The sequence below is a fragment of the Malania oleifera genome, chromosome 11 (genome assembly GCF_029873635.1).
Source record: "Malania oleifera isolate guangnan ecotype guangnan chromosome 11, ASM2987363v1, whole genome shotgun sequence".
Lineage (NCBI taxonomy): Eukaryota > Viridiplantae > Streptophyta > Magnoliopsida > Santalales > Ximeniaceae > Malania > Malania oleifera.
Window position 1 is genome coordinate 26,658,127 of NC_080427.1, and position 144,179 is coordinate 26,802,305.

General features: G+C 37.2%; 3 protein-coding genes across 6 annotated transcripts; 1 reads left to right on the forward strand and 2 right to left on the reverse strand.

Moving 5' to 3' along the window:
* Positions 1 to 28,668: 28,668 nt before the first annotated feature.
* On the forward strand, positions 28,669 to 107,425 carry LOC131167263 (pentatricopeptide repeat-containing protein At5g02830, chloroplastic). Of its 4 annotated transcripts, none has more exons than XM_058125969.1 (12): positions 28,669 to 29,257; positions 29,879 to 29,966; positions 31,594 to 31,807; positions 44,958 to 45,065; positions 61,367 to 61,531; positions 61,641 to 62,249; positions 63,185 to 63,250; positions 63,371 to 63,451; positions 103,783 to 103,880; positions 105,980 to 106,205; positions 106,517 to 106,577; positions 106,935 to 107,425. In XM_058125969.1, exons 1-12 carry the CDS (start codon positions 28,675 to 28,677, stop codon positions 107,267 to 107,269), a joined length of 2,634 nt encoding a protein of 877 aa, XP_057981952.1. In that variant the 5' UTR covers positions 28,669 to 28,674; the 3' UTR covers positions 107,270 to 107,425. The 4 variants fall into 4 exon arrangements, with proteins under 4 accessions (XP_057981952.1, XP_057981953.1, XP_057981954.1 ...); XM_058125970.1 differs by having other exon boundaries at positions 61,647 to 62,249; XM_058125971.1 differs by having other exon boundaries at positions 31,603 to 31,807.
* A 42-nt stretch (positions 107,426 to 107,467) lies between these two features.
* On the reverse strand, positions 107,468 to 108,893 carry LOC131167264 (DNA topoisomerase 6 subunit A). Its single transcript, XM_058125974.1, has one exon. The coding sequence runs from the start codon at positions 108,891 to 108,893 to the stop codon at positions 107,604 to 107,606; it is 1,290 nt and encodes a 429-aa protein (XP_057981957.1). The 3' UTR covers positions 107,468 to 107,603.
* Positions 108,894 to 126,128: 17,235 nt separating this feature from the next.
* On the reverse strand, positions 126,129 to 127,265 carry LOC131167265 (uncharacterized). Its single transcript, XM_058125975.1, has one exon. It carries the CDS (start codon positions 126,710 to 126,712, stop codon positions 126,308 to 126,310), a length of 405 nt encoding a protein of 134 aa, XP_057981958.1. The 5' UTR covers positions 126,713 to 127,265; the 3' UTR covers positions 126,129 to 126,307.
* Between the last annotated feature and the right edge of the window lie 16,914 nt (positions 127,266 to 144,179).

Consider the following 144,179-nt stretch of genomic DNA (forward strand, 5'->3'; position numbering starts at 1 on the left):
AATAGAGGAGCTATGAAGAATTGAAAGATACACAGAGAGAAGAAACTGAGAAGAAAGGAGAGGAAGAAGAGAGTGCGAGGAGAGAGTTGTATTTCTTTTCATTCCGTCGATTTTTAGTGAATTGTGTGTGTTCCGTGGATGTAGGTCGATCTTGACTGAACCACGTAAAATTCATGTGCCCCAAATTTTTTTGGTTGCTCACAGGGTCCTAACAAGTGGTATCAGAGTCCGGTTGGAGCAGAAAGACCAGATCAGAGTATTCACCGAAATTAGAGCTCTGTCAAGTGGCTCGAAATTGAATTTTGAGGCCACCATCACGTTCATCTTACCGAGACGAAGCAAACGGTGCAAACCGAAGCTTGAAAGGAACTCAGATGGAGGCACACGCACCCCCACACGCCTTCTCTGAGAAGAAAGCCTCGCCACGCGCGCCACGCGCCTTCCTCGCCCGAATCGCCACGACTTGACCCGACAATCCCTGATGCAAACTAAAAAATGGAAGCCCGCTCCAGACCCGGCCATGTCTACGCTGCTGCATCAGCGCCACATCATCTCCACGCCATCTGCCACGTCAGCTGGGCCCATAATGCCACGTCAGTAGTGGGCCCATAGTGCCACATCAGAAAGTGGGCCCTCATAGAGCCACATCAACAGTGGGCCCTACAGTGCCACGTCAGCACCTGCCATGTCAGCGTTGACCAGGTTTGACCTGATCTTTGATCAAACTTTTTAAAGTCGTTTTGGGTCCGTTTTTCAAACGACTTGAACTATTTCTAAGGTTTTCAACCGTTCCAGATCCAACCATGCTATCCATTTGAGTTAATTCAATCTCTAGATTAGTGAATCGAGAAGTCGAATGAAAAGAGCTCAAAAATCGAAATGTTCAACGACAATAATTTTGGTTTCTAGAAGATGTAGATTGAAGATTATTTGTTTGGGAAGGAGTTGCACTTACCATTGAAGGGTAAGCCAACATCTATGAATGAGGTTGAGTGGGAGTTGCTTGATCAAAAATGTGACGACCTGCTATTTATTCAACATTTTTTTTCTGAATATAATAAATGTCATCTATCTAAATACTGATAATAACATCTCAGGCCCAAAAAGCTCTGAGGAAACTTTGTCTGTCATATATAACTAAGCAGCGATACACAAAATTGGGAACTGCAATATACAGCACAATATAGTATACCAGAAAACTATACTGCTCTGCAACATATTTACAATACAAAATACCCAGTGATGTCACTATAATCTGAAGACTATCCCAAAAATATTGTTATCTAAAAAATACCTACCCTTCCCACAAGGGCAACTCAAGTCAATCTCTACTTGTGAGCCTGACCCGCTCGCCTAACTGGATCTCCTGAAAAATTACCAGTCACTAGGATGAGACAACACTCAGTAAGTGGAAATATGCTATTAGTAGTGTGTGGTGGTTGAGCTAAATAATTAAAATACTGAAATAATATTGTAATATGAGAAAACTGATAAACTGTACAGAACATATATTTATCTATCATGTAATCTTTAAAATATGATTGTGTATCTGAGTTTACTATCTGAAGGTACTGCTAGTATAATAATATAAATTGCTTCTATGTGATATATCTGTACATAGGAACTTCTACTATACCATGGGATCTATATATCATGATTTATCCCCTCATGATAGGGTTGTGCGGCCCGTAGACTGGACTTACTCTGGTTGGCCCTCCAAGTAAGTCAATCTCTATCATCCCCCACTCTGTAATGATCTATGTAGATCCTAGCCCACTGCAATCACTCCAGGTTATCTCAAACATCTATCATTGTCTAACCGGCTACCTCAACCTAGCATGCTGGGGAGACTGCAAATCTCTCCTAGCACGGTTAGACGGAATCCACATGCTATCTGAGTCATGTGGTTGCACGTGTCTGAAACTAGCAATGGTACCGTGCTCTGTTATAATTATATCTATCTGTAATTTCTACAGGGATCTGATATCGTGTAATACTGTATACATATATATAAATATATACTCATCTTGATTCTATCACTGTATAATCTGTCTGAGTGTTATGGTTTAGAAATCATGTTTTTTCTCTAAAAATACTATAAGTCTCATTCATTTCTAATATTCTGAAATATCTGAATATCTGTATATCTGAAATACTGTAAAATCTATATATGTAGGGTACTGTAATAACTCATGCCACACATTTGAATAAACGTAGCCTCATGCTCAATTTCTGTAATTTCTGCTATAAAAATAATATTCATAATTCTCTAGAAAATAATCTGATATACATGCTTGAAACACTCATTCATAATCTTATGTATACTTAATAAAAATTGCTAGCATAGCATATTCCCCTTACCTTAACTCTGAAAAGCCCCTACTAAATTCTGGCCCTATACCCGTAGGTTTCCTAGCTCAACATCCTGAAAACAATATCCCCTAAAAAAAAATATCAGTATTTCCTTACCTACAACATTTCTCATAACTACAACGAAGACATAATCAGAATAAAATACCATACTCTGAATTTGGGATGAATTTCAAATCAACTTTCCCCACGATCTGCTCCGGCAGACTTGCAAAGAACTTTGCCAAGAGCGTTGTGGTGGCCTCGGATCTTCAATCCGGCGAGAAATGGGGCCAAGATCGAAGAGAGAAGGGGAGGGATTCGTTGGAGAGAGAGAGAGAGAGAGAGAGAGAGGAGGGTTTTGCGTTGGAATTTGATAAAAAAATTCTAGTTTTAGCTATTTATAAGATTGGATTCGTCGACGAGACACGTCTCCTCGTTGATGAGTCCTGTAGAAATTTAGTCAATGAACCTGCACCCTCGTCGACGAGTTTTAGTTTGCTTAAAACCCTCTTTTGGTATCTTCTCGTTGACAAAACTTGTCTTCGTCGACGAGGTCGCCTTATGCGCTTGTCGACAAATTCCCTGTGTTCGTCGACGAGGCCTTGTGTAAAAATCCCGAGTTGTTACATTCTCCCTTCCTTATAAAATTTCGTTCTCGAAATTTACTATCTGTATCTCCATTTATCATCCCATAAAGGAAAAAAGGGTCTACTTATTTTATTACTTGCCCTCACTTATGGCGGAGGAATATCGTGGTTACATACTATGTTTTGGGAGATTATATATATAAAACTAATAACTACTTTTATCTATTTAATATATGTACTTGCCAAAGAAACACTATCTAGATAATATACTTTACCTGATTACCTATATATCTCTTGGAACAACTGCGGGTATTTCTGTCTGATCAGCTCCTCGAGTTCCTAAGAAGTTTCTTCTATAGCGTGATTCTTCCACAAAACTTTTACTAACTGAATTTCTTTTGTACGTAATTCTTGTGTCTTACTGTCTAATATCTGTACTAGAGCTAATGAATCCTTAAGCTCTATCTCTGCATAGCTAATGATGTGGGACGGGTCTGGGACGTATTTCCTTAACATAGAACCATGAAACACGTCGAGTATTCTGAATAAAAATGGTGGCAAAGCTAGCCTGTAGGCAACTGACCCTATTCTCTCTATTATCTCAAAAGGGCCAATATACCTAGCGCTCAACTTGCCCTTCTTCCCAAATCTCATAATCCCTCTCATAGGAGCTACTTTCAAAAATACATGATCCACTACTTTAAATTCTAACTCTCGGCGGCGAGTGTCTGCATAACTTTTCTGCCGACTCTAGGCGGTACTGATTATTTCTTTAATTAGTCGAACCTTGTCACAAGCTCGCTGAACGATCTCTGGACCCAAAACTCGCCTCTCTCCTACCTCATCCCAGAAAAGAGGAGAACGACATCTCCTACCATACAGTGCCTCATATGGAGCCATGTCAATACTAGACTGGTAGCTATTATTATAAGCAAATTCAACTAGTGGTAGAAACTGAGTCTGGCTACCCCCAAAATCTAGCACGCACGCACGAAGCATATCTTCTAAGGTCTGAATTGTCCTCTCAGTCTGACCATATGTCTGGGGATGGAAAGTTGTACTAAATGCTAACTGTGTACCCATAGCCTTCTGAAAGTTTTTTAAGAATCGTGAAGTAAACCAAGGATCCCAGTCTAAAACTATGGATACTGGTACACCATGGACGCTAACTATCTTATGAACATATATCTCTGCTAGTCTGTCCATGGAATAGCCGACTTCAATGGGGATAAAATGGGTAGTCTTCATCAAACGATCAACAACTACCCAAATTGCATTCAATCCCTACCGCACTGGGGGTAACCCCCTAACAAAATCCATATAAACGTGGTCTCACTTCCACTCTGGAATAAACAACGGCTGCAACTATCCTGCTGGTCTCTAGTGCTCAGCCTTAACCTGCTGGCATGTTAAGCACTGCTGGACAAACTCGAATATCTTTCTCTTCATTATACTCCACCAAAAGTACTCTCGCAGATCCCTGTACATTTTAGTACTACCAGGATGGACTGTGTATAGTGATCTGTGAGCCTCCTCCAATATAGTTCTCCTAATTTCGGTATCAACGGGAACATATAGCCTAGTATGGAAATGTAGGGCTCTGCCATCTGATATGCTGAACTCCTCTCCCTGACCATCCCTCACTCTAACCATCACCTCTACTAACTCTACATCATCTCCCTGAGCTGCTTTAATTTTCTCATATAGGGTAGGCTGTATAACTAGGCTGGCAAAAAAACCCTGAGGACTATCCTTTACTAATTCTATGCTGAGTCTCTCCAAATCCATTAGGATTGAGTGTTGAATCTCCATGGCTGCTTGTGCTGGTCCCATTGATTTTCTGCTCAGTGCATCTGCTACTACATTCACTTTTCCTAGGTGATTATTAATAGTACAGTCATAATCTTTAATAAGCTCTAACCACCTTCTTTGTCTCATATTTAATTCTCTCTAAGTGAAGAAATATTTTAGACTCCTGTGATTTGTAAAAATTTCGCATTTCCCACCATACAGATAATGTCTCTAGATTTTAAGAGCGTATACCACTGCAGCTAACTCTAAATCATGCACAGGGTAATTCTTCTCATATTCCTTAAGCTGTTTAGAAGCATATGCAATAACCCTTCCGTGTTGCATCAATACGCACCCAAGCCCTTTCAGGGATGCATCACTATATATTACAAACCCATCCTCTCCTGATGGAATAACCAACACTGGGGCTGTAACCAACATCTGTTTCAACTCCTAGAAGCTCCACTCACAGTCATCAGTCCATTCAAACCTTACATTTTTCCTCGTAAGTCGCATCAACGGACCTGATAAACTGGAAAATCCCTTTACGATGCGTCGGTAATGGCCTGCTAATCCCAAGAAACTCTGAACCTCTTGAACATTTTCAAGCCTCACCCAAATAACCACTGCCTCTATCTTACTCAGATCAACAGATACACCCGCCTCAGAAATCACACAGCCAAGAAAAGAAAGCTGTTTCAACCAGAATTCACATTTCTTGAACTTCACATATAACTTTCTCTCTCTCAATATCTGCAATACCAGCCTCAAATGATGCCCATGCTCCTCAAAACTCCTCGAGTAGACCAGTATATCATCAATAAATACAACTATGAACTGGTCTAAGTACTGATGGAACACTCGGTTCATTAAATACATAAATACCGCTAGTGCATTAATCAACCCAAATGGCATCACCAAGAATTCGTAATGCCCATATCTTGTACGAAACACCGTTTTCGAGATGTCCTCTGCCTTTACTTTCACCTGATGGTAACCCGACTGCAGGTCGATTTTAGAATAAACCTGGGTTCCTTAGAGCTGATCAAACAAATCGTCGATCTTGGGAAGATGATATTTATTCTTAACTGTTAGTTTATTTATTTCTCAGTAATCTATACACATCCTCATGGTCCCATCTTTCTTTTTCACAAATAAAACTGGTGCTCCCCTGGGCGACACACTGGGCCCGATGAATCCTTTATCCAGTAATTCTTGCAATTGATCATTCGGCTCTTTTAATTCATCTGGGGCCATCCGATAAGGAGCTTTAGATACTGGCGCTGACCCCGGTAGAAGATCCACAATAAACTCAAATTCACGGTCTGGTGACAAACCAGGTAATTCCTCTAGGAATACATCTGAGAAATCTCTAACTACAGGGACATCGAGTTGTTTTAGTTCTTCTTTTGGTGATTCCTTAATGTAAGAAAAAAATCCCTGGCAGCCCTTTTGGATCAATTTTCTCACCTGAACAGCTGACGCAAGCTGTGGCGAAGAACATACCCGCGAACCAAGAAATCTATATTTTGGTTTGCCTGGAGGTCTAAAAATCACTTCTTCCAAATGACAGTCAATACTAGCATGATTATCTGCCAACCAATCCATACCCAAAATGATGTCAAATCCTTACATATCTAATATCACCAAATCAGCTGACAATATCTTTCCTTGAATAATTACTGGAAATCTCTTGAGTACCCTTCTACATCTCACCATTGACCTAGTCGGCGTGGCAATAGCCAACCCAATATCTAGCAACTGTGCCTCATATCCCATTAACTTAGCATATACCGCAGAAACAAAAGAGTGGGTGGCACCTCTATCAAATAAAACAATAGCTATAAATGAGAAAGCAGTAAGGGTACTTATAACTACGTCTCCAACTGCATCGGCGTCACCTGGCGTCAATGCGTACACTCTCGTCGGTGCCGTATTCCTCTGCTGTCCTCCATAGGGAGTCTGATAACCACCCCAGTATGGTCTAGGAGCTGTTGCCTAAGTTGTCAATCCCTAACACGACCAAGATCTATGCCCGGGTCTCCCACATTGATAGTAAACGTCCTCACCTATCTTGCATTCACCTGGATGTCTGCAGTCACATCTAGGACAGACAGGAGCAGCCTCTCCACCTTGAAAACCACCATGACCCATCATCTGTCTCCGACCACCTCCATAGAGATCTTCTATCCATGGCCCTCGGCTAGAGCTCGCCTGCAAATCCTGAGGTGCAGACCTCTTCGTCTTCCCCTGAGCTGCGGCGCTCCTCTGCATACCATTCTCAATAACAACAGCTCTATCCACCACCTCAACAAACGTCTGAGCTTGAAAGCCGATAACTTGCTCAAATAAACTTTGCTTCAATCCCTCTTCAAACTTCCTGGCCTTTTTCTCTTTGTCTGGTGCTAAATGTGGGGCAAAACGGTATAACTCAAGAAATCGTGCAGCATACTGTGTCATCGTCATCAACCCCTAAGTCAGATGTAGAAACTCAGCTGCCTTTGCACTTCGAATGATAGCAGGGAAATATCACTTGAAGAACAAATCCTTGAATCGACTCCATGACACTGGCACTGGATCCGGCCTTTGCTCCTCAATCATACGCACTGATCTCCACCAGCACTTTGCCTCTCATGTCAGTTTAAACATCACAAATGCCACTTTCTGCTCGTATGTACATGTCAGTACTGCTAAGATCTCCTCGACATCCTGAACCAAATTCTCAGCCACAATCGGGTCAAGTCCTCTTGCAAAAGAAGGAGGTCTTATCGGCGTAAACTGCTCGATCGTGCAGCCACGCTCTCCTCCACTCTTGGCCATCTTAGCCATCACCTGCTGAGTGATGTTATGCAGTACGACATCTGTATCTCCACCTCCCATACTGGAGGGTCCTAGTCTGTCACCTCCAGCATTTGTACCACTGCTACCCGGATCCATCCCTGAAAATACACAAAACACTATTTTAAAATCCTATACAGATCTACTTTACTCCATCCAACTAAAACCTTAAATTCACTGTCACCTATTTCCCTTGTTCCTACCCCAAAAATCCAATCCTGCGACCTAAACACATGACTCGTTGATAGTTTACTATGATTTTCCTGAAATCGTCACCCTAGGAAAAACACAGAACCCATCATGATAATCTTGTATTTAGACCACAAAACAAATCCCCAAATTCCTTTCCTATTTTCTAGTATTGCACTCGCTGCATTCTAAAGTCTACAGAAGCTAGCAACCCAGGCTCTGATACTAAATGTGATGACCTGCTATTAATTCAACATTTTTTTTCTGAATATAATAAATGTCATCTGTCTGAATACTGATAATAACATCTCAGGCCCAAAGATCGCTGAGGAAACTCTGTCTGTCATATATAACTGAGCAGCGGTATACAAAACTGGGAATTGCTATATACAGCACAATATAATATACCAAAAAACTATACTGTTCTGTAACATATTTACAATACAAAATACCCAGTGATTTCACTACAATTTGAAGACTATCCCAAAAATACTGTTATCTCAAAAATACCTACCCTTGCCACAAGGGCAACTCAAGTCAATCTCTAATTGTGATCCTGATCTGCTCATCTAACTGGATCTCTTGAAAAATGGTAAGTCATTGGGATGAGACAATGCTCAGTAAGTGGAAATATGCTATTACTAGTGTGTGGTGGCTAAGTTAAATAATTAAAATACTGAAATAATACTGTAATCTGAGAAAACTGATAAACTGTACATAATATATATTTATTTATCATGTAATCTTTAAAATATGATTGTGTATCTAAGTTTACTATCTGAAGGTACTGCTAGTATAATAATATAAATTTATGCTATGTGATATATCTGTACATAGAAACTTCTTCTATACCCTGGGATCTGTATATCATGATATATCCCCTCATGATAGGGTTGTGCGGCTCGTAGGCTGGACTTACTCTGGTCGGCCCTCCAGGTAAGTCAATCTCTATCATCCACCACTTTGTAATGATCTATGTAGATCCTGGCCCACTGCAATCACTCCGGGCTATCTCAAACCTTTATCATCGTCTAACTGGCTACCTCAACCCAGCATGTTAGGGAGACTGCAAATCTCTCCTAGCACGGTTAGACGGAATCCACATGCTATTTGAGTCATGTGGTTGCACGTGTCTAAAACTAGCAACGGTACCATGCTCTATTGTAATTATATCTGTCTGTAATTTCCACGGGGATCTAATATCGTGTAATACATATATATAAATATATACTAATCTTGCTGCTTTTAACATGATTTCAAAAACAACTGTTGTAACAACCTGCTATTTAACTGGGTTTTTATTTTATTTTATATATATGACATTTAACATACTCTGATACCATACTGGGATAAACCTAATCATTAACCTAAGCAACAAGAAGCAGAAATCAAATAAACATGTCCATATATAATTATATACAATACTAGAGTGCTAATAGGTTTCCAAAATTTACATATATGATTGTTCCCAAAATATCCTCAACTAGTGAGGGCCATACAAAAATACTCCAAAAAAATATACTCCCTCTTTACTGACAGGGCAGTACTATGGCCTCTCTATCTGCGAGATTGGTGTGCTCGCCTACTTGGATTACCTGAAAAATGTTAAAGTAATTAGGATGAACCAACGCTCAATAAGACGAAATATGCTGTTACTAGTGTGTGGCAAATAAGCTACAATATTATGAAAATCTGTTTTCATATAAACATGTATAACTGAATATGTAAATACAATATAAGTAATAAAATTCACCCCCTTTCCATGTTGCTTAACATAATAGTATTGTAGGTTACTATTCAAAATACTTCTATTATACATAAATATATTCCATGTTTCTGTAAATCTGTACATACGTAATAGTAACTAAAAACTTTCCCTGTGGATAATTGTGTGTTATGATTTAACCCCTCATGACAAGGTTGTGCGGCTCGTAAGCAGGATCTACACTGGCTGGCCGACCAAGATAAATCACTATACTCCATCAGTCTGATCTGCCCACCTCAACCCATATCTGATGGGGAGCCTGTCCACGTCAAGGGCCTAGGTGATCGACCTACTACCACGTATTATCTGAATAGGTGGTTGCACTCATAACATAAATATCTGTAGCAATGGTATCGCGCTCTATAATTGTATGGTCCAACAAAGTTTGATACTATATAATATATCTCTATATACAGCTATCTGATTTACCATGATTCTGAAATAACGGTAATAACCATGATATTGAATAAACTGTAATTGTAATCCATACGTCATAGCACTGAGAATTGTATAACCATAACACTAAAAACTGCATAATCATAGTACTGGAATTCGTATAATCATGGTACTGAGATTCGTACAATCATGGTACGAAAATTCGTATAATCATGGTACTAGAATTCGTATAATCATGATACTGAAATTCGTAAAATCATGATACTGAAATTCGTAAAACATATCCCCGTACTATATTCATATTCTCAAGCCACACTATACTTTAATTCATAATATTCATAATTTAATATATTGTATAATATTTTAAAATTACCTAACATAGCATATTTCCCTTACCTGACTACTGGAAAGCCCTTATGGTTTACTGGCCTAACACCCGCAGGGCCTCCTACATAACACCCTAAAAACAACGTTTTCCAAAACAAAATATCAGTATTTTTTTGCCTACATCATTTCCTATAACTGTCAGAAGGCTAAAAATGGACTAAAAGGCCTTACCCTAAATTTGGAATGAAATCCAACTTCGTTTCACCAACGATCCGCTCGGACAGACTTGTAGAGAACTTCTCTAGGAACGTCGTGGTGGTTTCGGATCGTCGATCTGGTGACTGGCGGGACCGAAATCGAAGAGAGAAGGGAGAGAGACCGTAGAAGAGAGAAAAGGGGAAGTATTTGCGTTGAAATGTGATAAAAATCCGAGTTTGCACTATTTATAGGGCCAGATTTGTTGACGAGACACGTCACCTCGTCGACGAGTCCTTAAGTAATTTTGTCGACGAACCTTGCCTCCTCGTCGATGAAATTTAGACAGCCCGACACCCCTCTCGGTATTTTCTCATCGATGAAATCTTGTCTTCATCGATGAGGTCCTCTTATGCCTTCGTCAAGAAATCCCCTATGTTCGTCGACGAAGCCCCTGAAAAATTTTCTTCCTCTTTATTATTCAAATACTATTATTCTTCAGGTCACTACATTCTCCCCTCCTTATAAATTTACTATTTGTATCTTTATCCATACTCTCCATCATTCAGTAAAGGAAAATGGTCTATTTATTTTATTACTTGCCCTCACTTATGACGGAGGAATACTGTGGTTACATGGGTAGTTCTGGGAGATTACAACCATAAAAGAAAATTTCCCCCAAAACCAGAATACTACCTTACATATGTTCTACATTACAATTACACTGGACTAAATAAAATAAAATTACCATCTTAGCATATACATCAATACTGTAATTCATCAAATAAATGGGGATATTTCCGTCTGATTTCATCTTCAAGCTCCCATGAGGCTTCTTCAATCACGTGGTTTCTCCATAGAACTTTTACCAACTGTATCTTCTTATTATGCAATTCATGTTCTTTCTTATCTAGGATCTGTACTGGAGCTTCTTCATACGCTAAAGCCTCACTGACTGCTAGTTCTGCATGGCTAATAATATGGGAAGGATTTGGGACGTATTTCCTTAACATAGAAACATGAAATATGTCATGAACTCGAAATAGAGATGGCGGTAAAGCTAGCCGATAGGCTACTAACCCAATCATCTCAAGTATCTCAAAGAGGCCAATAAACCTGGGGCTCAACTTACCCTTCTTCCCAAATCTCAAGATCCCCTTCAGTAGAGTATTTCTCAGAAATACATGATTACCCACTTCAAATTCCAATTCTCGGCGGCGAGTATCCACATAGCTTTTTTGCCGACTCTGAGCTGCACTGATTCTATCTCGAATAAGTCGGATTTTATCACACGCTTGCTGAATTATTATTGGTCCCAAAACTCGCATTTCACCTACTTCATCCCAAAAAAGAGGAGATTGGCATCTCCTACCATATAATGCTTCGTAGGGTGTCATGCCGATGCTAGTCTGATAACTGTTATTACAAGCAAATTCAACTAGCGGCAAAAACTGAATCTAGCTACCTCCAAAGTCTAGCACACAGGCATAAAGCATATCTTCTAATACCTGAATTGTTCTCTCAGTCTGACCATCGGTCTAAGGGTGGAAAGCAGTACTGAGTGCTAACTGAGTCCCTAGTGCCTCCTGTAAACTCCTCCAGAACCGCGATGTAAAACGTGGATCACGGTCCAATACTATGGATACCGGCACTCAATGGGGTCGAACAATATCTTGTATATAAATCTCTACTAATCTGTTCATAGAGTAGCTAACCTTAATAGGTAGAAAGTGTGTTGTCTTCATCAATCTATCAACCACCACCCAAATAGCATTCTGACCATGCGACGCTGGCGGCAGCTCAGTAGCAAAATCCATGGATACGTGGTCCCACTTCGACTCAAGAATGAATAGTGGCTGCAACTGACCAGCCGGTCTCTGGTGCTCAGCCTTAACCTGCTAACACGTCAAACATTGCTGCACAAATTCTGTTATTTCTCTCTTCATGCCACTCCACTAGAAATAATCTTGCAGATCCCTATACATTTTTGTACTGCTCTGATGAACAGTGTATAGAGATCTGTGTGCCTCCTCTAGAATCATCCTCCTGATACTGTCATCTGCAAGCGCACACAATCTGGTGCGGAATCTCAAAACCCCATCATCAGAGATACTGAATTCTTCTCCCTGACCATCCTGTATTCTGGCAAGCACCTCCACTAACTCTCGATCATCTCTCTGAGCAGCTTTAATTCTCTTATACAGTGCAAGCTGTATCACTAAATTGGAAATAAGTGTCTGGGGATCATCTTCCACTAATTCCACACCGAGTCTCTCTAAGTCCATTTGAATTGGATGTTGAACTACCACTGCTAGCTGTGTTGTGTCTACTGATTTACGGCTCAAAGCATCAGCCACCACATTTGCTTTACTTGGGTGGTAACTGATGGTATAGTCGTAATCTTTAATAAGTTCTAACCATCATCTCTGGCGTATATTCAACTCTTTCTGTGTAAAGAAGTACTTTAGGCTCTTATGATCTGAAAATATCTCACACCTCTCACCATATAAATAATGTCTCTAGATCTTCAGTGCATATACAACTGCAGCCAATTCTAGATCATGAGTAGGGTAGTTCTTTTCATATTCTTTCAACTGTCTGGATGCATACGCCATCACCCCACCATACTGCATTAGCACACAACTGAGCCCTTCCAAAGACACGTCACTGTAGATAACATAACCATCCCAACCTGATGGAATCGTCAGAACTGGTGCAGTGACAAGCCGTTGCTTTAATTCTTGGAAGCTCTGCTCACATTCCTCATCCCATACGAATCTGGAATTCTTCCTAATCAAACGTGTGAGAGGTCTTGACAAAGCTGAAAACCCCTCAACAAAATGACGGTAATAACCTGTCAGTCATAAGAAACTCCTAACTTCCTGCACATTCCTCAGCCTAGCCCAATTTACTATTGCATCAATCTTGCTGGGATCCACTGAAATACCGTCTCCTGAGATCACATGGCCTAAAAATGCAACCTTCTCAAGCCAGAACTCACACTTACTAAACTTGGCATAGAGCTTCTCCTCTCTGAGCATCTGCAACACCTGCCTCAAATGCATCTCATGATCCTCAAAACTCCTCGAGTACACCAGTATATCATCAATAAAAACTACTACAAACTGATCTAGATACTGGTGAAAAACTCTGTTCATCAAGTCCATGAACACAACTGGGGCATTCGTCGGACCAAACGGCATAATGATAAATTCGTAGTGCCCATACCAGGTCCTAAAGGCTGTCTTCACGACGTCCTCTACTTTTACTCTCACTTGATGATACCCTGATTTGAGGTCAATCTTGGAATATACCCGTGTACCTTGGAGCTAATTAAACAAATCGTCTATACGGGGTAGAGGATATTTATTCTTAATAGTAACTTTTTTTATCTCCCTGTAATCAATGCACATCCTCATGGACCCATTTTTCTTCTTTACGAACAATACTGGAGCTCCCCATGGCAATACACTGGATCGTATAAATCCCTTGTTAAGCAAATCTTGCAACTATTCCTTTAATTCTCCTAATTCGGTTGGAGCCATACGATACGGGACCTTAGAGATCGGCACAGTCCCTGAAGGTAAATCTATAGGAAAACCCACCTCGCGCACAAGAGGCAACGCTGGTAGCTCCTCTGGAAAAACATCTAGAAATTCTCGTACTACTGGAGTGCTATCAATCTTCAATTCATTTTCAAATGCTTCTTTCACAAATGCTATAAACCCCTGACCTCCATCAAAGAGTAATCTTCTTGCCTACACGGCGGATACCAACTGCATTGGAGCACGTACCCGTGAACCAACGAATCTGAATTCCTACGCTCCAAGATGTCTGAAAATTACTTCTTTCTGGAAATAATCAATGCTAGAGTGATTGACAGCCAACCAATCCATACCTAGTATTATGTCGAACCCACACATATCAAACACAATAAGATCTGCTGGTAGCACTCTCCCCTGAATTTCTATCGGATAGCTTCTAAGTAGCCTCTGATATCTATTCACTGATCATGATGGTGTAGCTATCGACAGTGCTATATGTAATGACTGGGTCTCATTCTCAAATAATTTAACATAGGATGCAGAAATAAAAGAATAAGTTGCACCCGAGTAAAAAAGAACAATAACTAGATATGATAAAACAGTAAATGTACCTGTCACCTCATCCGTAGCAGCCTCTACATCACCCGAGCTGGGGCCACATTCCTCTACTAGCCACCACGGGGCGCCTAGTATCCTCCCCGAGCTGCCTGATGTCCTCCCTAATAGGGCCTAGGAGTTGGGACCTGATCCTGCTGACCTAGGCATTCACGTACCACGTGACCGGGTCTCCCACAACAATAACATACACCTCTGCCTACCTGGAACTCCCCCAAATAATGTCTCTTGCATGTATGACACACTGGGTAAGTCGGTATACCCTGATTCCCTTGAGGTCCTGCCATCTGCCTCTGATCTCCCCTAGTGCGACCTCCTCTCCATGGACCCCTACTGGAGCCAGCCTAAAAACCCGGAGGCGCAGGCCTCTTCCTCTGACTCTGAGCTGCTACAACGCTCTGAATACCACTCTCAATAATCGAAGCTCGATCTATAACTTCTGTGAATGTCTGAGCCCTGAAACCAATCACCTGCTCAAACAAGTTCTGCCTTAGTCCCTCTTCAAACTTCCTTGCCTTTTCTCTTCATCAGGTGTTAGATGCGGAGCAAAACGCGACAACGTAATAAACTGAGTCGCGTACTAAGACACATTCATCTGCCCCTATACCAGATGCATAAACTCTACTGCTTTCACGCTCCAAACGATGGTAGGGAAATACCGCTCAAAGAACAGCTCCTTGAATCGATCCCACGTCATTGGAACTAGAACGAGTCTATGCTCCTCTATTAGACACGCTGATCTCCACCAGCACTTTGCCTCCCCTGTCAACTTAAATACTACCTTTTGCTCATCCGTACAAGGAAGCACTACCAATGTCTCTTCGATATCCTAGACCCAATTTTGAACTACGATTGGGTCATCTCCTTCCGAAAAGGATGGGGGCTTCATCCGCGTAAACTGCTCGATCGAACAGCCACGCTCCCCAAAGCTCCTGGCCATCTCAGCCATCACCTGCTGAGTGACACTGCGTAGTACAACATCTGTATCTCCTCCACCTATGCTGGAAGTTCCCGGCCTATCCTCCCCAAAATTTGTGTCGCTGCTTCTTGGGTCCATCTTGAAAAACACACTTAAGCAACTTATCCCCTATACAGACCTATCATATACCAATTCAAAATTAATTACCTTCCCTGACCTTACCCAATATCTAGTTCTGTCACCTAGACACATGCCCCACAATAGTTTACTATGGTTTTCTTGAAATTATCACCCCAGGAAAAATATAAAAACCACCACGATAAATCCTATACCCAAACATAGAACGAACCTCAAATCCTTTTTCCTATACTCTGGTATTGCTTCTGCTACATTCTAAAGTCTACAGAACCTAACAACCTTGGCTTTGATACCAAACTGTAACGACCTGCTATTTAACTGGGTTTTTTTTTTTTTTATAAATGACATTTAACATACTATGATACCATACTAGGATAAACTTAATCATTAACCTAAGCAGCAAAAAGCGGAAATCAAATAAACATATCCATATATAATTATATACAATACCAGAGTGCTAACAGGTTTCCAAAATTTACATATATGACTGTTCCCAAAATATCCTCAACTAGTGAAGGCCATACAAAAATACTTCCAAAAAATATACTCACTCTCTACTGATAGGGCAGTACTATGGTCCCTCTATCTGCGAGCCTGGTCTGCTTGCCTACCTGGATCACATGAAAAATGTTAAAGTAATTAGGATGAGCCAATGCTCAGTAAGACTAAATATGCTATTACTAGTGTGTGGCAAATGAGTTACAATGTTATGGAAATTCGTTTTCATATAAACATGTATAACTGAATATGTAAATACAATATAAGTAATAAAATTCACCCCCTTTCCATGTTGCTTATCATAACAGTATTGTAGGTTACTATTCAAAATACTTCTATTATACATAAGTATATTCCCTGTTTCTGTAAATATGTACATACATAATAGTAACTGAAAACTTTTTCTGTGGATAACTATGTGTTATGATTTAACCCCTTATGACAGGGTTGTGAGGCCTGTAGGCAGGATCTACACTGGTTGGCCGACTAGGGTAAATCACTATACTCCATCGGTCTGATCTGCCCACCTCAACCTATATTTGATGGGGAGCCTGTCCACGTCAAGAGCCCAGGTAATCGACCTACTACCACGTATTTTCTAAATAGGTGGTTGCACTCATAACATAAATATCTGTAGCAATGGTATCGTGCTCTGTAACTGTATGGTCCAACAGGGTTTGATACTATATAATATATCTCTATATACAACTATCTGATTTACCATAATTCTAAATAACCGTAATAACCATGATACTAAATAAACTAGAACTATAATCCATATGTCATAGTATTGAGAACTGTATAACCATAACACTGAAAACTGCATAATCATAGTACTGGAATTCGTATAATCATGGTACTGAAATTCGTAAAATCATGATACTAAAATTCGTAAAACATATCCCCGTACTATATTCATATTCTCAAGCCACACCATACTTTAATACATAATATTCATAATTTAATAAACTATATAATATTTTAAAATTACCTAACATAACATATTTTCCATACCTGACTACTGGAAAGCCCCTATGGTTTACTGGCCTAACACCCACAAGGCCTCCTACATAACACCCTGAAAACAACGTTTGCCAGAACAAAATATTAGTATTTTTTCGCCTACATCATTTCATATAATTGTCAGAAGGCTAAAAATGGACTAAAAGGCCTTACCCTGAATTTGGAATGAAATCCAACTTCGTTTCACCAACGATCCGCTTCGGCAAACTTGCAGAGAACTTTGCCAGGAGGGTCGTGGTGGCTTCGGATCGTTGATCCGGCGACTGGTAGGGCTAAAATCGAAGAGAGAAGGGAGAGAGACCGTATGAGAGAGAAAAAGGGAAGTATTTGCGCTGAAATGTGATAAAAATTCGAGTTTGCACTATTTATAGTGCCAGATTCGTCGACAAGACACGTCACCTCGTCGACGAGTCCTTAAGTAATTTTGTCGATGAACCTTGCCTCCTCGTCGACGAAATTCAGACAGCTCAACACCCCTCTCAGTATTTTCTCGTCGACAAAATCTTATCCTCGTCGACGAGGTCCTCTTATGCCTTCGTTGACGAATCCCCTGTGTTCGTCGACGAAGCCCTTGAAAAATTTTATTCCTCTTTATTATTCAAATACTATTATTCTTCGGGTCACTACAATCATAACACTATATTTCTGAGCTATAATATCTGTATGCTCTGTATATAATATATGTATGCTCTGTATATAATATCTGTGTGCTCTGTATATAATATCTGTGTGCTCTGTACATAATATCCATATGCTCTGTATATAATATCTGTATGCTTTGTATATAATATATGTATGCACTGTATATAATATCTTTGTGCTCTGTATATAATATTTGTGTGCTCTGTATATAATATCTGTGTGCTCTGTATATAATATTTGTGTGCTCTGTATATAATATCTGTGTACTCTGTATATCTGTTGTAGCATCTTGATGCTATCACTGTATAATCTGTCTAAGTGTTATGGTTTAGAAATCATGTTTTTCTCTTAAAATACTTTAAGTCTCATTCGTTTCTAATATTCTGAAATATCTGAATATCTGCATATCTGAAATACTGTAAAATCTATATATGAAGGGTACTGTAATAACTTATGCCACACATTTAAATAAACGTAGTCTCATGCTCAATTTCTATAATTTCTGTTATAAAAATAATATTCATAATTCTCTAGAAAATAATCTGATATACATGCTTGAAACACTCATTCATAATCTTATGTATACTTAATAAAAATTGCTAGCATTGCATATTTCCCTTACCTTAACTCTGAAAAGCCCCTACTAAATTCTAGCCCAATACCCGCAGGGTTCCTAGTTCAACATCCTGAAAACAATATGTCCCAAAACAAAATATCAGTATTTCCTTACCTACAACATTTCTCATAACTACAAGGAAGGCATAATCTGAATAAAATACCTTACCCTGGATTTGGGATGAATTTCAAATCAACTTTCCCCACAATCTGCTTCGGCAGACTTGCAGAGAACTTCGCTAGGAGCATCCTGGTGGTCTCAGATCTTCAACTCGGCGAGAAATGGGGCCAAGATCGAAGAGAGAAGGGGAGGGATTCATAGGAGAGAGAGAGAGAGAGAGAGAGAGAGAGAGAGAGAGGAGGGTTTTGCCCTGGAATTTTATAAAAAATCTGAGTTTCATCTATTTATAGGACTGGATTTGTCGATGAGTCCTATAGAAATTTCATCGACGAACCTGCACCCTCGTCGACGAGTTTTAGTCTGCTTAAAACCCTCTCTCAGTATCTTCTCATTGACGAAACTTGTCTTTGTCGACGAGGTCCCCTTATGCGCTTGTTGACGAATTCCCTGTGTAAAAATCCCAGGTTGTTATAGAAAAGCTCTTTGAGCCATTAGAATGACGTTGTCAAAGTACGTGGCATTCAATATCAAGCACATATCATTCACTAAGTCTCTGATGGATGCACTTTCTAATATGTACGAACAACCGCCAGTCACTAACAAGGTACATCTTATGAAAAGATTATTTACTATGAGCATGTCTGCAGGTGAAAGTTTTAGCAGAAATTTGAATAATTTCAATGAGTTGTTGGATTAACTCGCCTCAGTTGGGATAACATTTGATAGTGAGATTCATGCCCTACTAATTCTCAGTTAGTGTAACGACCCTCAATTTCTTAACATAAAATATCACATAATAAATAAAATGGTCAACCCGAACCCGTGGATAGCGGGGACACCTGTCAAACGCAGCGGAAAACCTAGCAGCAGTAAACATAAAATCTCATACATCCAATCATAAAACATAATACTAGAGCTTTCTATAACATTATAAAACTGTACTTCTATACATCCTCATATACATCAAAATATCTCTAAGGTCAAACACAAATTAATTCTGACCCTATTACAAAATCTTACCCTTCTCACAGGGTAACCTCACTAGCTCAACAGCGACCCTGAGCCGCCGGTCTCTCAGGGGCTTCTGAAAAATTAATTAAGTTTGGGGGTAAGACACTTCTCAGTAAGGGAAAATAAACTAAATACAGCTGTGTGGCAACATGAATATTTAATGCATTTGTACGTATACAGTATATTTCATAATTCTATAAACATCATCATATCGTACTGGGTAAACATATATTTCACATCTGTTAATAAATCATAACATACATAAAATCATCTGTTATAACTGTAGTATTGAAAACAAACCCAGGATGACTAGCCAGCTGGTGTCATGTATTACCCCCTATGACGGGTTGTGCAGCCCGAAGGCGGGACCCGACAATGGCTGGCCGACTACTACCTAATCAAATATGTCTGTAAGTACGATGAGCCCGCCACACCCTAGTCCGGACTGCCAGGTGGACGTCCACACTCTATTGAAAGCCACATCGACTATCCATCTCCCATCCCCTCGTGGGATGCTTAGCACTAATCTGACGTAGATATCTGATCTACACATATAGCTACGGTACCAAGCCCCTAAACTGAACTAAACTAACATCCTGGTTGTGATAACATATAATACATGATCATATATATAACATCATTACGGTCTCGTGCCGAAAATATAATAATTACGGCCTCGTGTCGAAAACATAAATATGTGGCCTTGCGCCAATAAAATAAATACGGTCTCGTGCCGATAACATAAATACGACCTTGTGCCAATAACATAAATACATGGCCTCACGCCAATAACATAAATACGGCCTCGTGCCGATAACATATATATATGGCCTTGCGCCAAAATTGTTTCAGATATATATATTCTGAAAATGCATCATTTATCACATAGTTGTTAAAACCATCACAACATAACTCATATTTTCATAATACTTGAAGTCATGCTTTGTTCGTAAAATCTTTCACATCATAATACATTTCACATAAAATAATATTCATGCCACACATATGCTGTTAAAAGTCATACTTCATATTCTAAAATCGTGAATCCCTTACATCTCATACAAACATATACATTTTAATCATCATAGCAGTATTTTCCCAGTCGTACATTTTATTCGTAATACACAATATAACATATGCTTTTCTGAAAATAAATTTACTCATAATCAATAATAATTTGTATGAAAAATTACTGCTTTAGTTTATTCCCTTACCTGGCTACTGAGAAATTCGTTAGGATCCAAAATTTCACGCCCTTGGCGCCCGGAATTTAACTCCTGCAATTTACATTTTTTCCCAAATTAATTAATCTATTTCTCCAAAATAATACTCATCTAGCCTTTCTTAGGCTCCATATACCTCAAATTAACATTTAAACTATTATTTAACATCCCCACTTAATTTTCTAAATTTTCCTTGCGGGTCCCAATATTACTCCCGCGGCACTCACCCGGGCCCTAAATTCCAGAAATCCTACTTCAGTCTCAAATGCTTAATATTTTAGCATTTCTAAATTAATGTTAATTAATTAAAAATAAGCCCCTTAATAATCGCCGCACCCCAAATTTGGGGTTTTGGCCCAACACTCCCACGAGAATTCCGTCCCACTAGACTTGTAGAGAATCATCTCTAGATTCTTGTGGTGGTGTCCGTTCGTCAATTGGGCTTATATTTTACAAGAAATTAAAGAAAAAGGAGAAAATGGCTTACCCTAGGGAATACGCTTACGCCGCTCTTACCACTGATCCGCTTTGGTAGAAATGACGACAGCGGCGAATGGAGTCCAATGGTATTTTCGAATTTTCGATCAAGCGAAAATCTATCACGAAATTGTGGAGAGAGGGAGAGAGAACGTGAGGAGAGAGAGAGAGATTACAGAAGTTGCAGAAGAATAAGAAAAGAAAAGAAATGAATGAAAAGAAGAAGAAGAAGATAGTAGGGTGGGGGGGCGTGCCAATTAGAATCTACCTGAAGCTTCAAGCTTTAGGTAGTTTAATAATAATAATAATAATAATAATATATTTTAATTAATATTAATAATAATAGAGGGGATGAAAAAAAAGGGAAGGAAGGAAGGGGGGGCCGGGGGCGGGAAAGGCGAGGAAGGAAGGAAAGAAAGAAGAATGAAGAAGGAAGAAGGGGGGGGGCGGAGGACAGATAGAGATGGAAGCCACAGAACCGGACAGAGAGATATATATATATATATATATATGTATATAATGTATATTAGAGTATCATTATTTAATTAATAATAATAATTCATTTAATTAATAAAAATAAAAATAAAATTTAATTATTATTTTTTAAAAAATTTTAATTTAACTAAAATTTTAAATTTCTAATTAATTATTTCTTTATTTATTTTTATTTTTTAATTATTTATTATTTATTATTTTATTTATTTATTTATTTATTTTTGAAATCATTCCACTAATCTTTTATATTTCTTTTTGGGGTTTTTACATTAGTTTCCCGAAAGTTGGAATGGTGTTGTTACTACAATCAGTAGCTCTGTAAGGAAATCAAAGCTTGTATACGATAAGGTTGTCAACATGATTTTAACGAAGGAAATCAGAATGCAGTCAAACTATGGCTCCACTTCGAGTTCAGTCTTGAATATGGAAAGTCGAGGCAGAGGAAACAGGCATGGATGATCAAACAACTACGGCAGATCTAGGCCCAGGCGGTCTAAATCCAGAAATCTCAGAGGTTCTTAAGACATAGGTTCCCAAGGCACAAAAATTATTGAGTGTTGGAACTATGGAAAAACTGGTCATTACAAGAACTAGTGCAATAGTCTGAAGAAAAAATATGAGACGAGGGCAAAAATAGAAGCAAATGTTGCTTCAGAAAATGATGATATGTTGATCTGCTCTTTGGAAAGCAAAAAAGAGTCTTGGGTGTTAGACTTTAGAGCTTTATTCTATGCCACTTGCAGTAGAGATTGTCTAGAGGAGTATACATCAGGTAATTTCGGTGAAGTATATCTTGGCAATGATCAACCCTACGACATTGCCGGCAAGGGGACAGTGAAGGTTAATATGAATGGGTCAGTATGGAACTGAGAGATGTCAGATATATTCCAAACCTGAGAAAGAATTTGATCTCATTCGGTTAACTGGAAGATGAAGGATATAACACATCTTTCATTAGTGATGAATGGAAGATTTTAAAGGGTGCATTGACGATTGCACGAGGTAAGAAAAATGGTACTCTTTATGTAACTCCTAATGCATGCATGTCTATTATAGTTGCTACAGGAAATGATGATAGCAACTTACGGCATCAACGACTCGAACACCTAAGTGAGAAGGGACTCAAGGTAATGCACTCAAAGGGTAAGTTGAGTGATTTACAATCAGTGAAGATTGACACATGTGAGGATTGCATATTTGGGAAACAGAAGAGAGTTAGTTTCTAGACAAACATTAGTACCCCCAAGAAGGAGAGACTCGAGCTAGTCTATTTAGATGTCATTTCATCCATAGGTGGGAGGCATTACTTCGTCACATTTATCGATGATCATTCACGGAAGATATGGGTTTACTTCCTGAAATATAAATATGATGTTTTTGATGCTTTTAAAATTTGGAAATCAATGGTAGAAAACGAAATTGGTCTAAAAATCAAGAAGTTGAGAACAGATAACGGTGGTGAGTATGTTGACACCGAGTTCAAGAAATTTTTCTATGAACATGGTATCAGAATGGAAAGAATTGTGTCAGGTACGCCTCAACACAACGGCATAGTCGAGTGGATGAACAGAACATTGACAGAAAAATCTAGAAGCATGCGTATGCAGTCAAGCTTGCCAAAGATGTTTTGGGCAGAAGCAGTCAACACAACAGCTTATTTGATTAACAGGAGTCCATCAGTACCATTAGATTATAGTCTACCAGAAGAAGTTTGGAGTAACAAAGAGGTAAGATTTTCACATTTGAAAATTTTTGGTTGTGTTGCATATGTACATACCAATGATCATGTCAAGAATAAGCTGGATTCGAAATCCCAAAAATGCACTTTCATCGGTTATGGTGGAGATGAATATGGATATCGCATTTGGGATGATGAAAACAAAAAGGGATCAGAAGCAGAGATGTGATTTTTGATGAAAAGGTGATGTACAAAGATAGACACATAACAGAGTCTGAAACAACCTTTGTAGATGTGAATGATGTTTTAGAAGGTGTAAGGACACGTCAGCAGAACACCGAAAATCCTCAGCAGAATACCGAGAATCCTCAGGCAGAGGAACATGTGGAGTAGATTGTTGCACCAACACCTCCTACTCCAGCACTGGAGCTTAGGAGATATTCTCGGCAACATGAACCAAACAAGAGGTATGTGAATCATTTACTTCTTATAGATGGAGGATAACCTAAATGTTATGTTGAAGCATATCAAGCAGGAGATTCGAGCAAGTGGGAGCTTGCAATGAAAGATGAGATGAAGTCTCTTAACTCCAGTAAAACATGGGAACTAGCTAAGTTGCCCAATAGTAAGAATGCTCTTCACAACAAATGGGTGTACAGGATCAAAGAAGAGCATGATGGATCCAAGAGGTATAAAGCTCGGTTAGTAGTCAGAGGTTTCGAATAGAAGGAAAGAATTGACTACACTGATATTTTTGCACCAGTTGTCAAGCTGACAACCATTAGATCTGTTTTAAGTATTGTTGCCTCAGAGGGTTTACATCTTGAGCAATTGGATGTGAAAACGACATTTCTTCACGGTGATCTTGATGAGGAAATTTATATGCAACAACCAGAAGGTTTCTCAGTCTAAGTTAAAAAGAATCTTGTATGGTCTCAAACAAGCTCCTAGACAGTAGTACAAGAAATTTGACAATTGTATGTAGAGGAACAATTTTCAAAAGTGTAATGCCGACCACTGTTGCTACTTCTAAAGGTATCATGCTAGCTGTATTATTCTACTGTTATATGTTGATGATATGCTAGTCACGGGATCAGATATAGAAGAGATCAGAAAATTGAAGCAGCAATTGTCAGAGGAATTTGATATGAAAGACTTGGGTCCTATAAAGCAGATTCTTGGGGTACGGATCTCTAGAGATAAGCAACAAGGAATGTTGCTGTTATCTCAATCAGAGTACATCAGTCGTGTTTTACAGAGGTTCAACATGAGCAGCACCAAGGCTGTAAATACACCATTGGCAGGTCACTTCCGTCTCTCTAAGGATCATTCTAACCAGATAGATGAAGAAAAAGACTTCATGGCTAAGGTACCATTTGCCTCAGTCGTTGGAAGTCTAATGTATGCTATGGTTGGTACCAGATCGGATATTAGCCAAGCAGTGGGAGCTGTCAACAGGTATATGTCAAATCCAGGGAAGATACACTGGGAACCAGTGAAGTGAATTTTGAGATATCTACGTGGCACTATTGATAAGTGCCTATATTTTGACAAAAGTAATTTGAAAATCCAAGGATTTGTAGATGTTGATTTTGCAGGTGAAATTAATCATTGCAGAAGCACCACCGGGTATATATTCACTGTTGGCACAATAACTGTTAGTTGGATGTCACAGATACAAAAAATTGTTGTTTTATCCGCTACACAAGCTGAGTATGTAGCAGTGACAGAAGTCAGTAAAGAGATGATTTGGATTCAGGGTTTGTTAATGGAGCTTGGATTATAATAGGAGAGGAATGTTTTGTACAATGACAGTCAGAGTGCGATACATCTGGCAAAGAACTCTGCATTTCATTCCAAAACTAAGCATATTGGATTGCGTTTCATCAGATCTCTGATAGAGGACAACGTGTTGACACTTGAAAAAATCTAAGGTAGCAGAAATCCAACAGATATGTTAACTAAGATGGTGACTACAGAGAAGCTAAAGTTGTGTTCAACTTCAATTGGTCTTCATGCCTGAAGACATATTTGAGCACATCATTTATTCATAATACTGGTTGAGGTGGCGTCTCCGTCTTTAAGTGAGAGATTGTTGTGCTGAAGCCAAGAGACGCTGAGTTGGAGACGCGTTGCAAGATGAAGCAGTTATCCGCCATGTAATTTAGACGGATGAAACCTCTCATTTGTGATTTATTGTAATAAGTTGTAATTAATTATCAACCCTATAAATAGAGGAGTTGTGGAGAGTTGAAAGATACATAGAGAGAAGAAATAGAGAAGAAAGGAGAGGAAGAAGAGAGTGTGAGGAGAGAGTTGTATTTCTTTCCGTTCCGGCGATTTTTAGTGAATTGTGTGTGCTCCATGGACATAGGTCGATCTTGACTGAATCACATAAAATTCAGGTGTCCCAAATTTTTCTAGTTGCTCACATGGTCCTAACAGCAGCAATATTTAAATAAGAACATTTTAGCCACGTTTTCATGCATATTCATCCAAGTCATATTAGTAATCATTTAATTGATGAACAACAATAAAGATTGAATTGTATGAAATTTCTTCAAATTTTCTTTGTCTTCAATTTTGTTTCCAAAAAAAGAGTCTAGTTCACAAAAAATAAAAATAAAAATGGCAAATCCATATATATAACTACAATTCTAGAGTTCACTGGCTTACTAGTTTTCATTTTATTTTATTCTTTTCGTTGGGAGATGAGATCCTCCATGTAGATTTGTTGCTTCATGGCACCATTTTTGTTGCTACACTATGCAACTCCAACACAAAATCGATGGTATAGTTATCAGCATTCACATGAACGAATCCTCACTCGTAGAATAAGTTAGGGTCAAGATGACCATTTCACTCATTGTATTTTGCAAGGCCAATCATTCCTTTCATGTCCTTTGATGTTGGTTTGGAGGTCATTGTTGAATAGCTTAGGATTTGCTTTGCGCGAACAGGCCTTCTCTTGTCAAATAGCTCAGGATCAATGGTGGCAGCTAAGACTTCATCTCCACATGATGGAGAATTAAGGGGGTGTAAATGTGCTCTCCTAGAAACCTTAGGAGGGTGGGAAATAAATCATATTTCTTGTAAATAAATTTCTAAAAGAATGCATAGCTAGATTGGGTCAATGCAATCCTTGAAAACACAAGTTGTCCCTAGAGGGAAAAAAAAATAAAAATAAAACAATGAAGATTTATGGACTATTTGTGTGGGTATCATAATTTTCATCAAATAAACAATTGTGGTATTCATATTTTAATCAAAAGATGTTCTAATACTTCAAGCCCGTCCTTACCACATAGCTAGCAAATACAAAACTCGATCTTAAAGTGGTGGCATTTGTAGGTACTAAAAAAGTTATTAATGTCTAAAAAATATAATAATAGAAATAATTGAATTTGTCCAAACTAAACATATACATTTGACTAGTTATTTTAATAAGCAAAAAAATATATTGGGCTTTAAAAAAATGGGCTTAACCTAGTAAATATGGTTAGTTGGATTATAAGCTCAAATCCACACAAGGACATATGGCAAGATATGAGAGTTCTTGTGATTTAACCCAATCCTAGTCTTGACCTATAAAAACCTTAGTTGGCTTCTCAAAAGAGATCTCTAAGTCAAAGAAAAAGGAAAGGGAAGTTTAGCTTGGAAAAAAGAGGAGACAAATATATAATCAAGCTTTCATTCTTCAACATTAGCAACCTTGACAAGTCGAAGTATACTCAAATTATAATCAATATTGGGCGATCAATTCTTCTTCAGAGCATCCATTTCTTGTGATTAGGCTCATGTGTCACAAAGATTTGATACGAATCCATCTTCTAGTAAATTGTCAACTTTGTCAAATTAATAGATCTTCTCAAATTAATGTAAGATCAAGTTAGCCAAATTTTATTAAATCATCAAGTTAATCTTTCAGCATCACTATGCCTTTGAATCAACAAATTCTATTGGAGATTGAAAAATCAAATAAATTCATTTTCCATAGATCGTCAAATTGATTGTCTGAAAAATCCATCATCAACTTATTCGACCTCAAGCTCAAAAGTCAGCAAATCTTGTCAAGATCAAACAAATCTAATTTTTGCGGATCATTAAATTGATCCTTTGAAAGATGCACCATCATCTTTGGGAATACACTCCATAAGACTTCAAATTTTACTTCATTGTAAAATACATAGAGATTGTACCCATTTTTTTAAATATAAAATTAATATTTGTTTTGATTTTCTTGTCTTATTTTTGAAGGCACAAATGTTGACGTTATTGGACCTCTACTAAAGGTGAGGCCCACAGTAGTTTTGGGTAGAAACTGACTTGGAGTTGTATTAATTTGTAAATGCAAGTGAAGGTGATCTTGAATGACTTGACTTGAAGACTTTAAGAAGGATTTTTTTTTGTCTCGTGTTTTTTTTTTTTTTTATAAAAAAAAAAATATTTGATGTATTTATTGAGATTTATATGATTTTTGTCAAATGAATGGATGAAGTAAAGATATGTAATGCAGATGGATGTACACGCATTTATTTCAACAAAATGAGAAGATGAGTGAATTGAGAACTACTGAGATAGGCGAAGACCTTAAATGGTATCCTAATTTTAAAATAAAAATTTTCTAGTCCAAACTTAAAAGGGATACAATTTATTTTCATTTTTTAAATTCTTTTTATCAATTATAATTAATTTTTTTAAAAAACTAAAAAATAATTTTTTTTATGAGTTTTAGTTATCTGACAACTTGTTACTAGAATTGAATTTTATGGATTAAATCATTAATTTTACTCATAATGTTTTATCAAAATTAAATTAAAATGACGATGAAAATTTGAAATAAAATTGAATTAAAACATCAATAAATTTATTGATTTCTGGAAATACGACGTATTATTTAGAAATATGATTTACAAATTTTCAATTGTCATAGATAATAATATAGATCTTGTAACACTAAACAATGAGTTTTAAAATATAACAATTAAGTAATATTACAACAAATTCTCTTTTTTTATTTATTATCTTTAATTTATAATTTTTTATATTTTATATTTTTAATTATTTTTAACACTTATTCAATTTAAAGATAAAAATGAGTATTTGTTGCCTTTTATTATTATTATTATTATTATTATTATTATTATTATTATTATTATTATTATTATTTTCTTTTCAAATTCAAAACCGCTATAAACCCATAAAAAAGGAGAGAAGAAAACGGTTGGCCAAGAATGAGGGAGCTAGTTACAGTTAGCTCCTCCACTCTCTTCCCTCCAAGCCCTTGTCCTCCCCACCACCGCCGGCGCTGTCGCCACCACAACCGGCAATGCGCCCCCAAATCTCCCATTCCCGAACCGGTCAAACCCTCGCATTCCAAATCGCCTCCTAAATCTGCGCCATCGTCATCGGCGGTTTCTGTGCCTCTTCCGCTAACCGCCGTCCAACGAGACCTCGTTTCCCGCCGCCATACCCGCCTCAGTTACTACGCCGACCTCGCTTCGAAACGCGCCGGCGATGGAAGGCTTGAAGACTTCTTGATGATCGCCGAGAGCGTCATTGACTCGGGTGCGGAGCCCCAAAAGCTCGTTGCTTTGCTGAATGTCGAGCTCGTGTCTGCGGGCATTTCGGGGATGATTCGTTGCGAAGGGAAGCTTCGGACTGTTCTGGAGGTGTTGAGCAGCGCTGAGAAGCTTGGGATTTCGCCGTTGGTTCTGCTTGATGGAGTTGCCAAAGAGTCCGTTGCCACAGAATGTCGCCGAATTGTGGGTTCCCGTAATGTCGCAGAAGCCGTTGATTTGATGGAAATTCTTGCTGGTAATTGTCAAGTCGAAGTCTCGGTTTAACATCTTGAATGATATTTATACACAAAACAAGAGCATGAACTTTTTCATTTGCCGAACAAAAATAAATAAATGGAACATGAACTTTTCTGTGATTCAAATGATCAACTCTGGATCTAGGCATTGGCCAAGTAAGCAAAGCGAGCTAGTTTTTGTGTAGTGGGTAACCTGACCAAACAGAGGATGCTGTTGGAAGCATCATTGTAGGTGTCTGTTGGAATACTTGCTGGTGATATTAGCTGACTTGATATGTCAACTTAAGATTCCATGATTTATTTGGGTTTGAAAAGTTTTTTTTTTTTTTAATTTTTTCTTTTTTTGAGTGGGGGGTGGGGTTGGCTTAGTGGGACATGTTATATTGCCTTCAGGCTTCAACTTTCAAGACATGTAGAAATGAGGTGTTCTAGAGAACAGCAGAAGAATGTTAGGATTAGGCTGCTATGGTACCGTGGCCGTGGCTATGCAAATCACTATACCATTGAATTTTTCTCTTTTGCAACTATATTAGTGTATTTTAACCTTTTTTATGCTTTAAAGATCTGCACGTGTAGATTTTTTCATAACAGAGATGCTTTGCATTGGATAATGGGCACAGGTTTTGGCTTCTCAATCAAAGAACTAGTGGAACCACTTTATGTTATAAAAGTTTGTGTTGAGAAACAGGACCCAAGCATAGCCATAAGGTATGAAGCTGTGTTTTGTATGTTTGGTTTTGAACATTTCTTTTACGTTATTTTTAAAATTATTTTTCAAATACACATAATTCTTTAGAAATGTTTATCTAGGACTGTCATGTTTTGTTTCCTTACGACGGTGCTTTAGATATTGTTCCAATGAACTGAGCAGATTTTGGGTTCTTTTTCCGCCATTTGACTGAATGGGCCAAAATGTCCATAAGTCAAAGGCTATTGAGGCCTTTGTCCATGGCCTAGCTCAAAAACTGTTTTGCCTTTCTATTGTCGCCTTTGACATGTACTGTATTTTTAACACTTGCTGCTTATAACATTCTGTCATGGTTTTTATTCATTTTTCTTTTTGGAATTCATAGTGGCTCCATCATGTAAGTGGGTTGTTTACCAAAAACGGTGACAAAATGTGGCAGACTGCTGATTATTTGACTATTTAGAAATTTTGATGCCAGATTAGAAATGTAAATATTTTTAACCATATTTTCTTTAAAATCATCCTTTGTAGAATGAAATTATATTTTATGCTCTGCACTATAATTAGCAGATAAATTTTTTAAAAGGGAAGGTCACTCACCTTTGATCCAAAGTAATGGATTTTGTGTTTGGGTGCAGTGTGCGTATAGAGCGAAAGAAAAGAGCAAAATTTTTTTGCACGTGAAATGTTAAAAAGTATTAGCATAACAGTGCTAGTGGAGAACAACTTTGCCATCACTGAGTGCAGACTTTTGGGTGCAGATAGGAGGATCCTTATGAGCTCGAGTGTCTGATGGCGGGAGGATGGCGTGGAGGTAGTGATGGTTTTAGAGAGAGAGAAGCTCTAGGTTAGAGTCTCTAATAAGAAATGAGGTGCAAAATGCCCCAATGGGGTGTGAAAGGTGGTATTTATAGTGCTAACTAGGGTGAGATGATTATCCAATGAGATGAGGGTCATGGTTAAGGCTTTTACCAATGAGAGAAAATAAATTATGTTTTCCTATGATTTCATGACAGTAGCAAAAATGAAAATTCTAGTAAGGAAAAGCCAAGTGTCGAGAGCGACTGGAGCTAGTTAAGGGTTAGAGGGACTGAGCCACCCTTAATGGACCCTAGTTTGAGCTTTGCAAGTCAAATCTCTTTACATCATCCCCCAGACCTGGGATTAATTGGGAGATCTGCCATCAATCCCAAGTGTGTGTGGAGGGTCCAACCCCTACAAAAATTTGTGTGCTTAGAATTCAATAAAATGAGCAACTAATGTTTAGTTGCAGATCACGATAATATTTTATTATGTCATTGGACCAAGATAAAGTAACGTATCTGCATTATCATATTATTCAGTTCCTTGAAGGCACTATAATTTTAGAAAAACAAAATTTGAGGGAAAAACCATATCTATTCTGAAAAGATAAACCCAGTTTCAGATGTTTTTTTTTATCACCTTAATTCAAACCTTTTTTTTTTTTTTCAAAATTAGTTTCAAACAGCTTGTAAGAAATCATAGCATTGTTCTTAATTGCAATATTGACTGCATCTGTGAGCTTTTCTATATATCTTTTTTACTAGAGTGTCATGGGAACCTATTCTCTTGTTAATATTAATTATTTCCCAATTTCTGCATGTTATCCACTTCTTAATCCTTTAGGTTTTGCAGGTATGCATGCATTCTTCCACATGCACATGTAGTATTATGCACAATTATCCATGAATTTGGAAAGAAAAAGGCCTTGGTGTCTGCACTGACAGTATTTGAAGCATCCAAGCAGAAGTTGGGTGGTCCTAATATGTATGCCTGCCGCATGATAATTGATGTTTGTGGTCTTTGTGGTGACTACATAAAATCAAGAGACATATATGAGGTACTAGCTGTCTTGTGAATTCTGTAACTTATCCAATGACCAATGCGTGCATTTTATGTGGACTTCAATTCATTATTTGCTTACTTCCAATGCAAAATTTATCTTCTTCATGGCCTAGTTATCTGTATGGCTACATAAAATATAGTTTCTAACGTGAAGTTTCGTGTACCAAGTGTCTTTTAAAATCTTTATACAACCTATTTGGTGATCTGTGGATGTATTGTTGAGGACTTAGAATATAATTTGTGGAATGCATATTTCTTTTTGTTGTGGGAAAGATTGAATGTTTTTGGGGCAGTAAAAGCTGCATTGCTGTATTTTTGTTCAGTCCTTTTTATTTGGTTTCAAAAACATGGGATGTACATAATTTATCCATTGTAGATTTGAGACTAGTAAGTGGAATCTTTTTTTTAATCAAATATTTTGTCAAACTGAGGGAGTTGCAGAGGCTTTCCTAGAAACTAGAATCATCTACTTTATGAAATTGACTTTTCTAAACTTTTTTTTTCTTTTCTTTAATTATTATCATTTAGTAGAATTGAGTTTCAAAATCTTGATTTGATGATGATTTTGTGAAGTCTTAATAAACTCAATTCAAGCACATAATCAAGTTTAGTGAACTCAGTTTTGTCATTGTCCCAAACTTAAAGCCCTCCACAGTCCACACCCAACACCTGAAACTTGATTCTTTACTATTAATCCACAGAAGCTCAAAACTCCTTGATTCATCATCTCTCCAGTGCCACCTTCACCCCTCTCCCTCTAACGGATGATGTCCCTACTACCCTCCCTCCAAAGGATGATTTCCTCGCTTGCCTGGACCAGGATTTTAAAATATTTTCTTTACTATTTTTATTTATTGCATTTTAATGTTTTAAAATGTCATTATCTCTCTAGTGCCACCTTCACCACCCTCCCTCTTGCATATTATGTCCCCACTCCCACCCCCACTACCCTCCCTCCGGTGGATGACTTACCTACACACCTGGACCAAGATTTTAAAATATTTTTTCATTATTTTATTTACTGTATTAATTTTTTTTTTTTAAACATATGAAGAAGAGGAGGAATAAGAAACTGTTATAATAGATATTTACTATGACTTCTATTATTAGTACCCTTTTAAAAGTTTTTTTAGTTTGAAAAATAAAGAACAAATCCCAAAATTTTGGAGAAACATAAAAATAAGATTATTGTTGTGTTTTATTATTATCATTTTTCTATTATTGTTATTATTTATTATTTAGAAAAATTCAAAAAAAAAATATGGAACATTCCACAAAAAAGTTTTTTTTTTTTTTAGTTAGGTTCTTTTACCATCCTTATTATTAGGCTATTTAGCACTATTGCTATTATTATTATTAGTATTATTATTATTATTATTATTAGTTATATTTATTTTCTATTGTGAAATTCAAAAAATGCAAAAAAAAAAAAATGCTAATTTTTTTCTCCTAATGTAGGTTTAGTTTCCTATGTTTGCCTCATTTTAGGATTATAAAAATTCCTTAATAGCTGCACAACTTAGGAAAAATAAAAAATTAAAAAAAGAAAAAAAATGTTTATTTTGTATGTAAAATAATGTTTTTTAAAAAAAATGTATTAATATTTTTTTTTTTTAAGATTTTGTTGGATCTAAGTGCAGTTCTTTCTTAAAGTTAAGGGCAAAAGCACCAACTTGGTGATCTTGCTTGAGGTTTGACAAAAAGACATGAACCTCCCTTCAGATTTCAAAAAATCCTATAGACTTCCTCTGAGGTCTGGCAAAAAAATGTAGACCTCCCTTGTGTTTTCAAAGATCCCAAAGACAAAAAATTGATTTTGGGGCATTTTTACACCTCTCAGGATTGTCTTTTTGTCTAACATTATGGGAAATTTGCGTCTTTTTTGGCAAACCACAGTAGACGTCATGGAATTTTTGCAACCTCAAAGGAAGTCTACATCTTTTTGTCAAAGCTCATGGGAGGTCCAAGGGATTTTTGAAGCCTTAGAAGAGGTTCACATATTTTTGTGCAACCTCGAGGAAGATTCAGTAGTCTTTTACCCTTTTCTTAATGGGGTAATTTATTGAAAATTCCTAAGTTTGAGAAGGAAATGTGGGATGAAACATTTAATGGCCTTTGTTTGTAGGATAGCATTTGAATCGTGATATGGATATCATGATTTTGAATTCATTATTTCACATTCCTTGTTAAATGTGATATTTTTTTAACAATGCTTTGAGTAAATCCAACCATAGATGGACACTTAAAGAGGGTGCACTAGTGCTCTCTCAAGCTCTCGAGAGAGTCTTGAGAGGATTCAAAAATAAAAGAGAAGGTAGAATTGTGAAGATTAATTCAATCAATAATCATCCATTGATTTAATGATGCCATTGACAAACGGAGGCGATGGGGCTGCTAGTATCCTCTCCACTCTTAACTAGGGTGATGAGGGTTATCAATGATTATCCACTCTTGGTTGAGGATGATGATGTTTTGAATAATCCATTGACTCACCATGATGATTGGGGTGTTCATGCCAACACTTTTGTTGGGATTCCAATTGAAACTCCCAACAACACTCCAGCCCCTGTAGAAGGAATGTCCAACTCATTAGGAACACAGATAGAAGTAATAGAGGATGATCCAGCATATGTGCTATCATGAAGACTGCAAGTTTCAGAAATTTCTTTGATAACTTGTGATCTTCAGAAGACTCCAAGAGAGTTACAACAACAGCTCTTATTCAAATATCCAATTCATGTATGGAGAGTGTAGTATGGTAGTTCATCCTGTGGGAAAGATGGTGAAGAGTTATGAGAATGCCATTGTTTTCACAGAAGCAGATATGTGCACTAGATCTACCAACCACAATCGCCTTTTATACAGGAAGCAGTAATTGAAAGTCAGTGAAGCAAATCGGCATAGGTGGAAATTGGGCATTAGATCAATGGTAGTGATGGGACAGAAGTAAAAGTTGTGGTATTCAAAAATAAATAAATTGAAAGTCAAAGAAAATTGGTTATAGTCAAGGGGCTAAATCAGAACTAGAAATTGGGCATTAGATCCATGGTAACCATGGGATTGAAGTTTCAAAGTTCTGCCATATACAAATAAAATTTGAGGTTCTCTTTGAACAACTAAGATTGAATTTTCCATCTTGGGTATGACTGTGACAGTATGTCATGCTATGGTGCATTGTTTGCAAAAAGATGGTTTTCAAATAAAATTTTGTCTAGGGGCTTGTTGCTTCCCGGTTCATCTATTGAACAAAAGAAAATATTCTTTGGCTTGCATCATTCTTGCAACATTTTAGATCAGAGTAGACATCATTTCATTATTTGTTGATTTGGAATTATGCCACTTAAGAAGTTCTTTTTTTTTTTTTTTTATCATACCAATTAAGAAGTATACAGTAGACATTAAGTTGTTGTCCATTGAACTAGAGAGTGTAGACATTATCGTAACTTTTTGTGGGGGCACCTTACTTCTTTTGTGCTAGGTCCTCCTTGGATGAGTCTATTTTGAGTCTTATCTACAATTTCTCGTTCCCTGATGTGTGTTGATCTTCCTGTTCCTACACTTATTGCTCTAGAAAACTTCTGGTCCTCTTCTAAGTTCATCATTCACTGACTCAAAGAAACAATTGAGGGTCTATGAACAACAAAAAGCAAGCGCAGACATCATTACCACCATGCAGATGCTTGTCGTTCATTGTTTTGACTTTTGATTCCGGATATCCATCCCATTGTGACTTAGATTTTCTTACCAAAAATGTGATATCCCGTGGAAGAAAGACTTAAAAGGATTAGATGTTATTACCCATATCAACAACGTGCACCTTTCTTTTCGAGAGCCTTCCTATAAGAACTCCATGGTTAAGCGTGCTTGACTTGGAGTAATCTTAGGATGGGTGACCTTCTGGGAAGTTTTCTTAGGAAGTGTGTGAGTGAGGACAAAACACACTGAAAAAGACACGTGTTGGTCTGTGGAGCCAGTCATTAGTCTGATAAGGCCTGCCTCCCTGTTGTCTGGTCCAGGTGGAGGAGGAGGAGAGACGCAATGCTCCCTGACAGACCCAAGTTGGGGCATTACAAAATTCCTTCTCCACCTAAACTAGACAACAGGGGGGCGGGCCTTATCAGACTAATGACTGACCTCACAGATCAACACGTGTCCAAGGAGGTAACCTGCTCTAGTCAAAACTCACACTTCTTAAATTTCACATATAGTTTTTTTTTTCTCAGCACCTGAAGCACTATCCTCAGATGTTCCTCGTGCTCCTTGAGGCTCTTTGAATACACCAGTATGTCATCAATGAACACCACCAAGAATTGGTCTAAATACTAGTGAAAGACCCTGTTCATCAAATCCATGAACACTACAAGAGCATTTTTCAATCCAAACAGTATAACTAGGAATTTATAATGGCCATACCTGGTCCTGAATGCTGTCTTCGGAACATCTTCGGCCCTAACCTTCACCTGATGATACTCAGATCGCAGATTGATCTTGGAGAAAATCTGTGTGCCCTTTAGCTGGTCAAATAGATCGTCTATACGAGGTAACAGGTACTTGTTCTTCACTGTTACCTTGTTAATTTCCCTGTAGTTGATGCACATCCTCATCAACCCATCCTTCTTCTTTACAAACAACACTGGCGCTCCCGAGGGTGATACGTTCGGTCTGATAAATCCCTTGTCAAGTAGTTCCTGCAACTGCTCCTTTAGCTCCTTTAATTCCAACCGGAGCCATTCTATATGGAGCCTTAGAAATGGGTGCCGTCCCTGGAGTTAATTCAATGGCAAACTCCACCTCGCGATCAAGAGGCAATCCTGGTAAGTCCTCAAGAAAAAAACATTCGAGAACTCCCTTATCATTGGGATATCCTCCAGTTTAAGTCCCTCATTCGGTGCTTCTTTTACAAATGCAAGGTATCCCTGGCCACCTTCCAGAAGTAACCTCTTTGCCTGAATTGCTGAAAGGATCCGTGGTGCTGAGCGCATATACAACCCGACGAATTTAAACTCTTACTTCCCCAGCAGGTTTGAACACCACCTCCTTCCTGTGGCAATCGATACTCGCGTAGCTGGATGCTAGCCAATCCATGCCTAGAATAACATCAAAACCACGCATGTCAAAAACAATCAAGCTAGCAGGCAGCACTCTCCTGAATCTCCACCGAGTAATCCCTGATCACCTTGCTACACTCTACCACTGACCCTGTCGGTGTGACCACTGCTAACTTAGCCTCTAACAACTGAGTCTCTACCCCACACAGTTTAACAAATCCCAGAGATACAAACGAGTGGGTTGCACCTGAATCAAATAACACAACAACACTATTTGACGAAATGGAAATCGTACCTGTCACCACATCGCCAGCATTCCCCGCATCTCTCGGCATAAAAGATTACACCTGCGCCTGGGAGGTGCCCCTCTGGTGACCACCTCGGGATGCCTGGTTACCTCCCTAATACTAATGTTGTGTAGGAGTGTGAGCCAACATCGCGTGACAGTCCCGCGCTATATGTCTAGCCCCACCACACTGGTAGCAACCAACTGGTTCACCCCTGCACTCGCCCCAATGCCTTTGATGGCATCTGGGACAAGTAGGACGCAGTGGATTCCTCTGATGGGCTCGATATCCCATCTCCTGCCGCTGGCCCGTGAAATTACCAGGCCTCCTCCATGTACCCTGGCTGGTACTAGTCTGAAATTCCTAAGGCAAGGCATTTTCTTCTGGTTTACTGCTAGTTTCTCACCCTCCTGAATGCTGACCTTAGCTGCCATGGCCTTATCCACTAACTCAGGAAAACTCTGAGTCAACAACGCCACCCCGTGCACGTATTCCCTGCCTCAAACCCTTCTCAAACCTCCGGGCATTCTTGGGTTCGTTCGGGATCATGTATGGAGCGAAGTAGGATAGCTCCATAAACTTGGACGCGTACTGCTATACGGTCAAGTGTCCCCGAGTCAGATTCAGAAACTCCTCTGCCTTAACCTCTCGGGTAGCAATAGGGAAGTACTTGTCGAAGAAAACCTCCCTGAAACGACTCCAAGTTATAGCTGTAGGTCTTGGCCACTGTTCCTCCACCAGCTTTTCCAATTGCCACCATCTCTTTGCTTCCCCCACTAATTTATAGGTGGCATACTTCACCTTCTACTCCTCTGTGCACTCTAGCACCCCCAACAGCTTCTTTATTTCTTGAACCCAATCGGGTTCAGTCCTCCTACAAACGCCAACAGACTCGCCTGAGTGAATTGCTGAAATGTGCAGCCCTGCTCACCCGGTAGTTGATCCTGCTCTCTAGAGTCCCTCCGATTCTCCTTCTTGGTCTGCCGCGTTATACTTCGCAGCACTGCCGAAGCATCCATATCATCCTCACTGGAAGTATTCATGTTATTATCCCCTCCAGCTACGATATCCTTCCCCCTAGAATCCATCCTGAAGATAGGATAGAAACCAACCTAGTAATTCCACATTTATTGTGGTTGATGCAAGTATGGAATGAAGAAACTACTAATACATATGAATTCTTAATTTAAAGATTCATTCCCCTAGTTCTGTCACAAAACCGACAAGGTATAAGTCTCCAACATAACACTGACTCCACACACGTACTCAACCGCCCTAACGTCCCAACCAAAATTTCTGAGCTCCAGTCTCTCAAACCATCGATGGATTTACCATGGTTTTCCTGAAATCATCATTCCAAGAAAAACACAAAAAACTGTCAAGGGAACTCCGCCTCTAAGCTTCCAGACCAAAACCGAACCTAATCTACCCACTCTCATCCTTATCCTATCTCAACCTATACTCTGATAATTATCAACCATCAAAGTCCGCAGAACCTAACAAACCTAGACTCTGATACCACCTGTAACGCCCCGACCCGCCACGTGGGGCCCGGGGTGTTACTTAGTGACGTCTGTGTACCTGATGCCAAACTTATCATATAAAATGCAGCGGAAATAAATCATATATTTTCCACAATCCATTAGCAGAGTTCTATACCGCTTTTATATACAAACGTCTCCAAATTATCCTCATTACAACCATAGTACATTACAAAAACCAACTAATTTCATACACACCACGTACAAAAACTATCAGACCGACCCAACCCCTCTCAAGCCCGCTAAGCACTATCCCTGGTGTTTCCTGAAAAGATAATTTGTATGATGGGGCGAGACACTTCTCAGTAAGGGAAGACTAAGTTAATATTAGTGTGTGGCCAACATGAATTTTAGTGTGTACAGAAAATAACCCGTTCTTCATTTAACCGAAAAAAACATTTAAATGTATAATCATTCTACACAGTTGAAAATATTCTTTTTTTTTTCCCACAGTATAAATCAGCTTAGTAAATAATTAACCATAGTTATAAATTCATTCTTAGCACATACTCACACACACATAATTATTTATAAGTAAAAGTTACCAAGAATAAGGAAGATTACACGCACATACATGTACCTTCCATCTACTCTAGTACCATTACAACTATTAGGGCACTCACCTTACTCTGCAAACCCTCGGGGTTATGTTAATAATTAACCTCATTTACACAAATTAACAGATATGCATATAAGACAACTCCCTGTGACTAACGCCATTTACTTCCCCCATGGCACGGGTTGTGCGGCCGCCCGAAGGCTGGACTAAGCCTGGGTGATCAGCCCAAAACAAAGTCAAAATATCATCCTCTGCAAGTACGTCTGCAGGCATCCACAACCAAGCTGCAGGTCCGATGCCCTTACTTCAACCTCACGCAGGCAGTCGGCTGAAACCTCCTACACTTCTATCCAGAACAGTGTGAGTGCACATGGTCTAATAATCAAATCACTAGCAACGGTACCGTGCCCACAATACACTGGTCCCCAAGTTTCCTAAAGCATATCATGCAATTTACGTGATAAAAATCGTAGTTTAAATCATTTTGTATAAAACCTGTCATTTTGTAAAACCCGGCCCTTAACCGTCAAATACAACCCGGCTCACAACCGTTTAAACAAAACCCTGGCCCTTGGCCGTCATATCAAATCCCTGCATTATTCACAAATAGTTCTAGTATTTCGCAAACAATTTCAGTATTTCACAAACAGTTCAGTATTTCAAAATCCCAAATGCAGATATACAATAATCCATACTAATTAAATCATCTGCCACACGATTTCAACATTTTAACATAACCATATAAACAATCAAGCTTTCCATCGTTCATTTTATTCAAAAAATATTGTATCGTATATCCTAGGTTTGTAAATCCCTGTTAAACGATTGGTTTTCAAAATAACTTTCGAATTTTTAAATAAATAAATATATACATATATAGCAATTTAATTGGTTCAAATGTAATAAAATTCCTGATGTAACTTAATCCCTTCACCTGGTTTTCTGAAACTACGCCAGCAGGGACCCCAAAATGATGCCTGTGGTGCTCACCTGAACCCTAATTTAATCAAATCAACCCTAAATAAAATACTATTTTAACATTTCCTAGACCCATAAATTTCAAAATAACAATTAAACTCCCGAAAATAACCAATTTCTTTAATTCCCTAAATCCCACTCTCATTTTGTAGTGGTGCGTAGGACCCTCAAATTGAAAGTTTGCTCTGATCAAAATGACGACAATCAAGACTAGGAAAGTGATACCTACGTTGCTCCCACGACAAATACGCTCCGGTAGGAATGTCGGTGGCGGAGATGCGAACCCGGCGGCATCTTTGGTTTTCTGATAGGCGCCCATTTGACCAACAAAATCGAGGAGAGAGAGAGAATATGGAGACGTTCAGGGGGGGCGGTGGCTTCTCTGTAAAATCAATCCTTCCTTAAGGAAGGATTGAGATGTATATCTAATATAACTTTAGATTATTAAATATATTATTATATTATATTCTATTAATATAGTATTATATTATATTATTTAATTAATTTAATTATTTAATTATTTAATATTTAATATTTTTTATTTTTTATTTTTTATTTTTTAATTTTTTTAATTTTTATTTTATTTTTTACACTTCCATGCATATTAATTTTCCCATGCATATTAATTTTCTGGAGCGTTACAGAAAAGGTTCTCAAAAATTTAGCATGCTATTGCTCATTTTGTTTCACTTCTTTACCTTCTACTCCTTTGCATTCTTTTGCCTTATCTATTTCCCCTATTTCTTTCCCTTCCTCACTTGCTGAAGCGCTTGCTAACTCTGGGTGGAGGCATGCAATGGATGTAGAAATGGATGCTTTGACCACTTGAAGGACATGGGACTTGGTGGATCTTCGCGTTGTTTAGGCGTCATTGGGTCTGTTAAATGGTTGTACTGAATGACTTAAGGCTTGATCCATTGCCAAGGGGCACACTCAAAACATATGGTATTGATTAAGACCTCCTCTCCTGCTGCTTGACTAAATTATGGTAGTGTATTGATCTCATTGGCCGTTAATTTGGTTGGCCCTTATACCAGTTGGATATGAAGAATGCCTTCTTGTATAATCTTCTTGGTACGATGCACAAAGGAAGGATGGGAAGGTATGTAGGTTGCAAGAGGCCATTTATGACATTAAGTAGCATCCTTGAGCTTGGCTTCACAAATAGTATGGTGGTCTCCTTATTTGGTTTTATCCAGCAGTATTATGATAACTTAATCTTTGTCCATAAAAAAAGTATGAATGTAGTACTTCTAGTAGTTTATGTTGATGATATCCATGATCACTTGCAGTGACTAGAGTGGGAATACAGATGCCACGCAGTGGTTTCAAGTAAATTTCAAATCAAGAACTTGGTACTCCGTGCTTCTTTCTTGGTATTGAGATTGTACTGTGCAAGAAAGGGTTTATTCTATTTTAGAAAAAATATACCTTCAACTTACTAAGTGATACTCGTATGTTGGAAGCTAACCCAGTTGATACTTTTTATGGATCCTAACGTGAAGTTATCTAGAGGGATGTTGGACCAGATTTTGAAAACACACGTTCATATAGAAAATTGGTTGGCAAGTAGGTAGTTTATTTACTTAACTGTCGCTAGGCCTAACAGATCCTTTGTTGTGAGTCAGTTCATGGAATTTTCCTAACAGCCACACTGGGATGCTATTTGTTGGATTTTACGATATATTAAAGACTGGTTTGATTTATAAATGTAATAGAAGTTATAGATCATGAGATGTTTTGACGCAGATTAGGTTGGCTCTGGATGTTCAAAGCTCTGCTACTGGATATTACACATTTGTGCATGGTGTGTAGTAAGAAACAAACTACTATAACAAGATCTATTTTTAAAACAGACTGCCGGGCTATAGCTCATGGCTGACTATGAGTGAGCTTATGTGGTTGAGGTTTCTTATTGTAGAAATGGGATTCTTGGTAATGAAACCCATAGTTATCTTCTTTGATATAATCAAATTGTCATTTAATATTGCTAACAACCAAGTGTTCCAAGAGAGGATAAAGCACATTGAAGTTGACTGCATAGTAGTCAAAGGCGCAGAGCATATTGAAGCACAAAGGGTATCTGGAGCCTAAGCGCTAGGCGCAAGGCGCACATTGTAAACACATCAGTACTAATACTTGAATTTTAAAATATCAAAATATTCAATACTAGGACATAAAAATGAATATTATAACACAAATTTTCAATATTTTGTGATGCTCATGACATAAGTTCCACAAAGTAGAAGCAGAAATAAGCAGCAGGGAAATAAAAAGAAACATCAAAAGCAGCAGCAGCAGAGCAGCTCTGACTGAGATGCTAGAAATACCAGCTTGGAGAAGCAGAAATGCTGAGAAAAAGGAAATTTTCCAGGGAAAAAGCAGCTTCATTTCCAAAATAAAACTGCAAAAGAAAAAAAGGGAAAAAAAGAACATCAAAGAGGTGGCATAGAGCAGCAGAGCAGTTCAGAAGAAGAACAAAAAGAAGACTGTTTCAGGAAAAGAAACAAACAAATTCCAAAAAAAAAAAACGGACAGCGAAAGAAAAAAGAAAAAAGAAAAGACAAACAACAAAGGGGGTATGCAGCTTTGACTGAGAACAGCACAGCAGGCCAAAAGAAGGAGAAGAACAGATGAAAAAATCCTAGAGCAGTTGAGTATATATGTCAGGGAAAAGTGGCAGGAATTCCATAAAACAGCAAAAATTAAAGAGATAAAAACAAAGAAAACATATGGCTGAGATTAAAAGAAAAAGGAAAAAAACAATGTATACTGTGAACATATGTTAGGCGAGCCTCACTGCACCTCTTAAAGGTCTCCTTGCCTCCACACCTATGAGGCGCAAGCCTCATTGCCTCAGTGTGCCCTGCACCTAGGACTACCTGAGGCGCGCCTTTGAATAATATGATTTGACTGTCATTTTGGGTGGAATGTTTTTTTGAGGAAGGTTGTGACAACTCCATTTGTGAAATTTGCGGATCATCTAGGAGATGTTTTCACAAATGCTTTATCTAAGCCTGCCTCATTTTATGGTTTTAACAAGCGAGGGGCAGGTGATATTTATACACCTCTAGCTTGAGGTGGAGTGTTAGAAGAGATTCAAGAGAATTGCTATTTTAGTAATTATGTGGTGTGAGTATGGGTATTTTTGTCTTTATTGTTGTTCTATTATTAATATATAAGAGGGCAGACTTGAAACTGTACATATGTGCATGTGTGTGTGTGAGAGAGAGAGAGAGAGAATAATTGACCTTTTTAGTGAATTACAAAGAAATTATGATTTCCATTTCTCTTGAGATTTCCATTTTGTGAGGAACCATAATGAAGAAAGCCCAACGAGCTTGCGCCTTTAATTAATGTGCTTCATCCTCTTCAGATCCATTGGGGAGTGGCAAAAGAGTGTGGGTTTCAGAGGGGAATTTTCTTGCATATCTTTCTTCCTTGATTTGATCCATGACGCCAGTGGTATTCCTTTTGCCCTTCACCCTTGCTTTGGAAAGCTAAACTTCCTTCTAGGATTAAGGCCCTTTTGTGGAAAGTGAAGCTGGCAAAAAAATTAACACTAATGACTTGCTTCAGAACAAAAACCTATTAAGTTTTTACTGCCTATTGTGCGTGCCCTTTGCTTTAGGTGTGGAGAAAATTGCTCGCACTTGTTCTTACATTGTCACGTCTCTTGGGTCTATCTGGAGTAACTTGTTTGATATTCTTGGAGAGAATTGGGTCTGTCCTTACTCTCTGGAGAAATTCTGTGTTATGAGGTTTGGGAAGAAGGAAAGAAAGAAAGGCTTTGTGGGTTTTTCATTAATTGCTATTTTTTGGTGTCTTTGGACGGAGAGAGATGACAGAATTTTTTAGAGCAGTGCTGCTTCTCTGAATTTTCTTTCTAGTAGAGTGGTGTTCCTAGTGCTGCTGTGGCTTCCAGCCAATGTTTTCTTTTGGAATTTACCTTTGGCAGATTTACGGAGGGATTGGAAGGCCTTGATCGAGCAGAGACTTTTTATATTAGTTGTTTTTCTTTGGGTTCTTCTGTATTGTTTTTTTTTCTTCTGTTCTGGGGGGACATCTAATTCTCCCCATCACACCCCCCCCGGCACGCGGCACCAAGTACTATTCCTCTTCTTCTCTAACAAATTTCATTGTTTATCCAAACAAAAAAAAAAAATTCGTAAGGGCATCAACTGTCAATTAACTTGTTTGCAAGGGAAGTTGTCACAAGTACCTTGCTGTCAAAATATATGGCTTTGCTTCACCAATTTTGGACTACTTGAAAGATAATAAGGGAGATGCCTGTGTGTGTATGCTTGTGGGTGCATGTTTCTCAGCTTGAATGCTAGTAAAAAAATTAACCACCATCCTTGCAGCATGGCTTGACCAGTTTAAAATGGATCCATGAATCAAGTGTACAAAACTTGATTATCTTGCTTGAGCTTTACATGCATGCAGTGCATGCTGTGGGCCAAAATTGAGTTTCGTGAACCCAATTTCCCCATAATTCATGTTGAGACCCTCTAATTTCTGCTTCAAATCTTAGGGTAAATTGAGTTTCCCCAACCCAATTTTATGGTAAAATCATGTTTGAGAAAAAGTTATTTTCTACAAAAATTAGGAAAGTAGATGTCTGAAGGTTATTTATTTATTTTTCAAATAAACTTCCTTACTTTCTTACACAACTTGAATTATTGATGTCTTAGTATTACCATTGAGATCTGCATTCTAAATTTTGTTGCAGGAGTTGCTTGCTCAAAAGTTCACTCCGAATATTTATGTTCTTAACAGCCTTATGAATGTGAATGCCCATGACTTGACCTATGCATTGCATGTATGCAGGCACATGAAGGTAACTCTCTCTCTCTCTCTCTCTCTCTCTCTCTCTCTCTCTCTCTCTCTCTCCCTCTCTCTCTCTCTCTCTCTCTCTCTCTCTCTCTATATATATATATATATATATGTATATGCATATGTATATAAAACAGAATAAAATAAAATGAATTATGAATAAATAGAGAGTGAAGGCAAATATGCGAGGGTTCCTACATCATTCTGGACGTGGGCAAGTAAAGACGTTAGTTCAGGAAACTAGGATTAGATTAGCAACTTGGAATATAGGAACACTTATGGGTAAAAGCATGGAAATTGTGGATACAATGATTAGAAGAAAAATTAATATAATTTGCCTTCAAGAAACTAAGTGGGTGGGGGAGAAAGCTAGAGAAATCAATAAATCAGGATTTAAACTTTGGTACACTGGAAAGAAAAACATAAGAATGGAGTAGGCATTATTATAGACAAAAACTTAAAAGATAGCGTTGTGGATGTAACTAGAGTGAGGGATAGAATTATAAAAATCAAGATGGTATTAGGACAAGAGATAATAAATAACATTAGTGTTTATACTCCTCAAGTTGGCTTAGCAGAAAATCTTAAGAGACAATTTTGGAAGATATGGATAGTATTATACAAGGCATACCAGGGACTAAGAAAATATTTATAAGAGGAGATCTGAATGCACACGTTGGAAGAAATAATAAAAATTATGAAAGGATACATAGAGGATATGGATATGGAGACAAAAATGAGTTTGGGGAGATGATTTTAGACTTTGCTATGTCATATGATTTTAGGATAATGAATACTTGCTTTAAGAAGAGAGAAGAACACTTAATAACCTTTAAAAGTGGACAAAATAGAAGTCAAATAGATTTTTTTTTTAACTAGGAGGGTAGATCGTTTATCATGCAAGGATTGTAAAGTTATTCTAGGTGAAAGCCTAACCACACAACGTAAAGTCTTAGTGTTAGATATATGTATTAAAAAATGGAAGAAAAATGATAAAATAAACCAGTGTAAGAGAATTAGATGGTGGAACTTAAAAGGAGAAAATATAATAAAATTTAAAGATAAAATGATCAAAGATGGAGATTGGACCATAGAGGATGAGATAGATACAAATACTCTTTGGAATAGATTAGCTAGCTCTATTAAAAAGATAGCCAAAGAGATTTTAGGTGAATTAAGGGGAAGATTCTCAAATAGCAAAGAGAGTTGGTGGTGGGATAAAGATGTATAAAAAATCATAAAGACAAAAAGAATTTGGTATAAAACGTGACAAAAATGTAGAAATAGAGAACTTTGAAAAATATAAGGAGGCAAGAAAAGATGCAAAAAAGGCCGTTAATGAAGTTAAATATAGATCATTTAATAGTTTGTATGATAGATTAGGTACAAAAGAAGGGGAAAGAGATATATTTAAACTTACTAAAGCTAGAGAAAGGAAAAGCAAGGACTTAGGAAATGTAAAATGTATAAAAAGTGAGAATGATATTGTCTTGTTTAAGGACGAAGATATTAAAGAAAGATTAGTAAGTTGTTTAATGAAAATCAAATAGAAGGCTTAAACTTAGAATTGTCAAATGAGGAAAAGACTAAAAATATAAGATTTATTTGAAAAATTAGAGTTAACGAAGTTAAGTTTGCACTAAAAAAGATGAAAAATGGGAAAGCTATGGGACCAGATAACTTCCCAATTGAAGTTTGGAAATGTTTGGGTGATAATGAAATTATATGGTTAACTAATTTATTTAATACAATTGTAAAAATTAAGAAAATGTCAGATGAATGGAGGAAAAACGCTTTAATTCCTATATACAAAAATAAAGGAGATATTCAAAATTGTAATAACTATCGTGGAATTAAACTTATGAGTCATACGATGAAACTATGGGAAAGCGTAGTGGAACAAAGATTAAGGTTAGAAACGAAGATCTCAGAAAATCAATTTAATTTTATGCCTAGGAGATCTACCACAGAAGCTATTTATCTTTTAAGAAGATTAATGGAAAAGTTTAGGGAAAAGAAGAGGGACTTGCATATGATATTTATTGACCTTGAGAAAGCATATGTTAGGATACTTAGGGAAGTTCTATGGTGGGTTTTAGAAAAAAAAAAAAAGGGTGTATGTTGTAAGTATACCGATATCATTAAGGATATGTACGATGGAGTAATGACTAGTGTAAGGACTATAGATGAAGAAACTAGAGAATTTCCAATTACCATAGGTGTACATCAAGGATCTGCTTTGAGTCCTTATCTTTTTGCTTTAGTGATGGACCAATTGACTAAGAGTATTCAAAAGGAGGTTCCATGGTGTATGCTGTTTACAGATGATATTGTATTAATTGACGAAACTATGGACAAAGTAGAGGCTGAGTTAGAATTATGGAGAGAAGTTTTGGAATCTAGAGGTTTTAGGATAAGTAGAAATAAAATAGAATATATGAAATGTAATTTTAGTAATGATAGGAGGAATATTGGAGACAAAGTTAAACTTGATGATGAAGAAATAAATAGCACTTGTAGATTTCGATACCTTGGATCTATTATGCAAGCTGAAGGAGAAATTGAAGATGGTGCAATGCATAAAGTTAAAGTAGGTTGGGTAAAATGGAGAAATGCTTCAAGTGTGCTATGTAATCGTAGAATACCCTTAAAATTGAAAGGGAAGTTTTATAGGACAGCTATAAGACCAGCTATGCTATATGGATCGAAATATTGGGCGATGAAGAAACATAATATCCAAAAAGTAAAAGTTGCCGAGATGAGAATGCTTAAATGGATGCAAGGTCTTAAATTTCAATTTCGACTCAAATTTCGAAGCTCCAAAAGTATGGAAATTTCAATTTCGAAGTCGATTACAATTTGAAAAAATAATGGAAACTAGTAGTAAAGCATGGAATTCTTTGTGAAATTTTAGAAATGGTTAACAAACATAAAAATATAAGTTTTAAGACTAATATATAACAAATTAAATACATCTATGTTTTGTATGAGGTGGAAAAGTTGTAAAATAGTACGTGTATCAAACATGTTTGTAAGATAATGTACATTAAACATATTCAATTAATGCAAATGAAATTCATAAATCATTTAAATATTATTTATTATACAAATATTGATAATTTAGACATGAATAGTTAAAAAAAATATTACTATAAGTTTTTTTTTTTTCATATAATTTTAAAAGCACTTGTGATAACCTTTTGTTTCAATAAAATAAATAAAATAAATTAAAAGAGAAATTTCACTTCACTCTCGAGGTTTCGATAAATTTCAACAAATTTCGCTAAAATTTCGAGGTTTCGATAAATTTCGGATGATTCGTTGAGATTTCGATGGAAATTATGCAAGATGGAAATCAACTGCCATTTCGATTTCGAAGGTGACGAAAATTGGAAATTTCGACAGAAATTTCGACAGTTTCGTGGAAATTTAAGACCATGGATGGATGAGTGGTATAACATTGAAATATAAATTAAGGAATGAACATATTCGTGGTAAGTTAGATGCAGCTCCTATACAAGATAAGATAAGGGAGGGACGACTTAGATGGTATGGACACTTGCAATGTAAGCCACATAGTGCACTTGTGAGGAAGAGTGACTTAGTTACTGTGGGGGCCAGTAGAAGGAGTAGGGATAGACCTAAAATAACTGGGAAGGAGATAGTGAGTAAAGATTTAATATTCTTGAATCTATCAAAAGAAATGGTTCATGATTGCATAAATTGGCGGAAAAGGATTCATATAGCCGACCCCACTTAGTGGGACTAAGACTTGGTTTTGTTGTAGAGTGGAGGCAAAATATTTACATGGTTTTATTTTCACCTTTTGGTTTACATCCACATGAGAAAGGTTGATAACGCTATTACTCAACTCAAAGAACATAGAGGCACAATGATGGATATGTAGGGCTGTAAACATAAGGTTAGTTGGATGCCAACCCTATCCTAGTATCTTAACTAAGAGATAAAATACTTCTAAATATTTTGAATAACCAATCATCTTATTTCTTTTCTCTAATGCTCCCCTTAAGATGAGCATTGAGTATACAAAAATACTTTTGTTTTGTTATTTTGTATTTTTATTTTTTCCTTTTCTTTTTGAAAAGACAAATAAAAAAATAAAGAAATCAACATGATCATGAGTAGTTAATCTAATGTAAAACCAATTAGGTTGGCATGACAAGAGGCATGGGATTTGGAACCACATGGAATAAACAAACTTTTGGTCGTGTTGGTGGTATCATACAAGAGTTGGAGGAAAGGGTGGAAAAATATGAGAATTTACTACAGACGGAGTACTCAGAATCAATTGAAGAAGAGTTTCTTATTTCTAAGGCTGAATTAAAGGTATGGTATAGAAGGGAAGAGAAAAGGCTGGCGCAGCAAGCAAAGAAGAAATGCTTAACTAATGGTGACCAAAATTCAAAGTTTTTCCATGCGGTGATTGCCCAAAGAAGGCGTAACTCTTGTGTGAATTCAATGGTGCTTCCTGATGATTCGGTGCTAGAAAATATGCAGATGGTTCATGATGAGGCTGTGAATTATTTTGAGCAATTCTTAGGGCAGAATAGTTCAGTGCAAAGGCCAAATCTGGACAGTATTATCCAATCAGTGGTTTCTGAAGATTCCATAAGACAGTTGAAGGAAGAACCGACTGAGGAGAAGGTATATGCAGCTATGTCTTCTATTTCGGTGGACAGAAGCCCAGGACTGGATGGATTTGGGTCTTCTTTCTATCTTACCTGCTAGAAGATTATTAAAAATAATGTGATGGAAGCGGTAAGGGCGTTCTTCAAAGGTGATATGTTGCCTCGGTATTTTTGTTCCTCGTATTTAGTTCTTATTCCAAAAGTAAAGGATCCTCAGTCTTTTGATAAATTTTGCCTGATAAGCCTTTGGAACGTAATCTATAAAATTTTCTCCAAAATCCTTGTTGGCAAGCTATCGTTGGTGATAAGTGATTTAATATCTCTTGAGTAAGGTGCTTTTGTGAAAGGGAGGAGTATTTTTGAAAATAGAATGCTTGCTCAAGAGATGACAAAATTATTACATAGGCAGGTGAGAGGAAGTAATATGATGCTAAAACTTGACATGAGCAAAGCGTATGATCGAGTGAAGTGGTAGATGGTAGATCAAATTTTCCATGCTTTTGATTTTCCAGATTGTTTTTGTAAATTGATTCAGAATTTTATTTCTACTCCATGGTTTTCTATTATGATGTATGGCACTTACAGGGGTTTCTTCAAGTCAAAAAGGGGTTTTGAGGCAGGGGGATCCGTTGTCCCCGTATATTTTCATCATCATGGAGGAAGTTCTTTCTAGATTAATTCAAAAAAAGATGATTGAGAAGCGGATTTTACTGTTTGCGCATCCGAGTGGTGCACCTATTATATCGCATTTAATGTATGCGGATGATGTTGTTATATTTGCTAATGCTGGTAAAAAATCTGTTAGACAGTTAATGGAGGTAATCAACGAGTATGAAAGTTGGATTGGCTAAAGGGTGAATAAAGATAAATCAGCTATTTTTTTCTCAAAGAAGTTGAGTGCTCAGAGGAAGGGAGAAATTCTATAAGAGACTGGTTTTATTGAAGGTAAATTTCCTTTTACGTATTTGGGAGTGCCAATCATGGATGGTAAATTGAAGGGCTGTTAGTTTGACCCTTTAATTCAAAAAAATCAGTAAGAAAATTGAGGGCTAGAAAAGTAGACTATTGTCTCAAGAAGGTCGTCTAGTTTTGTTGAGACATGTGTTTTCGAGCATGTCACTACATCTGTTAACTGTTCTAAATGCCCCGAAACTGGTGATAAAAAAGATACAAGGTATGTTTGCCTCTTTTTTTTGGGGGATTTAAGGATGGGAAAGAAAAAATGAAATGGAGGGTTGGGAAGAAATTGTGTGTTCCTGTGGAGGAGGGGAGCATAGGAGTAAGGGACATTTCGGAAGTGTAACAGTCGTTATTTATGAAGTTTGGTTGGCAATTATTAGCACAAAATTCTTTATGGGCTAGATTTTTTAAAGCTAAATATGTTAAAGGAGGACATATTGCCCTTTGCAAGCCACATGGATCGGATTCTTCTTTTTGGAAGAAAATTCTGCAGTGTATGTCTGAGCTGTTAAGTAAATCAAAGTGAAAGGTTAGAGAAGGAGATGTGAAATTGTGATATGATAAGTTTATGGATTCGGGACCTTTGTTTTCAGAATTTCCAGATGGTGCACATTCACATATCAGATTAAAAGATTTGGTTATTAATAATGTATGGGATGTGGAAAATTTGTAAAGGATTTTGGGTTTTAATAAAGCAGAAGAAGTGATGGAAAGAGTTGGAAAACTTAGAAACTCTTCAGACATCCTGCTATGGCTCCCGGAAAAGAATGGTTGCTTTAATACAAAGTCAACATGGGATGCTATAAGAGTTAGAGCTCCAAAGTTTGATTGGGCAAAGTGGGTTTGGAACAAATGGTTATCGAAGAAAATTGTTATCTGTATGTGGAATGCTGCTTTTGAGTGCTTAAGCGTTGATGAAAAGGTGAGAAGGGTGGGGGTATCACTTGCTTCGGCATGTGATTGTTGTGAGACGAGGCAATCAGAAGATGTGGAGCATCTTTTGAATAAGAGAGATCTTGTTGCTAATGTATGGAGGAAGGTTTCGGTGGAGGTAGGTGTACCTTTCCTTAGGCACCAAAGTTGGAAAAAAAGAGTTCAAATGTGGTTTAATAGGGCTTTCCGATACTCTCAATTGGGAATATTGATGGGTTTGATTCCTTATTTAGTAGTTTGGAGGTTGTGGAGAAGGAGATGTGTGACTAAAATGGAGGGGAAACTGGAGAGTAGTACAGATGTGTGGTTGTCCATTAAGAATTGGGTGGGGGTTTTGAGTAAGAATATGACAGTTATGACTCATTTAAATGATGCTAATATTTGAATAGTGCAAAATCTAGAAGTGCAGATTGTGAATAAAAAGAATAAAGTTATGCAAGGTGTGAGATGGCTAAAACCGAGGCAAGGAAGGTTGAAACTAAATTTAGATGGGAGCATCTTGGGGAACCCAGGGCTGGAGGGTGGTGGTGGCATTCTTAGAGACTGTACAGGTTCTTTTATTTTTGGTTTTTCAAAATATTTTAGTTCTTGTTCTAATAATGAAGCTGAATTGAGAGCAGTGATGGAAGGAATAAAACTTTGCAAACAATTGGGTCATACCAGTATTGACATTGAATGTGATTCGAATATTGTAGTAAATTGGATAAGATCCAGTAAATGTTCTTTATGATATTTGTGGGATTTTTGAGAGCAGTTTATTGGTTTATTGGAGGGAGTAGATTTTTCTATAAATCATTTATATAAAGAAAGGAATAAAGTGTCAGATGCTTTGGCTCGACAAGGTGCGATAGGAAGGAATAGTTTGTTTACAAATAGTAGCCAACTTCCTAGAGTTATCAAAGGTTTGTTTAGATTAGATAAGGTGGGTACGGCTTATATGAGGTATGTTTAGTTGGTTTCCTTTAGGTATTGGTTTAGGTTTGTTTTCTTCTTTTGTTTGGTTTGATGCATGGGGTGTTTTATTGGTTATTATGTAAGTCTAAAGTGTCCTTTTGTTTCCACGGTATTCCTCCGCCATAAGTGAGAGTTATTAATAAACTTGGGATGGGGCCGCTATGTGGGTGGCTTCCGGCTCTTTCCCCCCAAAAAAAAAAGAAGAATATTATATAATTGAGACTAACTTTGGTTAATGGAAGGAACTGAGTATCCCTACTGAAAAAAGCATGTAGGTCCTCCTACAGAATATCTTCAAATTGTAAATACTAAGTCTCTCTTTCTCTTTAAGCCTTAAGTCCCATTAGGTGGGGTTGGCTACATGAATTTTTTTTTACCAATTTACAATCATGGCCAATTTACTCCAACGGATTCAAGCTATTAAATCCTTATTATCTCATTCCAAGTTATTTTAGGTCTACCCTTACTTCTACTGCTCCTCACAGTAACTAGCTCACTCCTCTTCACTTGTGCACTATTTGGCCTACATTGCAGATGTCCAAACCATCCGTGTCACCCCTTCTTTATCTTATCTTCTATAGGAGTTTCGCCTAACTTTTAGTAAATATGTTCATTTCTTAATTTATCATTTAATTTATACAACTCATCTGGACGTATTCTCATTTCTTCAATTTTTACTTCTTGGATATGTTGTTTCTTAGTTGCCCATCATTCTAATTCATATAGCATACCTGATTTTGTAGCCATTCTATAGAACTTCTCTTTTAAATTTAAGGGTATTTTATGATCACACAGCATACCTGAAGTAGATCTCCATTTTACACAAACTATTTTAACTCTATGTATTACATCTTCTTCAATTTCTCCTTCAACTTGCGTAATAGATCCAAGGTATCAAAATCTACTCGTGCTATTAATTTCTTGACCATCAAATTTAATATTTTCTCCAATATTCCTCCTACTATGACTAAAATTAAATTTTGTATATTTAGTCTTATTTCATCTTATCCTAAAAATATTTTGATTCAAAAACTTCTCTCCATAATTCTAACTTAGATTCTACTCCACCCCTAGTTTCATAAATCAAGACAATATCCCAATATCATCTGTAAACAACATATACCATGGAACCTCATTTTGGATACTCCTAGTAAGTTCATCTATCTCTAGTGCAAAAGGTGGATGATGAGGAGAAAATGTGGTCTAGTAATAAAGAAGAAGAATAACTTGCATGCTATAGCTGCAGAAATGGTGATCATTAAGTGATAAGAACCAAGGAAATGTTTCTCTGAGACTAGTACCTTTGATACCATATTGAAAAAAAAAAAAAAGGAATAAAATTAAATGATAAATAATTGTGAGGAGGCATGAGAGATAAGAGATTTATGTGGTTTGGACATATGGTCAAATTGAAAATATTTGTCATGTCCTTAGTTTTTTTGGCACATGACCATTCGTCACTCCATCTAAAGTCTAATGGGTTCACTAGGCCTAGGCAAGAATCTGTTTTACAAATCATCATTTGGAACCAAGTTAAAAGCCAATTAAGAGTGTTCATTTGTTGAAAACACAAAACATGTATATATTCCATAAGCAACTAAAAACGTTTTTCATTTAGTAACATGCTCTTTACATCGGGTTGTACTTTTTATACAATATTTTTCTGACTCCCCAGTCTGCATACATAACGGCCCAAAACTAAACACACACGCTTAGTATCCTTGTTGCCTTCCTGCCAACCTTTAATACATGTCAAAATGGTATTATCTTGGAGAACCTAACAAGTGGAGTTCTCCTTCAGTTTGAACTTGAAATCATTGAGGAATAAGGCGAGCTACCACAAGCTTAGTAGACATTATTAACTCCCCCTTATTCAAATAAGGATTTTTTTTTTTTTTCATAAAAGAGGGCGGCACCTCCTTTCTTTATTAGAAAACTCCTCACTTATGGCAGAGGAATACCGTAGTTCCAGTAAAGCAAGCTACAAACAGATAAAAACCAAACGTAACGAAAACTAAATGAAGAAAAAACGACACATTAGACTCTTAAATTAGGAAGACCGATTTTGTCAAGTCGTATCATGCCTCTAACTAGACGAGGTAAAGAAGCAAACTCCAGATATCTCATAGTGGTGCCTTCCTCTCCCTGACATGCCAAGAAGTCCGCAGCCTTATTTCCTTCTCTGAATTGGTGAGCAATGGTAAAATTAATCATGGAAAGAGCCTTAAACAACTCTTCCCAAAAATCCCACAAATACCAAACCATGCATCTCTGAGAACGAACCCAATTGACTACTACATTAGAGTCACATTCAATCTCCACATTCATGTAACCCAGCTCTTTGCACGCCCGCACTCCCTCCGTCATGGCCCTAAGTTCGGCTTTATTATTAGTGCCATAGCCAAAGAAGGAAGAATAAGCACCCAGTAAAGCCCCGCTGCAATCTCGAATCACACCACCCCCTCGACATGTCCCTGGGTTCCCACGGCAACTACCATCTACGTTCAACTTTACGGACCCAACCCAAGGGTTCCGTTACCTAACAACACAAGGAGTCCGAGCCTTTGGAGTGATAATTGGAATCTCAAAAGCACTTAGTACTTTGCTATCTTGAGTGGAAAGGGATCCTCTTGATCTCATATTCTTTGAAATTCTCCTAAGCCAAACCTCGATTGCCAACCAAACTCCTTCAGCCGATTCTTTAGCACCTTCCATTCGGACTCTACATCGACGCACCCAAAATCTCCAAGTTATTAAACTCGGCACGATACCAATGATTACACCCCTCTGAGTCGATTTCTTAGCATAAGTAAACCATTGTTGTACACTACGAATCCAAGAAACTGCAGTCGTGCAAGGAACCACCAAGGCTGTAGCGGAAAAATTCCAAATCTTCACAGCAATCTCGCTCAAACAAAGCACATGATTCAAGGTTTCTGTTTGCCCCAGCTCGCAACAGTTACACCGAGAAACAAGAGCAATTAAGGATAATACATGATTTCTTACATGTATGCAAGATCATAAGGTGCAAGAACACAATCTTTATTCAAAGCAATCTGTTCATCTAAAGTGACCAATGCAAAACATTCAAATAGAAGGTATTTACACATTTTTTCAAACATATCAAGTAACAAGTGATGTCCCAACAAAGTACACATTTTATCTCAAACAAGTGCCAAATTCCAGCTTGACCAACAACCGCTTAACGCGGAAATACTAACAAGTGCCAAATTTCAGCTTGGCCAACCACCACTTAACTTGGAAATACCCTCCAGGGGTTTAGGGCCTTTCACTCAAGGGAGACACAATCCCTACTTGCCCAAAATCCACTATATCATAGCCACAACAACACATGGTGTCATCTATTTCACACAATAACAATTCAACATATGCATAAACAAGCTTTGCCATAGCAAGTAAGACCATCATCCTTATAAGAAGAATATCTATCACATGAAAATTTCCCAACTAAACAAGATATGCAACTATGATAACCAAAGAAACATACATGTATTATGCAGCCATATCAAGTAATTTGAGATAATAAATTTAAATCTTCCTTGTTAGGATTCAACTTTTATACAAGTTTCTACCCTTGTTTTTTTTAAATACCCAAAATCCCTAGGTGAGTAAATGAAAATTAAGAACAACTACCTTGATTTTCAGCTTCTTCAACTTAGTCTAAGTTCCCCTCTGAATTTCCTGTATTTTCTATTGATTTTCTCTGAATTTACCTGATTTTCTGCAGAGTTATTACTCCCTTTCTCTCTCCTGTCTCTCTCTCTCTCTCTATAGGATTGCAAGAGTTTTGGGGTATTCTTTTCTATGTTCAGGCTGTTCTGCAGGCTGGAAAAGTCAAGACAGTGGCTGGACACATGACAGGACCATAGCAGCTGGTGGCAACAGGGGTTCTGCAGTGCTGACAGCTGTGCACTAGGTGTCTGCTACTGGTTTTTCAGAACTTCCAGGTGGCAGCTGCTGGTTTGTAGTGCTGCCAGGTGTCACACCTGGTTTCAGCATGCCCCATCTTTTTCTTTTTTTTCTCTCTCTCTCTGCCCCAGCTCTTATTCTATTTATGTTTTGTAGCTTGACCCTCATAATTTGCTTTCATCTAAACTCCTCCTACCACATAAGTCAAAAGGAATTTCTAATATCAGTTAACACAACTCAAATAAATGAAAATCATGGCTAGTATGAACTTATTTATTGAAAAACAAAGCAAGTCATGCTAATTTATCAAAGTAGTTTAAATTTATTGTGTTCTATCCACGGGAGAAAGGTTATTAGCAGTATTACACAACTTAGAGAATAGAATATAAATACAATTGTGTATGACAGCTGTAAATATAAGGTTATTTGGATACAGAGCCTATCCTAAACTCGACTTAGAGATAAGATATTTTTAAATATCTTGAATATCGATGATCGTTTCTCCTTATCCATAGCATTGTTTTCTCTCAATCTCTCTCACATGCCTATTTTAGGCCCTTTCTAGGTTGATTTTCGAGGAGATCTACTTTTTTCTTTTTGGGGCTTTTTATGTGCAATTGTATGTTTTCAACCTCTGTTAACCATAACATTGCATAGGCTGCTCTTTTATAGTTGATAAGTAATGATTCATCCTTTTTTAAATCGTGCAAATGTTTTGTTGCTACAGTTTTGTGCTTTCCCGACTGTTTCTCTTTTTATTCATCATTTTCATATTTTTTTTGAAAAAATTATCTACCAATTTTTACTCAATTATATGTCGGGCACTTATCACTCCTATTTTTTCTCAGTAATATTTACAGAAAAAAAAATATTAGTTTTAGCTCAATTAAAGAGCACTCTAATTGGAATCTCAAACTGAGGAAATGCATGGAGGGCTTTTGAGAAGATACTCTAAAGATAGGAAAACAGTACGAGTCCAGGCTCTGTGTGTGTGTGTGTATGTGAGAGAGAGAGAGAGAGAGAGAGAGAGAGAGAGAGAGGAGAGTTAATTGAAGTTTACAAGGGATATGGCGGCTCAGCTCTGTGAAGCCTTAAGGAAGAAGGAGAAGAGTTAATTGAAGAGTTGGCAACCAAACGAGAGTGGACTGAAGCAGGAAGAAACTGGGGAAGTGTCTTTGATGAAGTAAGAAGCAGTGAGACAGCTACTTCTCAGAATCTAGCTCAAACTGAGGCCTTCTCTATGATGATTGTGTAGTAAGAATGAGCACAGACAGCAAAAGTAAGGCTGACTTAGTCTCTTAACCATGAAGGGACAAGTTCGCAGTAGGAAGGGATGGAGAGGGGAAAGGAGAGGAATTTTCAAAATCAATGTGCAATTGAGGTGCAAAATTATATCTTGGAATGGTTTACGAAGGGGAAGGCTGTGAAAGGTTTTCAAAAGAGATAGAAGGTGGAAGTTGTGTGTCCACAATTAACAAAAGTTGCAGTGATAACTCATGAATATGAGCCTGGCCCAAGCCTTTTGGAGTGGAAAAAATTTGATTGGCTGGCTATACGGGCAGAGGTGTGGCTTGAGGACTTTTTCGTAATGTAGGATAAAAGCCAATAGCAAGGTGGAGTCAATGGTAGAAATGCACTCTGCCCCCATGTCTTTTCATTTTGTAAAAGATAAAATTTGGTGAGGCTTTCATAAGGCTGTAGGGGCTCAGTGGATGAAGATGGGAGATGATGTTAGTCATCAGAAACAAGTGGAGCAGTCCTTGGAGGTGACTTCGGTATATGATCCTATTTCAGGAAGAGGGAAAAGGCTGCTCCAGAACAATATCAATCAGGCAGTTTCCCAGGAAATAAACCAACTCAGTTTGATGGATTTGCCTTTACATGGTGGACATTTCACTGGTCAAGAATAGATTAGAAGTGTCAATGCCTAAAGGAGACAAATTTCTTGTTTCCATAGATTGTGAGGACCTCTTTCCTAATCCACTGTAGCACATGCCAAAGCCTGGGCAGACCATTCGCCTCTGCTTTTGGACTCTGGGGATTTGACTAAAGGTAGAAACCTGTTCTAATTTGAAAATCTGTGGCTCAAAGAGGAGGGTTAGGGGAACTAATTTTGACTTTGTGGGACAGCTTTGTGGTGGATGGAGTTGCTAGTTGCAAACTAGCGAGGAAATTAAACTTCTGGAAGAGCATATGAAAAGCATAACTTGGAGACTATGGGAGAGTGGAGGTGAGAGTCTCACAAGTTGTTGATGACATCAAGGAGTTAGATCTTAGAAGGAATAGGGGGCTTGTGTAAGTAGGAGCATAACAGAAGGGACAGGAGAGGTAGGGAGGCTGCTAATTCTGGAAGAAATTTTCTGGAAATAGAAATCCATAGTTCTATGGCTAGAAGAAGGTGAAATACTACGATATTCTCCATTAAGTTACCAACTGACATAGAAGATCAAATTTTGACAATACTATAACAATTATAGGGTAAGACATCATTATCAAGAGGTAATTGCCCATGGAAATGTGGGTTATGCTTCTTTGTACGGAGAAACAAATAACAGAAGACCATTGCTTGATAGCATGGAGCTCAGTTCTATTGGTGAGAAAAATAAAGATTGGCATGAAAGACCCTTAACAGATGAGAACAAGGAGGCAACCTTGAAGACTTGCCAAGGAGATGAGGCTTCTGGCCCTGATGGAATGGCGATATTCAACAAACAAAACTGGATTACCATCACGTGCGAGGTGATGGAGAAAGTCTTGAATGCTACCTTTATAGTTTTGACACCTGGGGCTGAAAACATCCTGGTGTATAGACCATGCACTCAGGTGAGGAGTTTCTACAAGTTTCTGGTCAAGGTGTTAGACTCTCAAGTTGAAAGAAGTAAATGAGAAAGTGGTTTCAGATACTCAAGATGTCTCTGTACCTGGAAAAAGATCCTTGATGAATTTTAGTGGTAAAAATGTGTAGTAGACTGAAGACTCAGAAGTTTGCAACCCTGGCTGATTTGCAAAGGTATATTGGAAAGTAGTATGATCATGTCAATTGGGATTTTTTTTTTTTTTTAAATTATTGAAATTATTGGGGTTCACAGTAAATGGAGGAAATGGATTAAATTGTGTATGTCAGCTGTTCACTCAATTATTGTTAATGGGATCCAGAGAGTTTTTTTTTTTTTTTTGGGAGATTTCTAGGGGAATTTTTTGGGAGATTTCTAGGGGCTAAAGACAAGGAGATCCAATCTCTTCTTACTTTTTTATCGTTGTCATCAAAGCCACTAATTCATCTTCATTGCACCTCACTGGTGGGAGGCCACATCAGAGCCTTTCAGGTGGGGCTGTAGGTTCATTGCTTGAGAAATCTCACCTTCCTTTTGCAGATGAAACTGTTGTGTTGTTTGGTGTGGATTAAGGGAAGTTAGCTACCTAAATGTGTTTTCCTGTGATTTGAAGCCTTATCTTCCTATCAGAGAAGGCAATGATGTTGAGAGATTTGCAGCAATTTTTGGTTGCAAAATCAGTAGGCTCCTAACTCAATACCTGGGAATGCCTCATGTTGCCTCTTCAAATCTAAAGCACCATGTGATGGATGGGCAAGAGAATTGAGATGAAGTTGGCACGGTTAAAGAGGATGTTGCTTTCCAAAATGGGAAGGTGCAAACTTAATATGAGCACACCTGCCCAAACTTCCAATCTACTTTGTGTCTCTCTTTACTATGCCATCAGCATTTAAGGAATTGGAGAAAAATATTAGGGGATTTTTTGCAGGGAAGCATAGAAGAGGATGGGAATATTGATCTAGTTAATTGGAATGTAATTTATTGCACGATTAGATATGGAGGTCTGGTACTGAGACACCTATAAAGCTTCAATAAATTTTTTTTTGGCAAAATGGCCTAAGAGCTGCAGAGGGTGAGGTGCTCTGGTAGAGGGTTGTTAATGATAAGTTTGGGCTGACCGAAGAGGGTTAGTTCATAAAGAAACCCTAATGCAGATTCTGATTCTGTATGGTGTGGAGATGAAGTTCTAAAAAATTCCTGGCTTTTTTTATTTTGGCGACAAACAAAATGGTGTTGGTTTGTCAATGTACTTTCCTGGGGTAACAATGGGGCTGTTTGATGCCAGTCTTAAAAGGGATACGGGTGATTGGGAAGTTAGTGATGTGCTGGAATTACTAGGAAAATTGGACAATACTATATTAAGGCCAAGTGGTGATGATTCTTTAAAGATGGAAAGTGGGGAAAAGATCAAATTTTTCTGTCAAGTCTTTCTCTGATCTCATCCTTGGCAGGATAGATGCTTGCTTTTCGTGGAAAGCTGTATGGAGTGCAGGAGTCCCAATCAAAGTGTCCTTATTTGCCAGAGAGGTAATCCTTACTAGATAAAACCTTGGTTTTAAAGGATAGGGATCATCCATATTAGTCAGTGTTCGTGTGCAAAGAAAAATAGACACTAATCACCTCACTCTCTGCTGTACAAAGACTAGGGACTTTTTAGGGCTCATATGGCAATGGTTTCGAGCCGGATGGGTCATGCCTGGTAGTGTAGACTTCACCACCTGGAGGTTCGGTAATATTGATGAGAGCAAGAAAAGAGTTTGGAAAATGTCTCCTCTTTGCTTGTTTTGGTGTATGCTGAGGGAAAGAAATACAAGAGCTTTTCAAGTCAAGGAGTCATATGTTTATGTTTAAATTTCTGTTTATGTCAGTGATTGGCTTAAAAATTCCAGTTTATATCATGCCATCTGAATAACAGGCTGGCAACCCTTTCTGGCTGTTGCCTAGTGATATATATTTTTTCTTATGCTATATAAAATAACTGTTGCTCTTAAATGAATTTCTTTAATAACTGTAATGCCATCTTAGCCTGTTTATCCTGTATCCAGCATCTTGGGGTCACCCCAGACGTGGCATCTTATAATATCCTTCTAAAGGCATGCTGTCTTGCTGGAAGGGTTGATTTGGCACAGAACATTTATAGGGAGGTGCAACATTTGGAATCAACAGGAGCATTAAAATTGGATGTTTTCACATACAGCACAATTATTAAGGTATGTCTTACAGTATCATATGAACATTAACTTTAATGCTGTCTTCTTCTGCTCCTTATCCTGTTGCTCTTGCATGTTTGTTCATGGAAGTGGTGATCTTTCTGGAAAGATTCAGGTTTTTACCGATGCAAAACTGTGGCATATGGCGCTGAAAATTAAAGAAGATATGATATCATCCGGCATTACTCCCAATACAGTCGCGTGGTCATCATTGATAAGTACCTGTGCTAATGCAGGTCTTGTAGAGCAGGCTTTTCTGCTATTCAAAGAGATGCTTTTGGCCGGTTGTGAACCAAATTCACAGTGTTGTAACATTCTTCTACATGCCTGTGTTGAAGCCTGCCAGTATGATAGAGCTTTTCGTTTTTTTCATTCCTGGAAGACAACTGGGCTGCAGGAGGTATTTGGTGATGATTTTAACCGGCCTAATGACACTAGAGATAACTTCGTGGGCATGGGACATGCATCTGAAAATTCCAGTACAAGTATGATAAATGATACTTCTAATTCACATTGCACAAACTTCACTAAGAAGTTACCCTTTACACCCACTACTGCAACATATAATATTTTGATGAAGGCCTGCGGTACTGATTATTGCCATGCTAAATCTTTGATGGATGAAATGAAGAAGGTGGGGCTTTCTCCCAATCATATAAGTTGGTCAATTTTGATTGATATTTGTGGAAGATCAGGCAATGTGGAGGCTGCTATCCAGGTGAAATACGTTTTATCTTATTCTCTGCCAGGTGGTTAAAACCAATACTTTACCGGTTCTGGGTTCTGGGCTCATGTGAAGGCTGTGTTTAACTAAAATTCTAATTTCTGTGAGCCATATTTCCAGGTCGGGGAATTTCTGGCACATTTTTGCACTTTTTTTTCCTTCAGTGAATCTGTGTTGTTGAAACGTCCCAGACACATCTTCCTATTAGCTAATTGAATTCATAGTACAATTCTGCTGGTCCCCAATCTGGAATATATCGCTATGATTTTATGGTAACATACATGTGCTACAATAGTACAAAAGATTCTACGGATGTGAAATTTCTTTAGGATGAATGAAGAAGGAGAAAAATGTAAAGTACCCACAAACTAGCTAACAAAGTGAATTTTTTATTTTTTAATTTATAAAGAGAGATAACAGTGATGACGAATAATCATCTTTGATTGAAATAAGACCGAAGGAAACCAATATAGATGCAATATATTTAAGAAACAATTACATCTAAAGTGTTAAGTTGAAGGGTACGATAAGCAACCATCTTTGGTTAAATGCAATGTTGAAGGGATTTATTGTTCTCAGTGCTTTTAATATCAACAATTTTTAATTTGAAATTGCTTGATTGTTAGGATTAAGTACTTAAAGCATTAACTGTAGAGACAACGATGATGACAAAAAACCTCAGCATTTCAAATGTAGTTCTATATGAGTCTATCTTTTCCTCCTTTTTTCTATCATTCCCTGGGTGCACAAGCATTTTCCTTATCTTTTATAGCAGCCGATAATGCTCTAGATGTAATTTTTATGTGCCCTGAATAAATATAATCATTTTAGTTGTTTGTTCTTTGGTTTTTTTTCCCTCTCTCAACGTCTCCAAACACAACTTTCATGGGAGTTTTGAGTTATCTAATAATCATTTTTTTCCAGTGCAGATTTTGAAATCCATGCGTGAGGCTGGAATTAAGTCTGATGTTATTGCATACACAACAGCAATCAAGGTTCAAAACTTTTTTATCATTTTATGTCCCATAATGGCTGTCCTCTACATCTGTGCTTAATCAGAATGTTTTTTTTGCATATCCTCAATCTAATCCATCCTTAATGTTGAATGTTCACAGGTTTGTGTGGAGTCTAAAAATTTGAAGATAGCATTTTCATTATTTTCAGAAATGAAAAGATACCATATACGACCAAATTTGGTAAGTTCTAGTCATGGTTGTGTGTGGTTCTATTCTTAAAAAACTTTTTGTTTTTAAAAAGATAAGGCAAATCAAATTATGTATCAACTGTGTACCTAAAAATATAACTTTAAAAATCAATAGTCCTGCTTAACATTTACTTCTGTATGTATGAAGCTATTCTTAAGCTTTGAAACTTAATTAATTGAGTTCTCAACTGATGTAGCACAGAAACAGAAAATCAGAAGTATATATATATATATATATATATATATATATATATATAGAGAGAGAGAGAGAGAGAGAGAGAGAGAGAGAGAGAGAGAACTGAGTTGGAAATCTGGATTCAAATCTGATAACTAACTGCTTCATACATTAAAAACAAGTTACTTACGCATCTAATAGTACAACGAAAACAAGAAATTACAAAATAACCCCAAGTACTTAAGACACACAAAATAACCCTAAATTAACTAAACGTCTAAAATAATCAGAATTTTTCTCAATCTAAAATAATAGTCCTAGGACTCCTAGCTACAATATAAACATCCAAAGTTCTCCATTGGTGGTTCTTCATCAAATTCCCCTTGTTAGAAAACATTCAACCATGAGTTATGAAATGTTGTAGTAGCTTTAACTCCATGAGTGGGAACAAAGTCAAACATGTAGGCAAATCAAGAGGTGGCATGAATTACATTGCATTGTCAATCACCATTGGAGAGTATCTAAAAGATCCATTGAAGGTTGCAATGTCCTCATAAAATAACGAGTCCTCCAAGCGAAAAATCAATTTAATATCCAAATCTATTGGCAGCTCAAGCAAATACGCATTTGGTCCATATTCTAGAATGATGGACAATGTTTCACTAGATTTGGTTAAAGAAGATGTGGAGGAAGAAGATGTAAGGGATGGAGACGCAAATTTGCAGTAGGGATTTCAACAATAGGATCCATGATTAAATAATTTTCAACAAACTCCAGAGTAACCAATTGTTCTTTCTTCTTTGGGTTAGGAAGGGAAAATTGTGGTTGAAGAGCAAGGTAACTTTCTTAGGAAAGCACCTTAACCAAAAAAGAAAGGAAGTTAACTGCTTAAAAACTTGACATATCTATCCTACTAGTTGGCAACTCAGTTTGAAGTTCATTGCAAGTCTCAACAACTAAGTCTAACAAGTCAAGGTCCATCTGTGGTCTAGAATCACCAACAGTGTCTAGGATCACCAAAGACAAGTCTAATGCCTTATTTTTTTTATAAGAATATTCATGACTTTTGGCCATTAAATAATCAAAAAATTGTGCACTATTAATATGCAAATCATTTATATTTTTTATAAGAAGATTTATGACATGTCCACTAAAGAATCAAAATATTGTGCACTAATAACATGCAAATCATATATGTAGTCATAATACTCAACATGCAACAATTTTGCATGGGAATTTTTTATATTTGATTGTTTATCATTAGCAATTTGAGTTTTCTCTTGAACATCTGGGGGTGGTACCTCATGACCATTAGGAAATTGATCTAGACTCTTGAAACTCTTTAAAATTAGAAGTGGTGTTATGGATTGGTATCTAGAGAAATCTCTTAGCTTCCAAAGCCATGTGGTAAGCCTCAAGTAGTGGGCCATTTTTTTGAATTTGCAAAATAATATGCTTTCTAATTTCATCCCTCAACCTGTTTTTGAACATAATCACCACTCTAGGTTCCACACTACGAGTGCATCAATAAATGAGGTCTCTAAAGTTAGAGCAATAATCAGTAATACTAGAAGAATGTTGCCTAAGACTACACAGTTGGTCCACTAATTGCTCCCTACACAAATGTGGGGCATACTTTTCTATTGAGATCTCATTTCGAAGCATGTGGTGATATTTGTACCTTTCAACTTTTTGCTGATATTGCTTTGCTAAATCAAGAAGTTTTGATCTAGCCAAGTAGATAGTGGTCACACAATCATTACCAACTAAAACAATTCTCTATTTCATCTAACCAATCTAAGAAGAAAACAAGCCTTCAACAACCATCAAAACCACAAGCACTTCTAGTTTTTATCAATTGTTGAGAATTGTCGACTAGATGGGAACTAAGCATGTGGACTCGACTCATCATTTTTTTTTTTTTTTTCAATAAGATAAACAATATGGATCAATTCAAATTCAAACAAGGACCAACCAATTAGATGAGTAACATTACATCGATTGCTATGAATCCTAGTAGTGTAAGCTTGTGCAACACTACCAAAAGGTCCTTGTGCTGTCTTTGTAGTTTGAAGGGATTCTTCAAGTATTCCACTTCAATTTCTTGCAGATTCTCTAAGAGAATTCCATTAATAAACTTGAAAAATGGTGCTGGCACACTGAATTTATACTCCTAAAGTATGTATCTAACAGTAAAAGATGGATTTCTTGAGACCAACATCAAAATCTTGCGAAGGAAAACTAATTGGTCTCAGTAAATCTCAAAATGTCGCAGCTGTACCCACTCTGAATGTTGGCAAGCCTTTAAAACACTTAAATTTGCATTGATCACTCTCTCTATTTATCACTTAAAACTAATTTCTCTCCATTCATCACTCTCTCAATCTCCCATCTCAAGACAATCCCGAGTTAAAATACCAATCCCAGTTTTCAGTCCCTTCTGTCATCCTTTTTGCTCTAGAATTTCAAGAAAAAGAATTAAAGAAAAACCACCCGCAATTTCCAAAAATTAAAGTCATGCCCTCAGTTTTCGAACACCTCTTTCCCCAAAAGATTTTCATGACACCACATATACCATCAAAAGTGGAAACCACCAAAAGGCCGTAACTCCAAATTTCATCAGCTTGATGCTTCATGTGCCAAAGAAACATTCCCCAGCTTTCGCCCCTTCAAAAGTCCCTAGCTTCCTAAAGTTATTTCTTCACACCACAACCACCACCACCCCTTGATCTACCACCACCCAAAATTTCATCACCAGAGGATGCTTGCCGCAGCTCACGCCATGTGCCTGGTCTTGCACGTGTGGAGAACTACCAAAAAACCCTCTGTAACTTCAGAACTCATGATAAATGGTTCCAGCCACAAGAATTTGGGCTTTTCTTCTGAGAGTTTGATATGCAGCATGATATTTTGATTCCAGACATGATATTTTGCAAGCAAGCACGATATTTTGATATGAAAACCTAGAAACTGGAATACCAATGTACCGAGCACCAGTTTGTCACTGCCAGTAATAAGAATCAGACTCCATTTCTGCATTTTGTGAATTTTCGAAGTGAGTTTGTTTCATTTATGCATGATACTCAAGATTAAAGGAGTTGAAGATAGTTCTTGAAAATGGGGGGTCAAATTTGTGGTCCTATGTAAGTAGGTTGAGAATTGTGGGCGAAATGTGTAATGGATTTTGATGATATGTAGCAATATATACATATAGCAACATGGTGACAAATTATTGGAATATAGAATGGCAAAATATCAGGCCATTCCATACTTTTTTCAAGCTTGGAGAAAGTGTGTTGACTAATTGGGTAAAATGGAAGACCTAAACTCAATGATAGGTCTCTCCCTCTGTTTATAATATATGTTTGGAATGACCATAATACCCTTACTAACTCACACTTTAATAATAATGCTAAAAGGCTAAATAACCATTAACGCTCCCCCTCGAGATGGAGCATATATACCATATGCTCCTAGCTTATTACAAATGAATTTCACATGAGCACATCCCAAGGCTTTAGTGAACAAATTAGCAAGTTGAAACTCAAACTTCACATAAGTGGTCGTAATGAGCTTCTATACAAGTTTCTCTCGAATAAAGTGGCAATCAACTTCTATATGCTTTGTCTGCTCATGGAAGACAAGGTTGGAGGCAATATGAATAGCAACTCAATTCTCACACATCAACTCGATAGGCCGAGAATGTGGAAAACCTAGTTCTTTCAACATGTTCTTCAACCAAACAAGTTCACATGTAGTGTGCGCCATAGCCCTATACTCTAACTTAGCACTCAACCTAACAACCACATTTGGTTTCTTACATTTCCAAGACACCAAATTACCACTGACAAAGATACAATACCCGGTTGTGGATCTTCAATCGAATGGTGATCCGATCCAATCTACATCTGTATATCCCTGAATATAAGTGTGACCCTGATCCTAATATAATAGACCTCTCCCTGGTGCACCTTTGAGATATCTCAAAATTCAAATTACTGCATCCCAGTGACTTGTTCTCAGGGAATCAAGAAACTGACTTACAACACTTGTTGCGAAGGATATATCTGGTCGAGTGACTGTGAGATAATTCAACTTTCCAACAAGTTTCCGGTACCGACTTGGGTTAGGCAACAAATCACCCATATCTGACATTAACTTACTGACTCACTCGAAAAATGAACAGCTCAGAAGTTATCCCAAGTATAGGAGTTTAGTCGTGTAATAATTAGCCCAAGGGACAGATCGTCTCCTCAGAAAATACAGTCTAATTCCAAATTTCGTGTAATTCCAACCGAAAATAAGAAACAAAAGGGTTACTGAACACAGTTCAGATTCGGGTTTTTTGGGATGTTGAGATTCTTTTTTGACTAATTAAAAGAACGTGCAATTTAAATTATGAGTTCTAACAAAAACTAAATTTAACAACAAAAAACGGGAAAAGGCACAATAAAATAGACTATGACAGAATTAAATACTAACCACAATCCTATGTTTGAAATTCTGGATAAAAGCCTAAAGATCAAAACTTTGCTATGTAATTCAATAGTTGCCCTACAATAATAAAATACCAAATATTCATAAATTATTCAATAAAACCCAAATATTATAAATAGAACGCAATGTTAAAATATTGAACATAATTAAGCATTTAATTAAAAATATAATCCTTAATGCATGGATTTAAACGCCTAATAACATAATTTAAGCGCGTAATCACACCCCCCAACTAACGTTTTTCTAGTCTCTAGCAAATAACGTGAATGAAATCTAGGACAGTACCCACAAATACTAATTCCAACAAATATGAAATGAATGCACATGTGACACAACCATACCATTTCACATGCAAGACTATAACGAAATTACACACAAGCTCATACAATTCACGTAACTCTGAAGCAAGTCATTCATGCAAGTTTCATCATTGTAAAGCCATCAAGAATAGTATACTCACATAAAGTTAACCGGAAATTATAATTCGAAGTTAATGTAGCCATATAAATTCGAGCATAAATAGATGAAATCTCGAGGCATGTGTAATGTATATGACTCGTTATACCCAGGATACTAGTGGACACCAACAGAACGGTCGTTCTGACTCGGCCTTATTGGTATACCCTCAAAAACACTCAAAAAGAATGGGTTCGCTCATCATATGTGAGGAGGAGTGTCGCGATCAAACATCTCACATATCGCAAGAAACAAACGCTAAATGTATGGAGTGGACTAGTCTGAGAAGGATCTAGCCTATTTGTGAGGTGTTGGGTCCTTCACCCTATCATCTTCACACCTACTCACCATATCCAATCAAGATCACCCTAGATCAACTTATTCACGAACCAGGCGTGAATATTTCTGAGGCATTAAGCGGTTGAAGAGTCTTCATATGTGGAGAACATGTGTCGTGTCCCTAACTTTTTGTTGTAGTTGTTCTATTTTTTTTATTTATTTTTGTTTTTATTTTTTTTTCGGCTCATTCTTCAGTTTCTTTCTTTTCATGTCAATTAGGACAATCATTACACTTCTTTTGTTGTCTTCATACAACCCATGTGAATTAAGCTTGAACAGTAGTCCATGAACTAAGTCTATCGTTAGGGGTGGCTCAACCTTCACATCTTGAGTAGGCTACAAGACTTAGGTTTCTATCTCCCCACTAGATACCACCTCTAGGCTAGCAAGTCAAAAACAGAAACTAGTGTACAAAGAGTATCCAGAAAAAAAAAAAAGGGAAAGTTGAATTTCATGAACTCTGAGTTGATGTCAAAACTCAAAATAACGATAAATGGTTCAACAATACCTTACAAGGTATCAAAGTCGCCACAGGCGCTCTCTCAGTGCTCACAAGGAACCCTAAATGCTACAAGTCACGTGAACGTGATACTATGTAAATACAAGAGTTTATATAGCCAGATTAACACGAATGAACTACTAGTCAACCTACATAGAGTTACAATTCCTAGAATAACCATATAAAAAGAAACTACACATAAATAACTCACTATACATCTTAAGTGTGTAACTCCTAGGTTATATGCAAGTATGTAAAGGGTATAAGTCAGTGTTAATCATGGCCTAATCATCCATATTCAAAAAAAAAAAAATTTTCAATGTATTTTCTCATCCCCCCCCCCCCCCCTTTAACTAAAGTGAGATAATGTCCTCAATGTTTGAAAAGAGAAGCAAAAGAATGATAATGAGGGAAGTAGAAAAGTACCTGGGCAGAGCAGTAAGGAAAAAGAAAAACTAAAACTAAAAGGAGAATGTACCTACTAATAAATTAAAAATAAGACAAAATAAAACAAAATGAAAAACAAAGGTAAGAAAAACAACACAATATGTCTCGAGGAGGCTCAGGAGGAATTTCATCTGGTGGGTGCAGGTCTATAAATTGAATTGGCGAGTCTCCAAACTTGAGTCGCCACAATGAATTAGTCTTGTCACCTACACAAAAGTTAGCCTCAAATAAATCAATGCGTTCTAAGGTACCAGACAAAACATGTGCAGATTGCCTTCCTTATTTTAGCAAGAAGGGATCTTTATTTAGTATATTTTCCAGGAAATTCACTTTTTTAAGAATCGGTCTTTGAGGCAAAGATGTCAGAGCAGTTACCTTTGGTTCTTCAGAAGCATCAACATTAAAATTTTTACTTGGTTCCTTTAAACGTTCACCATTCTGCTCACCCTCTTTATTGGGTATACCCATCACCATGCCACTGTGAGGATTTGCTTCGACGTTACACTCCTTGACATTTACTCCAGTAGGGAGTGACGGTTCAACGGCTGTCAATCTCTGAGGATAAGGTACCATAGGTTGGTACTCCTTACCGGTCTCGGTCTCCACGTTAACCATGGTTCGAAATCGCGGTCGCGGGTAACGTCGCGTTACGGTTGCGAGTGTCGCAGGTCGCGGGTGTTACATAATGGGAAGCGGGCGTAACGGTCGTGAATTTTTTTCACGCATGCACAACCATGCCAAAATTGAAAAATAAGCTTGAATCCATTAATACATGATTTTTAATGAATTTTGAAGGCTTTCATTTAACCTACAAATGCTTTTTAATAGGCATTATGATTTTTATATTAATTTTAGTGCGCTGTTTACAAAAAAAAGCATATTTTTTTATAGTTTACATTACTTTAATGAGTAAAAAGATGTAGAAATGTAAGAATCAATTAATTAAAGTCATAAAGTTACTAAAAATGAATCACTACTCAATAGACTCAATACTCAATATACACATTACACATACATGAATTTAAAAAGTAATTAATATCAAATATCAATAAATAGTTGAAAATATATGAATACAATATTACAAATTTATAACATAACACATGTCACCACTAAAAAGAATGACGTGGAGGGTCTTCATAATTTGCATCTGTATCTTGAGATTGGGATGGGAAATTATCTCCCCATCCTTATGGAAATACATAGTTGAATAAACCCAAGTTTGCGTCATTTCGTTGTTGCTCTTGAAAATGTACTGGTGATGAAAATTCTCCTGAATAACATCTATAAGTTGGGGCAGGGGCTGGCTCTGGGTAGTGTGTAGAAGAAGACTCACTAGATCCTGAGATTCTTGATCCACTGGGATAAAAATGTGAGTCACGAGATGCATAATGTGGATATGTTGGATGAGATCCATATGATTGTGATGATGAACCATCTAAACCAAAGTCGCCAAAACTACGAACCACACCATATGAATCTTTAGTAGAATCACTAGGGTCACCACGAGCACTCCTTCTCCTGGATTGTGAAGATTAGTTCCTTGGAGGAATACCCAAGTCATAATTTTCTGGTATGTCATGTAGTCCATAAGGATCAGAAGGATATATATCCCTTGCAAATGATATCCCTGTGTCATATCCATAATTATATTCTACACCGCCGCCTCCACCACCACCACCACCACTGCCACCCCCCCCCCCAACCCCAGCTCCAGCACCACTATTACCATCATCATCACTTGGTGGGCTCAAACCAAGATTGTCATCACTTTGTGTACATTCAGGGCTTGAACTTGAATCATCATGCGCGTTTATTGGTGGTTGATCACCTCCTTTTGTAGTACCACCAATTTCTTCATTTAACCAATTTGAATTGTCCTGACCGTCGAGTAGTGGTGTCTCTCTCTCCTCTAACCATTGACTTAAAGGATCATCTTCTTCGGAAATGTAGTCCAAATTGATAGGATTGAAACCCTCTTAAATTTCTCGTTGGCTTCTTCTCATTGTACGTCTTAACTTTAACCTCACGTTGTAATGTACGAAAACAAGTTTTTGTAGTCTCATGTACTTTAATCTATTTCTTGTTTTCGTATGGATGAGGCTAAAGGTGCTCCAATTACGCTCACAATTCGAAGTTGATGTGGTCTAGCTAAGAACTCTGATTGCTATTCTTTAGAGCTCAAGAGCACAGAAGCCATAATGAATCCACCATTCAGTTGCATGAATAATTAAAAAGAGTTTTATGTTAGTATAGCGTATATTTCAAAAGTCAAATTGAAACATAAAGAGAGAAAATAGAGTCATTCTCCATTATTTGGCTATATAGTCATATTTACCAGGATTTGTTTGTTTCACTGCCCTTTGAGCCAACGGGGTTCCAAAAGTCTCCTTCCTATCTCGATATAGCAACAACTAAAAAAGGATGATTGTGAAATATAATTAATTAATTAGATGTATTGATAATTATTCTTGAAAGTATTACAGAATACTAGAACAATTCATTTTTCAATTTAATGGAACCACTACTTACTTGATTAATAGCCCAAATTTGAGTATCTATATCGGGTACCAACTTGGTTATCACTTTTTTAACTCCATCCATGACTTCTCTAGCAACTTCAGGAGAGGATGGGGCACCATAAAGAAATTGTGGGTTCAAAAAATACCCTACAATTAAATTTAGAAACATATTAATCAATAATTTTGTAATGCAATTATGCATAATTCAAAAGTTAAAATAATAAGAAATTGTATTTGATTTACACTTACCAGCAGCGTGCAAATCTTGGTGCAACTAAAAACTCAACCGGTTGTCAATAATTTTCCAATAGTCTTTGTAAAACCGGCAATCTTTTTGAATGACCAACTTCGCCCTATCAATTGCCTCGTATATGAAGCCCATGGTTGGTTTTTCATCACCATCAACCAATTTAAGAACTTTCACTAAGGGTTCTTGCACTTTAATTATATAAGAGGCCTTTTGCCAGAACTCTTTACCTAAGATAATTTTCTTTGAATCATATGTTGGGCCTGATTTTGCCATCCCAAACCTTGAATTTTTCCAAGCATCAGATGTAAACATTTCCCTTAGTGCTTGTTTATGCCTGACAATAGTCTCCAAAGCAATGAAATTTGTGGCAAATCTAGTGATGGCAGGGCGAAGTAACTCTCTATTATTTGTGAATTTTTTCATGAAATTCACTGTCCATGTGTGGTTGTAAATAAATGAGATTATTGTTCTTACATCTTTTAAGACCTTCTTCACGTTACTTTTTTTACCAATATCTTCAAGAATAAGGTCTATGCAATGAGCTGCACATGCTGTCCAATAAAGATTGGGCCTCTTCTGCATTAATAATTTTTCTCCTGCCTTCATTGCAGCTTCATTATCAGTCACTACTTGGACAACATTCTCCTCTCCAATTTCTTCAATCACCTCGTTCATTAATCTGAAAAGAAATTATAGATTCAATAATTACTACTATTTAATTAAAAACATGCAAGTTCATAATACTATTTGCATATACAATTAAAATTAGAAAATTACCTGAAATAATATTCAGTTGTTTTGCTTGGCACATCAGAGGCATCAACTGATTTATGAAACACGGTGCCTCTATCGCAATAAACTAAAAAGTTTATAATGTGTTTTCTAGTTGGTCCTGACCAACCATCACACATAAAGGTTACACCTCTCTCCTTCCAAATTCCAGCAAAAGAAGCTATATAATTTTTCATTTCTTGATACTCTTGCTCCAAATAAATTTCAGATGTCTCATAGGGTGATGGACCCTTCACCCCCTTTCCAACCTCTGCAGTAATATCAAGCATAGGCTGCATAAATGGAGAGTCAACTACATTCGCTAGAATCCGATTATAAATTAGGAATTTTTCAACTGCTTTTCCTAATTTACTTCTTAAAACTTTCAGTAACTTTGTGTTGATTTTTGGTTGTTTCACACTCTTACTTCTTTCTAAAATAGGATCCATTGCATTTAGTCTAGCTTCAGGGGCATTAGGATTGATCCATTGTCGTCCACTACCTCCAGCTTCTCGACCACTATAAGATCGAGCTCCTGCTCTATTGAAACCACCGGTAGCACCACTGCCAGAGCCACCTCCCTCTTCATAAATATTACCCCCTCTAGATGTTCTTGCTCGAAATCTTTGTCTCTCTTCCCATTGTTGCTGTGATCGTATGCTTTCTTGTCGAGCAAATCTTATACTTTTTTCTTCCAAGTCTTCTTCATCACTCAAATTTTCAAAATCTCCTCTAATTTGTGCTTCTGCTTCTTCTTGCCTTTTTTGTTTTTCTCTTTTCTTCTCAGCATACTGTTGTAGATGTTTCATCATTTGTTCTCTGACTTGTGTGGTCACATTTGAGCATCCAGCTACTTGACCTTTTTTATGTGTCAAGTGTTGTTTCAAACGTGTAATGCCCCCTTTAATTATCTTCCCACATAACTTACACATAATAACATGTCTATTACCGTCCACCGCAGTACCAAAATGCCATCCAATATCCTCACTTGGTAAGTTCTCATTTCCTCTATCATGTGACATATTGATAGACTTAATTTGATGATCTCTACACAAAACATAGAGAAAATATAAAGTTACAACCTTTCTAAAAAAAATGACAGGAATAATATTATAATTAGTAATTTAGTAAATATTAAATAATAAGTACTAAATAGTCCTTCTAATTTTAAATACTTATTACGTAAAAATAAAATATAATATTTAATTAAAAATAATAAGTAATGTTTAATTTATTTTTATATTTAAATAAGAAAAATTAAAAATTATTAGATATTTTATTACAAAAAAATATATTCCTTTATCTTTAAAAAGATATTTTCATTATTTTTTATAACTTGATTTTATTTTCATTTATAACTATAAGAAATTAACATTGTAATTTTAAAGGTGAAAAAGACTTGCTCTACTTTCATATACCTCACAGCATCACTAATAGAGATCCATACAGTACAAATTGACTATTTAATTTTTTAAGTATTTTCTCAATTTATGGATTAAAATAAAATTTTTCTACAAATTCCAGTAGTAAACTAGTAATTAGTAAAAATCTGAATTATTAATATATTAATTATTAGGTTAAATTTTTTTTATTAAGTTATCAATTTTTACTTTATTTGATAACTAAAAACAAAAAATAGATCATGTAACGATTTATTTTTCCTAATTTTAAATTTAAGGTCAAAATGATGTTTTAAAACTTAAAAAATATTTATAAATAGGAAATATGTGATGAAACTAAATTTTCCTAATTACCTTTCAAAAAATATAAGACAATAAAAATATTTATAAATTAAGAAAATTTTATTTTACATAATTATTATTGTTTTCTAATTTTTTACTCTATTAAATTACTCTTTTTTTTAATTCAATTTAACAAACATAATTTACAAAAAATTATAATTTAAAAAAAAAACATAATAAAAAGTTTAAGATGTGGGAGATTTCTGATCTTTGAAAAAAAAAAAAAAAAAAACAAAAGCTGCATCAAGGCATAAGACTAGAAAAGAGTATTTTTTGTACTAATGTTGTATCTTGGAAGTCTGTAACCATAATACTATTACTAACGGTGTCAGCTTTCAAAAAATGTTAATGCAATACCATATAAATGAAATTGATATTGTATATGAATATAATAATTTATAAGAAAAAAAATGCTGTTAGGGGATATATTTATGCAAAATGTTGTTTTACTCTTACAAATATAAAATAGCATAGAAATAAAACATGAGAAATTGTCCACTCCATATTTTTGGAATGCCATGTCATAGTCATTTATTTTAAAATAATATATATTTTATATGCAATGAAACCAAAAAGAAAGAAAGAATACGTATGCCGATTTGGAAGAATGAATAAAAGTATGTTAATCAAAACTGAATATGACATGCTTAAATTGTTTAGGAACCAATTTGCATATTAAATGAATCTGAAATTTTAAAGCTTATCTCATACGCTGAGATTAATATTTTACTCTATTAAATTACTCTTTTTTTTTTAATTCAATTTAACAAACATAATTTACAACAAATTATAATTAAAAAAAAAAAACATAATAAAAAGTTTAAGATGTGGCCATGTGGGTGTTGAGTGTTATTGAAATTTTAAAGCTTATCTCATACGCTGAGATGAGCAGAGGCCAGAGAGTCTGAGACTTTGAGTGAGATCGAGAGAGGGGAGGTGACTCGGAGGACTGGAGGAGCCTCAAAGCTTCGTGCGACGATTGGTGGAGGGCTGGCTGGTGGCGGCGAGTGCGACGACTGGCGGAGGCTGCCAAAGGGCTATCGAGCACTTCAAGCTCCGTGCGACGACTGGCAGAGGGCTAGTTGGTGGCGGCGAGTGCGACGACTGGCGGATGAAGCTGCCTTCGGCCACTCTCAAGCTTCGAAGAACTTAGTTAGGATCAGGATTCAGGAAGGCTAGACGAAGGCTGCGAAGATGAGTAGATCAGCTCAGGCTTCGAAGGAGTGAAGGCGTGAAGCCTTCTTATAGCTTCGGCGGCTCGGCCAACAAAACTTCAAGGTAAGTTTTTTTGCTCTTTGAATGTTAGATTTAGGTAGATTGAATGGAAGATGGGTGCTTGGGACTCGGGAAAGGGGGAAAGGAACGCTGCGCAGCAGAAAGGAGATTCTCCAAGTTGTCGGCATGCAACGGACCGTTACGGAGTGTAACGTTGGGGTAACGGCCGTTACGGCTGTGAATTTTTTCCGAACCACATTATCGGCCTGTATTGGTTTCGGTGCCCTTGATTTACGTTACGTATCGGCCATTACGCTACGTAACGGCCGTTATTTAAAACCATGACGTTAACTGACTTCTTCAATTTGGGGCTCGCTTCCTCTAATTTTTCTTTGACCTCATCTATCTCAGTTGTAACTTCAAGTGTCGGGACAACTGTTGGTCTATCGATGAATATCTCAAGTTGGGAAACTTCTTTTCCACTTCTCGAAGTAATAACAGCCTCCGCTGTATCAAGAGAAACATTATGTATTTGTTGCTATTGGTGCTGGTATTCTTAAGGATTAGACTGAGATTCTACCGAAAATTCCCCCTTTTTCTAAGATATTCAACTGCGTGCTTATCTCATTAGTGGTGTCCTGCAATTCGTTCATGGTCTGAGTATTAATCTGCATAAACTGCTGAAGAGCATCCTCAGGAGACTTCTCCAGTGGAGCAGGTGCTGCATTAAATTGAAATCCCGAAGGTGCATAGCTCTGAGAGATCTGTTGTGACTGATACTGATGCTGAAAGGCGGTCTGATGATATGACGGCTGATAAGGGGGTGCATAGGACTGGAAAGGTTGATTCCAAAGTTGCTCTGTATTATTCTCCTTTTCCATCTCCATAGCATCCAATCTTCTGGTAAGGTCAGCTAGACATGCCTCAACATAAAAATCATCATTCAGTTCATACCACTCTCCACCATGTACTGCTCTCAATGGTTGAGCTGCAATTGGTCTTCTGTCAATCCTAATGTTCCACTGCTGAGCATAGTTAGCTAAATGATCTAGAAAATCCAATGGCTCATCAGGCTCCTTGTCAAAGAAATATCCTAAACACATAATATGAACGAACTATTTCAATTCAGGAGTCAGCGCAGTGTAGAAATAGTTAACCAGGCGCCATGATTCAAATTGGTGGGAACACATGTTAACCAGATCTCTAATCCCAGCTTTCATGAGATGTCTCATCAACTCATTGCATGAATCGACTGATCTGTTTCTACAAAAATTGAGTTCTTTGTAAGGGAAAAAAATTATGCAGAAATTCGTTTTGCATATTAGCCCAACTAGAGATAGAATTAGGCCTAAGAGAATTAAACCACGCCGTAGCCTTGTCTTTCAATGAAAAAGAAAATAGACGCAATCAAATTGTTTGATTAGTAGCATCCCCATCTGTGAATGTAACACATGCAAGCTCAAAATCAGTTAAATGCTGATACGGATTTTCACACTTCATCCCATAAAATTGAGGTATCACAGATATCATTTCAGACTTAATGTTAAAGTTCTGTGCATTTTCAGACAATATGATGCAAGATGGTTGTGTGGTTCGTGTGGGTTGCAAAATATTCATAAGCGTGCGTGGGGCAGGTGCAGCCATATTTTCTTCAAAACTCTTTTTTTCCCCTTTTTTTTTTGCTTTTTTTTTCATCAGAAAAATTAAAATAACAGGAAATACACTAGTTTGAAACTAAAATTGACATTCCCCGGTGTCACGGTCCGACTATTTTCACACCCTTGTGAAGGGCCGTGCGGCGCTAGCTAAAACACTCTTGTTTAACTAGCCAGCCTATCGTTTACCAACATTCATCCACGAAGCACTTTCATTAACATTCATTCAGATAGCAATGGAAACAATAATCAAGTCATGAAAGTCGTGGCAAGCAAGCACTAAACATTGAAGCAAACGTAATTCATTAACAAATCCTCCGTTGACATGTTGTACTTAGCGAGGGAGGCAAGTAGGCTAAGCACGTTGACAATTGCTAGTGAGTTTTACAATGACTGATGAACACTCACCCTCCCCTAAAGAGCTTTCTAGGCTATTCTCACTCTAGCACTAGGAAACATCAAAGTGACCGAGGAGTCATACTGCCTTATTTGGCTTACAATGAAATAAATACTGAAAAATAACCGTACACTAGTATTTACATGATGAAAACTCATCCCAAACACACGAGGCAAGCGGTCACAGGCAAGCATAATGCCCTGAACAAGCTTAGCTCGTGACATTCTCCCCCACTTATGCGGTCAACGTCCTCGTAGACTTTGACGCTAGGTACTCTTCGACTTTGTCTACGAATGGTTGCATATCTTCCGCAGAAACCCAGCTAGTTTCTTCGTCACCAAGGCCTTTCCACTTCACTAAGAATTCCTGCCGCTTCTTCCTTGAGGATGTGAACTCTCTGTCTGTAAGGATATCTTCAACTTCACGTCTGTCAGGTTGAACTGTACTCACTTCTGCTCTGGCTGACTGATTTCTGCTCAGATCGTCGGTGTCGGTGTTGTACAGCTTGAGGCAATTGACATGAAACACAGGATGCACTTTCATCCAAGTCAGAGGGTCGATTTTGTAGGAGACCTTCCCGACTTTGGCCAAGATGGGGACTGGTCCTTCATATTTGCGAAGTAGTCTCCTATCTCGTCCTCGTAGTGACCTGACCTGTTCAGGATTGAGCTTAACAAGCACCAAGTCACCTATGTTGAAGTGCTGCGGTCTTCTCCCCTGATCTGCCCACTTCTTCATCCGCTTAGTAGCTTTCTCTAGGTAGGCTCGGGCAATCTCAGCATTCTGTCTCCATTCTTTGGTAAAGACGTACGCCCTGGGACTCTTTCCTTTGTACGGCTCATCCATTGTGTGAGGTAACAGCAGCTGTTGGCCTGTAACAAGCTCAAAAGGACTCTTGTTGGTTGTGGAGCACTTTTGGGCATTGAAACAGAACTGAGCCACATCAAGTAGTTGCACCCAATTCTTTTGGTTGGCGTTGACAAAGTGGCGCAAGTACTCTTCAAGTAGCCCATTGAATCTCTCCGTCTGTCCATTTGTCTGTGGGTGATAACTCAAAGAAATTTCTAGTTGTGAACCAAGGATTCTGAAAAGTTCTGTCCAGAAGTTGCTAGTGAATCTTGAGTCTCAGTTACTAACAATGTCGTGGGGAACACCCCAATATTTCACAATGTTCTTAAAAAACAATTGTGCTGTCTCTCTTCCGAACAGTACTTCGGTGCGGCTATGAATGTACCATACTTCGAAAACCTGTCTATATTAACAAGTATAGACCCCGCGTCTCCCACTCTGGGCAGGTTGGTGATGAAGTCCAATGAGTCACTTTCCCACAGTTTGGACGGTACTGGTAGGGGGCTCCAACAGCCCAGCAATTTTCCTCCGCTTCACCTTGTCTTGTTGGCAAGTGAGACAAGTTCGGGTATAATCAACCACATCTTCATACATGTGCGGCCAATAGTACCCCCGCTTCAGTAAGGCCAAAGTGCGCTGCCACCCTGGATATCCGGCCCACATGGTATCATAACATTCTTTCAGCAATGTCTTCCTCAGATCACCTGCTCGTGGCACAAAGAGCCGGTTAGCATGGGTCATCAGTAACCCATCTTCCATCCAGAACTTTTGTGCCTTCCCTTCTTCAGTAAGTTTCATTAAGTTCTGCGCAACTGGATCTTTGGCTAAGTTCTCCTTGATGCGCTCTCGCATCGTTGTGGTAACAGTACTTAAAGTCAGATGTGTTACCATTTGTAAGGCCGCCAGTTTGGCCTTTCTACTCGGTGCATCCGCAACTTGGTTCAATCGCCCTGCCTTGTGTTCAAATGAAAAATCAAATTCTGCCAAGAATTCTTGCCATCAGCCCTGCTTAGGTGTCAGTTTTGGCTGTGTGAAGAAATGGCTAACACCTGAGTTATCTGTTTTCACCACAAACCTTGACCCAAGTAAGTAATGCCTCCACACACGGAGACAATGTATCACCGCTAGCATCTCCTTCTCTTGAGCTGTGTACTTTTGCTCTGCTTCACTAAGCTTACGGCTTTCGTACGCAACAGGGTGCCCCTCCTGTACCAAGACTCCTCCAAGGGCGAAGTCTAATGCATCTGTCTGTACCTCGAAGGGTTTCATGACATTCGGAAGAGCCAGCACCGGATCTCTCATCATGGCATCCTTCTAGTCGTCAAAGGCTCCCTGGCACTCCTCTGTCCAGTTCCACCAATGACCCTTCTTTAGTAGTTCTGTCATAGGGGCCGTCCTCCGTGAATACCCCTCTACGAACTTCCTGTAGTAGTTGGCAAGGCCAAGAAAGGAACGCAACTCTTTCACTGTTGTTGGGATCTTCCATTCTTGAATTGCCCTTACCTTCTCCATATCCATTCTGATATGACCTTGGTCAATCACATAACCAAGAAATTTGATGCTCTGCTGAGCGAAAAAGCACTTCTCTTGCTCCACATATAGACTGTTCCCCTTCAGCCTATCGAACACCTTCCGCAGATGCTCTTTATGTTCCTCCAAAGTGGAACTGTAGACAACAATATCATCCAGGTACACGACGACAAACTTGTCAAGGTACTCACGAAAAACCTGGTTCATCAAGGTACAAAATGTTGCAGGCGCATTCGTCAACCCGAATGACATCACCAAGAATTCATATGCCCCATATCGTATCACACAAGTAGTCTTCGGCTCGTCCCCATCAGCAATTCTCACCTGATAGTAACCTGACCTCAAGTCAAGTTTAGTGAAGTACTTGGCGTGACTCAACTGATCCAATAAATCAGCAATCAACGGAATAGGATACTTGTTGCGCACTGTCACTTGTTGAGCGCGCAGTAGTCTACACACATCCGCAGGTTCCCATCATGTTTCTTTTGAAACAGTACCGGTGCTCCAAATGGTGCTTTGGAAGGGCGAACATATCCCGCTTCCAATAATTCATCAAGTTGCTTCCTCAATTCTGCTAACTCTGGAGGCGCCATCCGATATGGCCCTTTTGCAGGTGGTTTCACTCTTGGAAACAACTCAATCTCATGCTCCACACCCCGTAGTGGAGGTAATTCGTGAGGCAACTTATCCGGCATCACCTCCTTGTACTCATCCAACACCGCTTGGATGGATGTAGGCACCAGCTCTTTGCCTACTTATTTATCTACCACCACCGTGGCTAGATATGTCTGCTCTCCCTTCCTCAAACCTTTCTTGAGTTGCATGGCTGAAAGGAACTTCCCATCGTCTACTTTCGTTGCAACAGCTTGCACCATGCACGGGTGATCTCCCATCAGACATAGGGAACCAGCTGAAGGCATCAGCACTGCCTTCGTTCCCCTTAGGAACTCCATTCCCAAAATAACTTGGAAGTCATCCAATGGCACTGCTGTGAAATTCACATGACCTTCCTACTGCCCAAGCTTCACAGTAACTTGCTTGGCTACTCCCAGAGTAGGCTGGGCTATAGAATTAACTGCTTTCATGCGTCCTGTATCCTTCTCTAAGGATAAGTTGAGTCTCCAAGCTTCCGGTTGCAAAACAAAGTTATGGGTAGCCCCGGTATCCACCATAGCGCGGGTGCTCTTCCCATTGATTCTCAAGTCCACAAACATTAGCCCTCTGGCTCGTGTAACATTTGGGGCTTTCTCCTGCTTTTCCAATGCGCTCACCTGCCGTATTACACCCATCCTCGGGGTCTCATCTTCTTCCCCATCATCTTCCAGTGCCTATTTGGCAATAGAAGCCTGTAAAGCATTAAGTGATGCCTTGTGAGGGCACTCAAAAACTCTATGAGGACCTCAACACAAGAAACACTCAAGTTTACCCTTTCCCTTGGGTGTGTTGAACCCTCGAGACGACGAAACTTCCTTTGAGGTTGATGCTTTATAGTCGGCTCCCCCACTCTTGGGTTTGCCTTTCTTGAAAGACTTTCCATTGTTTCCCTCTCTGCCAGATCCTTTGGACGAAGTGATATTCTCCCCAGTGTAGTCAGTCAAGCATTCTGCAGCAGCTTGTGCGGTAGACAAGTCTTGAACTCTTTGTCTATGAAGTTCAGTCCTTGCCCACGGTTTCATCCCCTCTAGAAAATAGAACAACTTGTCCTTCTCCGACATATCCCGGATATCTAACATCAAAGTAGAAAATTGTTTCACATATTCCCTGATCGACCCAGTATGCTTGAGGTCTCTTAGCTTTTTCCTTGCATTGTACTCAACATTTTCAGGAAAGAATTAGGCCTTGAGCTCTCTTTTCAAGTCTGCCCAACTATCAATTACACAGTTTCCATTTTCAATGTCATTGTACTTAGCACGCCACCATAGTTTGGCGTCGCCCACCAAGTATATGGTTGCAGTATCCACTCTCACCTGTTCTGAGGTCATCCTCACAGCGCGAAAATATTGTTCCATATCAAACAAGAAGTTCTCTAACTCCTTAGCATTACGGGCACCCCCCATACGTCTTAGGTTCAGGTACCTTGGTCTTACTAATTCCCGGAGTGTTGAAGTTCCCCATAGCAAGAACCATCAGATTCACCTTTGCATCCAGATCAGCCATCCGGGCCTGCAAAGTTTCCACAGTGTGGTGAAAGTCCTCTGACATTTCACTTGTCAAACTTGCTTGATGCTGTTGTGATCCCATCACTTCATCAACAAGTCCCCTCAGTTGGGCCATCTTGTTGGCCATATTGTTGGTTGTCTGTTCAACCTGTGCTTCCAGTGCACTAAGTCTTTCAGCATTGTTTGGTGCATGGTCAATTACCAAAGCTTCCAAAATCCCACAACGAAGGTAACTGAATTCTCATAGCAACTGAGCCTTGGCTATGATACCAAGTGTCACAGTCCGACTATTTTCACACTCTTGTGAAGGACCGTGTGGCGCTAGCTAAAGCACTCTTATTTAACTAGCCAGCCTATCGTTTACCCAACATTCATCCACGAAGCACTTTCATTAACATTCATTCAGATAGAAGCGGAAACAATAATCAATTCATGAAAGCCGTGGCAAGCAAGCACTAAACATTGAAGCAAACGTAATTCATTAACAAATCCTCCGTTGACATGTTGTACTTAGCGAGGGAGGCAAGTAGGCTAAGCACATTGACAATTGTAGTGAGTTTTACAATGACTAATGAACACTCACCCTCCCCTAAAGAGCTTTCTGGGCTATTCTCACTCTGGCACTAGGAAGCATTAAAGTGACCGAGGAGTCATACTGCCTTATTTGGCTTACAATGAAATAAATACTAGAAAATAACCCTACACTAGTATTTACATGATGGAAACTCATCCCAAACACACGAGGCAAGCGGTCACAGGCAAGCATAATGCCTTGAACAAGCCTAGCTCGTGACACCCGGCAACAGCGCCAAAAATTTGACTCACTCGAAAAATGAGCAGTTCGGAAGCTATCCCAAGTATAGGAGTTCAATCGTGTAATAATTAGCCCAAGGGTCAGATCGTCTCCTCGGGGAATGCAGTCTAATTCCAAATTTTGTGTAATTCCAACCGAAAATAAGAAACAAAAGGGTTACTGAACACAGTTCAGATTCGGGTTTTTTGGGATGTTGAAATTCTTTTTTGACGAATTAAAAAAACATGTAATTTAAATTATGAGTTCTAACAAAAACTAAATTTAACAACGAAAAACGGGAAAAGACACAATAAAATAGACTATGATAGAATTAAATACTAACCACAATCCTACGTTTGAAATTCCAGATAAAAGCCTAAAGATCAAAACTTTACTACGCAATTCAATAGTTGCCTTGCAATAATAAAATACCAAAAATTCATAAATTATTCAATAAAATCCAAATATTATAAATAGAACGCAATGTTAAAATATTGAACATAATTAGGCATTTAATTAAAAATATAATCCTTAATGCATGGATTTAAACGCCTAATAACGCAATTTAGTTGTGTAATCACTTACTATTGGGATCCATGGGCGTATCAACAAGTTTAGATCCCAACAACCCGTCTCACCTAAAATATCAAGAATATACTTCCTCAATGACAAGACAATTCTTGTACGAGATCTCGATACTTTTATACCCAAGAAGTACTTCAATGGTCCCAAGTATTTGGTCTAAAACTTACTTTGTAGAAAAAGCTTTAGGTCCTGCATGCCACGATCATCATCACCAGTGATCACAATGTCATCCACATATACAATAAGCAAAATACTACCCGATGGAGTATGACAATTATACATAGAGTGATCTACTGCATACCAATGAAGACCAAACTCAAATACTACAACACTAAAATGGCCAAACCATGCTCTTGGAGATTTTTTTAATCCATACAATGACTTCTTGAGCCGGCATACTAAGCTTGACTCCCCCTGAGCAACAAACCCAGGGGGTTGCTCCAGATATACCTCCTCATGAAGATCACCATGTAGGGAAGGATTCTTCACATATAACCGATGTAGAGGCCAATGACAAGTGGTGGCTGAAGAAATGAACAAATGTACTGAGGCAAGTTTAGCAACTAGGGAGAATGTGTCTGAATAATCCAAACCATACGCCTGAGTATACCCCTTAGCAACAAGGCGGGCCTTCAGATGAGCCACACAACCATTAGGACTGACTTTCACATTGTACACCCAGCGACAATCAACCACAGACTTATCAAGAGGAAGAGGTACCAAAACCCAAGTATCATTATTATGTAGTGCACTCATCTCTTCAACCATTGTCGTCCTCCACACAGAATGGGATAGGGCTTCAGAAATAGATCTTGGAAGAGTAACCGAAAGTACTAACAAAACACTAATAATAGGGTGACAAGAAATCATAGCAAAACAAAACTAGAGATCTGATGTTGGGTAAAAGCGCATTTACCTTTTCGAACAGCTATTGAAGGATCAACATCTGAGAAATAAGATCATCTGACGAGGAAACTAAAGGCACAATAGTAGAAGTTGGAGGAGGCACTTCCCCCTTGAGTCTCCATGTGTATACCTGCAAATTGGGATAATTCAAGCAACGAGAAGGACTCAAACTAGATGAAGATGTAGGAGGATTAGGCACAAATACTAGGTTTGTGTAAAGCCCCGACCCTCTAAGTGGGCCCGAAGTGCTACTAATCCATTTATTTACCTGCTAACCGACATTATGCAACAGAAAACATAATTATAATCTTCCAAAAAATATAATACTAGAGTTTTCTACTCCTATCTATACACCATAATAGACCATACATCCACTTGTATTCACATATATACATATCTCCAAAACATAACCTACCCTTCCAGTATTCACAAACATCCATTTCTCAGGAGACTCAAAACATAAAACATAAATCATAAAATATATAATATATACATCCCAAAATATCATCAAAATTATACCCTTTTTCTCAAAAAGCTATAACAGCTCAAACTCTCTAAGCTCGATCTCGTGGAGGTCCTGAAAAAGATAAGTTCATATTCGGACGAGACACATCTCAGTAAGGGAAGAAATAATATATTAAAACAGTATGTGACTAACATGAGGTTTGTATATAACATAAGTATACATTTTCATCATTTGCAAAGCATTAGCATAATTTCTGAAATCATTTCCTATTCCTAATCAAACACATGTAAGACATTTTACCCACAAGATTACCCAAGGATAGGGATGATTACCCGCCCATACAAGTAGCACCCCTTTGCTCTGATATTTTAGGTAACCCAAAGGTCATAGCTGAAGCATACCAGAGCACTCATCTTACTCTGTAAGCCCCTAGGTAGTGATGTAAGCTCGTACTCACACAACTCATATAAAGGTTTACCAACAAAGGCCCCGAGAATAAGAAAATCTACCCGCCCATACAAATAGTTTCCCTTTGTCCTAGCACGTTATGCAGCCTAGTGCCACATCTGATACATACCAGTAGGGGTGTACAAAAATTACCAAAAAATCAAAAATCGGACCGAAACCGAACTGAAACCATAAACAATTCGGTTTTTTGATTTTCGGTTTCGGTTGTGGTTTCCAAAAATAAAAATGTTTGGTTTCGGTTTCAGTTTTATGTTGAAACCGAACCGAAAAAAACCGAATAATCGATTTATATAAGATATATATATATATATATATATACATATAATATGGCTAGTAAAAATATAGCATGCAATATAGTCATATAGCCACTATAGAAAATAAAAATGCTCAATAAATTTTTAAGAGCTTTATGAAAAATAAAGGTTATTTTTGTTAAAAGTGCCCAACAGATTTTATTTTGTTAAAATTATGAGTCCTTATAAAAAATTAAAATGCTCAATAAATTTTCAACAACTTTATGAAAAATAAAGGTTATTTTTTTTGTAAAAAAAAAATCGAAAAGCTGCAACCAAACCGCCACATTTTCGGTTTTCAATTAATGCATAATTTCAGTTCAGTTTCGGTTTCGGTTTCGGTTTCGAAAATCCCAAAACCAAAAATTTCGGTTCAATTTTCAGTTTCGGCCAAAACCAAACCGCATCGAACCGTGTACAGTCCTACTTACCAAGGCACTCGCCTTTCTCTGCAAGCCCTTGGGCAAAGAGTTTGCCCCGCCCAAACGTAACACATTCTACTAGCATACATACTGATAATACCATAATACATTATTCTGCCTGTCATTATCCTGTATTCTTAACTGTTCATGTTCTTAACTTAAACATTTTAAAGCATTTCACTTGACGTGGCTCATTCCATTTCACATTGTTCACATTTCATATTTCCTTATCATTCTCATTGTCTTTTAATTACAACAACTCCCTTTTGGCTATTATTTCTACAGCTCCCTTTTGGCTGTCATTAACATGATCTACAGGTCCCTTTTGACTGCCATGAGCATAATTCACAGCACCCTTTTGGCTATCAAAAACGTGATCCACAGCTCCCTTTTGGTTGTCGTAAACATGGTTGCATTAATAAACACATGCAGCATATTCCATATAACATTTCATTTCAGTACATTTCCTGCATAACATGCATCTCATACATATAACATAGTCCCATACAAGGTTCAATTTACTTATGTCACACTATTTAGCTGTAAAATTCATATATATGTATTCCCCGTAAAATAAGCCAATCTGCATTTTTTTATCTTACATAATTATCCTGAAAATATCCTTCACTTTTATCAGATCATTTTCGCATATACGTATCTAATAAACAGCCCTAAACTCAGAAAACATAATTTAAATGGTTGGCATTTTAAATCCATACCGAAACATATACACGTATATATAACACAATTCAAAACGCTTGTTGAGAGTGGGATTTAAGATTGATTTAATTGAACTAGGATTATTGAAATAGGATTCGGATGAGCGCTGCAGACATTTTTCGAGGTCCCTGTTGGCGTAGTTCAAGGAATTAGGTAAGGGGAAAAATATATATTAAACCAAAATTTTTATGAATTTAATGGAAAATGAATTGTGTTATATATACGTGTATATGTTTCGGTATGGATTTAAAATATCAACCATTTAAATTATGTTTTCTGAGTTTAGGGCTGTTTATTAGATACGTATATGCGAAAATGATCTGATGAAAGTGAAGGTTATTTTCAGGATAATTATGTAAGATAAAAAAATGCAGATTGGCTTATTTTACGGGGAATACATATATATGAATTTTAACTCCGCCTGTGATGCACTTAAATGTCCCAATTTTTTCACACACAGCCGGTTCCAAGCCCGGGTTAAGGAGAAGGGTTGCATTAGATAGCTGACAGCCAGCGTAAAATTTGTCAGATCACTATGATATGAATCCTTACCGAATATTTGCTGGGGCGTCCCCTACGAGCGACGCGTTGCACTTGAACCACCCGGGTGTAGCGAAAAGTGGGCGAGGGTGGGCTAGGTCGTCGCCCCGAAGCGACGCGCCGTGTCGGCACCCGGGTACAGTGTCAAATATGCGAGGGTTCCTGCATCATTCTGGACGTGGGCAGGTAAAGACGTTAGTTCAGGAAAATAGGATTAGATTAGCAACTTGGAATATAGGGACACTTACGGGTAAAAGCATGGAAATTATGGATACAATGATTAGAAGAAGAATTAATATAATTTGCCTTCAAGAAACTAAGTGGGTGGGGGAGAAAGCTAGAGAAATCGATAAATCAGGTTTTAAACTTTGGTACACTAGAAAAGAAAAACATAAGAATGGAGTAGGCATTATTATAGACAAAAACTTAAAAGATAGCGTTGTGGATGTAATTAGAGTAAGGGATAGAATTATAAAAAACAAAATGGTATTAGGACAAGAGATAATAAATATCATTAGTGCTTATGCTCCTCAAGTTGGCTTAGCAAAAAATCTTAAAAGACAATTTTGGGAAGATATGGATAGTATTATACAAGGCATACCAGGGACTGAGAAAATATTTATAGGAGGAGATCTGAATGGACAAGTTGGAAGAGATAATATAAATTATGAAAGGATACATAGAGGATATGGATATGGAGACAAAAATGAGTTTGGGGAGATGATCTTAGACTTTGCTATGTCATATGGTTTTAGTATAATGAATACTTGCTTTAAGAAGAGAGAAGAACACTTAATAACCTTTAAAAGTGGACAAAATAGAAGTCAAATAGATTTTTTTTTTAACTAGGAGGGTAGATCGTGTATCATGCAACGATTGTAAAGTTATTTTAGGTGAAAGGCTAACCACACAACATAGAGTCTTAGTGTTAGATATATGCATTAAAAAATGGAAGAAAAAGGATAAAATAAACCAGTGTAGGAGAACTAGATGGTGGAACCTAAAAGGAGAAAATATAATAAAATTTAAAGATAAAATGATCAAAGATGGGGATTGGACCTTAGAGGATGGGATAGATTCAAATACTCTTTGGAATAGATTAGCTAGCTCTATTAAAAAGATAGCAAAAGAGATTTTAGGCGAATCCAGGGGAAGATTCTCAAATAGCAAAGAAAGTTGGTGGTGGAATAAAGATGTACAAAAAATCATAAAGACAAAAAGAATTTGGTATAAAACGTGGCAAAAATGTAGAAACAACGATAACTTTGAAAAATATAAGGAGGCAAGAAAAGATGCAAAAATGGCCGTTAGTGAAGCTAAATATAGATCATTTAATAGTTTGTATGATAGATTAGGTACAAAAGAAGGGGAAAGAGATATATTTAAACTTGCTAAAGCTAGAGAAAGGAAGAACAAGGACTTAGGAAATGTAAAATGTATAAAAAGTGAGGATGATATTGTCTTGGTTAAGGACGAAGATATTAAAGAAAGATGGCAAAGTTACTTTAGTAAGTTGTTTAACGAAAACCAAATAGAAGGCTTAAATTTAGAATTGTCAAACGAGGAAAAGACTAAAAATATAAGATTTATTCGAAAAATTAGAGTTAACGAAGTTAAGTTTGCACTAAAAAAGATGAAAAATGGGAAAGCTATGGGACCAAATAACATCCCAATTGAAGTTTGGAAATGCTTGGGTGATAACGGAATTATATGGTTAACTAATTTATTTAATACAATTGTAAAAACTAAGAAAATGCCAAATGAATGTAGGAAAAGTACTTTAATACCTATATACAAAAATAAAGGAGATATTCAAAATTGTAATAACTATCGTGGAATTAAACTTATGAGTCATACGATGAAACTATGGGAAAGAGTAGTTGAACAAAGATTAAGGTTAGAAACGAAGATCTCAGAAAATCAATTTGGTTTTATGCCTGGGAGATCTACAACAGAAGCTATTTATCTTTTAAGAAGATTAATGGAAAAGTTTAGAGAAAAGAAGAGGGACTTGCATATGATATTTATTGACCTTGAGAAAGCATATGATAGGATACCTAGGGAAGTTCTATGGTGGGTTTTAGAAAAAAAGGGTGTATGTTGTAGGTATACCGATGTCATTAAGGATATGTACGATGGAGTAATGACTAGTGTAAAGACTATAGATGGAGAAACTAGAGAATTTCCAATTACCATAGGTGTACATCAAGGATCTGCTTTGAGTCCTTATCTTTTTGCTTTAGTGATGGACCAATTGACTAAGAGTATTCAAAAGGAGGTTCCATGGTGTATGTTGTTTGCAGATGATATTGTATTAATTGACGAAACTAGGGATGGAGTAGAGGCTGAGTTAGAATTATGGAGAGAAGCTTTGGAATCTAGAGACTTTAAGATAAGTAGAAATAAAACAGAATATATGAAATGTAATTTTAGTAATGATAGGAGGAATATTGGAGACAAAGTTAAACTTGATGATGAAGAAATAAATAGCACTTGTAGATTTCGATACCTTGGATCTATTATGCAAGCTGAAGGAGAAATTGAAGATGATGTAATGCATAGAGTTAAAGCAGGTTGGGTAAAATGGAGAAGTTCTTCAAGTGTTATATGTGATCGTAGAATACCCTTAAAATTGAAAGGGAAGTTTTATAGGACAGCTATAAGACCAGCTATGCTATATGGATCATAATGTTGTGCGACGAAGAAACATAATATCCAAAAAGTAAAAGTTACCGAGATGAGGATGCTTAGATGGATGAGTGGTATAACATTGAAAGATAAATTAAGGAATGAACATATTCGTGGTAAGTTAGGTGTAGCTCCTATAGAAGATAGGATAAGGGAAGGACGACTCAGATGGTATGGACACTTGCAACGTAGGCCTTATAGTGCACCTGTGAGGAAGAGTGACTTAGTTACTGTGGGAGGCAGTAGAAGGGGTAGGGGTAGACCTAAAATAACTTGGGAGGAGATAGTGAGTAAGGATTTAATATCTTTGAATCTATCAAAAGAAATGGTCCATGATTGCATAAATTGGCAGAAAAGGATTCATATAGCCGACCCCACTTAGTGGGACTAAGGCTTGGTTTTGTTGTTGTTGTTGTTTAATATTTCTTAGGCCCTTCAATTCCAAATAAATAATTATACCCTCAAATATAACCAATTTACTTAATTCCCTAAATCTCACTCTCGCTTTGGAGTGGGGCCTAGGAAACTCAAATTGGAAATTTACTCAAGTCAAAATGATGACGATCGCAACTAGGACCCTGTGGTTGTACCCAATCGTCGATTTAGCGGCAGATTTACAGAGAAATTGAAGAAATAGGGAAAGTTACCTTACCCCAGGAATGGTGCCTACGCCGCTCTCACGACAAATCCGCTCTAATAGAAATGTCGGTGGCGGAGTTAGGAACCCAATGGTACCTTCCGTTTCCTGATCGGCCAAATATCCGTTGAAAAATGAGGGAAGAGAGACGGAGACAAAGAGAGGCAACGCTAGGGGGGGAGCAGCTCCTTCTCAGCTTTTTAAAAAATATATATTCTTATAATATAATATATTATATTATATTAATATATTATATTATATAATTTAAAAAATTATTTTTATTTAATTAATTTAATTTTTTAAATTAATTTTTAAAAAATTTTTTTTTTTTTTATTTTTTTTTTTATTTTTTTTTATTTTTTTTTTTTTGGATCACTACATTCTCCCCTCCTAAAAAGAATTTCGTCCTCGAAATTCGTTACCTAATCTCATTTCCATAATTTTACGATTTACTATACCTCATACAATTTAGTAAATATATCTCTCAAATAAATTTTTGCATCATCAATCATTCTAAATGTGGCATAACGGACCTTCTGCTCATCCGTGCAACCGAGTACCTCCAGTATCTCTTCTATCTACTGAACCCAATTCTCTGCAATCACCGGATCAAGTCCTCCCTCAAAAGTAGGAGGGTTCAACCCCATAAACTCCTTGATGCTATTGCCCTTATCTGAAGTTGGGCAGTTCTATTCTCTAGGATCCTTCTTCATTCCTGCCCTAACCTGTCGGGCTATACCCCTCAACATTGTAGAGGTATCAATTTCCTATTCACTAGAGGTCTCCAAATCATCCATTTCTTCTACCTCTACGTCCTCATCCCTAGGATCCATCCTGAAAATAGGACAGGAAAGAGATAAGAATTTCATATCATAACCCCAAAAACACAATTATATAATTTAAATCCAATATACATCCAAGTTCTCCATATAAGGACTAGTCTCACAGCTCAGAAACGAAATCATCTAAGGTTTACTGTGGCTTTTCTGAGGCTGTCGACTGCTTCAGAAAATTCACAGGAAATCATCGATGTTTTTCCGCCTCTAAACTACAAAACAAAATCCTATACTTCCCTACACCAAATCTACTTCTCAACACCTAACCTAACCTATCCATCTAACATCCTTATCCTAACTGTTTCCTATACTCTGGTATAAATCATTTCTAACCTAATACTCTAACATTTCCATATCCAGGTGATGTGAAATTAATCACACTTCTGGCTAGAAACCTGCTATAATACCATCTGTAATGCCCCAACCCTCTACGTGGGTCCGGAGTGTTACTAATCCATTCATTTACCTACTAACTGACATTCTAATATCATTTATGCAGCGGAAAACATAATTATAATCTTCCAACAAATATAATACCAAAGTTTTCTACTCTTATCCATACACCATAATAAACCATACATCAACCTGTATTCACATATATACATATCTCCAAAACATAACCTACACTTCCAGTATTCACAACCATCCATTTTTCAGGAGACTTAAAACATAAAACATAAAGCATAAAATATATAATATATACATCCCAAAATATCATCAAAATTATACCTTTTTTTCTCAAAAAGTTATAACAGCTCGAGCCCTCTAAGCTCGATCTCGTGAAGGTCCTAAAAAAGATAAGTTCATATTTAGGTGAGACACATCTCAGTAAGGGAAGAAACAATATATTAAAACAGTGTGTGGCCAACATGAGGTTTGTATATAACATGAGTATGCATTTTCATCATTTGCAAATCATTAGCATAATTTCTAAAATCATTTTCTATTCCTAATCAAACACATGCAAGACATTTTACCTACGAGATTACCCAAGGATAGGGGTAATTACCCGCCCATACAAGTAGCACCCCTCTGCTCTGATACTTTAGGTAATCCAAAGGTTACAACTGAAGCATACCAGAGCACTCATCTTACTCAATAAGCCCCTAGGTAGTGATGTAATCTCATACTCGCACAATTCATACAAAGGTTTACCAGGGAAGGCCTCGAGAATAAGGAAATCTACCCCTCCATACAAATAGTTTCCCTCTACCCTAGCACGTTATGTAGCCTAGTGCCACATCTGATACTTACCAGGGCACTCGCCATTCTCAGCAAGCCCTCAGGTGAAGAGTTTGCCCCACCCAAATGTAATACGTTCTACTAACATACATACTGATAATACCATAATACATTATTCTTCTTCTCGTTATTCTGTAATTCTTAACTGTTTATGTTCTTAACTTAACCATTTCATAGCATTTCACTTTATGTGGCTCATTCCATTTCACATTGTTTGCATTTCATATTTTCTAATCATTCTCGTTGTCTTTTAATTACAACAGCTCCCTTTTGGCTATCATTAACATGATCTACAGCTCCCTTTTGGCTGTCATGAACATAATCCACAGCACCCTTTTGGCTGTCATAAACGTAATCCACAGCTCCCTTTTGGCTGTCGTAAATATGGTTGTATTAACAAACACATGCAGCATATTCCATATAACATTTCATTTCAGTGCATTTCCTGCATAACATGTATCTCATACATATAACATAGTCCCATACAAGGTTCAATTTACGTATGCCACACTATTTAGCAGTAAAATTCATATATATGTATTCCCCGTAAAATAAGTCAACCTGCATTTAACATTCATATGCTCAAAATATACCTTTCTTATCTTACATAATTATCTTGAAAATATCTTTCACTTTCATTAGTTCATTTTCGCATATACATATCTAATAAACAGCCCTAAGCTCAGAAAATATAATTTAAATGGTTGGCATTTTAAACTCATACCGAAACATATACACGTATATATAACACAATTCATTTTTCATTAAATTCATAAAAATTCTAGTTTAATATATATTTTTCCCCTTACCTGGTTCTTGAACTATGCCAACAAGGACCTCGAAAAATGTCTGCGGCGCTCACCTGAACCCTGATTCAATAATTCTAGTTCAATTAAATCAACTCTAAATAAAATACTATTTTAATATTTCCTAAACCCTTAAATTCCAAATAAATAATTATACCCTCAAATATAACAAATTTACTTAATTCCCCAAATTTCACTCTCGCTTTGGAGTGGGGCCTAGGAAACCCAAATTGGAAATTTACTTCAGCCAAAATGACGACGATCGCGACTAGGATTCCATGGTGGTGTCCAATCGTCGATTTAATGGCAGATTTACGGAAAAATTGAAGAAATAGAGAAAAGTTACCTTACCCGAGGAATGGTACCTATGCCGCTCCCGCGACAAATTCGCTCAAGTAGAAATGTCGGTGGCGGAGTTAGGAACCCAACGGTACCTTTTGTTTCCCGATCGGCCAAATATCGGTCAAGAAATGAGAGGAGAGAGAGACGGAGACGAAGAGAGGCGACGCTAGGGGGGCACAGCTCCTTAGCTTTTTAAAAAAAAATTCCTTCTTCCTTCTTCCAAGCTTCAAGAAGTTCACTTCATATATATATATATATATATATATATATATATATTATATTATATAATTTAAATAATAATAATAATAATTTAATTAATTTAATTTTTTTAATTAATTTTTTTATTTTTTATTTTTTTTTTATTTTTTTGGGATCACTACAGTTTGGATCTGGAAGGCAAGACAAAGGGACTCATCAAGGTCAACAAAACTCAATGAATCAGAGTAGTATGGTGTAGAATCGAAAAAGGTGACATCAGTAGACCATGAATACGAGCAATGCCATCGCCTACTTGAAGTACAATACCAGTATTTACAATTTTTACTTCTATATTGTATTGCTCAATACGTTCTTGTATAATATTACGAATTCCTCAGCACAAAAGCTACCAAAAACAAGATTCATGAAAAATGATTGGATAAGGGGGGTTGAACTAGGTAGATGTAATCTAATAGCTATATATAAGCCAACTCTTGTAGATGTTTCGAAGAATGAATGATTTTTTAGAATCCGATTGAATTTCAAGCTCTGGATAGTTAATTTACGTTTTCGACTATCTCTATGGAATTTTCTATTGAAGTTTCATTTCTATTTATGATTGAAGGTGAAGACAATTTTTTGATTGTTCCACGATAGGGTCCGTTCAAGAAAGGATCATGTATCTTAGGCAAGTATTCTTTTTCAGTTTCATCATTACATAATCTAGTCATTTTTTCAAGTATATCGAGGAAAGGAGATTCTTTGTCCAGAGCCTCAATTCTTGTTATAAACTCGTTGCTTTGTTTATTCCTTTTTTGTTCATTGGTATAAATCCAATAATTATACAATTCATCAAAGGAGAATTTTTCTATTGTGGACAAAGAAAGATATCTTTGTATCATTACCAAAAAAGTTGACAAACTAGGTGAATACGTAAAAGATATTTTTTGTTTTCCATCACTTCGGCATGTATAAAAAAAATATTGTGACATTTCATTTCTTACAGCATTTTCAAATCGATCGTTTTTTATATATCGCAATGGAAGACCATCGTTTATAGTCAAAAAAGAAGAGTCACAAAAGGTTTTTCAAAGCAGAGGAGGTCGTGACCACCTTTATTTTGAAGTATTTTTAACTTCAAATTTTCTTGATTCTCATCCAAATAAGAAGTTTCAAAAAATGAGTTATTTTTATAGCATGCCACTTTCATTTTAAAGTATAATTCTTCTTTTTCTTTTTTCCTTTCATTTCATTATGATCTCTTCTTCTTCTGTTTGAGCAAAATTTAAGGTCTTTCTATTTTGTCTAGCATTTCGTAGGAATAAACGCAAATAGACTATAGAATATACCTCTTCTTCTTCCTTTTCTGCTACTGCTATTAAATAAATAAAACTAATATAACCTTCGGATGTCTAAATATCAGTGATTTGAAAGGCATAATTGAGGCGCACCTTGAGGCATTTTAGGCCAAAAACGCACCCAAGGCACAAGTGAAAACGTACAAGTCCATAAAAGCGTACACCTCAGGCGAGAAAGCATACGCATCAAGCAAAAAAACTCGCCTTTTTACGCCTTAGATTCAAGGCGTACGCCTTTTGGTATTCCTGGTTTAAAACACATTTTTAAATGGCCAGAACCCAGAACGCACTGAAACCCTATCCTCCCTCTCTCTCCTACGAAGCTTTTTCTCCTCTGCTCTGTCAGTGAAGCTTGACGAATCCTCTGCTCTCTCTTCGAAGCCTCGACGAAGCCTCTACTCTCTCTTCGAAGCCTCGACAAAGCCTCTACTCTCTCTTTCGAAGCCTCGACGAAGGCTTTGCTCTCTCAATTCTTCCTCTCTCAGCGAAGCTTCTTCTCCCTCTCCAACGACTCGACGACTACCTCCAACGATTCGTCCAAGCTTCGTCAAGACTCGTGACTACCTACTTTTACTATTTCACTTTTCATCTACCCAACATATATAAAGCAAATTTAAAAGAAAATATCTTTTAAATGTATATATGATATTTTGTATTAAAAATTGGAATCAGAATATAAATTATTTTTTTTACAACTAAAAATCTTGAGGCATGTTGTAGAAAAGAATTCTTATTCAATTTTTAATTTTGTAAAATTATAAAATAATAATTGAATTTATAGCTTTTTCAACATTTATATAAGAAACATAGCAAATATATGTTTTTAAGGATTTGTTTGATAAATATTTAAAAATTAAAAGAAAATTTTATACTATATGTAATTTTTTTATTTATTAATTATTTTAAAAAATACAGTCCCAAAATGCTTATGCCTCAACACCTTGAGGCTTACGCCTCGCCTCCCAGAGGGTAAAATGCCTCACCTTACGCCTTCGCCTTTTAAAACACTGCTAAATATAGAAACTGAGATGTCCCTTAGCAATGACTGCTTGTGTGATTTGGAATAAAGTAATAGATTGAGTAATAGTAATATGTTCTATGCAAAACATGAAGTAGCTCCATCAATCTATGAACACACTAAGTTGCATAACAAAAATCATTTTTGCGTCAATCCAAAGCCCAGCCGAAAAGGCTTTATAAGATTGAAAAGTTCGTTGAGTGCCTCATAGCTATGTTATAATAGCTCCAAACACTTGCCCCAAATCAACTTCGAGATCATAATTGCTCTAGCGAGTAACTAAAGAAAATAATAGAAGGGAGATAGAATAGAAAGAAACTAATTAAATTAAAAATGTATTTCGTAGGTTTATTAATTACTTAACTCTTTTCTTGGCAGGTTTCTTTGTATGGGTTGTCTGGAAAGAAGAGGACTTGATGATTATTCGTTCGCCAATACTAGAAGTCAAAATTTTGGTAGATAGAGATCCCATAAAAACTTCTTTTGAGGAATGGACCTGACCTAGTCATTCTCAAAAACAATAGCTAAGGGCCCCAATACTATTGCTTGGATCCAGAACTTACATGTTGATGCTTATAATTTTGATAGATACCAGTGATTTGAGATCTCTCGAAAAGTAGTGCCCATTTCGAATCCACAAGGACAAATGATTGATTCACCCATTCAAAGCAATTTACACAAAGGACTTTCTTTAACAGAATATATCATTTCTTGCTACAAAGCCTGTCAAGGAGTTGTGGATACTGCGGTACGAACATCTGATGCTAGATATCTCACGCGCAGACTTGTTGAAGTAGTTCAACCCATTGTTGTATGTAGAATAGATTGTGGTACTATGCGAGGTATTTCTGTGAGTTTTGAAAGGGAATGATCCTAGAAAGAATTTTTATCCAAACATTAACAGGTCATGCATTAGCAGATAATGTATATATATGGACCCGCGATGCATTGCCACTCGAAACCAAGATATTGAGATTGGACTTGTCAATCAATTCATAACCTTTCAAGCACAACCAATATTTATTCGAACCTCATTTACTTGTTGGAGTACATCTTGGATGTCGATTAGACAAATTGGAACCATTAACTATTGATTGTGAATTCATAAACGATTTTCGGATTTGAATCTCCAATTGTGATTCCTTAATGACATAAGAAAATCAAATGTGACACATAACTAGTTGATTTCCTTTTTTCCAAAAGAAAAAAATCCTTCTCAATTTCCGTGAGAGTTCGATCTTGGCTCAAGATGAACACTGGCGGCATGCTTAACATATGCAAGTCGGACGGGAAGTGGTGTTTCCAATGGCGGATGGGTGAGTAACACGTAAGAACCTACCCTTGGGTGGGAAACAACAATTGGAAATAGCTACTAATACCCTGTGTAGGCTAAGGAGCAAAAGGATGAATCCGCCCAAGGAGGGGCTCACATCTAATTGGCTAGTTGGTGAGGTAATGGCTTATCAGGCGATGATCTGTAGTTGGTTTGAGAGGATGATGAGCTACACTGGGACTGAGACACGGCCCAAACTTCTACGGGGGGCAGTAGTGGGGGATTTTCCACAATAGGCTAAAGCCTAACGAAGCAATGCCGCGTGGAGGTAGAAGGCCCATGAGTCGTGAATTTATTTTCCCAAAGAAGAAGCAATGACGGTATCTAGGAAATAAGCATTGGCTAACTTTGTGCCAGCAGCCGTAGTAATATAGAAGATGCAAGCGTTATCCGGAATGATTGGGCGTAAAGCTTTTGTAGGTGGTTTTTTAAGTCCGCCGTCAAATCCTAGGACTCAACCCTGGACGGGTGGTGGAAACTATCAAGTTGGAGTATGGTAGGGCAGAGGGAATTTCTAGTGGAGCAGTGACATGCATAGAGATCGGAAAGAACGCCAACGGAAAAAGCCCAAAAAAATAAATTTGATAGCATGAGGATCCAACTTATCCATTTTTGGAGATAACTGATGGACAAAGGACACAACCAAATATATGAGGGAAGGAGAACAAAGGAGCCTTAGGACAGATGAATATGAAATTTTACCACCAAGGACATAGGATGGCATTTTATTGATGAGGGAGCAAGCTGGGAGCACAGCATCACTCCAAAAGACTTTGGAGACATTCATTTGATACAATAGGGTATGAGTGACTTCAAGAATATGTCTATTTTTCAACTCTGCAACTCCATTTTGTTGTGGAATGTGGGCACAAGAGGACTGATGGATCATGCCAGAGTAAATCATATAAGCACTGAAGTACTCCTTAGCATTATCACTACGAAGTATCCTAAGTGGCACGTCAAATTGAGTCTTTATTTGGGAATAGAAAGCACAAAAGATATCAAACAACTTGGAACAATCTTTCATTAAATATAACCAAGTCATCTTAGAGTAGTCATCAACAAATGTAACAAAGTACCGAAACCCCAACTCCAATGTCACACAACTAGGACCCCAAATATCAGAATGTACAAGAATGAAAGGACTAACCACCCGTTTGTTGACCCAGGGAGCAAAGGGAACACGATGATGCTTGTCCAATTGACAGGACTCACTCAAGATTAGACACGGAAATCAATGTAAGAACTATCTGTTTCAACTTGTCTAAGGACAGATGACCAAGACGACAATGGATTTGAAATGGTGTTGCTGCAACTGAGTAGGCATTGGGTGGAAAAGGCGACTCAAAGTAATAAAGTCCACGAGCCTCACGTCCTATGCCGATTGTCTTTCTTGTCTTCAGATCTTGAATAACCACAAAATCAAGAAGGAATGTCATAGAGCAATTTAGTGACTTTGTAAGCTTACTAACTAACATATGATTGAAAGGAGATTTAGGAATGTATAAAGCAGAAAAAAAAAAAAAGTGAGATATAAGGAGTAGGATTTATTGTTCCTATCCCCTTAACAGCAATATTGGACCCATCAGCAAGGGTAACTTGAGGGAGATTGTTAGGATATTGGAGATCAGAAAAGAAGTTGGTTGCACCTGTCCTATGATTAGTGGCAGCAAAATCAATAATCCAAGGACTAGTAGGAAAGATACCAGATGATATGTAGACTGTAGGATTACCTTTCTGTGTAAAAGAAGCAATGTGATAAGATGCTTGTTGAGACAATTGATGCTGCAGAAACCTGGAATACTCCTCCTCTGATATAGTCACAGTATGCGGTTCACTCCAATAAGTGACTTAGGAAGGAATCATACTTTTGGGATTTGCAAACGCCATCCCAACATTCACAAACTCAAACCAATGAGCATAAGATTAATTGCTGGAACAATTGGAACAACCACGAACAAGGTGACCCAACATGAACAAGCCACAGATAAATTAGTACAAGGCTGCCATCGCAACAAGAAACTCACACGCAGCCCCAAGAAAGCAACACTCAGCACTGGATTAATTGGAGAGGTGATCCACTAAAACTACCATGAACAAATCACCAAAAACCTCAGATGCAGCCAAAAGAAAGCAACACTACCACAGCCTCACACAAAAAATAATAATAAAAATAAAAAATAAACAGCTTATGAGCACTGCCACTGCCCCAAGAAGTTCACCAATGACCGTTACCAACACCGAACAACAACTAACGAATTACCATGAGTGCATTGTCACAACAAAGATTGGATCTTGGAGCAAAAAACACATGCCCAACAGCTTGATATTTTGGTATATGGAAGGAATTAGAATAATGAATCAAAAAACACAGCAAATCCAACTGTTTCAAACCCAAAACTCATTAACAATTGATAAACAGCTTCACGAAGCATCACAGAACCATTCCTTGGGTGCCACACTGCCACGGACGAGGTGAACAACACACCGACGGATATTGCACTGCCACAGCCTCGTAACTGAACATATGAATGCTGCCACGGCTCCAAAAAACTCACAAAGAAGCCTTCACTAGCCTTGAACAAACATTAACTAAATGCTGCGAGTGCATAGTCGGAAAAGGTTGAATTTTTTAGCAAAAAACTGATCTAACAGCTTGATAATATAGTCTAGAGAAGAAATCATAGCATGGCAGAGGTAAAAAAAAGGTGGCCAGAAATTTACTCATGCTCCGGCACGTGGGAGCTCCTCTGGCAATGGGGTTTTGTGGGTGAGTCATCAGGGGGGGTCTATTTATGGGTGTATGGTTGGTTTTGTGAAATAATATGGGATGGAGGTGAATCTAGGAAGGACAGCCGTGGAAAAGGTGTTTTCCAGCGACAGCTGAGAAGAGTAGGGTTTAGTTTGGATCGTGCTCTGATACCATGTTGAGTAATTGGGTAAAATGGAAGACCTAAACTCAATCATAGGTCTCTCCCTCTATTTATAATATATGTAAGTACAATAGGAATGATAATAATACCCTTACTAACTCACACTTATTACTATCAAAACTCTTTAACACATAATAATACATCATTGATGGAAGCATAGTTGTTAGAATCTTAAGATTTGCATTTTATTCATATGATTCATATTGATTCCGCACCAAATTGATTCAAATCTTACTAGTAAATCTAAATACAACTGAATCGTTGCCAAATCTATCGATTCACCTTGTGAAACTAACAAATTGATTTGCACGATTTTGGACCTATCATATCTTGACAAACCTAACTAGTTTAAAACCCCAAAAACAGCATTGCATTCATTTTAACATGATTACCTTCCATTCCTTATCTATATTAGTTTTGTTATAAAGAAATAGAGAAAATAGAACTTTAGGTCTTATGCTGCCTTCATAAAACCATTCTTCACTCTTGGAGGAGTATAGTGTTCTACCATTGAGAAGAGGGGGCCAGAACACTCATCAGATGAGGTGGTATTCATGTTTCGTTGTGTTATTAAGATTCAAAAGTCTGTTTTTCAGTCATTTGTTTAATTTTTATCTGTATTTTAGGTATAAAAAAATTCCTCTTTAATTCAAGAAAGAATATAATGAAATATATATTTTTTATAATTGTTGATAAACACCAAAAGTACAGTTTTTTTAATTATTTTTACTTGTTTCCTTCCCTTAAACAGCATAAGGCTTATTTTTTGATTAATATATCTTGACTCATTCCCTTACTTTTCAATTGTTTAGGGAAAGCATACACATGAAATATGATTTTAGTATTTTCAAAATTTAAATGTATTTTATTGTTTATCTTATATATCAATATATGCATCTTATTTAGAATTGATTCTGGAGATTTGTACCAAATCTTATGATTTATTTGAATCGATTTGCGCTTCCCGAAATTGAAATTGCGATTCACGATTCGAATCTCAATTTGATTATTATGGATGGAAGATGCCCCATGAATGTGGTTTCTAGAAATGGGATCACTAGTATGCAACTTCATTTGGAACCCCACCCAAAGCATTATGAAATAAATATCTTTGTTGATCAGACTATTTTACATGTATGTGAAAGATGTTTAGTTCCTATTCCAATGGGTTACTATTTTGATAATATTTGGTGTGACATCATACCCATGAGTATTGGCTGTGTACTTATTGGTTCTCCTTGGTTGGATGATTTGGGTGTGATTCAAAGATGTGAGAACCCAGATGTTTTTCACTATAATGGTAAGAATATTATTTTGAAGCTTGCTCTACCAACCAACCAAGACAAAGAATTTGACAATATTGATCATTTCAAAGTTACTCAACTTGAAGACACTACAAGCAAGGAAATGTATTGCTTGAATAAATCCAAAGTCTTTCCAACATCCCTATTATCGAGTTTGTCATTTTGAGGTGTTCATTGATGTCAATTGTCAACCCTCAGCTCCTTCTTTTTGTGATACTACCAATGGAGCAAGGTTTCTTGCATCATTGACACACTGACTTTTGGAGAGTCAAAGTTAATTGCTTCTTACTTTTGATCCTCCAACAAAATTCAAGGCCCATTTTTTTCCCCCAACTAGGGGAGGCTTGATGTACATCAAGAAGCCAGACCGTGGGTAGACCCTTGCTAGAGACAAATTCAAAAGAATTGGATCAAGGGATTGTTTGTACTAGATGTGTACATTAAGGGTTCTTTTGTAATTTATGTAATTTTAGGGATTTATGTGTTACTCATGTAATTTAGGCGGCTTTCTTATAAATAGGGTGCAAAAGCCATGTAAGAGTTAGTTTTTGATGAATTTGAACTGAATGTGATGCGGGATTTCCCTCCCTTGTACCTCCTTTTCTTCCTTCTTCCTTCTTCCTTCTTCTTCTTCTTCTTCTTCTTCTTCTTCCCCTCTCATCTCCTCTTTCTGCCAAATTCTTTCTTGGCTGTAATATCTTGATGCTGTTCTGCATCATAAACCTCAACAAACCCTTCGCTTTGTCTTCAGCAGGAGTCATAAGTGGCAGCAATTTCAGTTTGTGCTCTGGATGTTGTTTTGCATGTCAATTTAATAAAAATGGTTTACTATTCTCTGAATTTCTTGGATTCTGTATGCCATAGTACTTATCTTTACGATAAAGACATTCTCAACTCAGTTGAAGATGCATAAATACTGCGTGTTGTTATTTCAGGTGACCTATAATACACTTCTAAGAGCTCATAGCAGATACGGTTCCTTGCATGAAGTACAACAGTGCTTAGCTGTGTACCAGGATATGCACAAAGCTGGGTATGTTAAATTGTACATCTACTTGGGCAAATCTTTCTTCTGTTTAGCTTGCTGTCTTCCTAATAAACATGAAATTCCATCAAACTGTGGTTTTAATAGTTGCCATTACATAACCTAGCAGTTGTTATGCAAGGGTCCTCAATACCACTTCAGACTCTGCTAATGTGGTGTGAAGCAGCCACTTTGTGTCCATAACAGGCATAATCGATGTTACAATTCTATTATGGGCAATTATGGCCCATTATGGCTCTTGAAATTGCTGAGTGCCAACAGCCACAAAACCAAGCTTTGGCCCCCTTTTTTACTTACTTTCTTTCTGTGATTTTTTGCTCCTCATACTCACTCAAGGCTACTAGTGCTTAGATCTACTAATCGAAAGCTTGAAAGACAAGACTTTCAGACTATTTTATAAAACCAAGGGTGGTGTTTGCACATCCCAGTTCAATATGCACAAACTCTCCATCTTTCTGTTATTTGATGTTGCTATAGGTTGCATTTGGTTAGGAATGCAATTATAAACCTGCATCAGAACTGAGTTTTGTTGGAATTTGTTGAAGAGGCAGCTGATTGGAGTTAAAGAATCAGTTTATCTACATTAAAAGTGCATGATTGTTGTCAAAACAATCAATTCATAATTTTTGAGATCATTTTCTGTTTTAAAATTTTTTGATTACATTTGTCTGGTAAAATATTAGTATTGATGAATTTGTAAATTTGTCATATTAATTAGTAACTAAATATTAATAAGTAGATTACTAGAATATAATTACTATTAAGTGCTAGGTACTGCAAAGTACAAGAAATGTGACTTGTTTTCTTGCTAAGAACATACTAATGTTAATAACATCATTGATTCCCCTACTATGAGTGTTTGTAGGATGAATAAAACTATCCAGAATGCATTTAACAGTACATTTTAGAATATAAAATGCTTCTATTCAATTTGCATGGTTGTATGTGCTAAAACAAAATTCAAGGCCCCACAGCCACTTCTTGCCACACAACTTCCGTTACTCTCAATTCCTGCAATACCCATGGCTGTAGTGCAGTGGAAACTGTGATCGCATTTTAAAACCATGTAGCAAGCATTTCTTTTAAAACTATATCTATCTTTTTTGTTTTTTTCTGAAATGATTTCTCTGGATGCCATTTGTTGTAAATCTTATCCCAATTTTATCATGGATACCAATGTTTTAAAAGGCAAAGGCGTAAGGCAAGGCATTTTAACCCTCAAAAGGCGAGGCGTAAGCCTTAAGGCGTTGGGGCGTAAGCTTTTTGAGATTTATTTTTTTAAGATAAAAAATTGTTAAATAAATTATATATATTTAAAATAAAATAAAAATTAAGAAAATCACAAATATAATATAGAAAAGAAAAATTAGATGTACTTCGCAAAATACTTGTTGGTCATTCAAAAATTGCTAACTTGAATACATGACATAAATCATGACAAGAGATAGCTATACCATTGCAAAGTTCAAAACTATTTTCATGATGCAAAAGACAACTCTCAGTTATTTTGGAAAGGTTGAGGTTCAAGAGTTTTAAAAATAAACTCATATTATGACATTTCTTTTATACAAACATGTAGTTAAAATTTTCTAATCAATTATAAATTGAGAATCACACACCCAAAATGCATAAGCCTCAACTAAAAAGGCGCAAAAAGTGTGCTTTTTGTAAAAATGTGTAAGTCTCAGCATGTAATGTGTTAGTCTTTTTGGAATTTGGTATTTTAGATTGAATCTCAAGGCGTTTCAAGCATGCCTTGCCTTGAGGCGAGCCTCAAGGTGAGCCTTGATTGAGCCTTTTAAAACATTGATGGATACTGATAGAACATTTATCATCAACACTGCTACTGGTGAAGATGTCCCAACTTAAAATGAACTCCTGTCTAACAAAGCTATTCATATTATCACAATGTCTGTGCACACAATTGTACTTAATCGTCATCAATGCATGCCTGTAGACAATGCTTTACTTACTCCTAGCATGAGCTAGCATGTGAGACTGAGAGGATTGATGACCACCAATTTTCTCCAACATAGATATTAGTTTATTAGAGTCTTAGTGCTTAAAATCAGCCAGACATATTGCAGGTATAAATCCAATGATTACTATCTTAAGGAATTAATTGAAGAGTGGTGTGAAGGAGTGATACAAGATAACAATCAGAATCAAGGCCAGTCCAGTTCTTTCAACAGACCTTCTTTCAACAGACCTCACTCTGGAAGGTCACAAATTCTGCTTCTTGAAAAGGTTGCAGCACACCTGCAAAAAGATATGGCTGATAATCTCGTGGTTGATCTTCAGGGACTGACACAGGTACGGTCAATAGAAGCACTCTTGAGATGGTTCTATTTTTAATTTTTTGATCATGGATTACAAAATATAGCAGTGCATTATATGGATGAGACAACATTAGTCCTTTTTCTCTTGACAGTGTTGTCTCCCCCCCTCCCCCCCCCCCCCCAATTTTTTTATTCTTTTAAATGGATGAGACAATAGCTCTCTCTTTCTGTCTCTCTGGTCAACATTGACTAATTTACTGTGTTTTTGTCATGAAGTAAAACTGCTACTACATCATCTCCTTTTCCTGCCTTGTGTCTTTAATGTTTGTTCCATTGTGTTATCAGATTGAGGCTCGGATTGTTGTTCTTGCGGTTTTGCGAATGATCAAAGAGAAGTATTCTCTAGGTATGAATGATTATTCTTAAGAGCTTGGATATTTGGACGCCTCCACTCTCCTGCATATCTAGTGATGCAAAGATTACAAACTGTAGTGTGTACTCCGTTTTAACATAATTTCCAATGAACCTCATAATAGTTGAATGTACACACACGAAAAAGTTAGTGTATGTGCATGTTGACTTCTGTGTTATTGTTACAACTCGCACATCCACATATCCATAACAAGCATATGGAAGCAAATGGCATAGTATAAACGATCTGCCCTTCCCTGCTTTTGTTGGGTTGTGGGGAGAAGAGGGGAGAGGTGGAGGTTAGAATCTCTCATCAATTCAGCCTTTTTATGTTATTATTTTATGATTGCAGGAGACCTAGTAAATGACGACCTGCTGATCATCATAGGAGTAGGGGAAGTAAGCCTGGGTACTAATGCACATACAGCTGCAGGGAAAAATGCAATCATTAAGCTTCTGCAGAATGAACTGAGGCTTGAAGTTCTTTCAGCAGTACCACAAATTGAGCTTAATAACAATATGGATCTAGGAAGCTGCCTTGATTCAGACGCAGACTTGGGAATAAAGAGGTTACCCACAGAATTGGAGTTTTCCGCAAGAAGACCTGCAGTTCTAGAAAGGTTAAAGGTCACAAAGGAATCATTGTATCGATGGTTACAGAGAAGAGTGGGTACAATTAAAAGGTGATCCTTTTGTATGTATCATTGCTAATTTTTGCATAATTTTCATTGTGTTTTATAATTTTCTTTATTATTTTTTATACTGCTTCCAAAGTATGATAAGTTAATTGTTGTAATACCAACAGAGATCACATATTAAACTGAAAATGTAAAGATTTTACCACCCCCCACCCCCTCTCCAACATTCAGGTAAACATCATCAAGATGCTGAACTCCAAAAACCTTGTATGATTAATGAAGTAAAAGGATACATGGACTGATCAAATTACAAAAACAGTAAGAACAGGAAAAACATGAAATAGCATTACACAACATCTCCATCTCCACCTAAGCCTCACTACTCACAGCCAATCCTCCTGCTGCAACTTCAGTGGCAAATAGACCTCTGATAAGTACTGGAACCCGAAAGAGCTCAAAGCTTGAATTTCAGCCTTCTGCTTTGTCTTCACCATCAAACTCAGCTCCTCAACCCACCCAGGATTCTTCTTCACAAAGTCTTCCTCCAGCATATCCCTTCCGGTCTTTATATCCTGCTCTGTCATCGGTAACCTACATTGCTCTGGTATCTTATACTTGTCCAAATCGCTTGGCCTAATTCCCAGCCACTTTATATCCGGCGTCGTCAAATTTGCACTGTCATATGACATGTTCTTTGACCCACAACCGTAAACTGATAAGATCTTCAATCCATAAGGATCACTGTCCACAAGTGCGAGGACTGGAAGCTTCAACTCTACTTTCATCTTCCTCAAGAACAGTCTGGTGGCCACATCAGGTTGTCCCTTTGCAGTAACAATTATACAAGGAAACCGATTATAGAATCGATCCTCAGCTAACCTAATATAAGCAGCATCCTTCTCAACCAGAAGGATGAACAAAGCATCACTCTGCATGTCCCCAACCCGATCAATGTTGGGCGGAATGGCTTTTCCACCCATGCCCATTTTGGTGCAATCAATCATATCGCCATTATCGCTGAAAATTAGTCTGCCCACAACAACCCCTTTCTCGGCGGCGATCACATTGAGGCTAGAACGGGTACAGCCGAGCATACAAGAAACGTCATCGAGAATAGAGTCCGATTGGGTCTGGTCCTGAAAGAGCTTGACGTCGGTGTAGAAGAGGTCACGCTTGGTGACGTGAATGTTCTTGATGCAGAGCTGGTGGATGAGCTGGAGTATGCGAGCGGTGATGGTGGCTTTGCGGACGGTGGCGACGCTGGCGTATGGGCGGAGGGAGGTTTTGTCCTTGAGGACAATGCGGTCGAGCTCAGGGACGTAGAGCTGGTTGGCGGCGGAGCGGGCGGGGACGTCGAAAGCGAAACCGGAGCCGCTGAGGATGGAGCGGGCGATCTTGATGACGAGGTGTTCGATGGAGGATTGCACGGCGGAGAGCTCGAGTTCGGAGACCTCGCGGCAGTTAGTGGAGAGGGATAGTTCCGTCAGAGTGCGGGGCTTGTTGGAGGACGAGCTGGCTGCGGCGGCAGCTTTTGAGAGTTCTTGGAGAGATGAGAGGATCGCTGAGTCTGGTTTCAGGTCCTTCTTGAAGGGGAGGCTTTTGGATCCGACTCTCTGGTCTGAATCGGAATCGGAACTTGGGTCTGCTCGCCGGCGTTTTCTCCTGTCTGCCATGAATCGGTTCAGCGAGAGAGAGAGAGAAGGGCGGGAAATGAGAGCGACAGTGAGACTGCGACTCAGCTCTGCAAATTTTTTAGGGTTCGAAGTCCAATTGAAGGAGTCGTTTAAAACGACAGCGTTAAACTGCACTTTTAACTGTACGGTTAATTAGCCGAATTGACGATACTGACCCTGCGGTTAATTACCGAATTGAGAAATATGTTACAAGTAAATAAATGATAAACCTCTACTATTAGAAAAAGGATTCTCTTGGGCTAATTTTTAACATCCCTAAAATATCCAATAACTAGCCATAAACATTTCAAAAATGTCCCTATAAACTACTCATCTATACTGCTAAAAAAGAGATTACCCTATTTGGTGTCATCTTTCTAAAAATTAATCTTATATAAAATATATTTTTATTAGTTGTCATCTTTCTAGAAATTAATCTTATATAAAATATGTTTTTATTAGTTAAAAAAATAAAGGTTTAAGGATATAAGTGTGAAAAATACATTACAATCCACATACTATTCTTACAAAATTGGGAAGTAGTTTTCCTTTGCCTTTAACATCTTTATTCAGTTTCCAAAATGTCCTATGGATCTTTAACCATTCCTGAAAAAATAAGAAGCAATTTTCCTTTTTGTTCTCTTTGTTCAGCTGCCAAAATATCCTCACACTATTTAATTTTTTTTGTTATTTTTATATTTAAAAAAAATAAAAATAAAAAATAAAAAACCTTGAAGCACGTACATAGTCTGTGTCCGGTATGTATTTTAAAAGTATTCCTATAAATATCCATAAATATTCCAAAAATATGTCCCTATAATCATCGATAAATATTCCAAAAAAATGTCCATATAACTATTCCTGTATATTTTTAAAATATTCCTATAACTATCCATAAATATTTCAAAAACTATCCTTGCAATTACTCAAAAAAAAAATTTTAAGTCTTTACACTACAAATGTATATTTTAAAAATATTCGTATTACCCCATAAATATTTCAAAAAATAGCTTTAATACTATAAAGAGAATTCTTCCTTTGGTATTTTCTTTCAAAATGTCAAATTTATCCCTTTAGCTGCCAATGATGATTCCAAAATTCTCCTTTAACTACCCGTAATTATCTCAAAATATTCTTTTAATTATGTCAAATTCATCTCTAATGCTATAAGGAAGATCCCATTGATGATTTCAAAATTCTCCTTTAACTATCCATAACTATCTCAAAATATCCTTTTAATTATGTCAAATTCATCTCTAATGCTATAAAGAAGATTTTTCCTTTGATTTCTTCTTTCAAAAATATCAAATTTATCCTTATAACTACCAAAGATTATTCCAAAATACTCATTTAACTACTCACAATTATCTCCAAATACTCTTCTAATTATATTAAATTTAATTCTATATAACTACTCATAGTTATTTCCCCCCTATAACTATCTATGACTATTCCAAAATGATTTTATACTATTTAATTATTTGTTATTCTCTAATCTCTAATACTATAAAGGGAATTCTCCATTTTATGTTTTCTTTCAAAAATGTCAAATTTATCCTTATAACAACCAATGATTATTTCCAAAATGCTCCTTCAATTACTCACAACAATCACAAAATACCTTTATAATTATGTCAAATTTATTTCTAATAATATAATGGGGATTCTCCATTTGATGTCTTCTTTCAAAAATATCAAATTTATCCTTATAACTGTCAATGATTATTTCAAAATATTTCTTTAACTACCCACAAGTATCTCAAAATACCCTTATATTCTATCAAGTTTATCCCTATAGCTTCTCATAATTATCCCAAAATACCCCTATAACTATCTACAATTATTCTAAAATGATCTTATACTATTTAATTATTTGTTATTTTTTATCTCTAATACCATAAAGGAAATTCTCCCTTTGTTGTCTTCTTTCAAAAATGTCAAATTTATCCCTATAATTACCAATAATTATTCTAAAATGTTCCTTTAACTACCCATAACTATCCCAAAATACCATTATAATTATATCAAATTTATCTCTAATCTCTAATGCTATAAAAGGGATTTTCCCTTTGATGTCTTCTTTCAAAAATATTAAATTTATCCCTATAACTACCAATTATTATTCTAAAATATGCTCTTAACTATGCACAATTATCTCAAAATATTCTTATAATTATGCCAAATTTATCCCTATAGGTGCTCATAATTATCCCAAAATATTCATATTACAATTATTCCAAAATGACCTTATACTATTTAATTATTTGTTATTTTCTCTAATCTCAAAAGGTCTGTTTGAATCAAGAATTTTACTTAAAAAAAGGTCAGGAAAGGAAAATAAGGAAGAAACTCATTTTCCTTATTGAAAATAAAATTTTATTTAATTATAACCAAAAATTAAGAAAAATAAAATATTAATGATGTGTAAATTAAATTTTTATTTATAAATTTGGTATTTTTTTTATTTTCTTTCTTATTTTTCTTGATAGTCAAATATGAAAATGTGAATTGCTTGATATTTTTCTTTCATTTTCCTTTCATTTTCTTAATATTTTTTGAGTTCCAAACGAAACCAAATACTATAAAAGGAATTCACTTTTTGATGTCTTTTTTCAAAAATGTCAAATTTATCCCTATAACTATTAATAAAGAATTCTCACTTTGATGTCTTCTTTCAAAAATGTCAAATTTATTCTTATAACTACCAATGATTATTTCAAAATACTTCTTTACTTACCTACAACTATCTCAGAATATCCCTATAATTATGTCAAATTTATCCCTATAAACACTTATAATTATCCCAAAATATCCCTATGATTATCTACAAATATCCCAAAATAACTTTGTACTATTTAATTATTTTTTATTTTCTTTATATTTTTTAGAGTTTTAAAAATAAATAGCCATGGAGCGCACACATGGTGCATGCCCATGACTTGTATTATATAAAATAGTTTTATAAATCTTAATAGATTGTAGACATTTTTTTAAGATAGATTAGTATTAGTATGATAATGTAGTTTGTCAGCCCGGGAGTATAGAGTCAGAGGGGGGTGAATGGACTCTTTTGCGTAATTTTGCTTTCTTCTACAAAATAATAATCTTGGTAAGATGCAAGCAATTATATCATAATAAATTAAATATAAATCATGCACAAGATGTGAAATAAAGAGTGTAAAGAAGAGAAAGTTTAACACTAGTATTTTAACGTGGTTCGGCACCAAGGCTACGTCTACGTTTTAAGACCAACTCAAGGATTTCACAATCCACTAAGAAACTCCTTCACCGACAGAGAAGCCTTTACAATCGGGAACAAATCTCTTTCGCTTACCAAGAGCCGCAAGGTACACCAAGAATCCTTACACTTCGATTCACCAAGAACCTTCAGCCACGGTTCACCAAGAACCCTTTGCGATCCGGTTCACCAAGAGCCTTTTACAACTTGGCGATGAAATGCAAAACAAATGCTCCTTGAATGAGCTGATAATTAATACAACCAAAACCTCACACAACTTTCTCAAAGTAATGATTCACAACAAAGTTAAGGAGTAAGAGAGAAGTTGAGCATTTGAAATATGAACTAAAATGTGGTGTGCTTGGGAATGATATATGAACTACTAAATCAATATATAAAATAAGTCTTTTGACATGTTTTTATAAGAAAAATGGGTTACTAGCCGTTTTATGGCCATTGGGGTGATATATTATACGTTTAAATTGAAAACTAGTCATTTATAGTCGTTGAAGACTGAATCCCGATGCCAATCGTCGACTATTTGCCCCCATTCGTCGACTTATTGCCCCCATTCGTCGACTATTATCATTCTGCCTAAAATCGTTGACGAATTACCTCGAATCTTCGACGAATACCCCAAATCAGAAAAAAGTCATCAACATGAAAGTTGTGGATTTTTTTTCTAAACTTTCCATAAATACTAAGATCGTCCTTTTTGAACTTTTCTAACAAAAGTTATGCCCCAAATACTGAAAGGTGTTCAGGAAATTTGATAGGAATATAACTGAGGTTTTAAATCCAACCAGGACCAAGTTTATAAAAGATTATAACAATAATATGATTTAAATTTGTCCTTATGAAAATATATTTGATTTAATTAAATCTTTAGGTACATAAATATAGTTTTGCCTCAACTAGGACCAAGTATATTAAAGTTCACAATACTAAGACCACTTAACACTTGTCTCATTTTAATCAAAGTCGAGTATAGGATATTTTCATATAAGTCATAATTTTGCCTTTGAAAAATCTTAATTATGAAACAATGAAAAACTTATTTTTCATTTAAGTGATATCCTATATACTCTTGTGTCCAAGTATTCATATGTAATTCGCTCAACTCTTGCTCAGTAATTATACGTGAAACAAAACTACAAGAGCTACAATTGTTCCTACCTCAAACACTTCCTATTACACTGTGACTTTATTGGATATGCTTGAGTTCTTCCGAGTGAGTGTCCACTTTGATATTTCACACTCGAACGTCTACTCAGTCCAATCTTTATCTTTGATTCAGTACTTTCATGTATTTGTCACTTGTACTTATACTAAACATAATCTGCAAAGATAGGATAAACTTGGAACTACAAATAGGTTAATTCATCAAAATACATTAAGTATAATTATATAGTCACTAAGGCTAACAATCTCCCCCTTTTTAATGATGTCTAACTTATTAAGATTTTTACTTAATCTTTGTATTTGAATGTGTATTTTCTTAAAACCACTAATAGATTGTTATCATCAAAACATGACAATTAAGAATATATAGTCACCAGGGCTAACAATTTTTCCTTTTTTTGTGATGGCAAACCATTGATTTATAGGGTATAATTCAAAGCTCCCCCTCAATTTATGCATATTGTTAAATAAGACTAACATTTGCTCTCCCTTACTAAATGCATATAAGGTATAAAAACATTCAACTAGATATTTCATATCTATTGGAGTTTTAACATACAATTCATAAAATAGAAAGTTCATTTAATATAAGACAATAAGCAAACTAAACTTTTATAACACCACGTGCACTTCTCCCCCACATATATATAACACTACATAACTTCTCCTACCAAGGCTAACATAGTTTATAAATTTAAAATTATTTATAAAACATATATTTTTAAAGTAGATAAAAACATAGACATGAGGTACACATTTACACACACAAAACACGAATAATCTTTAAAAATGAGATATGATATAAGACAAAAGATCTAGTAAAAAGTATATGAAATATTAAATTTCAATATTTATATAGCTTAAAGGCAATAAATAAATAAATAAATATTTTTATTTTTTTTATTCTATAAAAAATCTCAATGTATAACTTCTTTCAATAAAAATATTGATAAGTTTATTAGACAACTAAACCCTTCTACATATTAAATCTTTTGACAGCTCCTTTCTCTGCTTGCCATTGTTTCATGCAAGATATAATTTTTTTTTCCTAGTATATACATCACTAAAAACCTCCACACTCCAAATTCTAAGTTTTTCTTCAAAGGCTTCAGTTACCTCGTAAAGCAAAAACCCTGCCAACCTCAGCTCCCATAGTACATTCACCCACCACTCCTTAGCTAGCCTCCTAAAAGGCAGTGATCCAGCACTATGGGCAGTGATCAAAAATCACAATAGGAAGCATTGTAGAGTATGGGTAATAAAGGCATCCTTCCTTTACCTCCCTTTGAAGTTGTGGGATCGATTTCAAGGGGCGCAAAATTAGTCATGTGAACCGTAAAACGGACACATGGAAATTCAATACGTAATCTAAACAGAAAAATATAAAGGCATCCTTCCAAGCTATAAAGAATAGGAATATGTTAATCCTAGTAGTTGCTGAACTTCTATCAACAAAGCAAGTGAACTAAGCATTAGAAAAAAGAATATAAATGACAATCCTTGCTAGGAATGATCCAAGATCCTTTTAATTTTTCATTAGTGGATCTCATAACATTAAATTCACTGGCTAGAAAATAATTTGGAGAACACAAAGCAAAAATTGTCACAAGCCCATCCAATAAAAAAAAAAAGAAAAAAAAAAAGATAAAATGCATTGACCTCTCCTGAGGTTTGATGAAAAAATACTAATCTCCCTTGAGGTTTCAAAAATCCCAAGGACCTCCCTTGAGATTTCGAGAATTCCAAATACCTCTCCTAAGGTTTGGCGAAAAGATACAAACCTTCCCTTATATTTTGCGAAAATACAAGTCTTTTAAAGGGAGGTTTACGTCTTTTTTGGCAAACTTTAGGGGAGGTCTGTGTCTTTTTTGAAACTTCAGGAGAGGTTAATGGAATTTTTGAAGTCTCAGGGAAGGTCCTTATCTTTTTGTCAAATCTCTGAAAAGGTGAGAGTCTTTTGCCCTAAAAAAATCCTCAATTAAGGACAACAAAAGTCATAAACCGAAGTTGTCAACTTTGTCCTTACCCTCAATGTCTAAATAAACATACAAAAAAAAAAAACCTCACAAAACATCCAACTTGCAAGCAAGCCTAGCATCCCAAAAAATCAAAATACTGTCCGAGGATCTTATAGAAGCTAACCACATTCAATCCTTGAACATAAAATCCCAAAGATCTATACCTCTTTATTATAGTGAATAATCCTTTTCAATTGTGACATCAACGCGTATAGGCAGAATGCCTTTGTCAAAGTTATTATACTCATTTTGGATATCTAGGAATTCATGCCCAAAATTATAGTTAACAGAAATAAAGTAGAGTAACTTGAATCAAAATTTTATAAAAGGATACTAGGAGCCATAGTTGCTCAAGCTAAAAGCCCTTTCATGGACATACAAATCACTGAACGAATCTTACTATGTTACTCAAATTAAAAAAGTAGTGAAAGTACCTATCGCACGGTGTGCAATCTTTTTCTAGTACCTATCCCATGGCGTGCAATCTTTTGCTTTATGTCCCATCGCCATTAATAGATTAACAAGTCTCTTGGTTAGCAAACATATGTGAGTTAGCCAAATTGACCGGGTAGGCATATGCAAATACTCATCCTCATGTTCACGAAGCTTGTTTCTTGATATAATATAATTAAGCGCTTAAATTGTGTAATTAGATGTTTTAATTTATGCATTAAGAATTATATTTTTAATTAAATATCTAATTATTCTCAATAATTTAAAATTGTGTCATATTTATAATATTTGAATTTTATTGAGTAATTTATGAATTTTTGGTATTTTTTTATTACAAGGCAATTATTGGAAGTTAAAAGAAACACTATTTCGTATTTTGAAAGTAACTTTCTCGTTTGAGCTCCGATTGATACAATACAAAATTCTGGAGAAAGCTGAGGAAGAGTTCTACGACTTTCGTGTTTCGAGTTTTGAGAGATACAGGTTCGAGGATGGTCAAACTTAGGCATGTTCTCTAGGACAAAAAATTAAAAAGAAAGAAACAAATGAAAAAAAAATTAAAAAAAAAAAGAAAAGTGATTTGACTCGGCCATGCAGCCGAGTCCTCTTCCCTCTTGCGCCAGGCGTATAGGGTTTTTGGGGCTCTCACCTTATATATTTTTTTCTTCTTTTTCTTCTTCAACAGTCGGCCTCACTCTCCCAACTCAACACTCCTCTCTTCCTTTCTCTCTTCCCTCTCCTCTCTTCTCTCTCCCTCTCGGCATCCCTTAATTTCATAACTCTCGGCCTCTCTAACTCTCTGCCTCACGTCTCTCCCTTTCTCCAGTCCTCTTCTCTTCCTCTTTTTCCTCCTCTATTCTCTTCTGTCTTTCTCCCTCTCCTCTTCGATCTCTCCCTCTCTTCTTCTCCCTTGCTGCTATGCTGTCAACCAAAGGATCCGAGGAGCTCACCACTGCTGCTGCGGTGTGCTGCAACCCGAGAACCAGCCTTGCAAAAGCCTCTTCCTTGCTGTGCTGGACCCGAAACTGCTGCAAACCGAACCCCTTGCCGTTGTCAAACCGAACCCCTTGTCACTGCCAAGCCGACGCCTTGCTGCTGAAGCTGCTGTGTGCTACCATCCAAGGCCGCCCCCCCCCCCCCCCACCGAAGCCCTCTACTGTTGCTGCTCTGTAACCAGCCGAGAACCTCCATAGCTGCTGCAACTGCTGCAAACGAAGCTCCCCTCTGCTTCAGCCTACAGCTGTGCTGCTACTGTTCCTTAACTCGCGGCCAACCAGTTTTTTTATTCTCTCTCTCTCTCCCTTTATTCTTCCCTTTAAATACTTACTTGAATATTGTTACCTTTCTTTAGAATTTCAATTAAAGTTTAAAGTTTTTAAGTGCATGTTGGGTAATTATTATTAAAGTTAATGTATTTTTTTTCTTCTTATTTACCGTCATTGTTAGAGTTAATCGTTGTTTGGTTTTTTTTTTTTATTAAAGTTCGGTTTGTTTTCTTAAAAAAAAAAAAGAAAAAGAAAAAAAATCTTCTTTAAGAATTAAATTTTGTTGGGTTTTAATTATTTCAATTTCTGTTTAAGTAAAGTCTGAATGTTTATCATGTTTCCGCTTATTGATTAGTCGTTAAAAAGTTAAATTGGATTTGCGTTCTGGATTGCGTTAAAATTTAGTTTTTGTTCGAGTTTGTGTTTGATTGATTTTTTTTATTGCACGCTTAAGCTACGTAGGAAAGTCGTCATCTTTAGGTTTTCCTTGTCCGGAGTTCAACGCGTGTTTCAATTCTTGTCTAATTATTAAACGTAGGATTGCCGTTTCTAATTGTTAAATTTAGTTCGTGTTAGGATTAATAGTCTAAATTTCACATTGCTTCAGTTCGTCAAAAGAAATTTCAAACATCCCAGAAAACCTGAATCTAAACTGTGTTCAATGACCCTTGTGTTTCTTATTTTTTGATTGAAATTACGTAAAATTTGGAATTGCACTGCATTCCCTGAGGAAAGGATTTGGCCTTTGGGCTAAATATTATACGACTGAACTCCTATATTTGGGATAACTTCCGAACTACTCATTTTTTGAGTGAGTCATAAGACAAAAAGCAAGACTTTGAGAAGATCCTTATGGGGAATACTTAAGAAGAATTAGATCGATGATTATTGATTTTTGTTAGTAGTATATTACATGTTTAGTATTAATTAGTATAGGATTATGTGTATTTGGGCATTGTTAGTTATATTTTTGTAATGTAGGGATTTGTTTTAAATTCATGTTGTTTTGATATATGTGTAATTTCATGGGTTGAGGCTTTCTTATAAATAGTGTGTAAAATCTTTGTTGTAGATAGTTGTTGTTGAACTTGAATTTTTAAGAAGTAAACGTGAGTGCCCCCTTGTATCTCATCTCTCCTCCCTTCCTCTCTTCAATCTCTTTTAATCTCTACTCTGGTTTCAAATCCTTGATGCTACCCTTACATCATTTGGTATTCATTTTGTATAGACCAATTTACAACATTTATAATACAATCGGAAGATCTAAATATGGAAATAAACTCCTAAACAAATATCTCTTAATAATATACGATATATATACTTCCCTAAATTACTCCAAGATATTCGAAGATACTTGGGGTTCCTACACTCCCCCTCAAGTTGGATCATAGATATTGATCATATCCTCTAGCAAATGAAATCATCAAAGCTCTGGCGAGCTAGCGCTTTAGTAAAGATGTCTACAGTTTGTTCCTTGGTAGGTACATAAGTCAAACAGATGGTTCCTTCTTTAACCTTCTCTTTGATAAAATGTCGGTCCACTTCTATATGCTTAGTCATGTCATGTCGAAGTGGATTAAAAGAGAAACTGATGGTTGCTTTGTTGTCACGATAGAGTTTGATAGGGAATTTCACCCGGATTTTTAATTCTTCCAAGAGTTTCCTTAACCACAGTCCTTCACATATCCCTTGTGCAACTGCCCTAAATTTAGCTTCAGCACTACTTCGAGCCACTACATTCTGTTTTTTGCCCCTCCAAGTTACCAAATTTCCCCATACAAAGGTGTAATTTCTGATGGTAGACCTTCTATCTTCTGCTGATCCTGCACAATCCGCATCTATAAAATTTCTACTTTCTTGCTTTCACATTTATTGAAGAAGAGTCCTTTACCCAAAGAACCCTTGAGGTACCTAAGGATCTTATACACAACATCTGGATGAGTCTTTTTTGGTGAATACATGTGTTGACTTACCACACTTACTGCAAATGCAATGTAGGGTCTAGTATGCGATAGGTAAATTAGTTTACCAACCAATCTCTGATACCTCTCCATTTCAACTAGTATTTCGCAGTCTTCGATCCTTTTTACTACTTCAATCAGAGTTTCACTAGGTTTGCATCCAAGCATGTCAGTTTCGGTTAGGAGATCAAGGATATACTTTCACTAAGAGACATTGATACCCTTTTTTGATCTAGCAACTTCCATTCCCAAGAAGTACCGCATTTGTACCAGGTCTTTAACTTCAAACTTAGCATCTTTCTTTAATCTTTCCATCTTCACTGTATCATCTCCAGTTAGGATTATATCATCAACATACACTATCAGAATTGTTTTCTTACCACTTTCAGACTGTTGGAAGAACATAGTGTGATCTGATTGCCCTTGTCGATATCCTTGATTCTTTATCACTTTCGCAAATCTATCAAACCATGCTCTAGGAGATTGCTTGAGTCCATACAAGGACTTCTTGAGTTTGCATACTCTGTTTTCTTCACCTTTCTTACTGAAATCTGATGGTATCGTCATGTAGACTTCTTCTTCTAACTCGCTATTTAGAAATGCATTCTTAATGTCAAGTTGTTGTAGTGGCCAATTTAAGTTAGCTGCCAAGGATAGGAGGACCCAAATTGTATTCAATTTTACCACTGGTGCAAATATCTCTGTGTAGTCAATGTCATAGGTCTATGTAAACCCTTTTGCAATGAGTCTGGCTTTATATCATTCAACTGTTCCATCAGCTCTATATTTCAATGTGAAGACTCATTTACAACCAACTGGCTTCTTCCCTTTCGGCAAATTCATAACATCCCAAGTTCCATTCTTTTCCAGAGCCCACATTTCCTCCATGACAGCTTCCCTCCATTTAGAAATCTCCAAGGCTTCCTAGATATGCTTTGGAATTTTTATCTTGTCAAGGTTAGAAGTAAAAGCACGATATTTTGTATATAGACTTTTATAAGACATGTATTTAGACTAGGGATATTGAGTATATAACATGGTTTGTTTTCTCACTACAATGGGCAAATTGATATCATCAGGTATAGGCTTATCATAAGGGAGCTCATGACCATCTATTACCTTATCGGAAGTGAGTGTGGACTCATGGTTACTCAGAGCTATCACCGGTTCCAACTCTCTTAGTGCCTCATGTATGAGATTCTCCTTGTTATTTGTGTTTGGCTTTCTTGATTAAATAAGTATATTTGTGTTGGTTTGTTTTTCTGCATCTCCCCCTGAGGTTAAGTGATCTTTTGTACATGACAGGTCAGGAAATGATTTAATGGTAAACTCAGTGTATGGCACAGATTCATCGACAGAGAAATCAAAGAACCGATCTTCACTCCATTTCTCCCCCAAAAGAGAGGGCTTTGGGAAGTAAGGAGTGGTTTCAAAGAACATAACATCAAGGCTAATAAACAATTTTTTTGTGACAAGATCATAACATTTGTAACCTTTCTGAGTATGAGAGTAACCAATAAAAACACACTTAATGGCACGAGGTTCCAATTTATCCCGATTGTGAGCATAGACATAAACAAATGCAGTACATCCAAAGATTTTCAAAGAGAGATTGGAGTGGAGCCGAGTGTTGGGAAACCATTCTTAGAGTTTCTGGAGAGGAGTGGCAAAAGAAAAAACTCGACTAGGCATTCGATTAATGAGATGTGTAGCTGTTAAAATGGCATCGTCTAAAAAATATTTTTTTCATATTTGTAGTAAACATCAATGCCCAAAGTACTTCAAGAATATGCCTATTTTACGTTCGGCAACCCCATTTTGTTAAGGGGTATCCGCACAAGAACTTTGATGAACAATTTCATTTTCTTAAAGATAATGTCTCAAGATATCATTGAAATATTTCGTACCATTATCAGTACGTAAAATTTGAATGTGAGCTTGGAACTGTGTTTGAATCATGGAGTGGAGACAAGCGAAAATAGAACGGACTTCAGTTTTATCTTTAAATAAGTAAACCCAACAAATATGAATATGATCATCAATAAAAGTAACAAATCATCTCATGTGAGTGCAATTAAGAAAGCGTGATGGTCCCCATAAATCACTGTGAATCATAGTAAAGGGTCTGGATGATTTGTATGTGGATTTTGGAAAAGAATTACGCTGGTGTTTTGCAAGTTCACAAATTTCACACTGAAATTCAAAAGACATTTTATTTGAAAAAATGGAAGGAAATAAATGTATTAGATATTGAAAATTTGGATGACCCATCCTAGAATGCCATAACAAAATTTCACTATCACTAGAAACAGATGTAGCATCATAAATAGTAGTTTTACATTGTTCACTCACATTAGCCTCCTCAAAGTAGTAGTCCCCCATACTCCTTAGCACTACCAATCGTCTTCCCCAATGATAGGTCCTGAAAAACACAATGAGAGAGAAGAAATTTAGCAAAACAATTGGAGTTTTTAGTTAACTGACTAATGGATAGTAAGTTGCAGGATGTTGACCCTATGGATCATACCCTATATTGATTATGACAAATACTCAGATATTTAATGTCTACCGAGTTGATGTGCAGGTTTATCGTGGCAATATCATATGATGGCACTCGAAGACCCGAAGAAATATGAAGACCCTTATTGGTTTTTAAGTGTTGTATTTTTTCATTCAATTGGGTCTGTAATAATCATTTATTCCAAAGTCTGTAATAATTTGCATATCATGGATGTAGGAACTGATAAGCTCAATACCATAGACAGACCTTAGGGATCAGTCGACCGACGCCGGATTTTTGAGACCTGTTGGCCTTACAAGGTTTAAAATCTTGTTATCTTGTTTTGATGCTAACAAACAAGTGAAATTTAATGTATTTGTGTGAGTAATAATATTTCAAGGCTCGTGTACGAGAAAGCAAGGTCAAAGTGCTCACAATGATCAAATGAAACTTAAAAGAGTCAAAACATGGATTTAAAGATGATATATTAAACCTTGAAGATTATGAGGACATGAATGAATTGTTGAAAGTCAAGGAATATTAAAGTCAAAAAAGTCAAAGAAATGCAAAGTGAGAAAGCTCAAAGAATATGAAAGCTTGAAGAAAATATGGACTCAATCCAAGGACAAAGTATGAAGACTCAAGAACGTAGAATGTTAATGTCTTAGAAGTCTCATGTAAGTGTTTTAATATTTAAAATATCGTTTGAAATATTATGAAACTCTTAAGTTAACTTCTTGTACCTAGATACCTTTTAACATACTTGTACATACTTGGAAAATATTTCTATAAGGTCAAAAATTATTTTAAAGAGGTTAGAATCATTTTTGGAATGAAAAGCACCAAAAAGAGTTTTTCCAAATAATGTCAGTTTTTATACATCCTCATTGAGGTGAATTTTTCTCTATAAAAAACTCCTTATTTTAAAATTTGTTCAACATGAAAGTTGTAGGATTTTCTCTTAGCTTTCTTTTGACACCAAGAACACTTAATTTGAAGTTATACAGAAAAAGTTATGGCCAAAACATTGAAGCGAGGTCACTGTTGTCAGCCATCTGAACACTGTTCACGAGAGGCACTTCAGCTGTCTGAACAGCACACAGAACCACTTCAGACGTCTGAACTCAACACCTCAGATGTTTGAAGATTTTATGGATTAAAACAGAAAGAGACAGTAGCAATTCAGACGTCTGAACTCGCGACTTCAGACATCTGAACCTAGCACCTCAGACGTCTGAACCCTCTCTTTAGACATCTGAACACTGTTCAACGAGCAAATTTTTTAAAATCTAATATTTTAAAATATAGCCGTTTGAGCTCCAATTTTTCTAACAACTTGGGAAACTCTCTAAGGAAACTTTTGCAACATGGAAACAAGTTTGAAAGTCTATATATACATGGTTTTACAAATCAAAATATATCAAAGAATTGAAAAATCTATTTTGAGAAGCTGAAAGCACTCTTGTTCTTCCAAAGTTCTCTTGCTCACTCATTGCAAAACTCTTTTGCTGAGATATTCTGAAGTGCTGATCCTTCTTCCTTTGAATTCGTACTGCTAATCCTCTTCTAAGAAGGATATTGGTGAATTCTACACTTGAACTTCATTTATTTCAAATTGATATTTTACATTGAAATATATAGTGCTCAACTTGTACTAACTTGCTCTTTGTGAGAGTATATTTGTACGCATATTATATCTTGTTTCTTGTAGTTCTTTGACATTCCAAGGATTGTTTGGATCGTTGGCTAAGTAAGGGGATATTACTTAGAAAGGCGGGCTCTAGCCTAAAGGAGTGACCGAACGAGGAGACATCGTTTGGAGAGACAGGCTCTAGCCTAGTGAAAGAGTGTTTGAGCATGGGGTATCGCTTGTAAAGGTTTTGTTCCACCCGTCAACGGAACAGGTTTAGTGAATCCTTTGGTGATTTGCTAAAGGCGAGGACGTAGGCTGGGTATAAGCCGAACCTCGTAAAAATCCCCGTCTCACTCTCTCTTTCCATATTCTTTATTTTCAGTGCATATTTAAATTGTGTGGATGGTTTAAATTTGAAAATCATATAAACTACGTATATTTGGAAATCAAACGAACTTAAGGTTTAATTTTGATTTGGGTTGCGGAAACCGAAAGGAAGTACGTTGGTTACACCATATCTTACGAAAACCATATGAGAGTACATTACTTGGTTAACATCCCAAAGATAAATTTACCAAGAGTTAATTTGAGTTTTAAATATTTGGAAAGAGTGATTGGATTCATCTATACAAGGCTTTACATCAGCAAGCATAAATTCTGATACAGGGATTGGTTCAAATAAACAACCATCTTGAGTTGTTATATTACATAAGTGCTGTGTATTGGCTTGTTTGTTTACTTTCTAATTATAGTTGATTGGTTTGGTTGAATGATTGGATGTTTGTATGGTTAAGGATTAAATAAAGAAACTAAGTTCTTGAGTGCTTAACAAATTAAACAAATAAATCACAGATTGGTTAAAAGAAATAAAATAAGTTTAAGAATTCTAAAAATGAATTAAAATAAATTTTTAAAAACCAATTCACCCTCCCGCCCCCCCTCTCGGGAAGCTATTCCTAATTTTAGGACTATTTCAAAATGACCTTAAATGGACCATAGGTTCCCAGACTAAAGTGCACAAAGCCCTAACATAGTTCTCATATTATCAAGGAAAGATTAGTGCAAAGAAAATGACCTTAGGTAAAAATTAGAAAGCATTCGGGCGATCCAAACCTAGTAGTTCAAACTGCCTCGATTGACCAAACCGTGGACGGTTCAAAGTGTTCAACAAACCGTACCAAAAATGAACATATCTTCCACAGGCGACCGAACCTGTGTCAGGTACTTTTCCACCAACTCGGGCACCCGAACCTCAGCGTTCAAATCATCCTCGGGCGACTGAACACATGAGTTCGGTTAACCAAACTTCATACCGGGTAACCGCAGACAGTGTGGAAATCGCATATGTTCAGCCAACCGAACCTTGACTCGGGCACTCGAACTTTGAAAAATAGCTTTTTTCATTGAGTCTGTTCGGGCGATCGAACCGTGGTTCAGCCACCCGAAACTCTCGAGTTCGCAAATTTTTAACCAAGGTAATTTGGGGTTGAATGGGGTTAATTTTATTAAACATAATTAAAATAAATTTTAAAATTACCCTTGAGTCCCCAAAGGTCATAATTTGCCCCTTTTCTATATATATGCTTTCATTTGTCAAAATTAGTGGGGATTAGCATTGTGATTAGGGCAAAAACTCTCTAAATTTTTCCAATCCTATTTTACTCATGATACTCCCAAATACTCTCCTACTTCATTTTCTTTGATCATCCAAGCGTAGAGAGAGTGTTTAATTATTTGTGCTCCATTTTAAATAGCCCTAAACTCTTATTGTATTATTTTTTGGTTGATTTTGATATTGAGAGTTAGGCATAAGTTTTCTCACTGATTTAATCTAATAAATCTTGTGTGAGGAAAACTTAGTAGCTTGTGGGTATTTGCATTGATATTACAAGATACCTTAGCCCATATTTTTGTGTGCAAATATTTTTTACAAGCTTGATTTCAAACAACTCTTGTGCTTGCTACATTGAGAAAATATTTTTTGAGTTTGTTTGAATATTATTGCTAGCATCTTTGAAACCCTAGGTTGATATTGAGATATTCTATATTGTGTTTCAAAGAAAAACTAGGTTACACACTCTAGTGCTTGCTTGAGAATAATTGTTAGACTGAGTGTTGATTGCACACATTTACATCACTAAACTTATAAGTTCCTATATCATTGATGTGTATTGATTGATTATACTGTGTTGAATTGTGGTACATAGTCTGCTTAGTTAAGAAGCATTTATTTGCATGCAAAAATTGTATTACATTTATTGTATTCTAGGCGTGAGCCTGAAGAGGGGGACTACCCCCGGTGAATAGTTTCGGATTGGCTTAGACCTAGTTAGGAAAGTTAGGTGCACCATCCTGGTAAGATGTAGGTTGAAGTCGACCCCGCTAATTTACTTGGTTGTAATCGGTGCCGCTCCACCCATTAAGTGAGCATTAGTGGAATCCTCGGGCTTGCGAGCTAGAGGCGGGGACGTAGGCACAATTGGCCGAACCTCAATAACATATCGTGTGTGCATTTTATTTTTCCGTAATTTATTTATCGCATGTGTATGTTATATTGTGAATGTTATGCATGATTTAATTTCCACGCATTTTATTTATCTGCGCATTTGGAACTATATAGACAAATCCTAGGTTGTGGATATACTGTTGGATTAACTAAACCTAGGAATAAATTTTAAATACCCAATTCATCCCCCCCCCCCTCCTCTTTTGGGAATACACCAAGGCCAACACAAGATAAATTAGGAACATGAAGAATGGACTCTAGTGTGATGGAGTCAAAGAGTCGGATATTCCCTTTGCCTGCAACAGATAAGAGTGATCCATCTGCAATTTTGACTTTCAAATCGCCAGCACATGATGAGTATGATGAGAAAATATGATAGGCATCAATCATGTGGTTAGAAGCACCAGAATCAATAATTCAAGGAGTTTTGGATTTAGAAGTTATATTCAAGGCTTGCAAAAAATTACCTCTTTGGGCTCAAAAACCTGAAGAAATCTTTGTGGAAGACGAAGCTCTGCACGAGGTCTGGTCCGCCAACCTAGATAGGTCCTGCCTCAACATTTTCCCATCAATAAAAGGCTCCCCTCCATAATCTTTATTCTTGACATCTGAATAAGAATCCGAAAGAACCCAACGAACTCTAGGCAATTCTTTCGTTTTAGTAAGAACAAATGCCCCAATCTGGCTTTGGGGAATATTGTTGTTCATTTGCCTCAACCCAGGCATCACCATTGGGAGCTTTCAGCGAGTACACAACAGTCTGTCTTCTGGCAATCTCCAACTGAGATTTACCTTCGAAGAAAGCTGCAGAGATTGAAGAAGGGTCCTCTAGGTCGCGGTTGTGGCGGAAGCCATCGATGGCTCGTAATTTGGTGTATTCCCTGATGTTGTAGTCCGAGAAGAGTCGAGCTGTACACAACAGAGAATGGGGGACTTCAGGTCGAGAAAGGATTGCCACGTCAGGGTTCATGTCATGAGCGAAAGAGAAGATAGGATCGAAGTAGTGCTTTGTCGAGACAGAGTAAATCTTCATCCTAGCTTCTTCCTCACTTCCAATGACCATCGTTGTAGCCTGTTCATTCGTCAAAGAAGAGGTCTCGATCCGCTAAACCACCAAGGCCATCGATCTGGTCCTCGCCAAGGGTTTATAAACGTGCAAGGATAACACGCCAGGAATGCAAGAATCACTTATTTTGGATCCGGAATGACTGCTCGGGTTCAGGTACAGGCCTGAAATCGGTCCGGTGCCATCTGATCATTTCGAGGGTTGATGATGCGCATTTTCAATGTCGTTTTCATCTTCGGTCATCGACAAGCATTTGCGCTTCAGAGTAGAGTTCCAATGGCTCTTCACGGTGTTGTCCATACGGTCGTTGAGGAGGTGAGCGATGGTGACCCATTTGTTGCCAAACCTTGCGTGGGAGGTGGCTTCAGAGTCACCATCAAGAGTTTCAGAGGAGCTCAACCCTCTACTGTTGACGGCACCATGGGTCATTGCTAGCTAAGGTTTAGAAACCTAACTCAGGTACCATGAAAATATAATGAAATTTTTGTATTTTTTGATTTATTTTGTACAGACCAATTTACAATATTTATAATACAATGGGAAGATCTAAACATGGAAATAATCTCCTAAACAAATCTCTCTCAATAATATAATATATATATATATATATATATATTTCCCTAAATTACTCCAAGATATTGGAAGATAATCAGGATTTCTACACCCCTCACTATTCTTCTCTTTTATTCTTCTTCCTCCTCCTGTCTTCGTCTTCCTTCGTATCCTTTTCTTCCCCCATCTTTGTTTTGCCTTCTCCACTCCTTCTCTTTATCTATTCTCTTTATTTTCCAACAACCCCTCCCCTCTATTTTTTGCTTTGTCGTTAATTCACTACGCTACCTACAGTAGGTTCCTTCTCTCTCTTCTATTGCTCTACATTATGAAATTATGACATTCTCTTAGTTCCTTCATCTTCCATACTCTCCATTAATCACTCTCCCTCTGTATTAGTCTCTCATTTGATCTCCTTTGTTTCAAAATTTTGGTATTAAAAAAAACACCAAAAGGCAGTTTCTAAACTTTTTCTAAAATTTCATTTGTCCCCATTTGTTCAACAAACCACTTTCCAACCACTATCCTCTAACACCACCCATTCCATTGAAAACGGAAACCTATGAAGCCATTCCCTCAAAATTGCATCACCATTCGACTAGTCGTGTGGCCCCATGTCCCCACCGACCCCACCAAGCATGCTTTAATTGCTTTTCACACTTCGAAAACCTGATCTTTTGTGCTTTTCACATCACACCATCAACACCACGATTCTCCTCATTACTTGATCCCCTTTCACCCCAAAAATCATCACCAAAAAGTTGCTGCCAATAACTTATGTGTCAACAATGTACATAAGAAAAATTGTCACTCCCTACAACTGCCAGTGCAAGAAATTGCTTGTAGGCGCAATATTTTGGGTTTCTCCATAATATTTTGATTTGTATAATGGTACTTTGATTTCGGACACAACATGAGTGTGATAATTTGATACTAAACATTAGAAACTAAAGAATTGGTGTACCATCTGCACTTTGGAGCATAGATTTGTCACTGTCAACAATAACAAATTAGGTTTTGTTGCAACATTTCATGAATTTTCTAAATAAAATTTTTGTTCATTTCGGCATGACACTCAATATTAAAGCGACTTGAAGATAGTTTTTTGAAAATTAAGAGTCAAGCTTGTGGTTTTACATAAATAAATTGAGAATTGTGGTCAAATTGTGTTAAGGACTTTGGATATAAAGTTGCAACCAATATATTTACAAATCCAGCAATACGATAATAAATTACTGGACAAAGGAATGTAATTTATCATAACTTGGGCACATTTTCAAGCTTTTCCACACCTTTCTTAAGTGTGGAGGATATGTTTGCAAAATCATACAATGTCTTACCAATATGGTTTTAAAAATGGAGTCACTCATACCCAACTTCATCCAAAACCTCACCCAAAGCCTTATAAATTGTCTTGGATTGATTCCACTACCTTACATGTTTATGAAAGATGTTTGGTTCATATCCAAATGGGCAACTATTTTGATTATGTTTGGTGTGATATCATACCTACGAATATTGGCCATGTACTTCTTGGTTCTCCATGGTTTGATGATTGGGGTGTGACTCAAGGACATGAAAACACATATCTTCCAATATAATAGGAATAAATAATTTTGAAGCCATCTTTACCAATCAACCAAAACAAATAGTAAGTATAACGACCTAAAATTCCATACCACTTTTTTTTTTCCATATAATATATAAAATATGCTGATAATCATTTTACTCTGATACCCCTGAAATCACCTATATAGCGAAAAGCATAAAGTCATACATCCATAATTACAATACCACAATCTAGTATTAACCCAAAGCATACATATGTAATTATACATCATCCCAGCACCTTCTACCCAACACTCGTGAATATTACTCAAAAATACAAGCCCCTGATAATACTTATCCTTCAGACAAGGTAGTGTAGACGACCTCTCTACCTGCGAGCATGATCCACTCGTCTAACTGGATCACCTGAAAAATGTTAATTTATTAGGATGAGACAACGCTTAACAAGAAAAAATATGTTATTACTAGTGTGTGGCAACTAAGTCTACATAAATCATTTACTGATAAATAACTGAACTGAGATATCATGTAAATACTATGCAACTCACACCTACATGGCTTAAAATACAATTGATTATCTGAGTTTTCTATTTATCCATACTGATAAGAATATAATATATCTAATGTTTTTCTATAAATCTGTATATATATAAATAACTAAGAAATATACTAAGAAATATCCCTGAAAATCTGTATGTCATGATTTAACCCCTCATGACAGGGTTGTGTGGCCTGTAGGCTAAACTTAACTCTAGTTGGCCTACCAGGATAAGTCACTTGAATACTCTATCAATCTTTAGTCCGGCTATACTGCAATCCCTCCAAAGGCACGGTACTGGTATCTACGTCGTCAAACCGGACTCCTCAACCCAGATGTCTGGGAGCCTCCAATCCTTCCATAGGCACGATTGATGGAATCCACACACTATCTGAGATATGTGATTGCACTCTTATTTGAAATAGCAACGGTACCGTGCTCTGTTGACTGAATCTGTCTGAAATAATTCATCCGGTATATGATACTATATAATACTAATATATATAATTATCTTGTTGTTTTATCATGATTCCAAAATATCCATAACACTATAAATCTGATCTAAAATGTTGAAATATCTTATTGAAATAATTGTAATATCTGACTGAAATATCTGACTGAATACTCTGTAATATCTAACTAAATAATCTGTAATGTCTAAGTGTTATGGTTTTAGAAATCATGGAATTCTGTAAATGTTATAAAATATCCGTCTGTAAAATATTTGTCTATATATATATATATATATATATATATATATATATATATACTGTAATTTATAATTCTGTAAAATCTGGTACAGCAGATTTCTATGCAAAAAAATATTGTAAATCATAGTATTATGAAAAACTGCATAAAGTTTGAATTGTCCTGATATTAACTCATGCCACACAACTAAAAAAAAACTCCATATACTAAATCTTGTATTTTTTGATAATAAAGATAATTTATACCCCATAAAGCATATCCTCAAAACACACATACATTACTGATAATATTTCTGAAATTTCTAACATAGCATATTTCCCTTACCTTGGCTAACTAAACTTGTCTACTAATTCTAACTCACACCCACGGCGTTCATAATTCCATTTCCCTGAAAATATCATACATATATATATATATATATATATATATATATATATATTCCTGTTATAATAACTGAATTCCCAGAATAATCTCATACTCACATTTCCTGAATTATAAACTATTCATTATCTTACCTGAATTCCTGAGAACACCCACTGAAAACCTAGCCTGCCTGTCATGTATATACCAACCCTAAATTGTATAAAATCCCAATTTCTCAATTTAATTTCAGAAATACATTCATATTAAACCTTCAATAAATTAATAATCAATCCAAAAATATTCAAATAACACCCTTATCTAGTTTCCTGAACTACGCCTACAGGGATCCCAAAATTATACCCACGAGGCTCACCCGAACCCTGAATTCAATAACCCTAATTTAATCAAATCAATCCTAAATAAAATACTATTTTAACATTTCCTAGGCTCATAAATTCCCAATAAACATTTAAACTTCCAAATATAACCAATTTACTTAATTCCCCAAATCTCACTTTGACTTTGGAGTGGTGCCTAGGATACCCAAATTGAAATTTTACTCCGGCCAAAACGACGACGATTGAGACTAGGACCCAGTGGTGGTGCCCGATCGTCGATTTAGCTAAAGATCTAAGGAGAAATTGAGTAAAAAGATAGGGTTTACCTTTCCTCAGGAGTGACGCCTACGCCGCTCTCACGATAAATCCACTCTAGTAGAAATGTTGGTGGCAAAGCTAGGAACCCAATGGTATCTTCCATTTTTCAATTGGCCGAATATTTACCGAGAAATTGAGGTAAGAGAAGAAGAGGATGGAGGAGTGAGAAAGTAGAGAGTGTAAGAACCCGACCCGAGATAAGTGTATTAAATAAATAAGAAAAGAGAAGGAAAATTTTAAAGGGTAAAAATCTGCAAGGCTCGTCGATGAGGCTTCTTTGCTCATCGACGAAGCCTCTTGTTTAGCTTGACAACGAGATTCAGTAGCTCATCGATGAGGAGATGCCGAGAGATTTTGGGAAATCCTGAAATCTCAGGCTCATCCACGAACTTCCTTTTGTGGCTCATCGACGAGGATGTTGTCTCGTCGACGAGGTTGGCTGGGTCAAAGGCTTATAAATATCTTTTTCACTTGCTTAATGGTTAAGAACCCAAAAACCTCTCTCTCTCTCTCTCTCTCTCTCTCTCTCTCTCTCTCTCTAGAACTCAAATCCTCCCTCCCTTTCTAGGATTTCAGGTCGTCTGTTTCCGGAATCAACGATCCGACATTACCACGCGGATCAGGAGGAGAAGCTCTACGTTTTTAGCGGATTGAAAATTCGTTTTGAGGATTTTCGGGTTTTGACCCAAAATCAAGGTAAGGGTCCAATTTCATTTTCGTTTCGGTATATATGTAGCAGTAAGAATTATAGTGAAGTATAGTTCTTAGATGTTTAGGTTTTGGAACTCAGTTCGTAGTTTTGGGGCCGTAGAGTTCGTGTTTTGGTATTCAGGAAAAGGTAAGGGGATTCTATTTATATCAATTATTTTTTAAATCAGGATCAGTGAACATGCAGTTTACAATCGTATGTTTGTTTTGGTTACTTATTTGCGAAAATCTATTCAGTGAAAATGCAGGATTTTCGGATTACAGTTTTTGGAAAAATTTGGGGTTTCGGGTATCATCTCTATTTCTGTTGGGAAATTGTATGTTGTATAAAACTGTAGTATTGAGATGACTCTACCTGTATTTGTATTAAACTCTATTTCTCGAATTGAAAACGATATGATTTGTTGTAAACTCAAATAAGTGTGGAATGAAATGTTGTATGTAAAATGTTCCAAGGTTTTGTAAAACAGTTAGGGGTGGCTAATTACCGTACGCTGATGAGTATAGGGACATGAGTTCCAAAATTGTTCTAGGTTTTGTATATCAGCTAAGGGTGGCTAATTATCATATGCTGAATCAGTTAGGAGCGACTAATTACCATACGCTAATGCCATGTTTCGACTAATTACTGTGGGCGAGAGTGTCCGGCACTATATCCGAAGGTGTGAAATATCATCTGTTTGTTCCGGCTAGTCACCGATGGGTGTGAGTGGACACCATACTAGCAATGATATCGCTGTGAGACTTCGGTTATTGTAGGGTATCGGGTGCTTAAGTGTGACGACACTGACCGTATGTTTGGTATCGTATGTACTGGAGCTAAATTGTGAAAATACTATAACTGTATCGTGTTATGTTTTATGTTGAATTAACACTTGTATGTCACACACTAATATAACCTGCTTTCTTCCTTACTAAAAGGTGTCTCACCCCAAATATAAAAATGTTTTTCAGGTCCTTCGGGTAGCCAAAACTAGCATCCTAGCATTCGGAAGCATGGGTGTCGGTTAGTTGCGTTTAGTACCTGTGTAAGTACGAGTTTTGTAACCGGGTTGTCATTGTTGGGTTTTGTAGACACCCGGAGTATGTATTGTATTTTGGGAACGTATATTCTAGTTATGTATAGACTCTAGTATGGTATGATGTATGTATAGAAAAAATATTTCTATTGCGTATTTGATGAGTATAGATATGTATATGAATGTGTATAGGGTGTATGTGAACCCCACGGGGTCGGACCCTCATTGAGTTTAGTATCATGTATGTTTTAATTAATACAAAGACAGGTTAGATTACTATATTCACACCTAAGACCCATCCGCGAGTTCGGGGTGTAACAGCTTGGTATCAGAGCTAACCCGATTGTTAGGTCTTGTAGACTTGGTTAGGCGTAGTTATGTGTACGTACCAGAGTATAGGATGTAGGAAATGGGTAGAGTAGGTCGAGGGTTGTTTTGTTGCTAGACAAAAACTCATTGGCAGTGTTCTGTGTTTTTCCTGGAATGATGATTTCAGTAAAACCACGGCAAACCATTGATGGTTTCGTGTCGGTGTGGTAGAACAGACCTGAACCCGTGAGAGTTGTAGTTAACATGATTAGATTTCAATGATTGTGTTAATTGTGTATGATATAAGAATTATAACCGATTCCTATCTTACTTTCAGAATGGAGCCCAAGGATAACAACTTGGATAGTGGTTCCGAGGGGACTGCGAGTGATGAGCCTCCTTCTGTGCCTCGGGATTTGACGAGTCACGTTATACGGGAGATTGGGCGTAGTGTTAGGAAACGTGAGCACTCTCCTACTGCCACGGGTTGTACCATAGAGAGGTTCACCCTCATGCACCCTCCGACGTTTACGGGAGGACCCGATCCGATAGTAGTAGAGAGCTGGGTGTAGAAGACTGAGAAGATAATGGAAGTTCTCCACTACACTGATCAGTAGAAAATTCTTTATTCTACTTTTCACCTGGCAAGAGAGGCTGAAAGATGGTGGACAGTTGTGAGTCTGCTTGAGAAGCAAAGAGCTGGTCCATTTGATATGACTTGGAGCCACTTCAATGAGGTATTTTTCAAGAGATACTTCCCGGCTTCCACTCGTGACGTGAAGGTTGATGAGTTCTCGAGCCTGACTCAGGGAACCCTGACGGTGCATAGATATGCTGCCAGATATATTGAGTTATCTTGTTTCGCGCCGTATTTGATCTTGAATGAATATGAGAAGGCTCAGAGGTTCAAGAAGGGTCTGAGGAAGGACATCCGCAGGCTTGTGGGTATGCTGCAGATTCGAGAGTTTTCTGTTCTGGTGGATAAAGCCACTATAATTGAGGTTGACCTCTAGGGGGATGAGGTCGTATAGGAATAGAGGAAGAGGTCAGTATCTCCTAGTTCTCATACTGGTCCTCGACAAGGACAGTGGAAGAATAAGAAGAGCTATAGTTTAGGTTATCATCAGAATACCAAACGGCAGGGTTCTCAGGGGGATCCGTCCTCAACACCATGCGCCAATTGCCGTAAATGGCACGATGGTGAATGTCAGCCATTCTAGGGTAACTGTTACAACTATAGCAAACTGGGCCACATATCCTGAAACTATCAAGCACAGAGGAGTGACATGCTTGCACAGAGTTAGAATCGTGGAAGTAATCAGATGTCTCAGGGAAACTATCAGGAAAACACGGCTTCGGAGAGGGTGTACTCTTTTACTCCAGAAGATGCGGAACATGTGGGAAACATGGTGACAGGTAACATGTTATTACTTTCGAATAAATTTGAATATAAAATCATACCTATGCAGCGGAAATGTAATCCATACATCCATACACATCATACAATACCAGGAATCTGTATTTCTAAACCATAACTATATAATACATCTCTCTCCAAAAATATCTATCCCAAAATACAAAACCCTGCACAAACTTACCCTATAACCAGGATAATCAAATAAACTTTCTATCTGTGAGCCCGATCTGCTCGCCCAGCTGGCTCACCTGAAAAATGTTAAAGTCATGGGGTGAGTCGACACTCAGTAAGTGGAAATATGCTATTACTAGTGTGTGGCAACTAAGTTAGGAATACTTTTTAAATAACAATTGAACTATAATACAATAGTAAATCTGTAAAGCATATATTTCTTTTCCCACAACGATAACAAACATTCGCCCCTAGTCGGCACTCACCAGGATGTCTCCGTACGCATCTAGGACAAATGGCAGGAAGTTGTCCACCCTAAAATCCTTTGTGCTCTACCATATGCCTCTAGCCTCCGCCAGATCTACCTTCTCTCCAGGGGCCTCAGCTGGGATCCGCCTGAAAACTCGAGGGCGTAGTCCTCTAACTCTGTGTCTTCGTCTCTCTAGATAGACTCTCCCCCGCTATAGTGGCTCTGTCAACCAACTCTGCAAAATCCTGGATTCTCAGTACCGCCACCTGCCTGTATATGTCTTGCTCCCTGGGACAGGCTCAGAAATTCCTGTATTCGAGCCTCTCTAACTGAGGCAGTGTAATATCTATCGAAGAACACATCCTTGAATTGAGCCCAGGTCATCAGCACTGGTATAGCCCTCTGCTCCTCCAACAGTCTGGTGGCTGCCCACCATCTCTCGACTTCCCCAGCCAGCCTATACGTAGCATATAAAACTCTCTGCTCGTTTATGCAATGAAGTACTGTCAAAATCTTCTCTACCTTTTGCACACAGTTCTCTGCAACTGCCGGGTCAGTCGCTCCAGAAAACGCTGGCGGATTCATCTTCATAAATTTCTCTATGGTATATCCCTGAGCTGAAGATGAACCTCCCTGCTCTCTAGATGTCCGTGCAATCTCAGTCATAACTTGCTGAGCCACACTACGTAGCACAGCATCTGAATCCCCACCTGCTACGCCAGAAGTATCAGCACCATCGTCCCCACTAGCGTGAGCGCTATTGCCTCTTGGGTCCATCTTGCAACCACATAGTACACCGTTTCAGAATTCTATTTCCCTACAGACCCAACTTATTCAACTAAAACTCCAAATCCTTTATTAACCATTCCTTCTGATCCTAACCCCAAAATCCAATCCTGTAACCCAAACACATGACTCGTTGATAGTTTACTATGGTTTTCTTGAATTCGTCACCCCAGGAAAAACATAGAAACCACCACGAAGATCCTGTAACTAGACCACAAAACAAAACCTCAAATATTTTCCTATATTCTGGTATTGTTTCCCACTGCACTCTAAAGTCTACAGAACCTAGCAACCTAAGCTCTAATACCAAACTGTGACGACCTCAAAATTTACAACATTTATATATATATATATATGCACTACTCTGATACCCCCTGCTATGAAACTCGAGCCTCGAAAGACACCGGGGTAAATCTGAATATAAAATCATATCTAAGGTTGGTACTTCAGGTACTGCGGGAAAAGAAGTTGTATTCTAAACTGAAGAAATATGAGTTTTGGCTAAATCAGGTCATGTTTCTAGCTCATGTTGTGTCGAAGGGTGGTATCTCAGTTGATCCTGGTAAGATAGAAGCAGTGGTCGACTAGGTGAAACCGAAGAGCGTACAGGATGTTTGGAGTTTCCTAGGATTGGTTGGTTATTACCGACGGTTCGTGGGGGGATTCTCTAAGTTATCTAGCCCTATGACACGGTTGACGAGGAAGGGTGTGAGATTTGATTGGACTGACGAGTGCGAGCAGAGTTTCCAAGAGTTGAAACACCGACTAGTTACTGCTCCAATTTTAACCATCCCATCTGGGGACGTTGGTTTTTTGATTTACAGTGACGCATCGCTGAAGGGGTTGGGATGTGTGCTGATGCAACAGAGAAAGTAATTGCTTATGCTTCTCGGCAACTCAAGGAGTACGAGAAGAATTACCCCACGCATGATTTGGAGTTGGCGGTGGTAGTATATGCGTTGAAGATCTGGAGACACTTTTTGTACGGTGAACAGTGTGAGATCTTCATGGACCACAAGAGCCTCAGATACTTTTTCACACATAAGGAGTTGAACATGAGGCAGAGAAGGTGACTTGAACTGATTAAGGATTACAATTGCACGATTAGCTATCACCCGAGGAAGGCCAATGTGGTAGCTGATGCGTTGAGTCAGAAGTCAGAGCACTCGTAAGTATCTACAATGGTAGGTCAACATCATATCATATAGGATCTGGAAAGTCTTGGCATGGAGTTGGTGGATGGTAATCATCAAGCTTTCATTGCTAGCTTGGTGATCTAGCCGACATTATTTAAGAGGATTCAAGCCACGCAGGCTAATGATGCGGTGTTAGTCGAGGTTGTTGAGAAAGTGCAGCAAGGGTTGGTTGCAAATTTTAACATCTCTGAGGGAGGTGTGCTGAGGTTTGGGAACAAGCTGCGTGTTCCAAACGACGAGGGGATAAAGAGGACGATTCTGGAGGAGGCACATCATTCTTTTTATACAGTACATCCGGGTAGTACGAAGATGTATTGGGATTTGCATGAATCTTTCTGGTGGAGTGGTATAAAGCAGGAGATTGCTAGATTTATGGAGCAATGTCTGACATGTCAGCAAGTAAAGGCTAAAAATCAAAGGCCAACAGGGCCGTTGCACCCATTAGGTATTCCGGAGTGGAAATAGGAGCATATCTCCATGGATTTCATTACTGGGTTACCACCACCACTTCACAGGCAGAACGCAATCTAGGTAATTGTGGACATGTTGACTAAATCTACTCACTTTGTACTAATGAAGGTTAGCTACTCTTTGAGTAAACTAGCAGGGTTGTACGTGTAGGAGATAGTCAGAATGTACGGGGTACCAATGTCCATTGTCTTAGATCGAGACCTGAGGTTTACTTCTCGATTCTGGAAGAGTTTACACGAAGCACTGGGGATGAAGCTTACTTTCAGTACAACGTTCCACCCCTAGACTGATGGACAGTCAGAGAGAATGATACAGATCTTGGAGGATATGTTACGAGTTTGTGTATTAGACTGCGGTGGTAGTTGGATTTAGTTTCTACCATTAGTGGAGTTTGCCTATAACAACAATTTCCAGGCTAGTATCGGGATGGCTTCGTTTAAGGCATTGTATGGTTGGAGGTGTCGGTCACCTCTGTATTGGGATAAGGTTGATGAACGGTAGATATTGGGTCTCGAACTCGTACAACAGGCTTTTGAGAAAGTCATATTGATCAAGGATAGGATTAAATTAGCTCAGAATCAGCAGAAGAGTTACACGGATGTTCACCGTCATGAGTTGGAATTCGAGGTGGGGGGTAAGATATTCTTGAGGATTGCTCCAATGAAAAGAGTGATGAGGTTCGAGAAAAAGGGCAAGCTGAGCCCAAGGTATATCAGACCATTCGAGGTACTGAAACGAGTGGGTCCGGTGGCCTACAGGATTGCATTACCCCCAGCGCTCTCAAGGATCCATGATGTGTTCCACGAATCCATGTTGAGGAGGTACATGCCGGATTTGTCGCATGTGATTAGTTACGAATCTTTAGAGATTGGGGATGCTTTGGCATATGAGGAGATACTCGTTCAGATTCTAGACCGTAAAGTTCAGAAGTTGCATACTAAGGAGATATCGTTAGTGAAGGTACTGTGGCGGAATCATGCGGTTAAGGAAGCTTCTTGGGAGTCAGAGACGGAAATACGCCAAAATTATCCGCAGTTGTTCTAAGTAGTAGTTTCGATAGTAAGATCGGTATGGGTATGTATGTATGTACGTATGTAATATTCTGCTATTGTAGTAATGACGTGTGGTTAGTCTCTAGGAGAGTTTTGTAATATTGTGAGCTCCCGAGATAGTGTATGTATGTAACCACGGTATTCCTCCACCATAAGTGAGGGTATGTAAGTATTGGAGATGAGGCTGCTATGTGGGTGGCCGCCAGCTCTTTCTAGAGTCGGGTATGCATTTGGGTATGTAGTTGAGTTGGTAAATAAGAGATTACAAAATTCGAAGACAAAATTTTTGTAAAGAGGGGAGCTTGTAAGAACCCTGCCCAAGATAAGTGTATTAAATAAATGAGAAAAGAGAAGGAAAATTTTAAAGGGTAAAAATCTATAGGGCTTGTCAACGAGGCTTCTTTGCTCATCGACGAAGCCTCTTGTTTAGTTCGGTGACGAGATTCAGTAGCTCGTTAACGAGGAGATGCCGAGAGATTTGGGAAATCCTGAAATCTCAGGCTCGTCGATGAGGTCACCTTGATGTTGATGAACTTCCTTCTACAGCTCGTCGACGAGGCTAGCCAAGTCAAAGGCTTATAAATATCTTTTTCACTTGCTTAATGGTTAAGAAACGAAAAATCTCTCTTTCTCTCTCGAACTCGAATCCTCCCTCTCTCTCTCTCTCTCTAGGATTTCAGGTCGTCTGTTTCCAGAATCAACGATTTGATGTTACCACTAGGGGTGAGCATAATTCAGGGAAAACCAAATTAACCGATTTAATCGGCCGAAATTGGCTGGCTTGGTTTGGGTAAAAAATGCGATTCAGTCAGTTCGGTTGGGATTTACAAAAATTTGGTTAATCGGTTTCGGTTCGTTAACAGCAAAAAATAATTTGGTTAATCAATTAACTGATTTATTAATTAATTAAATTTTAAGTATAAATTATGAATATAATTGTTATTTATTATGAACATGTATATACCTTGTGGAAATTAATGTTGTCATCGAAGGGGGCGACAAGGCTGAGCTTGGTGCGGCTACGGAGGAAAGTGATGGTGTTCCGACAAACGGGGAGGAGGATGAGGGCCAAGTTGAACTTGAGAGTCTTGGTGGCACCCTTGGTGGTGGTGGCACAGTAGCCCATGACGTCAAACGCCGCTCGGTGCTTGTATTGGATGAACTTCCAAGTGAAGAGGGCAGCACAAATGGCGAGCCACATCAAGATCACCCACGCGCACTTCCAATTGTCCTCCACGAAGTACTAGAGGTTGCGGTAGCCTCGCCGGAGCTGGTTGGGTTCCTTGGTGGGCACCAACTTCTAACTTAGTACTCGGCTGAAGACTGAAGTGAATTTTTATTGGGCCATTGTACTCGTTCTTTGAGTCTAGCAATGCGCTTGGGCTGAGCGCTCTGTTTTTTGTGGGCAAGGAATTCAATGGGCTTCTATTTGGGCCAATTTAAATCAATGCTAACAGATCCTAGGAGGCCTATGCTCACCAAAATTTTGAGATTAAGTTCAGTTTAACAAAATTAAAATAAATAGAAAGCTAATTAATTATACGGCCAGTGTTTGGATACGAACCTCAATGTATCTGAGGTTATCGGGATCCAACTCTTCCATGATAAGAGCAGCTTACTTGTCTGCCCGTTCTTTAATTAAGCTGGATTTGGTTAAAAAAAATTATAATTATATTCTATTTTTAGCAATTAATCTCAAATAATTTTGGTTAAATTTGGTTAACCGAATTACCCGAATTGGTAATTCGGTCGGGCTCGGTTCAGTGTGATTCAGCAATTCGGTCGGTTCGGTTAACAGCATTATTTAATCAAATTTTTCGATTAATTTGGTTAATTACCCGAATTTGGCCGAATCGACCGTTTGTTCACCCCTAGTTACCACGTGGATCAATAGGGGAAGCTCTACGTTTTTAGCGGATTGGAAATTCGATTCGAGGATTTTCGGATTTTGACCCAAAACCGAGGTAAGGGTCTAATTTCATTTTTCGTTTTTGTATATATGTAGTAGTAAGAATTATAGTGAAGTATAGTTCTTGGATGTTTAGGTTTTGGGAACTCGGTTCGTAGTTTTGGGGCCGTAGAGTATTTTGGTATTTCGGGAAAAGGTAAGGGGATTCTGTTTATATAAGTTATTTTTGAAATCGGGATCGATAAACCTATAGTTTACAATCGTATGTATGTTTTGGTTACTTATTTGGGAAAATCTATAGGGTTAAAATGCGAGATTTTCGAGTTACAATTTTTGGGAAAATTTGGGGTTTCGGGTATCATCTTTATTTCTATTAGGAAATCGTATGTTGTATAAAATTGTAGTATTGAGATGATCATACCTGTATTTGTATCAAACTGCGTTTCTCAAATTGAAAACGATATGATTTGTTGTATACTCAAATAAGTGTGGAATGAAATGTTGTATGTAAAATGTTCCAGGGTTTTGTAAAACAGCTAGGGGCGGCTAATTACCGTACGCTGATGAGTATAGGGACATGAGTTCTAAAATTGTTTCAGGTTTTGTAAATCAGCTAGGGGCGGCTAATTACCGTACGCTAAATCAACTAAGGACGGCTAATTATCGTACGCTGACGCCATGTCTCGGCTAATTACCGTGGGCGAGAGTGTCTGACTCTATATTCGAAAGTGTGAAATATTGTCTGTTTGTTTCGGCTAGTCACCGATGGGTGTGAGTAGACACCGTACTGGCAACAATATCATTGTGAGGCTTCGGTTATTGTAAGGTATCGGGTGCTTGAGTGTGACAACACTGACCGTATGTTTGGTATCGTATGTACTGGAACTGAATTGTGAAAATGCTAGAAATGTATTGTGTTATGTTTTATGTTGAATTAACACTTGTATGCCACACACTGATATAACCTGCTTTCTTCCTTACAGAGAGGTGTCTCACCTTGAATATACAAATGTTTTTCAGGTCCTTCGGGTAGCCGAAACTAGCATCCTAGCGTCCGGAAGCGTGGGTGTCGGTTAGCTGCGTTTAGTACCTGTGTAAATACGGGTTTTGTAACCGGGTTGTCATTGTTGGGTTTTGTAGACACCCGAAGTATGTATTGTATTTTGGGAATGTATATTCTAGTTATGTATAGACTCTGGTATGGTATGATGTATGTATAGAAAGAATATTTTCGCTACGTATTTAATGAGTATGAATATGTATGTGAATGTGTATAGGGTGTATGTGAACCCCACAGGGTCGGACCTTTATTCAGTTTAGTATCATGTATGTTTTAATTGATATAGAGACAGGTTAGGTTACTATATTCACACCTGAGACCCATCCGCGGGTTTGGGGCGTGACAGAAAGAGAGAGAGAGAGAGAGAGAGAGAGAGAGAAAATTAAAAGTTGGCGTAGGAGGCTCTAAAATTCACTTCCTGATTGTTCAGGAAGGAATTTCACATTCCTAGGTATATATATAACTTAATCATTATCACCCTACACACACACACACACATATATATATATATATATATATATATATATATATCTTTATTCTAATAAGTTTTTATTATCATTAATACCCTATTCATTTTATTTATTTATTTAATATTTTTATTATTATTTATTTATTTATTTACTTTTATTTATTTATTTTTATTTTTTATTATTATTATTTTTTTTTACACTTCCATGCATATAATTTTCTGGGGCATTACAGTAAATCATAATTACTCAACTTGAAGACACTACTAGCAAGGAAATGCATGTGTTTGAAGACATCCAAAGTCTTTCATACATTCCTATTGTTGAGTTTGTCATACCCAATGTGTTCGTTGATGCCAATTCTCAATTCAAGTCTATGGTACTGTCAATGGAACATGGCTTCTTGTATCACTCAACCATTGGCTTTCAAAAAGTCCACAATTGCTCTTTACTTTTGATCCTCTAGCATTTCAAAATTTGAGGCCAAATTTTTTCTAATTGGGGGGAGTTGATGTAGGACAAGAAGCAAGACCTTGGGAAGATCCTTGGTGGAATACTTTAGAAGAATTGGATCAATGATTGTTGAGTTTGCTTAGTAGTTTATTGTGTTTAGTATTAATTAATATAGGATTATGTGTATTTGTAAGACATTTGTAATATTTGTGTAATGAAGGGATTTGTTTGTAATTTATGTTGTTTTAGAGTAATGTCATGTGTAGGGCCTTTCTTATAAATAGTGTGTGAAAGCCATGTCGTAGATAGTTGCTGAATTTGAATTTAATAAGTGGACATGAGTTCCCCCTTATATCTCATCTCTCATCCTTCTCCTACTTTCCTCTCTTCAATTCAGTCTCTTCTAGTCTCTCCCATGGCTGCAAATCCTTGATGCTGCCTCTACATTATTTCTCTTCCTGATAGAGCTTCCCCAATTCCTAATTAGGTTTGGAAAGGACATTCTTTTGCGTTTAAGCCAACCATCTCCACTAAATCTCAATCCTCCTATTAGAATATTGAACACATTCTCATTGGCACTATAAGAACCATAAGTTTTCTCCCTATCCCTAGCCTTCTCTATTGAACTTGAAACCTATTTCTAATTGGGAAAATCATTAGCATTATATTATTTATCATTGTTGAACTCAATTCTCCATTATTGGCATTTCGTTAATCTCAATCCTTCCTATTTTTTATAATTTTCATCCCTTGAATTCTAACCTCACTAACCTTGGGTACAACTGTTGGGGTGGATCTAGAAGCAACAATCACACACGGGAAAATAAACAAACAAAATGGAACACCGAATTTACGTGGTTCGGTCGAATCGACCTACGTCCACGAAACACACACCACTTTACTATAACCGGGAGAACAATACGAGGAGGAGGAGGCTACTGCCTTCAACTCAACTCTCTTCTCTCTCTCTTTCTCACAACACACTCTCTGCACACAGCTCTGTTCTACGCACAACACAACACACACACTTCTCACACTGCACACACTACAACACAGCACACTGCTATATATAGCCATGGGGAGGTGGAGTGGTTAGCGAAAAATTCAAACATGGTGGCTTAATGTCAGACATGGTAGGCAAGGTTGGTGAAGGGCTGTTGGTCTCCATTTACTATAGGTCTCCATTTCAACATTAGTTGTGGGGGAGGTGCTACTGCCGATGACTCCATACCTGCAATCTCAACAAACTCCCACTTGGAGACGGAGGCAGCATCTCAACCAGTGTATAGGCAAATGATGTGCTCATGTTTGTATTTAAGCATGAAGACCAACTGAAGTTGAGCACAACTTCAGCTTCTCTGTAGTCACTACCTTCGTTAACATGTCAGCTGGATTCCTGCTACCTTGAATTTTTTTAAGTGCTAGCACTCCATCCTCTAATAGAGATATGATGAAGTGATAACGCAGTCCAATATGTTTGGTTCTGGAATGAAATGTAGAGTTCTTTTCCAGATGTATCGCACTTTGATTGTAGCTGTACAAAACGTTCCTCTCTTATTTTAATCCAAGCTCTGTCAACAAACCCTGAAGCCAAATCATCTCTTTATTGGCTTCTGTCACTACTACGTAGTCAGCTTCTATAGTGCATAGGGCAACAATCTTTTGTATCTACGACATCCAACTAACAACTGTTGTGCCAATAGTGAACACATATTCGGTGGTGCTCCTACGGTGATCAACTTCACTAGCAAAATCAGCATCTACATACCCTTTGACTTTCAAGTCTCTTTTGTCGAAACATAAGCACTTA

Bases quoted from the DNA above. Each gene is read 5' to 3' on its own strand.
- LOC131167265 (XM_058125975.1), bottom strand. From the start codon at position 126,712: ATGGTCATTGGAAGTGAGGAAGAAGCTAGGATGAAGATTTACTCTGTC.
- LOC131167263 (XM_058125969.1), top strand. From the start codon at position 28,675: ATGAGGGAGCTAGTTACAGTTAGCTCCTCCACTCTCTTCCCTCCAAGC. The intron at 29,258-29,878 runs GTAATTGTCAAG...TAATGGGCACAG, and splicing joins TTTGATGGAAATTCTTGCTG to GTTTTGGCTTCTCAATCAAA. The intron at 29,967-31,593 runs GTATGAAGCTGT...TTAATCCTTTAG, and splicing joins GACCCAAGCATAGCCATAAG to GTTTTGCAGGTATGCATGCA.
- LOC131167264 (XM_058125974.1), bottom strand. From the start codon at position 108,893: ATGGCAGACAGGAGAAAACGCCGGCGAGCAGACCCAAGTTCCGATTCC.